The sequence below is a fragment of the Marmota monax genome, unplaced genomic scaffold (genome assembly GCF_021218885.2).
Source record: "Marmota monax isolate L192 unplaced genomic scaffold, Marmota_monax_Labrador192_F-V1.1 WCK01_AAM20220418_F8-fsc00105, whole genome shotgun sequence".
NCBI classification, from domain to species: domain Eukaryota; kingdom Metazoa; phylum Chordata; class Mammalia; order Rodentia; family Sciuridae; genus Marmota; species Marmota monax.
The window spans coordinates 2,523,274-2,633,315 of record NW_026692947.1 but is presented as its reverse complement, the minus strand read 5'-3'; the positions used below and the strand labels follow the sequence as shown (position 1 = coordinate 2,633,315).

General features: G+C 43.3%; 1 protein-coding gene and 1 long non-coding RNA gene across 16 annotated transcripts; one reads left to right on the top strand and one right to left on the bottom strand.

Annotated features, from left to right (window-relative positions):
* Window positions 1–43,038: 43,038 nt before the first annotated feature.
* LOC124097697 (uncharacterized) lies at window positions 43,039–64,943 on the top strand. 5 transcript variants are annotated; one of them, XR_009227491.1, is made up of 5 exons: window positions 43,039–44,593; window positions 47,502–47,868; window positions 49,356–49,530; window positions 50,650–58,536; window positions 58,715–64,943. It is a non-coding gene; the product is annotated as an uncharacterized LOC124097697 (long non-coding RNA). The 5 variants fall into 5 exon arrangements; XR_006853322.2 differs by lacking the exon at window positions 43,039–44,593 and having other exon boundaries at window positions 45,551–47,868; window positions 50,650–50,777; window positions 58,483–58,536; XR_009227493.1 differs by lacking the exon at window positions 43,039–44,593 and having other exon boundaries at window positions 45,551–47,868; window positions 58,715–59,355; window positions 59,501–64,943.
* Window positions 64,944–69,967: 5,024 nt separating this feature from the next.
* Cd46 (CD46 molecule) lies at window positions 69,968–109,243 on the bottom strand. Of its 11 annotated transcripts, XM_046452119.2 has the most exons (13): window positions 108,724–109,243; window positions 97,686–97,874; window positions 97,264–97,366; window positions 95,037–95,122; window positions 94,011–94,208; window positions 89,180–89,362; window positions 88,738–88,782; window positions 88,585–88,629; window positions 82,752–82,790; window positions 81,249–81,284; window positions 80,678–80,738; window positions 74,689–74,781; window positions 69,968–72,422 (listed from the first exon to the last, which is right to left on the bottom strand). In XM_046452119.2, exons 1-12 carry the CDS (start codon window positions 108,842–108,844, stop codon window positions 74,730–74,732), a joined length of 1,158 nt encoding a protein of 385 aa, XP_046308075.1. In that variant the 5' UTR covers window positions 108,845–109,243; the 3' UTR covers window positions 69,968–72,422; window positions 74,689–74,729. The 11 variants fall into 11 exon arrangements, with proteins under 11 accessions (XP_046308075.1, XP_058437914.1, XP_046308072.1 ...); XM_058581931.1 differs by lacking the exon at window positions 74,689–74,781 and having other exon boundaries at window positions 88,738–88,779; window positions 108,724–109,242; XM_046452116.2 differs by lacking the exon at window positions 74,689–74,781 and having other exon boundaries at window positions 108,724–109,241.
* Window positions 109,244–110,042: the final 799 nt, after the last annotated feature.

Here is a 110,042-nt window from a genome sequence, read left to right as displayed (position 1 = left end):
AGCTGCTGCAGTCCTTGTTCCCCAAACAAGCACATTCTGGTAGGAGAACAGAAGAGGGGGCTCTGTCCTCACCCCTCCCCTACCTAAGACCCCCTTGCTGCCCCCCTGCCAGAAGGGTGGCCAGGCTGTCTCAGGCCAGATAGAGGCTGCCAGGGCCAGGGTGGTGATGGTGCTGCAGCCCCTCCCTACTGCCCAGCTTGGGAAGAAGAATGCAGAGCCAGGCAAGTCTCTCTCTCTGTCCTCTGGGGTGGAAGGAGCAGGTATAGACAGGGCTGGGGCAGCTAGGACCTGGCATTGCTTTGGCATTGGTGGCAAGAGGGCTGTTCTTCCAGCCCCTTGCGTTTGTTTCCACCCCTGGCCTGTCCCTGGCACTTGATAACTGCGTCTGTGTGCTTATTGGTGCCACCATGTTATATAACGCTTATATAATCTCCCAGGGCGAGCACTCTGTCTCTGTTCTCAGGTCACGCAGACACCGTGTCCATGTAGGAGGCAGGATCTGGGAGAGCTTGTGGGTGGACCTACTCCCCCCATCCCCAGCTTGGCTCCTTCTTCTGATCCCAGGCATGGGAGGGGGACTGGGAGAACGGGGCCCATTCCACACAAGCTGTCTGGGCCTGAGAAAGAAGGGTTGGCTGGGCAGTCTTCACCACCACCTTGCCCATTTATTTTCCCTTGCCCAGGGGAATATCTGGCAGAGTGGATGCCATTCTTGTGCTTTGAGGCCAATCCTTGGTTCTTGGGGCCCCTGGCATGACAGGTGGGTGTGGTGAGATGACCCCCAGAATGCCGCAGTAGAAAAGTACATGGTACTTAGCCTTAGATAAAAAGAGGGAAAAATTACTTCTGCCTTTGAGGTTTTGAGCAAGAGACCAGAAGGATGTTGATGGCATCATAAGAAATTTGGAATAAGCTTAGGGGGTAGGGGATGGTCAGGGAAGGGTGTACAGGGAAGTGGATCAGACAGCAAAGATAAACATGGTGTTCTTTTACTGTACTCTCCACTGGGCTGTCCCTGGTTACCAGGGCAACAGAAGCAGTGATGAAAATCATGCCTTTCCTTCAGTGGAAAAATCTGGCTCCTCCTCCCGCCTCTTCGTTCTCTAATCATTTGCGACCATTGGGAGGGTGTTGCCTCCAGGGATCAGAGACCCCCCAGCATATCCTTGTTATACTCCTCTTTCCCCATTTTGTTTTTTAAATCATCTACCCCCTTTTTACATCCCCCACCCCCAGCTCAGTAACTGGCAGTTGCATAGAAGTTGGAGTGCGTAGTGGGGGCAGGGCATGGACGTCATTGCAGGGAAGGGTGAGCAGAGTGTGGGCAGAGATGTGGATGCAGGAATGATGGGCACATGAAGAGGATCAGGGATTGATCAGCTTGATGGAGCCAAGATCTTATTTCTGGGATGGTAAGAGATGAGGGTGGGAAGGGTGAGTGAGATGTTAGAGGGCCTTCAGAGCTTGTGAGTCTTGGGAAATAGGAAGGCCCTGAAGTTTTTTTGAGTGCTCCATGGTGAAAGCTAGGAACCATTCATTAAGCATTTATTGTATCCTCCCCTCACACCCATGTTGGATGAGGTTTTTGGAGCTGGGACACAAAAGGTAGGTAACACTCGACCTTGACCTTGAAGGGATCATAGTGGATGTGAGGTGGATGAGTAAATGAGGGAAGATCTGGTGTTGTGGAATCCGGGGCCCCAGGCAGGAGACTGGTAACCTACCAGATTGGAGGTCATGGGTTAGGGTGGAGCCTGTGGGAATGGGGAGGAAGAGGTAGTACAGAAAGCCACTTTGGCTTGGAAATAGGACATGGGGAAGACAAGGTACTGAATTTTTGAGCCTCAGTGATTGAAGAAAAAGAAAAATTAGCATTCAGACTTTCACGGGGGGAATCCTATTTTATTTGCTTTTGGACATGTGCTCTTCAAGATGATGGCCAGGGCATTGGGACAGAGATGTTTATGGTCAGGCAACTAAAGTTTGCAATGGAAGTCAGTTCTGGGAAGAGATTTGGAAGATATTGGATTACGAAGCTTGAAGGTACTTGGTTGCTGAGAAGGTCTGTGGAGTAGATCCCAGGGCTTAGGGAATGGGGTGATACTGTATGCCTTGTGCTTGTTTATTACCCCGGGGCTTGCCCAGACTCCTAGACCAGTTTCTGCTGATCACCCACATCTGCTACCTAACCACATCCTTTTTTGAAGTTTGGGGTTTTGTTTTTGTTTTCTCCCTAGTAACTGTGTTCAGGTACTGTTGGAAAAATAGTCATATGTACATACACTTACCTCTCTAGGCATTCTCCTTGACCTTTGCCGAACCATTTGCTTTCAGCCCCAAGTAGTGCTACAGAGAGGTGCCATAGGTGCTTGGCCTCCCCCAGCCTACTGTTTATATGCTTCCTGGTTATTTATCACTCTGGAGGAGTATAGAATGTGGAGACCTTTGGCAGCACATGATCTTGGGCACATCACTTCCTTTTCCAGGCCTTGATGCCTAGTCCTAGGGATCTAGTTTTTTCCAGCTCTGAAGCCCTCAGATTTGATGTCTACCACTTTCTCCACCTTTGCCTAGCTTGCTGATCCAGGCCAGGCTTTGGAGCAAGCAGCCTAGATTTTCTTCATTGTTTTCTGGAAGTGAATAGCAGGAATGAAGTCCCTTGGCTTCAGAGTGGGTGAGAGCCCTTTAGGTGCATGGTGGCCTCTTCTTTGGGGCATGAAAATTCTAGAAGAGCAGGTTTTCCCAATGACCAGGGTTTGGCAAACTATGACCCATGGATTGGATACCTATTTTTGTAAATAAAGTTTTATTGGCACATAGACATGTTTATTATTTATGAATTGTTTTTGGCTGGTTTCATGTGATAGGGGCGTGGTTAAGTAGTTGCAACAGAGACCATATGACCCTACAGCCTAAAATATTAACTCTCTTGACCTTTAAGATATAAAAGATAAAAGTTTGCCAATCTCTGCCATAGGTGATGAGAAAAGTGTTTGGGTCTCTGTTGGGGGTACTTACTGTGATCATTTCAGATCTCCAGAGTTCTTGAAGATTCTGCATTGGGCCTGCCTTTAAGATCCCATAGGAGGATAATCTAGTAGTCAAGATGATAGATTATTAGAGTTAGCCTTAAAAATAGCAATTCTGTATCAGAGAAACTCCTCATTTTTAGCCCTTTTCTTGGAGTCTGGAGCGTGCCCCACCCTGTCTTTGGGCCAGGAGGCCTGAGAGTTCCTGTGCAGGGCTGGGTTGTGGCCTTGGTTTGACAAGCTACTGTCCTTCCCTCTCTAATTTCACAGGCCTGTGCAGAAGAGATTGGACTGACCCAAACCCAGCTCAGGACAGGAGAAGGGAGGCTAATGGTTCCTGCCAAGTCCTACAGCTAAGTCTCCTGATATCTCTGCTTTACCACTTCAGGCCTCATTACCTGCTTTAGTTTCAGGCCCTGAAGATGCTCCTGCAGAGATGATCTCCACCCCAGCCTGGTGTGTCTTCCTGAACCTGGCACTCATCAACACTGTCAGACAGGCCCTGGGCTCGGAGTTGGGGTGTGTTTCTGTACTGGCTTGGGGCTGGGATTAGCATTTTTTTTTTTTTTTTTGCAGGCCATTTTTATGGAGTTCTTTTGTGTACTGGTTGCCATCTTGTTGACCTGGGTCCTCATACTGGAGTCTTGGTGAAATTCTTGACTGGTAACAGGGCTCATTTAAAGTTCTTGTTGCTGTAGAACAGCAACAACGCAGCAGTTGGGGCAGTTCTTCTCAAGGCTGTGATAGGAAGTGAAAGACGCTGTGGCAAGAGGAAACCACATGCACAGAGCAGTGGGGAGAATGGGGAGGGGTGACTGAGGTTTATTCCCATTGCAGCTAGAAGGGAGAAGGGAGGAGGCTGGTAGTGGGAGGAGGGAGCAGATGATCCAGAATAGGAAAGAAGGCAGAAGCCAAGCACACCGAAAGCTGCTTTTAGCTGGTAATGGTAAGCCAGGCTCCAGAAACCTTCCTTTGTACCTCCCCGATACATTTCCCCAGAGGCTGGGTCTCTGGCTGCTCATCAAAAAAAAAAAAAAAAAAGAATCTCATTAAAAAATTCTCTTTTACTACCTTTCATTTGTGGAGTTCAGGGTGACCTCCACATTACGTGGGCTTAAACTATTGTTGGGACCTATGCATTGACTTGGGAGAATCATTCACTTTATCTGTTGGATATTCATTAAGTTCTGTTATGTGTCAGACACTGCGTGAAGTTCTGAGGACACAGGGGTGAATAAAGGATTCACAATCTGGACTGGAAGGCTGATGAACAGTTGAACCAATTTTAATTCCATGTGCACTAGATCATAACGCTTCAGGAGAGCGTGTCTGTGTCTGTCTTGTTCATTGCCGTCACCTTGGTGCCGGATGAAGAGCTGGCATGCTGGAGGCATGCAGATGTTTAATTGGCTGACCCATCCTTATTTGGTTTGCTTTGGAAATGTGCAGGAGGGATCTGAGTAGGTAAGTGGAGGAAGAAAGGGACTCACACCAGTAAGAGTGACAAGTTTGGGGAGGGATGGACATACTGGGGTATACTGCTAGTGTGACTGCCTTTAAGGAAAAGAGGATAGGGAGGGATTAATGCCAATGAGCATGAGAAAATTCATTGCCATCAATCAGGGCCATGAGAAAGGAGGAGTATGACTTGGTACCCAGAGGTGGGTTAAAGGCAGCCAGTACTATCAGAACAGAGGGCTGGGGAAAGAAGGAAGAACTCATGGCAGGAAAGAGAGGATTGGCAAGGGGGAGTAGAAATCAGTGTGAGGAAACAGGAAACACAAGCATCTCTGGGCCCAGAGTGAGGGCAGACATGTAGCCTGTGAATCCAGATGAACATGGTGGCAGGGATGGATAAGAGGCGGGATTCCCAGCCATGTTCTGCAGGTCTCTGTGGAAATGACTGTGCCTGTGTATGACCAGATATACCACTCGGTTAATTTCTTACGGTGCAGCAAATGCAAATATGTCAACTGTGATTTGACGTTATGGTTATTCTTTTATTAAAAACTTCTTACTGTGGAAATTTTCACAGGCATATGAAGGTAAAGTGTTTTCAATCTTTATGTTCCCATCACCCAGTTTTCAACACACATTCAATGCATAGCCCATCTCCTCTCATTTATTATCCCTTTCCCCCCTTCATGGATTATTTAGTAGCACTTCTCAGGCATTGTAGCATTTTATCCATAAAGACATCATTATGTATCTCTGGATGATAATACCTTTATCACACCTGGAGAAAGCACAGTCATGCCTAAATATCACCTGTCATCCAGTTGGTATTTAAGTTTCCCCTGTTGTCTCTCTTTTTTTTTTTAAACTATTGGTTTAAATCAAGATCCAAATTAAGATCCACACTTTTCGTTTAATTGATAAACCTTGAAATCTCTTTTAATAAAGAGTACAGCCATTCTTAATTTGTTTTGCAGTTTTTCATTTCTACCTTTACCTAGTTGCCCACCACTATCCCCAGTCAACTGCTGTCAACAGCTTGCCTGGGTTTCATGGAAACATTTTTATGATTTTGAACCTCCTCCATTATCCCTGTTGCTTTATGGTTTCATGTAACTAGTCATTTATTTCTTCCTTCAGTAATGATTTCTTGAGAGCTTGCTCTGTGCCAGGCACTGTACCAGACACTGTGCATGCACCTGTGAAAAGACGGGCAGCATCCTGCTCTCATGATGTTCACCATCTAACCACGGAGAGCTGCCATCAGTTTTCCCTGTGTGAGTTGTGTGACCGTGGCCATCACTTCTGTGTTGACAGATATGCCCCATTTTAGGGCTTGGTGTTCATGTTCTTGTGCTGTCATTTTATGTGACTGATGAGAGGTGCCCCCAAGAAACCAAGTGTTTCATAGCCCTGCAACCTGCCTGCTAGCAGCGGTGCTCCCTTTACGTGTGTGTATCCATTTAACATGTTTGGGCCTGAGTGTGTGTAGCTGAGAGTTAAAATGGAGAGCTTACTTAACCGATGGATCATAGAGAGGCTAAATGAAAACCTTTAAAAGGTATCCTGAATTGGTAAAGGGCTTGGCAAGCACCAAGTGGTACTGATGATGTTTGCGCAAGTTCGATGTTTCTCTGACTTTGTGGAGTGCAGCTTGAACTGGGGCTTTGCCTGCTTTAATTAGGTTACCTGCGGGCCTTTCAGGTGACAGGCCCATTTACTTGATTTGCTGTTCTTTGCAGAGCTTACAGTATTGTGTATACATACTTCTGCGGCAGCAGAATCTGATGGTATGGTTTAGTCCTGTCTTGTCAACGTAACTTTTAAGTAATTGACATTTCTCTATGTAAATAATGAGAGTTTTGTTTGATCTCTGTGATGCTCTGGTTTTGTGATTGCTATGTGATTTGTATTATATATATGTATTTTTTTTTGGTATTTTCAGTTCAAATGTAGCTGTATTATAGTTCCTGGATAGTTTCTAAGACTTTTAAAGAAATATTGGTAAAAATATTTTCTCAGATACAAAGACTAATATTCTTTTACCACTCCTAGATTTTTAATATATACTTAAAATAATAATATAGAGCATATTAATTATGTCATGATATGCATCTTTGGCCACAGTAGGTTACATGGTTTAGAGTATTTTTTTTCAATTAAATAGTTTTTACTTATTTTAATATGTACATGTATCAGTTAAAACTTTTGAGCAACTTCCCACGTGTGTTTATATATAGCAATTCTCTATTGACAATGTATATACATCATAAAACAAAAAAGTTCAGTGGCTGTGACATATCTACCATTTCCTTGCATGAACTATTTGGGGTCCTGTCCAAGGGCACCCCCTCTCTGCATAAATTCCAGTCCCCCTCACATATTCTGAGCATTGTCCTAGCACTTGCCCTTCTTCTTGTGACACTAATTTTCCCTCTCCTGGATCATTTCCATAGATTATTGTTTTCTCTTAAAAAAAAAAATCCACCTTTACCTGTCTCAGCTTCTGCCCCTCAAAGAGTTTCCTGCTTCTGTTGCAGTTGAATTCCCTCTCCAATCCCACCACTGCAGATGAAAGCTCTTGTGACAAGGTCACAGTGAGCTCTGTGTTACTAAGTCTGCTTTTTCTTATTGTTCATCCTGGTAGCTGTTCAGCAGTGTTTTTGGCACAGCTGGTCACACCCTTCTTCCTTGGCTTCCAGGGTGTATACTTGTGGTTTCCCACTTGGTACATTGGCTGTCCTTCTCAGCTTCTCATCTACTTGACCTCTGAACCAGAAAAGGTCATGAGAAGGCCCTGCGTATCTCCTCTCCATCTTCTTTCATCCCTACTGTGATCCTTTCCTGTCTCATAGCTTAAATACCATCTCTAAGGATGATTTCTAGAATTTGCTTTAGATTAATCCTAGGAGAAAAATAAGATTGACCATGAGTTAGTCGTTGTTGAAGCTGAGTGATGGGTACCTGGGATTTGCTATACTGTTCTCTTTAGTTTTACGTATGTTGAAAATTTTTCCTAGTGGAAAGTTAAGTCTGTGCTGGTGATCCCCAATTATTTTTCACCAGCTCAGACTCTCTCCTGAATTGATCCTGCATCTGCCTAGTTAACATTTAACTGTTGGTGTTAATAGACGGGTAGCACCGAGCTTGTCCAAAATGGAACTTCTGATTTTCCTGCTCAGATATGTTCTTTCTACAGTCTCCCTAACCTAGTTATGGGAATGCTGTCCTTCCAGTATCTCATCCCAAACACCTTTGCTTGACTTCTCTTTCCAGTCATCCTTCATCACATCCTTCACAAATCTTGTTGACTCCATCTGCAAAGTGTATTTAGAATCTGATCTATCAGAACTGCTTCCACTGCTGCTACTCTGGTTCAGACCGATGTCATCTCTCATCTGCTTCTCCTTTCCCTCTTACAGGTTGGATTTCCCACAGCAGCCAGAATGATCCCATGAAACAAAAGTCGTATCATGCCCTGCTGTACTCAAAACCCACAGTGGCTTCCTCACTCAGTAAAAGCCATGGTCATTACTGTGGTCGGTCGGACTCTATAGGTCATGTTAGCATTGTCCAAAGGAAATATGAGCTACATAGGAGAGCCACATTGGTAATTTAAATTTTTCTTGTAAAGGACAAATGAAAGAAAAGTGAAACTGTTAAAATTAATTTTAATAATGCATTTTATTGAACCTAGCATGTCAAAAATATTTTCGGTTCTGAGATCCCTTACACTGTTTTACAGCTTGTACTAAAGTCACACTCAGAATATCCCAGTTTATACCAGCTGTGTTTCAGGTGCTCAGCAGCCTCACTTGGCTAGTGACTGTCATTTTGGACAAACCCAGATCTGTAAAATCTGGCCCTCCTTTGCCTCTGTGTCCTTATCTCCTCTGCTCTTCCGTTGCACTTTGCTTCAGTATCATGGGCCTCCTTGTTCTTCCTCATAGAAACTCAGCATTTATTGTTTTAGGACCTTTACATCTCCAGGTGCTCCACTTGTCTTTGCTCAGGTGGTACCTTTCCAGTGGGCGTATCTTCACCCCGACATTTTCTAGCACTTCCTGCATCCCTTCATACAGTGATTGTTCTCCATCGCCATTTAACATACTATATTAATTTCTATTAGTATATTTTATCTCTCTTCACACTGAAGTATGAGCTCCCTGAGAATGATGATTTTTGTAACTTTTGTCCTTTGCTGTATTCCAGAGCATAGAATAGTGCCAGGCACATATGACAGAGGATAGAGATTTGTTAAAAAATGAAATGAAATGAATTATTAAGAATTATTGGGCTGGGGATGTGGCTCAAGCAGTAGCAAGCTCTCCTGGCATGCGCGGGGTGCTGGGTTCGATCCTCAGCACCATATAAAAATAAAATAAAAAAGATGTTGTGTCCACCGAAAACTAAAAAGTAAATATTAAAAAATTCTCTCTTTCTCTCTCTCTCTCTTTAAAAAAATAAAAAAGAATTATTAGTAACAAAAGCTGTGCATGGTGGTGCATGCCTATAATCCCAGCAGCTCAGGAGGCTGAGGCAGGAGGAATGTGAGTTCAAAGCCATCCTCAGCAACTTAGCAAGGCCTTAAGCAACTTGGTGCTGGGGATGTGGCTCAGTGGTTAAGTACCCCTGGGTTCAATCCCGGAACCCCCCATATATATGTGTGAGTGTGTGTGTGTGTGTGTGTGTGTGTGTGTGTGTAAGACAGCGCATTGAATATACTTTGTTATTTTGGAATGTCTTGGTGTCGTATAGTAGTTTGAAGTTCTAGTTTAGGTCAGGATACTTTTGAAAAAGATCTCACAAATATGTGTAAATCCTTGATTATATTTTCTAAATGTTGACATTTGTTGATATTATTATTAATTTTTTTTTGTAGGGCTGAGAATTAAATGCAGAGTTTTATGCATGCTAGGCAAGTGGTCTACCACGGAGCCATATTCCCAGCCTGATTCTTTTTTGTAATGTCATATGCTGCCAGTTTCTGCAAAGATTTTTGTTGAAATCCAACTAATACATTTTAGTCTTTCCTGACATCAATCGGTTCTGGTGAACTCATTGGAAGATTTTATATATTTTTATATGTTTAATAAAAGGGTCCAAAACACCTGAAATACTTCATTTAGGGAGATTTTAAAATAAGTTTGGATATATGGTTTGAATATTTGTACAGATAGAAGATTTTAGAGATCAAGTCCTTATATAGAAGTTGACAGCATCATCACAGAATGGTTGAAATGATTTCCAAGACCCTGTTTTTAAATTGCTCTTTTAAAAAGGAATAATGCCCCCACCCATTTAAAAAAATTACATTTTCACCTTAAAGGGACATATTATACATTTGTTTGTTTGCTTAAAAATATTCATTAAGTAGCATTCTATTGATATTTTTGACAGAAGAGGTCAACAAAATTTGAAACCCTTGTTTTGTCTAGTTTGGAAAAAGAAAATACTTTTTTTTTTTTAAGTTGAACAACTTTTTCAGAGCTTTTCGATCAGTTAATCAGTGACAGGGTAGGCCAGTGATTTTCAGGTTTTACCTTTTAATTACAAAGGACCATCATTCATAAAGATGGTATCTTTAAGTCTGCATAACTGGGCATGTGTCAGCTGCTCTAAGTTATACAGACAGTGGGGTGCCACTGTTCATCCTTCTGTGTTTTGCATCTTCCACTTAGATATAAGGTTGCTTCTTGTACCTTAAGACGGTAACCACTCAACACACACATTGAAGAGGCATAACAGTGTTAATTCATGTATTAAATAATAGTAAAGTTTACTTTCTTTTTAATAAATATAAAAGGCAAAATATTCTTCATCCAAATGGATCTTCTTGTAGTATGCTGCATCAGAGGTGATCTCCCTAATTATTTTTTTCTGTATTAACCTTACTTCCCTAATCAGTCTTTAATTCACACGAAGGTTGAGTCTTGTCTTTTTGTTGTTCATTGTATACCCGACAGTGCTGGATTTCACCAATATTTGCTGTGGTCTCAGTGCTGTTGGCTGTGCACTCTGGATCTTACAGGTAGCAAATATGGTGGTAGCAGATATCTTAGTCATTGCCATGTTGTGATTTAGGAAGTAGACAGTGCCCTGGCAAATGTCTGTAAGAGATGGTTATGGTAGCTTGAGAAGTCAGCGCACGCTCGCGCGCTTGTGCGCGCTCTTTCTCTCTCTCTCTCACACACACACACATATTTTTAAGTGATGTACAGTAATTATACATACCGATGGAGCACAGCATGGTATTTCAGTATGTACCTACGATACGTAATGATCAGGGTAATTGGCCTATTCATCACCTCAGACGTTTATCATTTCATTGTGTTGGGACCATAGTTATCCTGCTGTGCTATACAACTTTAGAAGTTGTTCTTCCCATCTAACTGTACCCCTGTATCTACTAGCCATCCTCTCTCCATCCCTCCCTGCCCCCACACCTTTCCCAGGTTCTGTTAACCACTCTTCTATGAGATAAACTTTTTAGCTTCCTCATGTAGATGAGAACATGTAATATTTGTCTTTCTGAGCCTGGCTGATTTCACTTAACATAATTCCTCTACTTCTGTCCATGTTGCTGCAGATAACAGCATTTCATTTTTTTTTTTCATGGCGGAATACTATTCCATCAAGTATATGAAGGACATTCTGTATATCTTTTCATCCACTGAATGATGGATGAAACCAGGTTGATGCAGTATCTTAACTATTGTGATTAGTGCTGCGGTAAATATGGGAGTTTAGGTGTCTCTTCCACATCCTGCTTTCCTTTGGATATATCCTCAGTAGTGGGACTACTGGATCATATGGTGGTTCTATTTCTAGTTTTTTTTTTTTGAGGAACTTCCGTGCTGTTTTCCATAATGACTGTACTGATTTACATTTCCTCTAACCTTATAAGAGCATTCCCTTTTCTCCACACCCTCTCCAGCATTTATTACTTTTTGTCTTTCTGTGCTATCCATTGGAACTGGGGTGAGATGATACCAAATTGTGGTTTTAATTCCCATTTTCCTGATGACTGGTGATGTTGAGAATTTTCTCATATATTTTTTGGCTATTTTTATAAGAAATGTCTATTCAGGCCATTTGCTTATTTTCAATCAGGGAATTTGATTTGATTTTTTTTTCTTGCTGTTGAATTATTTGATATTTTCTGGACATTAAGCACTTGTTGGATTAGTAGTTTGCAAAAAAATTTTTTTTTCCCATTCTGCAACTATTGTCTCTTCACCCTGCTTGCTCTGCAGAATCTTAGTTTAGCTTTAAGCCACCTCCAGAGAAGTGATACACCTTTGCAGCATTGCTTCATGTCTTCTGTCAGCTCACCGCATGCTCAGAGTGCTTGCACCAACAACCCAGGAGTACACTTCTACCTTCATCATCCAGGAGGTAAGTCAGCCAGACGCGTACATCTGGGGTTGTTTTTCCAACTGCAATGACCAGAAGCACAATTAAGATGAAACATTAGAAGGAGAATGGCAGGCTGTGGCCAGGACACACAGGCATTCTGTGCTTTCTGCTGCAGTGAGGACCTTGTCCCCTGCTTTCCTGGATCCCGCATTGCTGAGAGAGGCCTGTCCCCGAGCACGACTCTTTACCACGCAGACCACTGGTAACACATCTGCATCTGCTCATGGGTGCACATGTGCCCAGGACGTCCCATGTGAACAATTCTGTATCTGTTTCTCTATTCAGATGGAGTGGGTGGGGATGGGAGAGGAAGGAATAAGGGAGGAAGACAGACATTTCCACCTAAAATAAAATTGAAAGCGTGAAAGGGACACAAATGAAGTGTAAGAAAGTGTTAGGTTAGCCAGGAGGAGGGGAGGTGGGAACAGGATGTCTCTAGGAACACTAGGAAGGTCCCTTCTTTCTTGTTTGTGGCTATTTCCTCAGAGCCTAGCTGGTGCTTTGTCCCAGTCAGGTGCTCAGTGCATATGCATTTGTTAATAAGTGGGTATTCAGGGACGGGTGGGGCTTCAGCTGAAAATGCAGTGCTAGAGCACAGAGATGGAGGAGGAAATGACTTGTTGGGACAAGGCGGCTCAGGGTGTGTGGGGCAGAGGAGGAGCTGTGTGTTGGCGGAGGTCTTGGCAGAGCTTTGACCAGCTCCCTGTGAATTTTGATTTGGGTAGCTCTTAACCTCTTTTTGTGCCAGTGCTCATTAGGAATTGCATGGAAGCTATGGGGTCTTTCTTCCTAGGGGAAAAAATCATAACAGCATGTGATTTGGTACACACCATCAGAGGATTCACAGGTCTCGAGTTATAAAACCCTGCTGTAGGCCGGGTGAGCTCATCAGAGAGCGGTAAAACACTTTTCCCCCTGCCTCCTGGAGTCTTCGGGAATTGACTGAGTGTACTCTGTCGGCATTCTGGGTTTGGAGGGCGCTGATAAGCAGCTGCACAATGGTGGTCCCCATGAGCCTGGAAAGTGGTGGTGGGCGGGGTGGGGAAGATGCACATATACAAGTACAGAGCTTGCTACCCTTAGCAGGGGCAAAAAAATTTACCTGGGAAAAAGTTTTTGAAAAATGAACCTTTAAAACTAACTGATTCAGACTATTGAATGCTTATGCTCTTTTTTTTCTGTGACATGGTTTCCGACTCAGATACCCTGCCAGGCGGTAATTACAGATATAAAGAGGCAGTGTGCAGCATTTCTGGGAACAGTGAGTGTGGAAAAGGAGTGATTAGGGTTTCATGTTACTATGGTCTGGGTTTTGTGGAATTCTTTAGCTGTCCTGATCCATCAGGGTGGGCTGTCTGGAGGAAGAGGTGGCAAAATTTCACAGGCCTGTTGGAAAAGCAGAAAAACTGGGTTCAGGGTAGCTTTAACATTGGATTGTTTTTATTTCTGTTGTCAAGATGAATTCCTATAAAAAATGTCTTTGTACCATCAGTTAAAAAGCAAACATACTTTCTGGCTACCTGGGTTTTGTAGCACATCTGCTGTACAGAAGAATAAAAATGATAATTTCTGCCATTTTATGTCATAGGAGGGTTCCATCAATAGGGTGTGGTGAGGCAGTGCTTGATCCTGTGGACCATTTTTTTCGGGAATCAGCCCTGGGCCTGGCTGAGCCAGCACCAGAAGGCACCATTGGGGATGGAAGGAAGAGTCTCTGGGTCTGTGCCCTGAGACTTTAGGACTCTTGGAGCTGCCATTTCTGGAGGACTAGTATTGCAGAGAAGGGACTTGGCAGTTGAAGTGGTGGTGAAATCTGTGTAGTGGGAGACCAGCCTTAAAACAACGAGTGTTATGTAATCATAAGTATTGTATTGCGTGGCGTGTAGTAAGGATGAGTGTTGTAGCAGGAGCCTCTGCTTCCGTTGGATCTAGAGAAAGAAACACACGTATACATGTATATGTGTGCTGAGTTGCTGTGTAAAATTTATTTTTTACTCTGGTCAGGGTCCACAATGCTTGAGAAACATTGTCTAGCTAGATTTCTTTGGTCTCAGCATAGACAGTGGGTTCTGGCCACTTCCCCAGAGGTCATTTCTATGGAGACAAATGTGATGAGAGGGTTTCTTTTAAAGAACAGCCAGAATCATGCTCTTACAGTGTGATCTTCACCTCAACCTGGCTGCTCACCTGTGCTTGGTGTTTCCTTCTGCAGGGGAGCTAGGACCAGAGCCAGGATAGTCTCAGCCAGAAGTTAGCAGCAAAGATTGTCTTCTCCTCCCTAGTTACCCAGGGAATGGCTCCCTAAAATGCAGTAAATCTAGCACCATCCCTCTTCTCTTGGTTCCTGATTTTATTAACTATTTCCTTGCCTTTTATATATTTTTTTTTAACAGCAATCCTCTTTCCCCATGTACCAAGGCCAGGGCAGGAAGAGGATGGCCACCCTGGCTTGTTGTATTCATTGTTCTGTTTCTAAGGTTCACTGGGTAGTGAGGTTAGAGTTCAGATCATCTGGTCTGAGGTTCCTCGTGGGTTGCAGTGAGCTGGCTATTCCCTCAGTGATTTCACTTAGATCAGTGATGTTCTAGCTCTCTCTTTACCCCCAAAGAGAGAAGCCTTTCTCAGATCATAGTTGTTTCTCCTTTACCAGCTGCACGGATCGGCCTGCAGAGTGCTGACCCACTTGTACCTCAAATAGAGGTTTAAATTAGGACCTTTAATCTGTAAGAGGCTTACAGCTTGTTGGGTGGCCAGCTGCTCTGTGGACTCCCATGTGGGCAGAGCTGGGCTTTGCCTGGCTGTTGTCGAGCTGAGGGAATCATAGGGGTCGGTGGCAGGAGCCATAGGTCCTAGGAATGCATGGCTGGGCAGCCTCTTGTAATGGAATGGGGTGATGGTGGAGTCTGGAGCCCACTGTGCCATGGGCCTTGGATGCTGGCCCTGCTTCTTCTGGACACTGAGTTTGGGTCCTTACTGATATGGGTTCAACTTTGTGGGTTCATCCACAAGTATTAATCCAGAGTTGTGTGTCCAGCACAGTGCTAGAAGCACAGAAGTGTGAGAGGGGACCTTCATTATTGTCTCTTTGAGGTGTAAGACTAGTGCATGTCAAAACACTCACTTATTTGTAGGTGAATACTTATCTGCCCAGTAACTGTTCAGGGTAGCAAATTATTGAGTCCTAAATTGTCTTGACGGAAATATTGTTAGAGACCTGAAAAGAGAGGGAGCCCTGGGATGGTCAGAGCTTGGCTCTGAATGATAGAAATATGGGCAAGGTGGGGACAATGGGGATAGAAGAACAGCATGAACAAAGGCAGGGAGAATGGGTGGGCGTCCTCCTAAGTGCAGATGACAGTGGAGCCCCTTCTCCCCTTCCCACTTCCTGAAATAGTCCTAAAGACTCTTACTCCTTGGACAACACAGAACCAGCTCCTGGGTTCCTCCTCTTCTCCTTTTTATTGTTATGATGCCAGAGATTCCTAACGTTCATTGATCACTTGCTGCGCACGACTGTTCTTTGTGCTTTACATGGACTTTCTCGTGACGCCTTCACAACCACCAACTGAGATAACTGCTCTGTGTTAGTGGGTGCATTTTAGAGTCAGTACAGTGAGGTCAGAAAGCTACATAACTTGGTTGTGGTGACAGTAAGGAAATGGTGGTTGTATCCCGAGTGCACATGGCATGTCCTACAAGTAGAACTCCAAGTAAGCAGAGGCCCATACTCAACCCACTTGTTCCCAAATGTGTGTTCACAGTAGAATCACTTGGGGATCTTTTAAAATTGACATGGTTCAGGCCAGTTACATTGTAGTCTTTGGCAGGGCGTGGGGGGCACATGAGATCAGTGTTTTGGAAGCTTTCCTGGGTAATTCCAGGTTAAGACATAAGAGGTAAAGAGCTGGTTCCTCTTAACCTCTTATTTTTTGGGGCCTCTGAATATTTTACTGAATACTTTCTATTCTCAGAGCACTGTAGAGGGCCCTTTCTCCAGCCTTGTCCTGAGGCTGCCACTCTGCCACATGGTATCTGAGGGAGCAGGACCCCTCCCACCCCACAGCATCACTGACTTCTAGACAGTGAATCCTGGGTGCAGAGGAGTGGGCAGAGAAGGGTGGTCTTCCAGTATCGGTGGCCACTTTTCCTTCTGAATGCCATCTTGGGGGTAGAGCCTGCTTTCAGAGCCCAGGAGACCTCCGACTGTGCTTTCTCATGTCTTATGCTCTCCTGGGCCCTTGACTTCAGTGGAGAAGGGAGAGGGTCACACGAGGGCAGATCTCTTCTTGACAAGTCCCGTTCCTCTCCGTCTGTCCCCAGCTGAACCTGAAATGGACACGAAGAGCAGCGTCGTTTGGGTGGCTGGGAACAGCACTAAATTTAGCAAAACTGTAGCTGGTGGGGGGCCGGCCTGGAGTGAGCCAAACCCAGCCCCGAGTGGACTAGATTTATAGTCAGCAACGCAGTCAGTGTTGTCTCTGCTTGGGCAAGTTCAAGATTACACAGGATCTTTCAGTTTCCAAAGCCCGGAAGCTTGTCAGCCTGTCCTGCAGGCCTCCCTGGCCCTGCGCCTGCCTCTTGGAGACGTGGCTCTGCGCACACCACTGATGATGCCCACTGGGTTCTGGGTTTCCATCTGTCCATCTGTGCCTCCCTTGTATATATTGGATCTCACTTCATCTTGGTCTGCAGATTCATGCCTTTTGGCCTGTATTGCTAGCCTTGATTCCCCAGGTCCTGAAGGGGGACCTGGGCTTTGGTAGATTTTCTTTAGGGCATCTGGCATGTGGGACACCTTTTGGCTAAAGGTGAATGAGTTTGGAAATGGGAAGAACTAGGATGGTTAGCTGAACAAGGCTTTGAGGGGTTGAGATATACTTTCACTTCTCCCAGAAGCTTAGCTAAGTAAATGGTGTTTGTACTCTCAGCACTGGAAATAAATTGTGATAGGGCAGAGTGGCTGTGGGACTTTCCTGTGGTAACTGTCGAGGGACCTTTCTCCAGCCTTGTCCTGAGGGTCTCTCTATCCACCCCCTCTGCCACATGGAATCTGAGGGAGCAGGACCCCTCCCACCCCACAGCATCTCTGATTTCCAGACAGTGAATCCTGGTGCAGAGGAGTGGGCAGAGGAAGGGTGTTCTTCCAGTATCAGTGGCCACTTTTCCTTCTGAGTGCTACCTTGGGGGCAGAGCCTGCTTTTAGAACTCAGCAGACCTCCATATGTGCTTTCTCATGTCTTATGCTCTCCTGGGCCCTTGACTTCAGTGGAGAAGGGAGAGGGACACACAGTCTTGTGCCCTGATGTGGGTTGTATCTGGGACAAGGTAGATTTTATGGGATTGTAGACTGGAGGTCTTCAGGTGACAGAATATTCCTCCTCTCACTTCTTAGGTCTGATGGTGATGGTTTGTGTGGCGGAACTTCTGTCTTCTTAGTGTCCTAGGCGACAGTGACCAAGCTAAATGTCCTCAAGTCTTTCCAAAATGGGTGATTATATCATTGGGTCATGGCTGGGATCATGTCTGTGTGACATGATTTATTAGTTTAAGACAAAGACGAGGGGGTAACTTTGCACCTGCGTCCCCAATCCCTGTCTCCCAGGGGATATTTGGCAATATCCAGAGACCTTTTTTAGTTGTCACAACTGGGGAGCAAAACGTCTGTTATGGGTTTCTAGTGGGTATAGGCCAGATATACCACCAGTTATCCTACAGTATACAAAACAGCCCTCCCTGCAATAAAGAATTACCGAGTCCAAAATAATAATCTTACTGAGATTGAGAAACCTTGATGTATGCAGACAGTTTTGTAGAAATGAACTTCAGAGTTTATTTCATCTTGTCCCTGCTTCTGTTGGAAGTGACCAGGAGCTGTCTGGTTATTACCTTCTCCCTTTGTCCCCTTCTCCTCCTTCTTCAGCATCTTCGTGGAGCCTTGTTGGTGAAATACTTGAGCATCTTACTTCAGGAGGTTGTTTCTAGGCAGTCGCTCACAGCTCCTGTGGGATGGTTTGGCATGGAATCATACCTTTTAAGCATGTGTATATTCCAGGCCAGTTATATAGGTGGTTTTGTGCAGCTGTGTTGCAGTGCACTGAAGCAGGCATATGATGATGGCATATTTAGTTGCTGATACTTTTAAGATGAACTTTAAGGGCAACAGCAGCTTGATTCCAAGCAGGCATCATGTGGGAATGATGGGACTGTAGCCCGGAGCTGCTTTTCTCCTCTCTCTGTAGCTGAAGTGTTTGCTCTGCCTTGAAGAACCGAGTTCTGTTTGTTAAAGTTCTCTTAAATACGGGAAATCATGTTCCTTGCCCTGGTGAACGTGCTTTTGCTTCCCAGATAAAAGACCCGACCTGTTGCCAGGTATCTAAGCAGCCCCATGCAGCTCTCAGCTGCCAGCACCGTCCTGCAGTTTGCAAGGCTGCTTTCAGGCCAGAACAGGGAAATGTGAAGTCTCCCAAAAGTGCGGACCTGCAATCTAGCTAGCTGGTGACTGGATGGGAGCTGCATATGAGTTTTAGAATATGGTGATTAAATTTCAGGACAGGTTTCAGGGTTCTTTTCATGTGATCTCATTACCTGGACTCTTTACCTGTGATGTCAGAGAGGAAGGTGGGACAGTGGCACTTTGGGGTAGGGGAGCAGCTCACCAGGACAGAACCAGCTACCCTGGGAGATGTGCACATCTTCTTCTACAGCGAGAGGAGACATGGATATCCTTGGGACCAGTTTGCTTCTGAGTAGCATTCCCTGTGTCCCATATACTCACTTAGTTTCCCTGTTTGGTGGTGGCAAATACATTTTTGATGAGTCCATACAAGTTAGGAAGGCACTTCTAATTAGGAGAGAGTAGATAATGTTTGCAAATGACCTTGGGTGCCTTTTAGTTTTATTTTTAATGTTTCCCTCTGTTAGTGGGGAAAGGATTAACATATGGCAAACCCTTGAAGTTCTTGGAGTTTAAATTCATCCATTCTCTTCTTGTGCAAGTGATTGAGGTGATACTTGTGGGCTCAGGAGCCATGTTCTAGTTCTAGATTACTGCTATCTCAGCAACTAGGGCAGCTGAACCAAAAGCCTCAGAAGTCCTATTCAGTGATGGTAAACATTTGAATGGATGAGCAGAGGAGCATGTATATATTTAGAAACTTAACACCCAACAGAGAAAGAACCTCTGGGTGAGCCGGCTTGCTCATCCCTGTGCCAGGTCAGACACACCCAAGGTTACATCCTCTTCTTCCATGATAAGCTGAAGTCACTTCCTTCTGTACCCAAGGCTGCCCACACCCAGCTACTGTTTCCTGCCCTGGATCAAGAAGTACAGGTCACTCCCCTTATAGCCTCTTGGTGGCTTAGGCATCTCTGTCAGCATTCTGGGTTCTTTTGCTTCTGTCCCTTAGTCTCCTCACAATTTGGTTGTCATCTCGCTTCTAGATCCAGAGCTTGTCTTTGAGTTCCTGGCTTCTGCTTGGACTTCTTGTCTTATAGACTCAGAGTTCTTTCATTGCTCTGCAGCCACCAGAAATTTAAGCCCTGGAGTGCTGATTTAGAACTGTATGATCTCCTGATATCCTTGTTCTTCTTGATTTTTACTCCCTTGGTCCCTGACTCCTTCTACTTCTGTCTCATTAAAAAATCTAGTTTCCGACCTGGGCATAGTGGTGTACTCCTATAATCCCAATGAGCTGGCCCAGGAGGATGGCAAGTTTGAGGCCAGCCTTAGCAACTTACTGAGGCACTATGTAACTTAACAAGACCCTGTCTCAAAATAAAAGAAGGGCTGGAGATATGGCTTAGTGGTTAAGAGTCCCTCGATTTAATACCTGGTACACACACATACACACACACACAAATCAAATCTTATTTCTTACAAATTATTTCATATTTCAACATGCATTTATAAATTCCAAATATGTTTTCAGACTTGGTTTTACAGAACATAAAACTTGACAAATAAGCTTGAGAGTTTTGAAAACATGTATTTCATTTACATGGCATTAAATTTTTATAGATTAACATCTCTGTCAGTTATTAAAACCCAGAAAATGCTCAGAAATGTATGTGTGTCTTAGATTTCATCAGCAGAGGTAGAAAGTGATAAAGCTCTATTGGTAGTTGGGTATCAACCCATTTGGATAAAAGTCCATTTTCTCCTAATTGCTAAATTTTTCCTTCTTTTTCTTGTTAGCCTTATTTAGTTATATTTTTATTGATGTAGAATACCCATAGAAAAGAGTGAATAAATTGCATGTGTTCGGTGCAAAGTATGCACAGTGTGTAACTAGCACCCAGATCAAGAAAAGAAACAGCATTTCCAGCCCCAAGAAGATACCTCACAGTTTTATCCAATGACCACCCTTTCAGGGATGGCATTGTGTTGCCTACTGATGTCACAGGTTAGTTTCGCCGCCTCCTATGTGGTCTGGCTTCTTCCATTCCTTTTGTGTCTGCCCTCGCCTTGCCTTATGTGCCGACGTTTCCCACTCTCCGGCAGTGCAGTGTTGCATGGTATTTGTGGGCCACAGTTTGTGTTTCCTTGTATGTTGATGTTTGGCCATGTGCATATTTTGGCCATTGCAGAAAATGCTACAGTTGAAGTGTTGGCATGTGGCTTGTGGTATAAATCTGTGTATATACACAGCATGGGTGCATCCTGAGAAATGCATTGTTAGGTGACTTCACTGTTAACGTGAACATTGCACAGTGCACTTGCACAATCTGAGATCACTATGTCGTCGCTGAATGATAGAATCTTACAGGACCACTGCCATTCACATGGCCTGTCATGGACCAAAACATGTAGTGCATGACATATTTACGTATCTGTGAATATAAACATATATGTATGTGTGTATTTGTGTACACAAACTCACACATTTATACATTTCTGTTGGGAATATACTTAGGAGCGGAATTGCTGGATCATAGTTTTAATAGTGCTAAAGCATTTGTACCAATTACATTCCCGCTGGGAAAGTTCTGGTTGCTCCAGGTTCTTGCCAGTATTTGATATTATCTTCCTTTTTCATGTACTCTTTTTGGTGGGTATACAGTAACATTAGGTCCAAATGTGCATTTCAGTGAGATTGGCCATTTGGGTATCTTCTTTTGCAAAGTAGTCTGTTTATATCTTTTGCTCATTTTTCTATTGTTTTTTTTCCTATCATTTTCACATAGAAAGTTCTTCATATATTGTCCAATATATGTGTTGCCAATATATTCTCCTCAGAAGCTTTAGTATCCATGTCTTTAGTGATATCCCATGTAAAGAATTGGCACTGTTTATAGTATTTTGCACAAGGATATTTTATTCTTTGTTAGCTATGTTGAAGTTGGGGCTATCAAGTGTTCTACAAAGTTTATCAAGTTTTCTACAAAGGAACTCTTGGGATATTGGTTATGAAGAGTGAGGCAGGGTCTCTTGAAGTTCTTGGCATATTAAAATGCTGGCACCTGTAGCATCACATCAAAATAAAAATGTTAATGTCCTTTTATTTACTATGTGTCATATAGTGTTCTAGGCATTTTACGTGGGCTCTCTAATTTATTCATTAGGCAAGTTTATCAGCTAAATGCTATTATTATGCTCATTTTCAAGCAAGGAAACAGGCTCAGAGATGTTTTCTAATTGCCTAGGTTTACAACTGGCTTGCAGGGCCCATGCTCTTAACCACTGTACTTCATGGAAAGTTGCATTTCTGAAAATTGCTGTTTTATTATAGTTCCCAGCCCATAGTAAGTACTTAACGAGTACCTGTTGAATGAAAGAATCTAACTGTGGTGAATTAGGTAAAGTCTTTATTGAGCAGGAGGTTTGTCCTGGCAATGGGATATGTTGGGTACAGGAAACAGTTGAGTTCTTTACTGAGGACTTTGCCTAGAACAATACTTAGTAGACACTGTAGTGAACATTTGTGGAGTGAATGAATCCCTTACAGCAGATTGTGAGCTATGTTTAGCAGATGGGGGAACTCAGAGAACACTACAGGGCCAAGGCAGGTATGTCAGTAGGGGTCATTATGATGGCCTAAGGAGAATTCAGAGATGTGTTAGCAGCATCCTGGCTGTATAGCCGCCAGGCAGCCCAGTGGTGGTAGCACAGCAGCGTCCAATGTCAGAAGGCAAGACTGTCCCAGTTACAGGCAGTTGGGTCAGAAGAGGTCTCAGCCAGAAGTGCAGGGCTGGCAGGATTCAAGGTCAGGTAATCCAAAGTCACAAGGTTGCAAGCAGTAAAAGTTCAGTCTAGTTGGAGACAGAGCCAAGGAGTGCTTGCAGGGAGCTGTTGCCCGGGCTGAGTTCCCCTCCTCAATGAGGCCTTTCTTCTCAGGCTGCTCATGGTGCCTGGGAGGAATACACCAGACCTCTGCCAGAGACCTTTCCCATGCTGGAGTCAGAAGAGGCCTTCATGAATGTCTTGCCAAACTCTTCATTTGACAGGTGAGGAAATTAAAGCTTTAATTAGAAGTTTTTCAGTGAGTAGTAGAGTCAGCGCTGAGACCAGACACTGCAGACTTATTCCTGCTTCCCTGTGTTTTCTATAAAAAATTAAGAGCTGATAGGATTTGGTACTGAGAAGGAGGGAAGGACAAACCTTAAAGAGGAAAAATGGAGAGAAATTGGATATGGCGGCAGCGGAGGAATCTGGTCACTATCATATGAGTCTAGAGAATGGCAGTTGAGGTGACAAGAGTTTGGAGAAAGAAGCTGCTTAGATGATGCCCGTGATCTTGACTCCAGAGTATAAGTTCTGTGAGAACAAAGTCGTTTTCATTTTTATTGAAGTGAAACATACAGAAAAGTACACAGAGGGCAGAGATTTATTAAAAAAATGTTTTTGAATGTATTTGCTACATTTTGTGTATCCATTCATCTGTCTGTGGACACTTAGGGCAAGAAGTTTTTTATGGTTTGCTCACCAATAACTCGAATAAATCCTGACTTTAGTAGCAATTCAGCAAGTAATTTTGGAATGGATTTTAGTTATGATGAACTTGAGCTGACAGTGGGGTATCCAGGTGGGCTTTTTGTCCAACAGCAATTCTAAGATGACTCAGGTCTAGAGGTTGAATCCCTTTTAGAGGTGAAGGATGAAGGTGTGGTGTCCCAGAGACAGGGTAGAGCAGGGAGCAGGGCCCTAGGGTTTGCACAGGTGAGAGCAAATTTTTTCCAGATGCAGTCCATCTCAGGAGGGTGTCATTACTGAAAACAGAAGAGAGGTTTTAAGAATGGGGTAAAAAGCCATATCTAAGTCAAGAAGAATGAAGGGTCTGAAAAGGAACGCTGGAATTGGCAAATAGCCATGGGGCTAAGACTTGGGCTCGCTGTGTCTGATTTCATGGTTGACCTCAGGAAGAAATTTCTATAGAATGTTGGTAGTCCAGACCATAACCCTTGGTCAAGGGAAACACCTGGAACAGCCAGAGCTATTCAATGCTGGACACCAGGTGAAGCAGTAGCACTAGTAACAGGTGTGTAGAGAAAAAATTCACCAGCACAGATCATTCTGAGACTTCAAGGAAATCTTGAACTTGAGCACGGACTTGTAATGCAGTTGGACTCTGCAATTTACAGAGGGGAGAAGGACACCTCTGGTAGAGGAAGCAGTAAGAGCTTGGCGGAAAGAATGGGAGCCACAGGGAACAATGAGGAAACCAGAATGATGAGGCAGAGGATATGTGGGGGAAGTGGGACATAGGGCTGGCACTTCTATTGTTTCCTCCCCTTTTAAGTTGATCAAGAGATGTCAGTTGGGGAGCTCGAGTGATCTACATCTAAACACGACATCCAGCATAACTCAGCAGCCACATTTAGAATGACTGGACACCAAAGAATCCCCAGGACAACCCATTGCCCTGTGTGTATAATAGAACAGTCTAACATAGACACCAGTAAGTTGTAAAGACTACTGCATGTGACAGACCTATCTGGCTCAGATATGAGTGTGACTATATCTGGAATCACATGCTAGAGAATTCAGTCTAACCGGTAATTCATTGAGCTCCAGCTGAAAGCCATGCTTGCTGCTGGATGCTAGAATATGGACAAAAGGTTGCGATTAAGAAGTACAAATTGAGCTTGGGCAGGTCCTAGACTTGCCTGAGTCTTAAAGACTTCACTTTCTGCAGAGCCTAGGGAGATATTAGGCTGAAGACTAAAAAAGGGAAAGCCTTGGGCTGGGGATGTGGCTCAAGCGGTAGCGCGCTCGCCTGGCATGCGTGCAGCCCGGGTTCGATCCTCAGCACCACATACAAAACAAAAGATGTTGTGTCTGCTGAAAACTAAAAAACAAATATTAAAAAAATTCTCTCTCTCTCTCTTAAAAAAAAAAAAAAAAAAAAGGAAAGCCTCATTTTCTCCATTTCCCTGTCTGTAACAAATGCTGAGCTTCTGATGCTGTGTCTTGGGCCAGGTAAAAGTATGTACTCCTAAAATCATCTCCTGACAAAAGTGGTTTGGTAAAATTCTTAGGGACACACACAGGGTGGCCCCAGATCTCAAGGAAATCCTTAGAAATTACTTACAAATATAATCTCAGTGAACTCCCCCAGACCCAGGGTATCACTTATCCCAAGGAAAATGTCTAGAACATTCCCACAGGATGTAAGTGAAGGATCTAGAATGTGGAGCATGAATACTCTGTGCAGGGAACCAGGCAGCTTCCACCCTATAGTATAGAATCCAAGGTAGAGCACACGGGGCCACAGAGGCCAGAGACCTTATCTGCTTATTTGTAGCACAGTGTTCCTGACAGACTGAGCAGCATGAGGCTTGGGTGTCTGCAGGCTAACATCTGTACCTTCTCAGGCACCACTGTGTACCCCAGCCCATGACAGTGTATATCTAGTCTCATCTGACCCAGCACCTGAGAGCCCAGGTTTCAGAGAGCCTCACATACAAACAATATAATATCAATGGTAGCTGGATTCATCAGGTGTTTTCTGTGTTCTAGGTGCCGCTTTAAGGGTTTTCCCATGCATTAACTCCCTTAAACCTCGCAGCAACTGTTCGTTATATTTGACAAAGAAACTGAGTTTCAGAGAGGTGTAGGCTGTTACCCAAGACCACTTGCTTGTCATAGGTGGAGACAAGTTGAACCAGTCTGGCTCTAGTGCTTGCACTGTTCAGGGGACACGGCCCAGTAGGATGCATAGGAGCCTCTGGCGGCCAGAGCAGAGAGGTCATCTGCGGACCAGTCAGACTCCTGGATCTGGTTTCTCCCTGTTGGGGCCAGCTGTGCCCACTGCTTCAGGGAGGGGACCACTGCCCTGTTGTGTTGCCCAAGTTTGCCAGGAGGATTAGCCTCTACCTCATGTCAAAACAAGCCACCTGGGAAAAACCAGCCAACAACTCATGACTCCAGAAGGGGCGGAATCTCGGCTGCCATGGCCCCAGCGGCCCAGGTTATGGCCTGGTCAGAGGTGTATATTGCTGAGAGAGGGGTGCTGAGGACCCCTAACTTCACAGATGAGGACACTGGTCTGGCCCACTATGGTTCTCAGTCTCTAGTGGCCCACCTCTCTGTCCTCCATTATACTGATGAAATGGTGACCTGATGACCCATGGCAGCCTAGAGGCCCAGAGCCTTGCCCCAGTCTTGCCACAAGCTAGCTTCAGGACTCTGGGCAACTCTCATTTCCCATCTGTAGGAGAAGGAGGTTGGATTTGAGTGGGGATTTCCAAAATATCTTTTTTTTTTCTTTTATTACAGTGGGGCATTTTCTTCAAACAGTATTACTGATAGGTGCAGAACATGAAACACTTAAAATCAGAGATACAAGTTTGCAAAAAAGAAAGACAAGGAAAAAAAGAGGCAAGCAACCTGAGGCAGCCTGCAGTGTCCCTTGATTCCTGCCTCTTGGGTATCCTTCCTTTCTTATTGAAGACTTTAAATTCTTTAGGTCCTCCTCAGTTTCTGCCTCCTTCATAAACGCTGTTTGTCTCTAATGGTTTCTGCCTCTTCCAGTTTCCTATTTCATTTATTAACTATTTCAACTGTTTGGTTCCCCCATACTGCTTAGTGATGGGTTACACAAGATATTTACCAGGAATGGTGGTGCACATCTGTAATCCCAGCAGCTCCAGAGGCTGAAGCAGGAGGATCCTGAGTTCAAAGCCAGCCTCAGCAAAAGTGAGGTGCTAAGCAACTCAGACCCTGTCTCTAAATAAAATACAAAATAGGGCTGGGGGTGTGGCTCAGTGTTTGGGTGCCCCTGAGTTCAATCCCGGGTACCCCTCTCCAAAAAATGTATATATTTACAAGATGTTTGTACTCATGACTTTTATATATTGACATAACATATGTTTGCATATGCATCTGTGCAAAGGTATATGCATCTATATACAGGAGATATGTGTTTGTATACACATTCGTGCACACACACAGCATGCATACATAAGACCTTTAAGGAAGATTCATGTTTTTATGTCCCCAGTGCATGTAGTACATAATGGAGCCCCAGTTTTTAAACACGGGAGTCATTTTCCTTGTCCTCTTGAGCATCTTGCCCATGTTAAGTACTCAGTAAATAGTGTTAGATGATTGTGCAGCATGATGAGTTTTGTATCTGCAATCTGAATTTTGAATCTTAGTTCTGCCATATTTTATATCTTGGAAAATATACTTCATTTTTTTAATTTGCAAGATGGAAGCAAAATGTGTGCATTCCTCAGCCATTTAGTGCCTGCTGTATGCCAAGCATTATTCTAGGTGTTAGGAATTCAGTAGCTTACAAAACGGATGTCCCTGTCCTAATGAACCTTATATTCCAGTCAGTTTTCAGGAAGAGCCCCACAGTGTTGCTGGAAGAAGAGGAAAGGAGCCCTTCTACTTGGTCAGAGGCGAAGCTATACCCCTGGGGTTGCAGCAGAATGGAGGCTGCCTGGTAGCCTGTGTGGGGCATGGTGACTCCTTGAGTGGAACTTCTGTCTGAGAAAGAGAAAAAAAAGCTCCCTGGGTTGGACTGAGGGGACACTCTCCTTCAAGGCATGTTGCTGTCCTGACCCTGAGGCTGTACCCTCTGTCTGTATGCCCTGTGGACTAGGAGGAGCAGTACCAGGGGAGATGCTCCAGTGTGAGGGCCACAGCCCCAGCACCCCGATGCCCACTGTGACATGACCTAGTGCCAACACCCAGATTCGTGTCCAGTTGTGATGTGGTGAGGGCAGCCTAGCTGGCAGGAGTATATGAAATCTCTTAGTTATGCAGGGAAAGAAGAAAAGGGGCCTTGTGAGATACCCAGATATTCCCCTCACCGCTGTGCCAGAGACAGGCTAGGGTTGCTAAGCCCTTAAATATCTGGGGGGGTAAGTTCTGCCTCTGAGTGGCCTGGGGAAATGTAGAAGTTAAGTGGATTTGCTGTGAATTTGCAGTTCGTGACACTTCACACTGTGACATTTGGCTATTGCTCATATGTATGTCCCCTTCTGCTCATTCCTTTCTTAGAATGAGAGAGGGAAGCTTTGGGTGGTATTTCACCTCCCACCTCAAACATCTCTTCCATCTGGGAAGGCCCTGCTTCTAGGATGTTCTCTTTAGGAGGTAGAGAGAAGGTGCTGTGGCTGTAGCCATCCTGGATTTGGCTTTATCCTGAGTGACCACCTCTTGCTGTCCTATAGGACCTAAAAGCCTCTCCCCAGAGATGTCCAGTACCTGTGGAAGTTGGTCTCTCACTTAGGGTGATTTTTATTTTTTAAATTGACACATAATACTTGTTCCACCTCTCTGGCGTACAGGATGATAATTTGATCGACATATACAGTGCATAATGATCAAATCAGGGTAATTCACATTTGTGTCTGCTCAAACATCATTTCTGTGTGTGCGGAACCTTTGAACTCTTTAGTTATTTTGAAACATATTAAAAATTGTTGTAGACTGTAATTATTCTACTTACTCTAAAACGTTAGAAGTTATTCTTTCCATCCAACTGTACCCCGTACTCATTGTTCATCTTCTCTCCATTCCTCTCCCTTCCTCGACACCTCCCTCTAGGCACTGGTAAACGATTCTATTCTCTACATCTGTCAGCATTTTTTTTTTAAGCTTCTACATGTAAGTGAGAACATGTGGTACTTGTTTTTTTGTTTCTGGCTCATTTCACCTAAAACAAATGATCTCTGGTTCCGTCCACATTGACGGGATTTCAATATTTTTTAAGACCGAATAGTATTCCTTTGTGTATACATACTACATTTTCTTATCCACTCATCCATCAGTGGACATCTTGATTGAATCCCAATCTTGGCTTCTGTGAATAGTACTGATATAAACGTAAACTTGTAGGCATCTCTGCACTTAGGGTAATTTTGAGTAAGTTGTACTTGACCTTTGCTATGCCTCAGCTTCCTCATCTATAAAATAGAACTGATAATACTTGTACTTATTGAAAGAATTAAAAATGAGCATGTTAAGGAATTAAAATAATGCCTTGCTGGTACTGAGTGCTCTGTGTCTCATTTCTATGGCCCACCACATTTGCATAGCAGTGGTGGACTTGTTTGCACTGTGACCATGAGCTCTTTGCACACAGGATATATCTTATATGTTTCTGCAGTCTCGGTGGTTAGCCCAGTGCCTGGTACCTGGTAGACATTCACTTAAAGCATGTTTGGAGAACTGCGACCTCAGATGTATGCAGGCTGAGATGAGGGAGGAGACTCCTGGTAGCAAAGGCGGAGAGGAGGGAGGCATACAGAAGGGCGGGATCATGGAGAAACCTGAGGTTGGAGGGGTGGATTGGAACCAGTTGCTAGATTAAGGCCTGTGTTAGGCATTGGGGGAAGCCATAGAAGGTGTCAGAGCAGGACGTGATGGTTTGGAATTTCAGAGAAGATACTGATAGAAGTATCTAGACTGGACTGGAGGAGAGAACCTGGAGCTAGCAGGCCAGCCAGTAGGGAGGCTGTTGGGGACACAGGCTGGGAGTCACGAGGTGCGTGGGCAGCAGCGCCCTGTCTACTCTCCCTCCCTCCCTCCCTCCCCAGCTCCGCACTGGAGGAACCAGGCCAGCACGTTGTGACCTTCCCCCGTCCAGCCCTGACTGTTCTCAGCCTGGGTACTTGTCGGTCTGCCGTCCCACTCACTCTGACACACCTTCCTTAGGTTGCCAGGTTACCGCAGCCCTGTGCTGCGTGAGTCCTTGTACCGCAGCCCTGTGCCGCTCGGTTCCCCTCCTCTCCAGCCTCTGCATGTGTGTGTTTTTATTATTCTCATCTTAAAGTGAGAAACAGGCTGCTGGAAGTAGGCCATGTACTTTTATTTGCTCTTCTCACCAAGGACAGGCATGTTCCCAAGCCCTGGGAGCAGAGCCCCGGAGCCCTGGGGAGGGGAGGGTGTGAGGCAGGGTGTGGAGGCGCCGCTGACCCTCCCAGGAAGGCACCAGGAGGGCACTGGGAAGGCACTGTGTGCCCCATGGCTGCACCCCTGGTGGCGGCCATTTTGTTTCTGGCTGGCAGTGGCAGCTGGGAACCTTCCCAGTCTCTTTGCTGGTCCCAAAGGAACGTGTGCATCCAGGGTGGACTCTGCTTCTTTAGACCTGATAGCTGCTATGGTTGGAAGCCTGGCCCCAGTTTCCCTGGCCAGCACAGACAGTCCTGGTCACTGTGACCTAGGTAGCAGTCCGCCCTCCTGCCTGTGGTACTGAGCATATTCTTGAAAAATCTGTGTCCTGTGATTCTTGGCCACAGTTGTTTGGAGGTACACAGTGGCTGGGATATAAGGAAGTTACTCGTTGTCACTTGGTATTAGGCACCTACTGCATGCAGAGTTTTGTACCTTGTATATACTATGAAAGGCACAGAGTAAAGGAGTCACTCTTGTCCCTATTGGGGCCAGGCAGTGGAGTGGTAAAAATAACAGCCATTTATTTATTTTTTTCTATGTGTTTACTATGTTTTAGGCCTGTGCTAAGTACTTTGCACACATTATCTCACTTCATCCTCAGAGTAACCATGTGCCAGAGTGGTTATTAGCACTGTTTTATGGATGAAGAAACTAATACCAGATGGAATTAATGAACTTGCCATGGGTCCTACAGCCAGTGTGAATCTTCCTGACCCCTCACTCCCCACTGTGCATCCCAGGGCTGTGTTTCCTTTCATGCCATATGTTCCCAGAAGACAGGACTGAGCATTTTGAAGTCCTGGGTTCAGTTTATTATGAAACTCAACTTATTATAGAACTTTACTCTGTTTATTGGCTGAACAATCTGGACTGACTCTTCCTGCTTTTCTCATTTGCTGATCTGGAAAATGGGAATATTTGTGTATATTTCACAAAGCTTCAGTGCGGGATGAAGTAAGGTAATTTGTTATAGAAAGAGCTTCATAAATGAGAAGGGGGTCTCCATACATGGACTTCATTTAAACGAGTCAGTAGTAAAACCTTATTTTACCTGTGCATTGCCCCCCCCCCCCCTTTTTTTTTCCTTTCTGAAACCTCTGCCTCTTAGACCAGGGGTTGTACAAGTGTGAAGATGGGGACTAGTTTATCAGTGAAGGACAGGAGCTTGGAGTGTCTCCTAAGAGGGAGGGATGTGCTTAGCATGCCCAGTACAGTGGTAAAGAACTAGTGAGTCCAGTTACCAGCTGTGCATCCCTGGGGAAGCTCTTCAGGTCTAACCCCTGACTGCACCAGCTTCACACTGTTGTGAAGGGCCTCACACAAGACCTGCCATGTGATAGGTGCTCTGTGAATGTGGAAGTTCATGTTCATGGCTAGGTGGTTGCTGTTTGGGTAGCTAAAGTGTGAATGGATGCTAGTTTGAGGACTTGGTCTTATCTGAAGACTCTCCAAGGAGGGAGGGGGACAAGGAGAACATACGTGTCTGGTAGGATGGAGGCTGAAATTGTAGGGCAACCTTGGGAGGAAGTCAGACCCTTGTAAAGGGCCCGAGGTGGGTAGACTTCTGCTAGTCTACCAAAGCTGTGGATCAGTGGTGGCCAGGGCTGTGGGTCCCACTAGGGTTAAGAGGAAGGAAACCTCTCCTTACTCCTACAGGCCCCAGCAAGATTGTCCTAGAGGTCAGCTGACAGTATTCTCACTGGCCCCTGAATAGATTCAGATCACTGAGAGGTGCATCCCACGGTGAAGCTTATCTTCATCATTTTGGCCAAGGCTCAAAGCTTATTCAGAAAGCGTTCCTGCCATTTTTTTAACTTGTTACTTGATTTTGTGTGAGGTGGGGGAAAACAAATCCTGTGTTAGGGAAAGAGGTTAAATATTGGGGAAAGTTTGCTGAGATATTTTTCTTGTGTGAAGATGATGTAACTGTGAGGATGATTTAGGATAGGAAGTGGTCAGTCAGTAGTATCTTGGCATTTTATAACTTTCAAAATGATGTTTAGAAATCGGCCCCAAAGAGTCGTCTTGTGTGTCCGTTCCTGTGTTCATTGGTCCGTTCACCCAGCAGATGGTTACTGGAAATGGATGTGCCTCACGTGGTGGTATAAGGGGCCGTAAGATGCAGTCCAGGCCCATGAGAAGCTTCCTAGCAGCGAGGCTGTTTTATAACTGTTCCCAAATCATGTTAGCTCTGGAAGCTATTTTAGGAACGCCTTTGGTTATGAACCATATCTTATATTTAATTTTGATTCTCTTTTCCCTCCTGTCCTGGATTCAGTAGCAGCATCAACAAACACTGTGTGCCTGGCTTTGTCTTAGGTGCTGGAAGGCCTTAGGAAAATCAGGAGCTACTTGGTCAAAGCTCATTAACTACCTAGAGCCAGTACCTAGAACAGCTTCCAAAGGACTGTGGGCCTTCTCTGTGCCATTCACCAGCATTTTCCATCTGTCAGAGGGGCCTTGGAGTAAGGCAACAGGTAGAGGGCTTTGCCTCTTCTCTTGGGGCGTATGTGTATGTTCACAATAAGAATTTCAGCCTGCACCAGGAGGTGCTGAAGACATGAGGGGCTCCATCTTTCCCCCTGCCTCCTGAGGCTGGGGATGCCTGTCTTGGCTCCTTTCTCTTCTGTTGCCACTATCAGGGAAGGCCAGCAGTGCATTCTTTCCTTAGCTGAAATCTACAGTTAGTGGTCACAGGGATCTCTTAGAATCTCTGAGAGTGTGAGTTTGACAGTGGCCTTGCCATCCAGGCAGTGAGATAGCTAATTTCTTCCCCCTTTGTGCCTTCTGTGGGGCCACAGGAAAAGAAAGCTGCATAAAGACCTCCAGGGCTCAGAGTTGGGTTGTTTGTTAGCCCAAAGAGAGCCACCCTTAGCATCCTCCAGCTAGACGTGGGGTGAGTGCGGGTGTTTGTGTCACCAGAGTGTCCTTTTGATATTGTGTGTTGACCTTTTTAATAGCTGGAGTTGGAACAGTAAATTCATGTTTGGTAAGTCCATATTAGAAGAAGGAGAGAAGAGGCAGAGGCCTCAGAGAACCAATATCGGCAGGGAAGAGGTTTCCATTGTGTCGATAGGGGACTTAAGGGTCATCATGTTGACCAGGAGTCAGGGAGGACATAATCTAGCTTCTTCTGCCAGTCAACATGTGCTGCTAGGAGCTTAGCTTTGGAATAGCAAAAAAGAATTCTAAAGCCTGCCTGGGCCCTTATTTTGAAAAGTTCAGATTCATTGGAGACAAAAGATAACTGGACCCATGGGACATAAGATGTGACAATACATTATCAAGCCCTGAATTGTAACAGGGTTACAGATGTTATTGCATTTGAAGAATGTTGAGCTGTTGTGGCTATCCTGATAGCCTGCGGGATATCCATCTCTCCTGCTTGGGAAAGAATGGAGAATAAAGGTAAACATAATGCTTAGTCTGGTGGAGACCATGGGTCTCCCAATTCTGGTCCAGCATCAACAGTGTCTAAGTACCTTCTTGCTAGAGTTTGGCCAGCAAGAAAGATCCATGTGATGAGACTTGGGAAAGGAACAGGTGAGTTTTGGGATTGATTCCCAGATAAGAGAAGCTGAGCAGATTAACGCAGATAATGTGTGAGAAATGACTTAGTGAGTTGCATATAGAAATAACTCACCAAAGGCTTTTCATTAAGTTTCCAAGACAGATTCCTGAAGAAGACATAGAACAAAAGTTTGAAACAGGGAGTATGAGGGGGTGGTCAGGGCGGAATGGGGAGGCAAGAATAGCCACAGGGATGGGCTCCACTAAGGACCAGAGTCTGCTGTGCTTTGGCTGCCCAGGTCATTTTGGAAGGGTTGTTTCGGTTCTTGATTCCAATTGGGAGGGGAAATGTCAAAATAGAAGGAGAATAGAGGAGGGCCACCTGCAGGAGAAGAATACTTTAAAGCTTGAGAATACTTACCCCAGAGAGGTGAGTAGGTGCCAAGCACCATATTGTGTACTTAAAGGACTATCAGGGAAAGTGGGTATCAGACTTATTCTCTAAAGCTCTAAGGACCCCCCAAAGCTCTAAGGACCCCCCTGGGGTCAGTGGTGATGGGTACAGTAACGCAGATGGCAGTGCACAGAAATGAGTTGCTCTCCTACATTTTGAACTTTATGGATCATAAGGGAGGGAAGCTTGGTGACCCCCTAAGATAGTGAGCCCCATCAGGGTTCTGCTTCATTTATGTGTAAGCAAATGATCAACCTGTAGTGTTGCTAATGATAAAAGCAATAGTGGTGCTAGCACGTATTGAATACTTGTCAGTACAGGCACGTGCTCTAATCTGCACAACACTGAGAAGGGGTATGATGAGCTTCTTAGCCCTACTTTACAGATGAGAAAGTTCAGGCCACAAGATGAGGTAACCCACCCAAGATCCCATACCTTAGACTGGAACCCAAGGCTGACACTCTAGTCTTGGTGCAAAGTGAGGCCAGACCATGCTGAGGGTCTTACAACCCTACAACCTATAACTACAGCACCTAAAGTCTGTCTGGCAGGCCATCCCTGGCTGTGTGGATGAAGAGGGAGGCTCTCTGTGGTTTGGGCAGGAATGGTGGTTCATACTCTTGGTGACCTCACTGTGGATGCTTTTGCTTGGCCGTGGGGTCAATGGGAGGGCTCGTGAGCAGGGGTGTTCCACTGGCTATTTGGAAAGGGCCTCTCTGGAGAAGTGGGCTAGGGATCTCCAGGAGTATCTCAGTATCTCAGCTCCTCCTCTCCTTTGTTCTCAACCCTCTGGGGACTCAGGGCTTTTGGAAGCTCCAGAGGAACTTCTTTCATGTCTCTAGAAACTTCTAGATTGCATCCTCAGCACACTCAGCTTGCAGGTGCCTCCCTGGCCCCAGCTCTGTACCTCATGAGAGGCACAGAAAGAGTGACTGCCAGGTGCCTCAGCATGGTAGGTAGCAGGATTCAAGCCATCTTGTTTGGGGGCCAGCTGTTCTGATGAACTGCTTCCTCAAGTCACAGCCTCTGCTGACTGAGAGTCCTGCTGGCCAAGGTGACAGGTTTCTCAAAGTGTCTTCATTATGCCTGACATAACAGGCCCAAATACATTTTTCTTTGGAATGAATGAGTGGTCATTCTTCCTGTAGAACTGCCTCCTTTGTAAATGCTCTCCCTGGCCTCTGAAGGCTTTGGGTGCTTCTCTGACCCCAAGTTGCATGGCTTTGGGGGGGTGGGGCACATCTTAGTGTAACCTTTGAAGATAAAGCTGACATTGCTGCTCTGCTTTTTGAGAAAGGACATTGGCCTCAGAGGTTTGAGCCAGGAACTATCCTGAGAATAACCATGTGCAAAGTCCCAGAGGGCCATACATGGGTGGCTTCACATTGTGAAAATCATTATGAAAATATACCCCAAATATTTCCCCAAATTATGATTTTAACTTTTATGTTTTTGGCAGTCTGCAGTCTGTCCCCCATCCCCAGATGAGAGCCTTGACCATGGAGATCTTTTCCTCAGCTCTGGTTCCCCACAAGGCTGGCACTTTGCTATTGAGAGCTCAGACCTGTGCCGTCTCCTGTCTTAGGCCGCAGGTACAGCCATGGTCTGTAGCGGGGTGGAAGGGTAAAGCAGTGGGGAAGTGAAAGCTAAAGTCAGAGTTGTGGGGTGAATCCACATCCTACTTGTTCATGATTCTTGCTGTCTAGATCTGACTCAGTTAAGCAAAGCAGTAGTTTGTTCTGGGGTAGGAAGACTCCATTTTTAAGGCACATGGCACTAAACTTGTGTGGTCACACAGAGGTCAGCACAGCCCATGAGTCATCAGTTGACCATGTTCTGTGTCTTCTAGAGATGTCTCCTCATGCCTGTGACAGTAGCAAAATCTAAAGGCACCACCAGTCTGTGCCTGGAGGGCATGTGGTCAAGACCCTTGTGACCTGGCCATGACAGGCCTGAGGCACTGGCTATAGTTCCGCTGTTAAGGAATGGGGTGCAGATTTCTGCTGTCTGACTCACGTGGCCCAGCCATACACCATCTCAGGAAATTATTTCCATTTGTTGACAGGGCCAGGATTTTAAGAGAAGCCAAGAGGCGCCTTGGGTTACTCCCTGAGTCCCAAGGAGACTTCATGCCCCTACATTTGGGGAGTACCAGAAGCCCCTGAACCAGGGGCTGTGGCCAGTGGCTAGTGGAGTGACCCTGGCCCATCATCAAAAAAGTAGGTGCCAGTCCCATTTCCAGGAAGGGTTATGCTTGAGGCGCAGTGGTGAGCCCTCTTGGGGTAGGAGCTTAGATTTAATCATCAGTAGCCGAGGACAAGATAGAGACATTGGCTTCTTTCACTTTCCCAAGAGGTGATGGGAGCCAGCCCGGGCAGGACACTTTGGAGCCTAGATTTTTGGCCCAAGAGACAGACTGACTCAATCTGTCCAGGAGAAAGCATCTGTTTACAAGCAGGGCACAGTAGTCATGATATCTCTATCCTCCCAATCCTGACTGTCCCTCTGAAGGGACCCCCTTGGGCATGTTCCACAAGGGACTCTGGGATTCACCTCCATCTGTACCTGACATGGCCTTCACTAGCCATCACACTGAGTTTGGAGGCAATTCTGCATTCTCTGGGCCTGTGAATGCCAGGCCACTTACTGTCTGCCGCCTGACGCCAGCTCCCCGTTTGTGGACAAATTCTGTGTCCGTGTCTGCATCTCACCTCTGCCAGGACCTACCCTCCAGCACAGCCTGTCCCTAGCCTTTGTCTCTTGGACTTTCACTTGGCACCTGAAGCGGCATTGTGTCCTTGGAGTGTTTGTTGTCACCACTGTTTTGCTTTAGCTTAGTGATCTGAGGGAAGTGCCATAGTCCCTAGGGTTGTGGATTTGATGGGAAAGTCTTCTCAGTGGCTCTGAGATAATTCCTCCAGGAGGCTGACCACATGGTGGTCATCACTGTTGATCTGGGCTGTTAATGACGTTGGTCCTTGAGGAACTGGTCCCTCCCCGATGAATGTTGCCAGACTTCTAATCTAGAAGAATCATATACCTATCCCCAGCTCACCCAGCACACCTTCAGATTTTCTTACTCTTTGTGATTATGTATATTTATAGATTCTATGTTTTTGTTTCTTCTTGAAGTTTCCCAAGATTAGAAATTCATCTCTTCCTACCAGGTATTGAGCTGTCCCAATAACTACGTTTTTACTTGTCTTCTCTGCCTTCTTTTCTCCAAGACCCTCATCCTTCTGGGACAGCCACCTGAATACTTGGTCTTGTCTGCTTACTCTGACATAAGTAGTTATTGACAGACAACATGGTTGTGGCTGGTTAGTGCCTGAATAGAATACCTGAGAATGCTAGGCACCATACATCTTTCAAGGTATTAATAGGCTAAGCTTTTTCTTATACTGAGTTCAGAATCTTCATCATCATTATTGTCCTGGCTTAATTGAGCACTTAACCTTGAGTTGGGCTTTGTGCTTAATGTTTCTGTATCTTATAATTATCTTCTCCAGGAAAACTCCTGTGAAATATGGATGAAGCTGAAGCTTAAAGCTTAGATAGGTTAAATAAGTTGTTCAGGTTTCTATAACTGGTGAAAAAGCTACACAGGAATTTAGAATCAGATCTGTTTCATTTGAGCAGGGTTTGCTTTTTATTCCCCCTGGTGTTGGGGATTGAATTCAGGGTCTTGCACATGCTAGGATAATACTCTACTACTGAGCCACATCCACATCCTGTCTCATTTGACAGTTTTTTTTTTTTTTTTTTTGTAGTTGTACATGGACGGAATGCCTTTATTTTATTTGTATATGGTGCTAAGGATCAAACCTAGTGCCTCGCACATGCTAGGCAAGCGCTCTGCCACTGAGCCCCAGCCCTCATTTGACAGTTTTTAACTGCTTTATGTACTTTGTTCAGTAGCATGCATTTAAAAAATGTTTTTGTGAAATGCTGAGATTGCTCAACAGATCAGCTGGCCCATAGCATCACTGGTGATGACGACGATGACTACGACGATGATGATGGTGGATAGCACCAACATTTCTTGATACCTACAGTGCTAGCTTGTATAAATGATATGTATCAATATCCCATTTAATCTTAATTAGCTTAGTGAGAATGACCATTATCCCCTTTGTGCAGATCAAGAAACTGAGACTTAGAATGGGCAAGGTGACTTGTCATGGGTTGAACAGCTTAATAGTATAAGTTGGAGATTTGGGTGTAGGTTACCTCTTGAACTATAAGAACCTGTGCTCTTGCTCCCCATGAGGCTGCCTACAAAAATAAGACTCATTATTCCTTTCTTCCTATTGTCTTCTTCCTTTGCTTGTGATGCTTTTGTCTGTTCCTGATCCTCCTATTCTTCCTAAGACCCCTTTTCAGCCTGTGCCTGTCCACGTGGAGCTTACATCACACGGTGGCTTTTCAGTGATCCCTACAGCAAGAATAGATATATTTGTCTTTCTTATTTATGACCAAAGCAAGGGAACAGGAAGCCCAGAAACAGATCTGTATGTATCAGGATTTCGGATTTATGACAGAGGGCACTGCTGAGCAGTGGGGAATGGATGATCAGTTTAATAAATAGTGCTGGTTCAACAGGATATCTACAAGGAAAAAAAAAAGTATCTTGATCCTATCTTGATCCTTGAATTTATGAAAATAAATTCCAACAAGATCAATCTAAAGAAGAAAATTAAAATTGCATGTATAAGATAACAGTATCTTCATAACCTTGGGGGTAGCCATTCAGTTCCTAAAGAAGACACAGAAAGTATTCACCATAAAGGAAAAGCTTGAAAAATTGGGTGACGTTAAAATGAGATACTTCTGGTTGATCATCAAGACATCAGTAAAAGTGAGCCAAAGCAGGGAGCATGGAGAAGGTAGATGCAGTACCCATAACTAGCAAGCGGAAGCATATCCAGACTACATAAAGAACGCCAACAAATCCATAAGAGCCCTTCCCCACAAGGCAGGCAAAAGAATGCTTCGTACTTAGGAATTGTGCTGGTAAACAGTTTCCTTCTCCCGGTTCCAGGTTTTAATCAGTGTGTCCTGGATCATTGGCACAACCTGGTGGCTGGCCTTGGGAACTGTCTCACCCAGGGCTCTTGTCATTTCCTTTTTGTGTGCGGCCTTTCCTGTGTGTTGCTTCACTCAGCTCTTGATTCTGCCCCACGTACCTCCTTTCTCATGAACGCATATGCCTGTTCCTCTTTTCCTTTGGCTTGTTAACTTTTGATCAGCTATTTTAAGAATATTTCTCTCTGGCTTTTTTTTTTTTCCCCCTTCCTTTTTCATTTCCCTTTTTGTACCTTCTCGTTGAGCCCAAAACCTTGTGGTTGTAAAAGCTGTCCTAAAATATCTCAGAGACTTTGGGGGAGTAGACTTGTGCTGTGGGACTCCAGAGACAGAACAAGAACCTGAACAGGCTGGTGTTTACCCATAGAGAGTTTTCTTCTTTGCTGTACTCAAGAAGTAGGGTAGGAGATCCTGGAGGAAGTCGAGTCTAGGCAGTGACTTGGGCTAGTGTTGTTTATGGAGGGCCTTATGCCTCGCATAGGCAGGTGGATTATGATAATCCCTTCCATTCTTATCACCAAAGCCCTTGACAGACCCTTCGTGCATGTCCAGAGCAACAGCACTCAGCTGGGGGAAAGCCAAGTTCCTCTGCACTTCTGGCAGGTCAAGGTGGGGCACAGATAGTAGTACTTTAATTGTAGCATGCATACTTAAAAATGATTCCAGCACACTCTCCATCTGCAGCCCTCTGCAACAGGCCAGTTAAAAACCATTGACCTGAAGGTTTAGGTCCTCCTCATTTTCCTCTGTGCCGTTCTTTTCGTCAAATAGCAGCCCCTGGGAGGTCAGGTTTTTCTGTGTGGGTAATTCTTCTTTGTTTATTTTGTTGAATTCCTTACTCTGACAGTACTTGTCCCCTCCACCCCCCCAACACCCTGCTTTCATTGCAAATGTATTATATTTTGGACCTAGAGAACAAACTGGAAACCCTGTAGGTATGTTTTGACTTATAAAAATTTTTGGCCATGTTTTTTAAAAATATTAGGAATTAAATGTGACAGAGCTAAATTTCTCCTTTGTCCTGAAAAACTGGACAGTTTGGACTCTGTGGGTCCCCTTCTCAGAGGGCCTCAAGCAGGCAGAACCTGGGAGGGACTGGCCATTTGGATTGGTGTGTTCTTTCCACTTGGCACATTCTCTTCCCAGTCAGTTTTACTCCTTTAACATCTGACCCCACAAAACACTGGAATTGGTGACTTCTGAAAGGAATAAAATAGACTTTTGTGGAACCTAACCAGTATATTTAATATTTTTTCAATGGAAAAATGCATTCCAGCTTCTAAAATGTGGATTTTTGAAATATCAGCAATGCAAAGTTGGTAATGTTCTTAAGGTACTCAGCTGGCATGTATATCTGAGGTATTGGCCCATGTTCCGTACTTAGGTTCTGTGGTTGGCTTGGCACTTAGTAGGAACTTAATAAATGATTTACCTCAGGGGATTACCATGAGCCAGTGTCTGCCCCCTCCCCAGTGGTGAATAGAAATGCCATCTTGCTGTGGACCTGGGCCTGCCAGTTCCTCCTGAGACCGGATTGCTGCCTGATCTATCTAGAACACCCACTCTAGCTCCAGATATTGCGTAGAATGTGAAATCATTTTCCTGCACAAGCTGCCCTGTCTTGAGAGCTGTGTTTCTTTCACTGAGTAAAGACCCAGTCCCTGTACAGCCAGCCCTAATGAGAAAACGAGAGAACAGGGAGCCCGGCGGGGCACGAAGGCTGCTTTCCTGGCGGATGCCTGCGGAACTGGAGTTCGTGGCTGGTACACAGTGCTTGCATTCCACACCCTGGACTAGGGTGGGTCAAAGTTCAGCGCCTTCCCTTTAAAGGAAAAAAAAAAATACTTTTTTGTCTTTGGCATTATGAAGTTTTGACCCAGATAATTTGGAGGCCATGAGGAAGGCACAGTGTCTGGGGAGTTTGTTGAGTTCCTGAGGCCTGTAGCTGCAGAGAAGCCAGAGAGCAAGTGAGCCCTTTGCCTTGCCTTTTTGAGTTTGCACTGGCTGGGCCTGCCCAGGCCTCTGGGGGAGAATGGAAGGAGCCAGCCCTTCTCCCTGCTCCGGAGTTATCTTTACCCCCTGGAATCAAACACTACATGCAGCACCCTGTAAAAATGCTTCCCTGTAGGCTGCGGCGTGCTTGCTGAGTAAACATCCTCCCATGTTTTTGGAACTAAATTCATTTCTGCTTCCTGGTCATCCCATTCGGGTTTTTCTGTTCTCGGCGCCCTGCAGAATCAGGTTAATAGAAGGAAGACCTAGAATTGGGCAGAGGCGCCTAAAATGGCTGTTTCAATCCTAGTAAAATCGTGGGAAGGGTAACGGGGTTGTGGGAGGAAAAAGATTTAGACAAAAAGTGAAATGAAACAGAGCCTACCCACACAGTGTCGTCATAATGCTTTCCAAGTCACAGTTGGTCCACGCTGCACCCCCGAGATGGGGACGTAGTGTTACTCAGACTTGAGCTCAGGCTTGCTGTGGCTGTACGTGGACCACAGTAGTCTACAAATTCCGTGTCTGTGTGTGTCCCTCCTCTGACCCTGCACTGCTTTCACTCTGTCTCTCATGACTTACTTGCCTCTTCTCTCTCACTGCCACCCACCCGTGACATCTCCATCGCCATGGCAGTGAGCAGCCACGTCATTCACCAAGTTCACGGGGTGATGGGCCAACTCGGTGCCGAGCCTACTTCCCTCTAGTTCTCCCTCCTGAAGGAGGAGGCTCCCTGGCAGAGCTCAGAGCCCTTTGTTTATTTGATCCTGGGCTCTTGGATAAATCAGGAATGTCCTGACATGAACTTAGGCATGTTTTTCTTCCATGGAGAAGGAAACCACGGCAAATGGGATTCACGTAAGCAGAAGACCATTCTGAGGGACTTGCTTTAGTGCCATCAAGGCCACATTCCTTTGGTCATCAGACCAGTAGGTGACTTCTTATTGGCATGCTTTACCCTGGAGCCCAGAAGGTGTGAATTTGAAGCACTTTCCCCCCTGCTGGGAGCTTGGCACATTTGCTCTGGGCTTCTTTTAAAACCATGTAGTACCATGGTTGTCTTCCAAGTGGTCCTTCTTTCTGCCTTGTGAAACCTTGGCCCACAGTAGTTACTTAAGGCTGCTTGGGAAGATTTTCCCAGATGAGCTGACTGCCTTGCCTCTCATTATCATTCATCTTCTTGGAAGTTGCAAGGTTCTGGACATGGTGCGCTTTACCTAGGACCTAAATACATCTTCCCATCTGATCAGGTCTAGGCTCATGATGCAACTGGTTGTCGGAAACCTTTACCATGTCTGCATTCTTTGCATGTAGCAGTATGGGAACCCAGGACTTGCTGTATGTGTGTCTGTGTGTATAGGGTCCAGGGTTTCAGTATATTGAGCTGTTCTTAGAAGTGTTAGTGTTAGGGAGCAGGAAGGTATTGGGCACTATGTGTCTTACTGCAGCAGAGAACTGTCAGTATCCAAAACAACCCCAGTCAATCTCCAGAGCATCAGTGTGAACACCCTCCCTGTAAGAGTTCCCAGGTGTGGATGTCTGGGTATTACCATCGTAGAAGGAGTGGTGGGTGGGCTGGTAGATGGTCATCTTAGTTGGCTGCCCATCCCCGACAGGAGAACCCAGTCATTGGCACCTTCAGGCCAGGCTTGGCTGTCACTCTCTTTTGCTGTTTTTCATGTTGTCGGAAGGATCTTCTTGGGAACAAATGACTCAGCAACCTGAATCTCTGAGACTGTGTGGCCTACGTGCCTTTCGGAGAGTAATTGAATGTATCTTCTTAGGCCCTAAAGTTCTGAGCCCTGAAAAAAATGGAGATCCAGACTGGTTTTATTCTGGATTCTTGAGGTTGCTATTCAATTTGGTTTTCTAAATTCCTGCCTTGATAGAAGGATCTCACTTGTGGGGTAAGCAGACAATGTTTTAATTATGCTTTTTATCCTTAGGAAATTCCAGGGAGAAAAAGGTCCTGGTTTGTGGCCAAAAAAGCAAAACAACAAGAACAAAAATTAGCTGTGGCTATAATTCTGGACTTGTCTGGGGCAGAAGAAGTTTAATGAGATGGTGGTCTCAGGGTGAGGACTATTTTCCCCTGTGGCTGGGAGAAGCCCATATGCCTTAAGAAGAGATGATGCAACCTTTAGCATGGGACAGCCCCGTCTGGGTGCTGGGGGCTGCCACTCCAAGAGTTACGCTAGGTTTGTGGCTGGGAAGTCCTCAGGGAGGGAATGAGCTTACAGGGACAGGGACCTCCATGTCTCAGAACAGCGAGGTACAAGGGGGAAAGGGGCTGAAAAGTGTGGCCAAGGAAGCAGAGTGTAGGCCCAACTTTTTTTTTTTTTTTTTTTTTTTGCCTTGTTTGACCAGCCTTGGCACTGCCCTCCGGCTCTCCAGGGGAAAAGCTGCAGTTCTGCTCTTGCAACACAAGGAGCAGACTGGAGAATTTAGATCTGCGTCACAGAGCTCAGAGAGAGAGAGAGAGAGAGAGAGTGAGCGAGCGAGCGAGCGAGCTCCGTCCATAGGTCTGCTAGCAACAGCCGTGCTGCAGCAGAGAGAGAGAGAAATCAAGAAACAAGTCATAGCAACACCGGGCACTAGGTTCTGCCAGCTCACTTGCCAAGCATTCAGAAATCTGTCGGGGGGCCAGAGGCCTCTGAGTGGCCTAGGCTAAGGAGATGACACGCAAGGTGGCACGGGCGGTTCCCGCGGGGAGGAGGTGTGGTGGGGGGGCAGGGGTGGGAGCAAGAGGTTGTGGGGTGACGGCAGAAGGTTTAACGGGACCGGATTCTGGAACATTCGGGACTGCGGCACCTTACAGCCGGACGGAGGTTTGGGTCTGCGCAGGCGACGATGGGTGGTCCGACAGGCTTCAGGACTCCATGGCGTACGTATTTGCTGGGATCAGGGGCGATGTCTCTGCGTATGTGGGTGCTCTGTCTCTATCACCTCCTTTCTTGCTTTTTGCTATTTTTTTCTCTGAGGGAGGTTTTTTTTTCTCACTTTAATTTCTTCTCCCTTGGTGTCAGCTGCCCAAGCCTGACCAGGGTAGGAGAGAGAGGAGTGAACTGTCCCCAGCTCCCCACCTGACCTCCCAGCCTTTGCCCCGTTTTCTTCTGGTGGACAGACAGACTGGTTTTCCGGGTTGTTTGGCTGTCAGCGTCCATCTGTCTGTAAGATCTTAAGTGGAAGGTAGGGAGTGAGGAGGAGGAGAAGGGCTGAGAGGAAGGCGAGGGGGACAGGTTTTTCCAGGGAGTTCCCTGGTTGAAATGTCGGGCCCCAGGGATCTGAAGCTGGGGTGGAACATGTGGCTGGGGTGGGGTGTGGGCTAGAGAAGTGGGGTAGAGCTGGTGGGTTTGTCACTGCGTAGTTGGGAAAAGTGGGGAATGGTGACGCAGTCACTGTTGCATCTTGCTAGGAGCTCTGTGGGGACAGGTAGTGAGGCTCCCGGGGTCTGTGGGGCCAGCTGAGAGGGGTCAAGGATGAGCCGAGAAGGGAAGCTAGCATTTAGAGATTAAATGTCATCCTTTTGGCGTTGGAAAGTTGTTTACCTTGCGCTCTCTGTGTCTCCATATTGGCTCCCTTCCAGTTCACATGTGATGGCCTTCCCTGTACTGCTGCATCATTAACTAAGTGACTGAGCTGGCCTTCCATTGGCCAGGGGAGGGCTCTCACTCCAGACACTTCCTCTGATTGGTGGGTGGGCCAATGGCAGGTGAAAAGCTTTTTATGATTGGCTGAGGGCAGGGTATCAAATCTGAATTTGCATTTCACTTGCTTAAAGGGGAGGGGGGAGAAGCCCAGCAGCTTTCTAAAATCTCTTCAGGGGTGTGCGTAGGCTCGTGTGTCTGCCTGCTTTTGACTGCCCAGTCGAAGCTTCTTCCTGTGCCTTTTAAAATTTCATAGACTATAGGGAAGAATATCTCAGGTCTCCCCAAACTTTCTTTTTTGGAGGGAGGAAGGTTGGGGAGATGGATGTGCAGAAGGTTGACCAAATTGGAAAAAAAAATATTTGTCCTTTAGTTTGGTGTTAGAAAAGGGAATTTTCCAATCAGCCACACCTCAGTGTTGCGGCAAAATAATTCTTGGCTCCCCTGGAAACGCTTGGGCAAGGTAGGGCAGAGCTGCTGCTGCTGCTATTGCCACCACCCTGGGCTTCCTGCTGACTCTGGGCTACTCCCCGGGGACAAGAGATTTGCATTGACGTCTGGGGCAGTCCAAAGATCCTCAAGAGCCAGTCCTGAGCTGAGACCACTATGGGAAGACCTGCCTTTTGGAAGCTGCTGCTACCTGGTGCTTGGAAAGGTGAGAACGGGGACAGACCCCAGGAAATTGCTCAGAAACTGCGTATTTTGTGGGATTTCCCCCAAAGTCACAGGGCAATGAGAGGTTTCAAGGTGCTGGGTTGGAATGGTTCGTCAGCCTGGGGAACCTGGAGAGAGAGTAAAACTGGGGCATCAGGCTATTCGCCTCGTGGGGGAGGTAGGCTGGAAAAAAACGGGGTCCTGACTCTTCATCCTGAACTTGTGGACTGCCTCACATTTGTGGGGAGGGGGCTTCCAAAGCCCTGCGCCATGCGCAGCGGCGCCCACCCATGACTGCGCATGTGGGAGCGCAATGCGCCCTGGGTCTCTGGCCTACGTCGAGCACCGCCCTCCCTGTTACATAACGGAGGGCACAGAGTGTGCCTTCTCGGCCCTTCCTTGCAACCCTACCTCCTCGCTCCCCAGGGCCCACAGAGCCAGGGAGGAGGGTCTGATTGGGGAGCAGTGGAAGATTTCATTCCCTGGGAGGGCCAGGTCTTACCCAGTTAGGGATGGGGCTAGGTTTGAGGACAGCAATGGTTTGCTGTCCCATCTTGGGGCATGGCCGCAGAATGTCCTTCTGAATGCCCTGTATCACCTATGGCCTCCAGGGCCTCCCGAGGGTGGAGGAGGGTGGCACCCTTCTTCCCCTGTCTCCGATTTTGTGGAGGAAGTTTCTGAAGAAGATGTGTCAATTGTGATCATAAGGGGAGGTGTGGAGGCCTATTGGGAGGTGGTTGACAGTTCCCTCCTCTTGTCACTGGCTCCCCACTCCCTGGTGGACTCCGTTATGGATGCCTTTGGTCGGCTGCCATTTTGGAAGCATCTCTGCTGGTCTCTGACATGGTGGCTGGTGGCGTTGGTTTTTCTGGTCCCGCTGTGCCAATTCCGCAGGGTGGGCGGGGACCGGGGCTATGACAGGGTGGGGGGGTGTGAAGTCTCAGCAGGGGCGGGCACAGTGTTGGCTGCCGCAGTGAAGATGGCCCCAGGGGCAGAAATGGCCAGTCCCACCCCCAGACAGAACCTTGGGTGGGGGTTCAAGTGGTAGCCCTCTGGGTAGGGGGTTCCACGACCTGGGGCCTCAGTTTTGCCAGAGCATGGGCATTGGGGAAACCCAATGCCCTCATCAGCTGGAGGCTTAAAAGCAGCTTGGGGGAAGAGCCGAGTGTTGGGAGAAGAGTGGGGGCAGAGACTCGGCAACTCATCTCAGACGTGTCAGACCTGTGGTTTGTGTTACCCAAATAGGTTCTGTCTCCGTCACCCTCTCCATGGGGACAGGCTGTGAGGTCCATGGCAGCCTGCAGGATTTATTCAGATGGCTCTGACTTTCTACTGTTTCCCTTCCCTGTTTCCCCTCCATGCCCCCTGCCAGTTCCATGGTTCCAGCTGCTGTCTTCCAGTGAGGCTCCCTGCTGCCTGTCCCTCTCCTTTCCAGGCCCTTCTGCGTGCAGCGGCCATCTTGTTTTTCTTGCTCAGAAATTTAAAATGGTTTCTCGGCATTCCCAGGGTGAAATTCCTTCCCTTTCACATGATGCTCTGGGCTGTCTGTAACTGGCCTTAGCTGTCCTATGCAGTCTCACTGCTCTCAATTTCCCAAGGAGGACTACGAATCCCATAAAGCCAGGTGACTCACGTTTTCTTGCTTTTCCCCTCTCCCTGTTTTCACTAGTTATTTTCCAGCTTCCTCTCACCACATCCACCTGTGGCAGCTCCACTGTCTCCGAAGAGCTGTCCTGATCACCCTCTCAAGAAGTGGCCCTTATAACCACCCCTGCCACTTCGGCAAAATCCCCTTGCGCCTAGCTCCTCTTTATGGTACCTTTGTTGCACTCTGGTTCCTTATGAGAAGTCTTAGGTCACCTATTAGGATATGAGCTCTCAGAGGGAGGCTGGGAAAAATAGGAAGAAAACAGATATCTACCTGGCACCCACTTTTGCCAGATTGAACACGTTAGGTTCTTTTCGGGCAATTATGTCATTTATTTTTTACCATAACCCTGCAAGGAGAGGAGAGCCCATGGCTGGCAAGTGGTGTGGTCGTGGTCAGACGAGCCCTCAACTTCATTTTTTTTCCTCTCTGAATTCCTGAGATCCCTTTTAGGAGGTGAATCCCACAAAGGTGGCTATTTAAGGCATGCCGTAGGTCTCTAAGGCTGTGTGGGAGTTTGGGTGGCTGATCTTCTTGTGCTCATGATCCGGGTCACTTAGCTGTGCCATGCCTTCCTTATTAACTTCCTCCTTTTCCTTTGTGGCCAGGTTCACTCAATATGATGGTTTTTCTGTAGCCGAAATTGATGGTTTGACAAGCCAGTCCTGACTGCCTTCCTCCTGGAAGAGGAGGCAGAGGCTGGGTGGGTGATAGCATCTTCAGTGAAGGATGGGGCCCCAGGCAGTCAAGGCAGGAGCAAAACCATTGGGCTGGACACACTTAGGTTTGCATCTCCATCCTGGCTTCTCAGCTGGGTGATTTTAGACGAGTCATTTAATTATTTTTTTCAAGTTGTAGTGTTCTCAGTCTGTAAGGCATAGCTATGACAGCGTGTTATAGAGAAATACCTAGCACGGTGCCAGGCTCCTAGCAATAAACATGTCGCTCCTCGACCCCGTCCCATCCAGTGGTTTTATCAGGGACTTAAAACATGCACATAGCAGGTGACTGGAGAAGGAGGGAGTTTGTGTCCCTCTGTGATGTCATAAGCAGGGGCAGAGAGGAGGTTACCTGGCAGTACAAACCTAAGCCTTCAAGGTGAGGAAATGCCCCTAGAGGAAATGCCCCTTGGCTTTTGTAGCAAGAGCGTGCAGCGGGCACCGAGCAGTGAGGACTGGTGATGGCAGAGTGAGGGTTAAGTAATGAGCCTTCCTGGGAGCCTTTTGATGCCAGGTTCGTTTCCCTTCTTTCCGAATCTCAGCAGTGGCTGCCTGCTTCCTGACGCTGTTGAGTCCCGTGGGAGGGGAGCTGGGCACCCTGATGCCCCTCGTCACCAGTTCCGGGGCTGCAGAGCAGAGAGTGACGACAGCCAGTGATTCGTCTGTCGACGGCAATGGGGCCCTGGTGACGGCTGCTTTGTTGTTTTTTTCCTCTCTGGAAGATGACTCAGTGTATCAGGAGCCGGGAGATGGAGCTCTCAGCTGAGTGGCCAGAATGTTCTGTCAACATGAAAGCAGCAGAAACAGCTCATTGGGGCTCGGAGCCGATCCCTAGCCTGGGGTCATTTTCAGGGAGGGCTGATGAGAGAAGAAGGCCACTGCCAGGCATGAGGATGGGGGCGATACCAGGTAACTCAACAAGCTCTGTGACCCTTGAATTTTTAGAGCTTGAGAAAGAAATTCAGCTAATGGTGTTATTCAGTGAGCTGGGAATGAGGGTCATTTTTTTGAGCTCTTCTCACTGGTCCCAAATGACGGATACCTTCTCAGGACCAGAAAACCCTTTGGGATTTCTCACTGAGGCTGTGTCTGTAATGGGCTCGGTGGTCATTGTGGTGGATAAAGGGCAGTTCCCTTGTTGGGGCAGGGGCTGGCCAGGGCAGCCTCAGTGAACTGTGGCACTCTGGACCCCAGGAGCAGGTATCCCAGGGGCGATGTGGTACCTTAGGAGGCCTCTGCAGCCCGTTGCAAAGATGGTGGGTCCACCTTCCCACCTTCAGCAAAAGGCAGCTCGGGCACTCTGTGTCAGCTCATCTTTCCTTATTGTCCCATGTCACAGCTTATCTTCTTCCTTCATCTTCCTTATTTCCTCTGAGATGAAATAGTAGACCTTGAGTTCCTGACCTTTTCTTTTTTTCTTCCTTTCTTTTCTTTATTTTCGCGCCATGGCGGCTCAGGGTTCTAGGCTTTTCTTGATTCTGCAGCATTGCGCCATAAGCGCGTGATCCCCCCGCCCCGCCCCGCCCCGCCCGCTCGCCCGCCATGCCTTCTTGGGAACAAGAGACAAGATGCACCTTCACGGCCACTGAATCCTGGCCAGACCATTATCCCCTTTCTGTCCTCTGCCACCTTCAACCAGCCTAGGGGCAGAGGAGCAGATAACTGGGGTTTGAGACTGAGGGACGGACATCCTGGCCTGGAGCTCCCTCCTTCCTTTTTCCTATGCCATTTTTCAGTCTCATGCTTTCTCATGGCTGATACTAGTGCTGACATTTGTCACAGAATACCTTCTCTCCCCGAGGACCTTCCAGGGTGACTCATTTGAGATCTCAGGCGAGTGGCTACTGAGCCTCGAGAGCCACCAGGAGCGGGGAAACATGACTGAGCTCACATCAGAGCTGGGCAGCGGTTGGGGGCCGGCCATCCCCCCACCCGGAGTGCAAAGGTGGCCACAAGCCCCCTTGCACCATGTCTTCTTGTGCCTGAGTAGAGCACATCTTGACCCAAAAGGACTGTGTGTACGTGGGAGTTGGAACCTTATGCATCTCATATTTCTGTGTCCTGAGCTGCGCACATGATAAGGCCCTGGATTCTGTGCTTCAGAGATCTCTGTTGCCTTTCAGGTCCATTTTCTCAAGCAGGTGATGGGAGGGCCTCCTAGGTCAGACTCTGCCATGCCCACTGGTACTGGCCTTTCTCTAAGATGACGGACCCATGTCATTTTGTCCATTGTTGTCTTGTTTTTGTCATGAAACGGTGGCCAACAGCTGAGGACCATGGTCCTAAGGGCCACATACAAACCCCAGATAGGACTCTAGTTGGGATCTCTACAGTTCATTGCTGGATTGGCCCTGCAAGCTGAGTCAGCCTGCCTACCTTTGTCTACTTTCCCACAGAGAATTCAGGAGAGTGCAGCTTGGCTTGTGAGCTGGTGACAACCTCTTGGTGACTGGCTCAGCTGAGGATGGTGCTGGTGTTCCCAGGACAGCATCATACTGCTGGGTGGCTCGCTTGCATTTTATTTGGAGCACACGTACACACACATGAAGCCTGGCAGTCCTGCTCTCTGTGGTAAGTATTGCTGTAATTTTTTTTTTACATTCTTTTATTTCTTTGAACATTGCAAGTGGATAGGTGTTTATTGAGCCCAGCCAGCTGCTCTACCTTCTTCATTCTTTTCCTGCGCACCCCCACCCTTAGTCCTCTAGAAGAGAGGACCAGATTTTTTCTAGTGCTACTAGAGACCTGCAGAGACCCCGGAATGTGCTGTTCAGCCTCCACACATCCCCCTCACATTTGGGAGAAGTCAATTTTCCCTAAAATGGAGCCAACAGCCTTTGTCCTCTGCGCAGAATGTTAATGGGCTGCATGGAAGGACCCTGAGTGTCCTCACTGCCCCTGGCTGAGAGGTGAGGCTCCTGATTGGCTGGCTGCAGGAGGATGGCCCTTGCCAGCACCTAGCATGGTTCTCTGCCAAGTTCTAGCTCCAAATCTCAGGCTGGTAGGAACCTAGACTATATATAGCATTGTGCTAAGCAGTTCTTATCAGACGTGTCTGCCCTCCCCTGCGGGAGAGGAGCACTTCTATCGGAGAACTGGAACATAGAGAGTGTGGGCCATCTCCAAGGGCCTTTTATTCCAGGAAGGTGTGTGTGCGCGCGTATCTGCCTCGGGTCCAGGGCTGCCAAGCTTACTCTCCTTTCCCCTGTTTTAGATGCTGATGGAATCAAAGGTCATGCCCGATGAGAGTGCTAATGTGGGATAAGGGCCAGGAGGGGCTGGTACTTCTCTGGTGGATGCCGGGCTTGGAGGAGAGGCTTGGGGTGGAGGGATGACGTGGCTGAAGGCAGCATGCCCTGCGTCAACGACCAGCCTCCGGCTTCTCCTCTTGGTATCCTGTTTGCCTTGCTTTGCCCAAGGATGTCTTTTGACCTCTCTCTTCCTTTTCTTGGACCTCCTGCCTTCCTCCACCCCTTCCTCCTCCTTCCTATGATTTTCTTAGGACATATAAGACCACACTTGCCTCCCTTCCCCGGAGCCGTGTCTGCTATCTGCTCTCGTTCCCATACCCACTCAGTCACGGGGAGTGGGGTCTGCCGTACTCAGGGGGTAGCTGCGTGGCGAATGAGCATGTCTTGCTGGGTGACTTAGGGCAGGGTGGGTAGGATAGTCTCCTCTTTCCTCTCATAGATGCTGTCGAGCCACAAGTGTGACCAATGTGACATGATCCCAGTCTTGTCAGGGAGTCACCACCAGACTGCTCTTGGAAACCAGAAACAGCAAGGAAAACAGGATCTAACCCCATGCCAGCCTTCCAGGTAAGTCAGGTTGACTGCTCCCGGGCCTTCCCCTGACCTCCTTCCCTTCCCATGAAGACCATTTTCCCTATTCAGTGGGGGGGATCCTCAGATGTCTCCATTCAGACTCTCTTAAACAATTGCTCTCTTCTATTTTCCTCCGCCTGCCTTTTCTGTGAATGAGGTTAGTAACCAGCAAGGGGCTGGGGGAAGGGCAGCCAGCTGAAGTGACCCGGGTGCTAGATCTGTGGGAGGTAGCTGGGTAGCATTTCTGGGTGTGGTGGTGGCAGAGCAGTCAGGGCTTCCATAGTAAGTGGACAGAAACCACTCTTGGCCCTCTGACGTCCCATGTGAGAGTTGGGGTTTGATCCCTCATTGGCTCTAGAACTACAGGGACCTTGGACTTGCTTTCCCCTGTCATCTGAGTGGGTGACCTTAGCCTTGACGGGCTTAGTCCAGGGCTGGTCTGGAGTGTAGACCAGCCTGAGCAGTGGGCTTCAGGGCTCTTCCCTTACTTTTGGGGTTCCCTTTGAATGGATCACTTTTTTCTTCTAGGCCTTTTCTCTGCCTCGCTGTTGCTGGCCACAGCACTAGCAATAGTGATGGAAAGTGATGACCGCCTGCAGAACAGGAGGGCGGTCACATACAGAGAGTGCCAAGAGCCGACTGTAGGTGCTTTCCCTGTCACCAGGAAGGGTTTACTGTAGGGTTCTTGTCCAGCTAGAGCTATCTAAGAGCAGGTTTGTCTGGGGTCTAAAGATAAAAGGAATGGTGCTGCGTAATTTTATGAGGCACCCATGGGCTCCCATCCCTGTCACCTCTCTCTGCTTGGTCTTAAGAGTGTGAGTGCCTCCCTCTCTCTGCACCACTCCCACCACCTTCCAGGGAAGGCTGGTGAAGGCTGGTGAATCCTCACAGTGCTTCATCTTCTGTCCTCCCCCTTGAGACAAATCTCTGAGTTAACTGTGAGCAGCCTGAGACCTTCCCCAAGCGAGGGCTCTCAGTCTCTTCCTTCAAAGAATTTGACAAGTTCAGCAGCGTTGTGAGATGACTGGGTGTGTTGGGGCTGGAGCACAAGTGAAGAGGCTCTGTGCAGCCAGGGAGGAGAGGCGGGTGAGCTAGTCCCTCAAGATGTGTAGTTTAGAGTCTGACTAGCGTTGGCTGTAAGACTGGGGCCAGACATACCTGCTCGCTGTGCTTGGGAGACTCTGCTTGCACATGCGCAGCGTGTCCCCAGGCCTGGCTCTGGGTGACCTCTGCCCCCTCACAGCCCTGCCCTTGCTTGACTGGGAAAACCAGGGTTGGTTTTGCTCCGGTTGTTGTCTTGGTGAATTGGGGTCGGTGCTTCCCAGCTCATTTTCCTATTTCGATCTCTCATCTAATGCTTGGCTTCCTGTTTACCAGCCTGGCTGCCTTCTGCTCCCATGATGGAGGGCGTTGTGTGTTGCCAGTCACACAAGCAGGACAAGTGGCACCCCTTGAGAGAGAGGCACTTTTTCTTGACCTTTGAGTCCCTGAGGTCTGAGAGCTAGGAGGCAGGGGCCCTTGCATCCGGGATCCAGCAGAGGTTAACAGAGCACTGGAGCGGAGGTGGCGTGGCTTGGCTGGGAGTTGTGCGGGCGGGACCCTGCCAAGGCCCCTGATTGGTCAGCACCTTCTCTATTCCATTGACTCCTAGTCCTGTCAGGGCTGTGAATTGTTTAATGCATATGTTGGCTCTGTCCCCTGGCTTGAGTGCCCCTGAAGCTGCAGCCACAGCTTTAGAGAGGAACTGTACCTTGTATTGGTCACTTTTTTTGGATGTGTGGCTTCCCTCTGAGATATGTAAGAGATACCACCCTTTTCCACCAGCCGGCTGTCTGTGGGAGGCACTCGTTTTGCTTTGCTTTTCTGGGACTTGCAGTGGCTGTGAGGAAAGTATAGACTGGGTTTGGCTCCCTGCTGGCTCCTTCCACCGGAGCTGTTCATGGGCTGATCGAGCCAGAGAACACCCCCAGGGCCTCATGGTCTCTGCAGAGCCTGGTGCTGCAGTGTGAAGCTTGTGTAGGGTGGGTGGAGTGCCAGCGCAGGGATGGAGACAGCCTCATGGCGCAGTGGCTATACACGGTTGTATCACAAGAGCAGGACCAGAAAGATGTGGGAGGACAAGTCCAGTGCTCATCCAGAGATGCCTGCCATGGCCCAGGACAGATGTGTGTTCCCTATGAAGGGTTCCCATCTTGAACACCTGGCGCCATGGATGGTGTGGTACCAGGTTGGGTCCGTCACGAGGCATGAAGGTATGAGATGCATCCGAGTTCTCAGTTCCTGCCTACCATCCAGGGAAAGGAATCTGACCTTTGTTAAGGGCCATTTGCTTATCTGATTTCATCTTCAGAACAACCATGTGACGTAGGCATTATTTCCCTTTTACAGTTAAAGGAACTGTGATTAAGTGACTTAACCAAGCTCACACATTTGGTGAGTGGGGTTGTTTTTAAATCCAGCACTTCTGATTCCAAAACCTATAATTTCTCCTCACCCTGGTTTTCCAGAGTCAAATATTTCTGTGAGCTAAGACCCTCAGAGAATTAATATGAACCAGAGTGAAAGGCAGTCACCCAAGGACCCTCCCCAGGGGTGGCTCTGTATGTTCCCTTTTGGAGAGGCCAGGAAGACGCAGACAGCCTTTGGTACCCAGGGACCAGCAGGACTGAGCAAGGCAAATACGTTCCTTACCAAATGTGTATGGAGCTTCTCCTAGATGCTGGGGCTGTGCTAGGTGCTGGGTTGCAGAGTCAACAAACCAAGTTTTTATTCTTGGGGAACATGGATTCTAGTGGGGAGAGAGATCATTAGTTAAAAAATTTAAAAATATATATAGTTTACAAAAATGTATGCACAATATAGAGATTGTGTGAGGGTGAAGGAACAGGGTAGCACACGCAATCAGGGGGTCCAGATGATAGGAGGGGATGGAAAGACGGAAGGACCTCAGCTTCCTGGGAAGCCATGCCGGTTGAACTTTCCTCCAGAGGTTGAGATTGATAGAGACACTAATCCCTTTTCTTCCCAATAGAAGCATCCTCCCAAGGCCCCCATAGCTTACAGGAACATGTAATGAATTAGGAGTCCAGGTGGGAGTAGACGTCACCAGTGAATGAGGTTTTTCCATTTGCCACGGCCATCCCTGGCTTTCTGTCTCCCATCCTCTCCTGTGCCAGCTGGCTTCTGTGTCTAAGCCTGGTCATCGTGCCTCTCTTGTCCATGCAGCACAGGGAACATTTGGGTCAGGTCTTTGCCGAGTCACTGGTCAAATATGTGCCTGCAGGAGGCACAGCCCCTCTGCCAGGACGCGTGGTTCCTGGAGCTGATGATCGTGACCAGCAAGGGACAGGCGCCGGCAGAGGAGAAGTCGCCTTGTGTTAGATTGCCTGGGTTTGCTTTGTGTCTTGAGAGGCTGAGTAGGTTGGAGGGCATGTGTGCAGGGCATGCAGCTCCTGGGCTCAGGCCTTGGTCACTTGGGGGAAGCAGCTGCTGGGCCCACTGTGAGTCAAACTCTGGGCTTCCTCTCCTTGGCCCTTGGTGCCTGACCAACCCAGACCAAGGAAGCTGCCATCCGTTGCCAGGGATCTGAAGTTGCCAGGGGTCTGAAGTTGCCAGGGATGAGGTAGAGTGATGGGGAGCTTGGGAAAGAGGCAGGTCAGGGGAAATGGTGTTTACACTGCTTGGTGCAGAGGAGTTAGCAGACCTGCATTCTCGTCCTGGCTTTGTTGATAGAACTCATTCACTTTAGCCAATGGCGGGGGTGAGGGGGGAGCCCTCAGATTCCTTACGTGAGGGTGTTAAAGCAGAGATTCCAACTCTTTTACCACGGGTCCTTTCCTGGATGCTCATAGAGGTGTTGCTTAGTCAGAAACTCGGGATCAGGAAATGGAGACCTGAGTCACCATGAAAGAAAGAAGGGGGAAGAGGGATCTTGAAGACCTGATAGCAGTCAGAATCCCCATTGCAAAGAGGCGCTGCTGGCATGAATTAGCGTGGGTGGGTAGAGATCGGGTTTGAAGGACTTTCCAGAAGGAGGAGGGAAGGGCTAGAGATGGAGTCAAGGTGATTGATGCAGTCCCATCCATGTCCCCCCCCTCCCCCGTGACAGAGGATAGACAGGACTGCTGCTGAGAGGCTTGCGGGAGAAGAGGGACAAGGGGGACGTGGGAGCTGCTGGTGGGGCTTGCTGTGCTGAGCAGGGCTGGCTTAAGAGACCATTCTACAGGGGAGATGCTGGGTCCTGTTTGTCCCTAAGTCCTAGGTGGTGTGGGGCTGTGCACTCCAGGAGGGTATCTGTTCCAGGCTCCTCCCCCTGTGTCAAGAGGTTTTCCTTGGTATTTAGCTTTCTTTTTTTCATGTGGTTGTTTAAGGCCCTCAATTAAAAACTAAATTTAAAAAAAAAAGAGACAAAGATGAAGAAAAGGTAATAACAAAACTAAGAAATGAAGATCTCAGAACTGCCAGTTCCTTTTTGGTTTTTAAATCTTGAATCATTCTTAAAAAGAGCTAAAATAAAACACATGAAGGCAGGCCCAGGGCCCCAGGCACAGCGAACAGCAGCCGGGAGTGGTTGGGACTCTGGCTTAGCTGCTGCATGGCAGCCTCAGTCCCAGACAGACATCAACCACGTCTCCAAGGCGCTGTGGGTAAGAACCCCTGGAGCTGAGGGGCACGTTGTGCAATCTACTGAACAGGATGCAGAATTATAAAAATAGCTACATTTCTCCAAGACACTGTCTGCTTTCCACTTCACCAGGCATTTACCTGGGATTAACAATTACTGTGAGCTTGTCCCTCCCTCCCTTAGTATGGTATAGTGACAGGGATTTGGGCTAGGACACAGGCGGGAGGGGAAGGAAATGATTAGTAACCATCATATCACTCGTACATGGTTCTTTTCAAATTTGCTGGCTCACTTGGTCCTCATGCAACCCTGTGCGGGTAGGTGGCACTAGCCTGTCATTGATGAAACTGAGCCAGGCAGAGGCCTGCCAAGACCTGACTGCTTGTACCTGCTTACTTGGAGTCTCCCACCCACCTCCTCTGACTCTAGCTGTCATTTCCCTGGGATCTGACCAGGGAAATGGGTTGGGGATAGGAGTAGAGGAGTGGACAGTGTACTTTGATCCCTTAGGTCCTTTGCTTCTCTATATGTGTGAGAGTAAAAGGAAATCTCAGACTGTTCATATTCTCCTATTCTCTGATTTTTTTTTAACTTCTTGGAGCTCTTGGGAGAGCTGGCTTGTACTTCTTAGCTGGGAAGTCAGCCAATTATCATGTGTGCCTGGAGAGGTTTTCTACATGTGGAAGCTTCTGGAATACGTGGTGCTTGAAACCATTCTGATACCTTTGTAGAGCATTTCATGCATGTGCATACAGACCTGTTTCTGCTGCTGTCGCTCACTTAGAGATGAGGCCTTGCTGTGGAATATTTGTAATTTTTTTCCAACAGATTTGTAAGGGATGCCCAGAGCTTTGCCTAGCATGCATGTTGTGTGTATGTTACCTGTTTGTACAGCACCTGCTGGAAGCACTGGCTAAATATACAACGTAAAGTCAGACACTAGACACACTGGCTCCAACTCTGAATGTGTCTTGATTGACTTGAGAAAGTATGTCTTACCCATGCAGAAGAGGGTAGGCTAGAGAAGTCCTGGGATTGGGTTTCCTTGAGTTCTGAGCCTAGCCCCCAATTCTGTCCAGGGTTGCTGAGGCAGAGTAATTGGACTGTAATGACTTCTTGGCCATTTAGAACTCTGAGTGACCTTCATTGGAATAGACCCAGAACTTATATGAAGGAGTGAAGAAGAGTTTATCCTTATTTGCAATGAATTTCATCAGAATGGTTTAGTTTTTTTCTGGTAATGCTCCCTTAGAATGATTGAGGTTGGACGGGGCTGCGTGCATATGTCTGGTAACAGCTGTCCAGAAAGCACAGGGGAGCTGTTTTGGTGGTAGAAGTCTTCAGTAGCCTTGTGTGTGAAGATTTGTTGTGTTGGACCTGGTTCTTTCTGTTCACCTGGAAGACAGAAAAAAGGACCATCCAAACCTGCCGCAGGGAAGGTGGTGGGGAGAGCCGTGCCTCACCTTGCCCAGGGTTCCCAAGGGAAGATGAAACCTGTCTGAGGTGGGGAGACTGGATGTCTTTGACAGGTCAAATCCATCCCTGAAGCAACCTGAAGAAGGTTCAGGTACTAGGATCCAGAGCTGGGTCCTTGGCCCCACTCTCCATCTTTCCCCTTCTGTTTCCAGGCAGCCCTAAGCCAGGGCGGGGATGCGGGGGCTTGGAGGGTGGAGGAGACGGCGTGGGAATGGAACCTGGAACTCCAGATCCCTTCCAGGAAAGAGCCCTGAGCGGCCCTAATTCTGTATTTGTCATCACTGCCCTTCGTCACTGCCCACCCCTGCAGATGGCTCCTAGCCCTTGGATAGGCATTGTAGGGGTTGGGGGGAGCGGGGCCAGACAGGGTTTACTAGCATGAAGGTAGAAGAAGATGGAAGAGGAGTACCTTAGAGCTGGCCATAGTGCAGGAGCCACAGGCATTGCCTTTGATGCTACCGACTTGCATACTAGTTAGCCGTAACCCAAAGTCTGAAATCAGGTGATGCCTCAATGAGAGTTGTATTTAAATATGGAAAATTATATATCCTTTTGTGTTATTGCCAGGTACAGTTTTAGCATCAAAAGGCCTGACAGGAGTTAGGTGTTGTGGTGCACACTTATAATTCCAGCAATTTGAGAGGCTGAGGCAGGAGGATTGCAAATTTGAGGCCAGTCTCAGTAACTTAGAGACCCTTCTCAAATTAAAATAATAATTAAAAAAAAAAAAAGAGGCCTGGGACTGGGCTGTGGCTCAGTGGTAGAGCGCTGCTTAGCACGTGCGAGGCCCTGGGTTCCATCCTCAGCACCACGTAAAAAGAAATAAAAATGAAGATTTTTTTTTTTTTTTTTAAAGAGGCCTAATGGACTGGGGAAAGTTGGGCGGGGGGGTGTCCTGTCTGTCTTTAAAATAATGCTTGTTTCATATTGACTGTTTGCTTTCTGTCTTATTCCACACTCTGTTTTATTTCTTAGGCATTTGTGAATACAGTCGTCCCTAAGTGTCTGTGGGGGATTGGATACCAAAACCTGCACATACTCAGATCTCTTCTGTAAAATGGCATCGTGTTTGCATTTAACCTATGCACATTGTCTCTAGATTACTTACAATGCCTAATACATTGTCAGTGCTGTGTAAATGGTTGTTGTGTTGTTTTAGGGAATAATGACAAGGGAAAAGCTTGTATGTGTATGGTAAAAATGCAGTTTTATGTATACATATATGTATTACACACACACATACACACACACTTTTTTCGATCTGTGGTTGGAATCTAGGGATGTAGAACCTCGGATATAGAGAGCCATCTGTGTTTGTCTATGCAGTTATGTTACTTCTTTGGGGCAGTTTTCCAGTGTCTTGGTATCAGTGAATGTGTGACTTTGATTTCACATGTAAATAAACTACAAACTCATGGCAAAAAAAAAACAAAACTCAGGGTTGGGGCAAGGGCAGCTGCCTATAGATGCCCTTCCCAAAGTCCTGGTCTGAGTCACCCAGATGCCTGAGGAAATGAGATGCAGGTGTCCTTGCTAGGGCCAGCTGGCCCCACAGCCCAACATACTCCCCCAAACCTTATTAGCTGTTATTTTTTTCAGCTTGAACCCTGAGTAGCAGCCTTGGAAGTCTCAGACCACATGTCACCCTGCAAGGTAAGAAGGGCCAAAGAGGATGGCACAGAGAGCAAGGGGACATCACTCTGGCCACTGGCCACTCTCCAATACAGGTGAACTTTGTGTTCAAAAAGGAATTCATTTAATCATTTGACTCCTAATAGAAGTTATTTGTATTTTTCTTTCCTCCTCCCTGCTTCCCACCCCCCCGCCCCAGCCTCCAAAGAATTTAATCTGCTGGACAACAAACAATACTGTTATAAAACTTTGAAAACAAGAGGGCGAGGCCTCCCTGACAAGGAGAAGGGCATGTCGGGTAACGGCCTGAGGGAGTGTGCCAGGCCCGAGATGGAGCCGGGCGAGAGCCCAGTTGGCTGGGTACCTGGGCGCCTGCCCCTACTCAGCCCACTCACTCTGCCACCCCGAGTCCAGGGGGGAAGGAACCAAAATGCAAAGGGGGCCAAGATGCACTTGAAAAGGGGAAATTGTATGTGTTCCCCTCTCTGTGATCTGATGGGAATGCACTAGACTGTGAAACTTCCTCTTCCACCTCCCCTCCCTCCTCCCTCCCTCTTTCCCTCCCTCCTCTCCACTCTTCTCTCCTCCTCCTACTCCTGCCTCCTGCTACTCACTGTTCTTGAGACTGGCAGACAGAGGTCCTGATAACAGAATGAGGCTGGAATAGCAATGTAGGTACAGCCACAGCTGAGCCAGCTGAAGGGGAAGAGGAGAGAGCACAGACTTGCAGATGGCTTTGGAGTTGGACTTACCTCCGTTCCGGCTCAGCCTCCCTCCCCCAGCTAGGGAAGTGGAACCACCTCACGTCACAGGGTGTGCCCGGACCATGTGCTCTGCCAGGTGTGTGCCCAGGTACTGGGTAGAACTGCCATTCAGTGGTTAGTGGATGCGCCCTGGCTTCCTGGTGCCCACTTCAGGATGTGCTCCTGGGAGGGCGTCTGACTTGGTGAAGTGCTCAGTACTCTGAGATGCTCTGTCCTCCCAGGGAGGAGCATAGACCACTGGAGGAGCTCCTGGGACCCAGTGAGCAGACATGAGGTCCTGTAAGCGTGGCACCTGGTAGGACACTGTGTCTGTTACTTCTTGGCAGCTGAAGGAGGGGTGACCAGGTCTTCCTGCCGGGGGTTGGGAAGCTGGGCTCTGGGGCATCTCTGCACTAACCTCCAAAGTCAGATCTCCCCCGAGGCTGAAGTTACACTTCCGAGTCTGTCCTAACAGAGCCAAGTAGATGACAAGGGAGTGGCGTTCGTGGTTTTTCTTTGGACCACATTGGTTTGGGCCGGTGAACTGTGTGGTGGGCATTGTGTGTGTGTGATAGACCATAGGCGTGCTCACTTTTCCTCTCATGGAGTGCAATAGCTTCCTTGAAAGTAGTTCAGGGCTGTGCCCATCCTCCCATCTGCCAGGGGAACCCGGAACTCCGTGCTCCAGCCTTCACTCCATCCTTCCTCCTCCCCTATCTCCCCACTGTCTCCAGCTGCCCCCATTTCCCGTGTTACCCCAGAGGCAGGACAAATAGGGAGCATCCTCTCCATCCAGCCATCCCGACCCAGGCCCTCCCTGCCCTGTACAGAGTCTGGGAGCTTTTGAGACCCAGGTTTTGGTCAGTAATTTGGAGGAAAGGATAGAAAAACTGACTTTCAAGGAGTTCAATTGCCTAGGAACATGGGCTTCTGTACCTGTGACCCAGGGGAAGCCCAAAGAGCTGATACTGGGTCCACTGGGGCTTTGGAAGGCTGTGACTTCTCTCCCTGTTACCTGAGTCGGCACTTGAGGGGGCCCACCACCTCTAAAGGATGCTGTTCCCACTTTAGGATTTAGGGCCTAGGACATAAGGTGGTGCCTGAATGCTGACCGCTTCTTCTGGGGGCTTCAGGCCAGCCAGCCATGTTCCTCCACCCATGGTCCCTCAACACACATATCCTTCATTTTATCACCCTTTCCTCTGATTCATTAACCGCAGCTAGTTGGCAGCAGGCCCTTCTCTGACAGCTAAAGACAAAATGTCCAGGACACTGGGTCTGGGTTGGAGTTGAGACTGACAGGAAGCTGGGCAGCCCTTTCAGTCCACACAACAATGGTCTGGGACTGTCTTGAGGGCAGGACGTTCCCCTTTTTTCAAAAAGGCCTTCTAGGCCCCCTTTCACCAAGTGAGTTCTTCCTCATTGCCTGGAACCCTGAAACCAGCATTCCCAGAGGCTAGAAGATGGACGCTTGGGGCTCAGCTTCCGGCATCCTCCCCCACTCTGGCTGGAACTTGCATCAGTCACGTAAGTAGCTGTGACTCAGCATCCAGCGCTGGGTCAGGAGGGAGAAGCTGCTGCCTTGGCAGGAACCTTCCCACGTTCTGCATTTGAACACATTGTGGTAGCACAGCGCGGGTACCGGGTTCAGCCGGTTCGTGTGTATATATTTTACAAACAGGTTCCCTCTCCTTCCCATTTTCCCCCCATGTTATTTTTTGGGCACCATGCTGGGCTCAAAATAAGATATTTAGGACTTTAAAACTCAGCATCATTTATAGAATGAAATAGAAGCTGTCTTTGTGATCTTTTGACTGTTCTTAGCCAGTGGCCCATGAAGTGTGTTTAACCCTCAGCTCTGTTTAGTTTGGCCTGCACTTTTTTTTTTTAATGTATCTGATTTTGTATGCCTCTAGACAGAACGTGGCCTCTCCAGGCCACTATCTCTGCTGCACGTTGTTGCTGCCTCTGTCTTTCTGTGTCCTGCCCAAGCCCTCTGAGCATTTGCATGTATGGTGATCAGTCTTCCCAGGCTGCCTCTGGACAGATGGAGACACTGAGGCCCATTCAGGGCAAGTGGCCGGTTCTTGTTCTCAGATTTTATGCCTGGCAGGCGTTCTCCTTCCCTGGGTGCTGACCTTTCCTCCGCCCTCGGGTCCCTTACCAGGCAGAAGAATGTTCTGGAAGGTAGAAAAGCCTCTAGATAGAATGTGAGCGTGACAACAGACTGGGGCTGGAGTGGGGCTCCCTAGACCTTTAACCTGTCAGTGTCACATCAGGGCTATATACCTACTCCTGGTGGGTGAGTAATTTTCCTTCCTAGATAATCTCACTAAGACCTTCGACAAGGCCAATTTGCTTTGGCCTATTAGGCCGAAGCAAGAGAATCCCATGTCTCTCATTGGATGGCAGAGCCCCTAGGAAGATGGTGATTTCATCGGCTGCCTTCTTCTAGATCTAGGTGGCCCTCAGGCTCACTGCCAGGAAGATCGAGCCCCTGCCAGCCCTTATCAAATCACCCAGCTACTCCCAGCTAGCACAGAACCACCAGCTTGTTTCAGAGAAGAATCATTGCTCAGCTGACTTTTAGAAGAAAGAACTCTGCTTCCATTGAGAGGTCTGTGACCTGAATGACCCTTTCACCTCCTGGGATTGAAAAGGCAAAAGGTTTGGGTACTAAGATTACTTTTTTTCTCCTCTTATTTGAGATTGTTTAAAGCAATGCCTTGTTAATGGGTTCTTATCTCTTCTTCCTGAGAACTAAGAGTTTTAGAATCCACGAGTGGGGACTGTAGGTCTTGGCTTCTGTCTTCTGGTTCCCTCGGTGGTATTTGCTTCCTTGCAATTGCTAGGTATCCAGTTCCTGGGTAGCAGGAGAGACATTACTTCAGTGTAACCCTGACAACCAAACGAGAAGGGCACATTCTGAAGGAGAGAATGACTTGGTCCTCTAGCAAGCGAGCCAGACTTGGGGGAGGTTTGGGGAGGCTTTCCTGAGCTGAGATGGGGAGGGTGCCTGGGGGGTGGTAGCTAAGGGAGAGTGGATGGATGGATTCCAGGAGGAGGGGGCAGCAGAGTCAGGGCCTGTGGCAGGAGGAAAGGTGCTTTAAGGATCACTGCAGGACACCTGTGCAAGGGCAGTTAGGAGGGGGTTTGTCAGTTCTCCTAACTGAAAGTGCTACGGAGGAGTTTCACTGAAATGAAAAGCAGCTAAGCCGAGAATTAGCCTATGTGAATCTCAACCATCCCTCTCATTTTATAGGATTTGGATCTTTGGTAATAAATGTCATGACATTCTTGACCTTAAAACCCTCACTGTCACTGTCCACTCGAACCCAGTGTTGGTTGCAAATGTCAACCCCAGATCTGCCCCTCAGTTCCCCCACGTGCAGATGAGGCCCTGGGGCATCCCATGATGGACGGCAGAGCCTGCTGTTGGTGTTAGAATTACTGGAGTGGGTTCCTTACCAGCAATTTCCTCACTGCTGGGGGAGTCATGCTGAAGGAGGACCTAAGGCTCCAGAGAGAGCAGTAGCTACCCAAATCCACCTGACCTCTTGCAGAACCAAAATCATGCCCCCATCTTCACTCAAGTATAATGTGTTCTATAGTCAGTATAATTCCCACTTCCTTGCAGAAATATGGCCTCCATATTTCCTCCCTCCCCCCAAATTGCTCAGAGTTAAGTTCGGGAACACAGTGAGATGATAGTCAAGCTGTGGAGCAGGCAGCAGTGGACAGAGGGGTGGGAACACGGACTTGGGAGGTAGCTCTGGATCTGTGTTTATGGATCATGTGACTTCAGACAACTTATTTATCCTCATTAAGGATCAATTTATTTGCCTGCAAAAATTGGAGCAATACCTGTGTCATTGACTGTTGTGAGAATTAAACTCTTGATATTCAAATTTTATTTCCTTATTTTTGTTGTAGCAACATATAACCTTATTGCCAGGGGCCATGAAAAAAGATAAGTTTATGTCTTGAGGCCTAAAGAATTGGTTGGGAACCCAAAACATGGCTTTGGCTGTCTCTTCTCTCTCTGGGTTATGGCATCAGAGGAAACACACCTATTTTCTTCACTTCAAATAGCCATAAAAAAAGATGATACGAAAGAGGAAATCTAATTTGGAACATGATTTGGAAATTTATTTTCAGGCGAACTTCAGAATCAAAGCTCAGTTTCAATTATGTGAATTCAGTACAATGGTAGTCATGTGAGAGGTTAAATCCAGTAAGTCAGTTAAAGGTGTCAGATTTGAATGTCTTGATACTGATATGCAGTGTGGTAAGAAGGAGCCCTTGCTCTTTAGGAAACATCGCTCTGGACAGGTGAAACTCACCTTTGTATACCCGCCGCCGGTGCCTCAGAAGCACATAGGCTGCTTGTGTCCTGATGGAGGGAGATAATGTATCTAGAGACACTTTGTGTGCTGGGAAATATATAAAGGCTAAGGTGGTATGAATGTAAAATTAATATATTTTAAAATTAAATACTTTGGATTTGGCTGTTTTATTTCATCATGTGTGATAGTTTATAGTGACTGGTTGTGAAATGAAACAGAGTTAATGAGTTTCGTATTGCTCTTATCTGTTAGATTTCCTACCTCTCCTCAGTGTCTTTCTAATGGATCATTCATTCTGTCATGTCACAGTAGAAGACATTTCTCCTCAGGGTGGAGGCCTGTCTTCCCATCGCATCTCCCTGCCTTCTTCGGTGAGATCCTCTTCTTCTGGAAGCTGGTTTCACATGGTGGCTTAGATTTTTCCATCTTTGTATCTAGCACCATTTGAAATCAGTGTTTTAGGAGTAAGAATTGCAGCTCTGCAAAGGATGGACTGGAGAGGAGCTGCTGCTCAAGGGACTGACTCTTTTCGCTGCTTGAGCCTGTTAAGAAGTCAAGGGAAGATTTGGAAAGCAAAAGTCACTCAAGAAGATGTTGGATGTGGGCGGGGCCACAGCAGGAGTCGGGGGCGGGGCTTGTGTTTACTGTAAATGCAGTAGCTTGAGCAGGGCACAGCCCACCACTAGCACCTGTCTCTAGCATCACTGAATTGGTAGGGCCTCTGAGTGCAGTGATTGTGCTGTTCAGATGGGTGATGATGTATTGGGTGTCGACTGTAACAGGGAAGGGCAGAGGGCTGTATACCTGGAGGACTGTCACCTCAGCACTGCCCGCATGCTCCTGGAGGATGCCCTGGAGTATTCCGCTGGAATCAGATTTGCCACCTGCAGAGGTGCAGACCCGAGGAGCACTACTGGCCCATCTCTTACACAGGCTGACCGATTTCTCCTGGTGTTCAGAGTCTGTTTTTGTCTAGCACCATTTGAAATCGGTTATGATGTAGGGGGAAAAGCAGCAACCTCACAGCCTCATGCCAAGTCTGGTCAGCAGCAGCCTGTGGTTTCCTGGAAGATGGATGGGCAGAGAGTGGGGAAGGAAGATCACACTTTCCCTGCTAACTTCTTTAGCTGCATTCATGATATGTTATTGGAGAGGTAAGAGGTAATTCAGTGGATTTTTAAAAACAAATCACTATAATTTATATGATGTCCTCAGTTGCATTTTCTGAAATGTAATATTGCTGCGAATTGTGTAAATTGGTTGCCGTTGAATTATCTTTCTGCTAAGTAGTCTGTTCATGCATCCCGACTTTAATAAATAATTTCATATATTCAATTTATCATGTCTGTGTTTTTCATCTATTATTTTCCATTCATAATTTTATGATAAGTGGGTCCTGAAAAATTAATTTGCTGTTCAGATCCTACCTACCTCAGAAGGAATTCGAAGTAGGTTACAGCAGACAGACATTAAAAAATGAAGCTCATTAAGAGAAGAATGGGATTTACTCTATGAGCCAAGAAGTAAAATGAGAGAAAAGATGAGGGAAGAGAAGAAATGCTGAAGATCTAGGCCGAGGGATGTCACTTACTGAATGGGAAAACTGTCCTCAGTTCCAAGTGAGCTGCAGATCCAGCCCTCTGCCCGTCAGTGTTCCTGCGGGGAAACTTTCTTAACTGAACATATTGTCACGTGGTCCTTAAAGGGGAGCAGCACTGATTTCAGTTGCATTATAACAGATGGAGTTCTACTTTTGGCTGTTAGTTTATATCAACCCTTGAAGACAGGGTGAGCCAGTTTTATAAAGCTATTCAGAGATTTGCCAGATTTGACTTCATAGGGGATCCAGCTTGAAGAATCCTCAGGAAGACAGGCAGTGGCCCCTTGGTTGGGCTTTTTCCACAAGAAGTGTGTGGCTGACTGTGAACTACCTGCAGTACAATTGTTCAAGCCATTGATTCTCAATAAATATGACAAATCAGCCACCTAGGAAGCCTCTTCTAAGCCCACATTCCACCCGTCATCCCCCAGATGGCTGCCCTGCCCAGGTGGAAGGCGGATGAAGCTTTTGCTGGGAAGACTTCCCAATGAATGTGATGCATCCTGCAGCTGCAGAGCTATTTCAGGCTGTTGATGGAAGAATCCATCTTCAAATTCTCAGGGTGTGGTGGTGGGAATAGTTAGACCCTACATTGTGTTGCAGCGTCTGCAAGTATGGTCCCCCCTGGGTTTGTTGTATTAACGACAGGTTAAAATGTTTTTCATTCGTCTACCATGTCCCAAGCTCCAAGTTTATTTGTTTCGCAAATATAAATAGGACATGATGCTGCCCTTAGGTGGCCCTGATTCTAGTCCTTAAATGAGTAAGTGCTGGAAGATTGAGTTTAGCATCAAAGCACAAAAACAGTGATTGAGGTACCTTTTCTGTAAGTTTATAGTGTTCCCATTGAAGGCCTAATTTTAAACAGTGATGCACTGGTAGGTCATGAGGAGCAAAATGGAACTGGGGCACCTCTCAAATAGGATTATTTTATCTGGATGCTTATAGTTTTTTGCCTAAAATTGCCATTCTAGGTGATGTTTGCATAGTAAATTAGTAATGAATGTAGAATGTTCCCTCTGGTGACACCAGCTTGAATCAGGTTTATGAGGCCATGTTACCAATCTAGGTAGAAAAGTGTCTTGTCAAAGCATTACCCAAGTTTTACCAGTTTTTTTTTTTTTTTTAAGCTGTACATTTATAAGCAAAGAGGAAACATTTTCCTGAAGGTACAAGCAGGCCTGGTGCAAGTTGTACTGGCAGATTATTCCCATCTGTGGAAGTCACCACTGATGAGTTCCTAGGAATGAGCTGCCTTCAGTGTATAGACTTGGTAATTTGTTACGTACAACATTGACCCAGGTCTTCGTTTTAGAAATTGACCACAGTCTGAGGATTACCTAGCAGACCAGTATGTCCATACTGATGGGGAGCCTGAGAATTTTTCTTGAACACAAGAAAAGATTTGGGGCTTAATCTAATCCCCAGTAGCGTACCACCCTCGCTTTCTGTTTGGGCCACCTAAGAACCTTCCACCAAGAGCCTTCCAATGGGTCATCCTACGGGCTCTGGTTTAGCTGCTCTAGGAATGGGGCATGAACATCACTTTATATTTATTTTTGTGGTGCTGGGGGACCCTGGGCCTCGCGCATGCAAGGCAAGCATGCTACAACTGAGCTACATCCGAAGCCCTCTTTATATGTTTTAAAGTTTCTTCCAGGGATTCCGATGTGTGGCCAGAGTTGAGGGCCATTCCCCTGTGACCTTGTATCTGAAAGTCTTCAGTCCTCAGAGTGGTCTAAGGACCACTGGTGTTGGTTCCTTTGGCCGCTGTAACAAGTTGCCACGAATATGGTGTCTTAGTACACATTTATTAACAATTCTGGAGGTTACAAGTCTAAAATCATTTCATGAAACTGAAACTCAAGTATTGACAGGACCACAAACCCTTCACAAGTCCAAGGAAAGAACAGCGTTTCTTGCCTTTTCTGGCATCTAGAGCTGTATTTGTTGGCTTTTGCCCCTTCATCTTCAAATCCACCACTGCTTCAGTGGTCACATTATGTGATACCTTAATTCAAATCTCTGTCTCTTCTAAGGATCCTCGTGATTAAGTTCAGGGCCTCAACTAGATAATCTCCCAATTTCAAGATCCTTAATATCTGCAGAGATCCTTTTGCCAAATAGAGTAATTTTCAAAGCCTCCAAGTATTAGCATATGGCTGTCTTTGAAGGCCATAACACAATCCACCACAAATAGGAAGGCCTGGGAACTCATGAGAACTGCAGGCTGCACCTAAGATCCCCTGAATCAGCATTGTTTTTTAAATGTAAGAAGCATGGTGCTGTGAGATCCTACCCAAGGAATTCTTCAATAATTGAGGCTCACCTCAAATACAAAGTCTAAGGAGTGTTTTTTTCTTATGAGCCTTTACAAGTGGAGGCAAATAATCAGATGACAGATTTCCCAGACACCATGCACACTTGCTCATGTAAGCCTTAGTAGTAGTCTGAATTCTCAGTGAAGCCATAAGCCCTAAGCACAGAATGTCAGGGTGCTGCTTTGTCCAGTAGTTGGTACTAGGGTTGCCACGGCAACATACAATAATAATTCCGTTTTTAAAAAGCTACATAGTTAGGGAGTTAGATTTTATGAACTTCAGTGGCTTCTTCTAATGCTAGATTTATTACCTCTGCAAGGTTTTCTTGGACTTTGCACAGTCAAGTTGAGAACCAGTGTTATCTACCCTTGTGGCAAGTTATTCACCTGCTGTGTGTGAGAAGGAAGAAAAATAGTTTATTGACCATATAATTCCCCTACTATGTTACCCCCTTATTTAAGTAGTAAGGGACAGAGTTTGCTTGCACAGAAAAATAAAGCTAGTTTTATACGGAAACTAAAATGGCTCTGGGAATCACCGTTAAAGACAACCCTGGAATAATGACAGTTTGCCCTGAGGAGGGGTTGTTCAATGCCCTGATAGTCCACAGGAGGGCAGCAGCGATACAGTTTACAAAGACTTCATCTCTAACCCTTTCTGGAAGAGCCTAGAAATTCTAAGAGCAAGGTAGTTTATCCATATGTACATTTATTCTTCATCACTTCTAGAAGTTATTAGACTGTTAAGTCCTGCTCCTAAATAAAAATATGCAAGTTTTCAGGATATACAAGAAACAATTCATTCTTGGTTAAAATGATAGTTGTCAGACATTACTGTTAGAATACCATAGAGTTGCCTATTTCCTTTAAATTCAAAAAAATCTACTTTAACATGCAAATTAAAATTCTTTCCAATGCCAGGTATCTTAAGCATTTTTTTCAGAAACTCTTGCTGTATATTTAATGCCATTTTTAATGGTTCTTTTATTAGATATAGTTGTACAAGCGTGGACTATAATTTGCTCTAATTCAGTCCCCAGTACTTTCCCTTTCCCTCTCCATTCTTTTCCCTCTACTTCTCTTTCTGCTATTTTTTAAAATTAGTGTCTTGTAGATATACATGATGGTGAGTCACTATGGGTGGTATATTCATATATGTACATAGGAAACTTAGATTCATTCCCTTCTCCTATCCCTCCTCCCTCCCCCCTTCAATCCCCTTTGTCTATTCCACTGATCTTTCTTCTATTTTGATGGGATTCCTCCCATCGTATTTTGGACCACTTTCTGAATTCATGCCAATTTTTAATTTTTTTTAAAGCAACGATACTCTAATGACCAAATAAAATTTTCTAAAATGCTTTCTTTATTCTTAGTCTTTATTCTTGGTTAGTTTTCATCCAGCATTGAATGGATGTTAAAAAAATATTTGTTAAATGTTAAAAATATTTCTTTCATATTTCTAAACCACAGATTACTTTATTGGTTGACCAGGCAGCAAGACCTTAATTCAAGTCTTTAGAAGTTTCCGATTAATACACAGAATTAAAGTCATAAATATAAATTAACTCTTGGGCTGGAAAATTCCTAATTTAGATGTTCTCAGGATCAGCTGTACCTTCGAATCACTTGGGACACTAAAAATGCCTTATGCCCAGGCCACATCCCAGATCAATTACCTGAGAGCCCTCTGGGGTGGGACCCAGGTGTCACTAAAACTCCCCAGGTGATTCTAGTGTGCAGCCATGGCTGAGAAACACTGTGGCCTGATAGGACAGATCTAGCAGTCTGATTTAATTCAAATATGCAAAGACAAGGATTTTTTTTTAAATAAACAAAACCATATCCTATTACACAAAATCAAGTTTTATATTTTAATTGTGTTGGTACGTGAGTTTTGGCCTATGTGTACAATTAAAGTGATGTGGAAGGTATATCTTCTAGATATATATATATATATATACTCAAATGTGATTAACTCAGAGTTAGGTACTAATACAAGCTACAATAGCTGGGTGGAAATCAAGCAGAGCTTCCTGGAATGAGTACTGCTTGAACTGGGTCTGGGAAGGTGCATGAGGATCTTGGCAGGACATTTCAACTAGCAGTGGAGTGGAGTAACACAGAAAGCACAGGGCAGATGTTTGGGTTGACTGAGGGCAGGTTATTTGAAGGAATGTAGCAGAAAGAAAAGGCTAGGAAGAAAAATTAGGACTTAACTGTAAACGGTCTTCAAGTGTCATGCAAAGGAATTTGGACTTCCTCCTATAGTTGATATGTCCCTGAACACCTGTGAGCAGGAGGTATGCTGGGTTGGGAGGGGAGAAGCCTGGGGTTCAAGATGTGAGAGCAGCAGGAGTGCAGTGATTCAAGATGGCCCGACAGAAACTTCTTCTGATTTGAGATAATCACACTAGAAATAAACACACCTTCACAATCATGCTTCTCCAAATATACAGTTTTATTTTTGCTGGACTTAAAGAGCCAGTTCTTAAAAATTGAACAATAAAAGACTTTCACATACGGGACTTCTCATTTTACTACAAATATATTTTTGTGTTAAATAGATGTTTTTAAATTCAAATATGCTTATTTTTCCCTCTCATTTAAACAAGCCTTTAAAATGGACTTCTCCATGTATTTAAATAACCAAAGAATTACTTGACAAGCAAAATACATATTTACATATAAATATCAAATATAAATGTTAAATGGAAAAATTTAATTTCAAAGCAGAAACTGGTATAAATGTAAATTTAAAAATATCTGGAAAACATTCAGGTTTAAAAAAATAGTATAGCTTCTAAACAATTGCTGCATTCTTGAAAAGTATGTGAAAATCAGTATAAATTTCAACTCTTCACTTAATTTAGGTCACTTAATTCAGGATCATTTACAGTGCACCCTAGACAGGTCTTCATAGAGTTAAACAATATTTCTCCTGCCCCCTTTATTCCCCAGTCATATATAAGTGTCTCAAGGTGGCATTTCTTTGGTCTACTCTGTGCTACTAAAGTTTAAAATACAACTTGGAAAAATGTGAGGTTTTGTTTGGTTGGTTTTTTGAGGAGCAGTCCAGTGGAGACTGCCTGGGTTGGGGACTCCATAGATGACCAAGCTCTATTCTACCTGAGCAGGAAGCTACCTGAGCTATTCATTTGTCCACTAGTGCCACCAACAGCAGAGAAACATTTGCTCCTCTGAAATATATGGTTGAATTTGTACTCTACCTTTTAGGAGATGAGGTGAGATACATGCACAGTTAAGAGGTTTCTATGGCAGGGACAGTCAATCTGACAGTGTGTGGGGTTAGCTGATTTTTAATCTATTCTCATTTTTAAAAAAAAGACTTTTTTACTTTGATGCTGGGGATTGAACCCAGGGGCATTTCACCACTGAGCTATATCCCAAGCCCTTTTTTATTTTTTTGAGACAGGGCCTCGATAAATTGCTGAGGCTGGTCTCAAACTTGCAAACCTCCTGCCTCAGCCTCCTGAGTCCCTGGGATTACAGGCATACATTACTGTGCCCAGCCAAAATGACTAAGACCAAGTAGGGAAAGAAAGGCTCCCATGGCCATGACCTAAGAGGGAGTTACTCAGCAGAGGGAACTCTTCAAGGAAAGCACAAGGCCACAGTGTTCACTCGACCATAAACTGGCATTCTTCTTAAGGTGTCAGAGTCCTCTAACTTTTTACAGAAGTATGCAACTGGTTCTGATAACTTACTCATTTTACATCAGTAAACCACCACAAATAAAACATAAAAACAAAGGCCACCAATAAATGGGATGGATTCAAACTCAAAAGCTTCTTCTCAGCAAAAGAAACAATCAGTGAAGTGAACAGAAATCCTACAGAATGGGAGCAGATTTTTATGATATGCACATCAGATGGAGCACTAATCTCTAGAATATATAAAGAACTAAAAAATCTTAACACCCAAAAACCCCCCAATAATCCAGTCAATAAGTAGACTAAGGAACCGAACAGACACTTCTCAGAAGATGATATACAATCAATCAACAAATATATATATATATAAAGTTCAACATCTCCAGCAATTATAGAAATGCAAATCAAAACTGGATTGTGATATGTGGACACAGCCACATCAATGTTTATAGCAGCACAATTCACAATAGCTAAACTATGGAACCAACCTAGATACCCTTTAGTAGATGAATAGATAAAGAAAATGCATTCTGCTGTCATATATAACTAATAAGTAAAATTAAAAAAAATTTAAAGGCCATACATAAAGTTTCTAGCATCTTTAAATCAAAGAAGTTACCAAAAAGGTTATCCTGTTAATTTCTGGATAATTTTCCAATAATATTCTTAGTTAAGGAGGTCAAAATTATCAATATTCCCAATTATCAGTGTTCTGGTATATAGGAATATATACACCTCTTTGTGAAGGCTTTTTACAATGAACAAAATACAAAAATAACATTTTAGAGTTGTGGAAAGATGGAATTTTAAGAGTTCACATTAAAAAGCTTTCAAAACCACTTTTTTTAAAAAATGCAATGTAATTTCATTTTGAGCTATATTTTTCTGGATTTTCCCATTTTACAAAACAAATCATTTCCCCATCTTAAGACTATCAGGGATACTGTGTTGATTTGCCCCTTAAGTCCAAATGTTAGGGGGAAACAGGAACTGTGTTCAGACCCCAGTTCATATATGTATAAACAGAGGGTGACTACATTCCAGTCACATTAAAATATGAACAGCATAACTCAGCAGGGCATCCACATTAACTATTGCAGATGAGAAGCTCTTAGCAGAATTAAAAGATAAACGGAGACACAGGTGTGTGGAAATCATGTAGTTGGCTCTGCTGAAGTGGTCAAACTTTTCTGGTAAGTGTTGTATTGAGCTCTAACTGCTTTCCTACAAGACAAGGTGTAAAGTTCAATACAATTAAATACAGAAATTAATTCCTGAAGTCTATTTAGAAATACTTTTTATATTTTTGTGGTGCTGGGGATCAAATACAGGGCTTTAAACATGCTCCACCACTGAGCTTACCTCCCCCCAACCTGAAAACAAGACAATTAAAAAAAAAAAAAAACCCAAACTATTTATAATAATAAGAGTTAGAAAATACATGATTGATTTTAAAATAATTTTAATGTTCAATCAGTTTCATTCTATTCTAAAGCCCTTTCTATCCTTGTATTTTTACTTCCTCCAAAACAAGAAATAGAGCAATAACACACAAAGTTCTTAGTGAATATTTTCTCATTTTCATTTAGGGCCAGTGGGAAACACTGGAGAGAGACACATGCTTCCCTAATATCACAATTTTGAATCTGTGGCTCTGAGATGAAAGTTTTTCAAGGTGGCGACTCAAGCAGTGTTCAAGTGCAGAGATGCCTCAGTTATCCTACCAGGATCATACATTCTTCCAAATAAAGTTTACATCAGACCTTGAAACATTAGACATTTTTGCAAAATCTTTCATCTAATCAGATGCTTTCCAAAGAAATAAAATGCCATGTAATTTAAAATTTTCTAAAAGCCACATTAAAAAATGTAGGACAGCTAAGATTAATTTAACGTTGACTGTAACATAATAAAAGCAAAATATTGTGAATATATTTTGACATGTATTTGACCTGATTTTGTACTATGTCTTTGAAATCAGGGTGTGTTCTATACTTTGAGCATATTTTACCTTGGGCTAACCGCTTCTGAGTCTCAGTAGCCATATGTAAAGCTATTAACTCTTGAATTGGACAGTGTAGTGATAATCAGGCCCTGCCTTAGGAAATTGACCGTAAGAGAAGATCTAAAACTAAATTTGGACCAGCCAGTTGTTTACCAGTGTGTGGTCCACAGGAAACACTTCAGAGGTGCCTACCCATGGTAACAGCTAACTATGTTAATTTTGGATACTTTACTATTCCTCTTTGTGAGGGAGGCTATCATTGCAAACTGCCACGATCACATTACTCTACTCACAGAAATTTACGAAAGACCTCGATGATGTATGATTGACTTAATAGTTTGAAATGCCAATCATTCAGATCTCTGACTGCTATGCTTTCTCAAAGTCAATAACTATTTTTCCTGTAGTGGAAGTCTTTTTCTTAAATAGAATTATAAAAACAAATCCAATATTTGAGAACGATAGAAAGCATTAACATAAGCTTAGAAAAATATTCATTTGACATAACAAAGCTATTTTGAAGATAATAAGAACTTGGAACCGAATTACTAATTACTGTTATTGTATATTAACTTCTGCATTCATTAAGTTCTCTTCAAATGTTTACAAACACCCCGAAGCTCAGAGTTTGAAAACTCTCTCTTTGGTGGGCATTAGCTTCAGAAGTGTTCCATGAGACAAAGAATGTATACAAGACTAGGTTGGCCCAGACTGCCAATTCCAGTTGGTACTTTTTGTCTTTCCCTTTGCTCTGGGATCAAACACAATTTTGCTTTTGCAAAGAAATCGTCCTTCCCATTGGCCTTTGTAGATCCTGTTCCCAAACTCTTTATAAACCAGGGTAGGACCTCAGAAAAGGTGGAATACACAGCTTCCTATCGTCCCAGCCATGCTGACACCCATTCTAGCACAAATGGAGGGACACTTAAAATTCATTTCATTTCAAAGACAAAAGATGGTTGAAGTCAAAGCAATTTTATCATTTTTCAAAACCTGAAGATCTTGATTTTTCTTGAATTCATCAAATATTAAAGAAAAATGGAAGCAAATGCCTTTACAGAGTTATTTGCAAGTTGGAATTGAAAGCATTTTAAAACTTATCTTTTTTTTCTGTAAAAGGGCATTTTTTCCTTCCCTGCACTTACAATGAGCTAGTTCTGTTAATTTCCCCTAATTATTCCCTATAAAATTTTTCTACTTTTGGCTTCACAGCTACTTTAGAATGCGGAAGCGACTACATAAGCTGAGGAAAGTAGGAGGGGAATATAACTACTTAAGCCTACTTCAAAGCAAAATCCTGTCAGTACACACTATGTTAAATTTAAAAAAGGAATGGCATAAGAAAGCATCAATAATTTAGCAAAGGGAACAGGACTTTGAAATTTACTGCCAACATAGCTCAGGTTATTGATATCTAAATATCCACTGAATATTTTTCAAAACAAAGGACACTGTTGCAAAGAAACAACAGAAACAGATAGATACCTTTTAATAGTAAAAGTAAACCTTTCTCTTATCTCTTCTTCTCAGAGAGAAGTAAATTGTACTTCTCTGTAGCTCTCATCAATTAGGTATATCCTGAACAGAGGAAGGAGAAGGGCTGAATAAAATAGTAACATCCGACCAAAAAGAAGCAAGAGTAATGCAGTATGTGACAAAACCAATGATAGAAGAGAATGGAAGTAAAGCTGAGCATTAGGTTCATAAATTAAGGTTTTGTGTCTCAGGAACTTGACATGTGAATTTTGTGCAAGAAGCTACTTTAACTTTGAAGTCTTGCATATCTTCCTGCAGAAGAACAGATTCTAAATTTCTGTTAAATATATTTTCCTTTAAAACCATTTTTTGCACAAAACAATGTAAAAATTATTACAAAAAAAATAACATTGGATGGGGAAAAAGTCCCGGTTTCTCAAAACAGTCCCCTAGAATTTGAGGGAAAACAGGATGTCTGTATTCAGTGCATGTCAGACTGTCCTGCAAGTCAACTTCATGACAGGTCATGCATTTGGATGCATCTCAACTTTTTTGCATTTATACAGTTTCTTCCCATGGCACATTTTTTCCAACTTGAGGGAAGATCCTTGTAAAACTTATTACATGGTTTCCCAAGTTTATGGGGTGGCTTTAATTATACAATCTCTTTTTTTTCTTTTCATTTTGGTACCCAGGATTGAACGTGGGCACTTAACCACTGAGTCACATCCCCAGCCCTTTTTCATATTTTATTTAGAGACAGGGTCTCATTAAGTTGCTGTAGGTCTCTCTAAATTGTAGAGGCTGGCTTTGAATTTGTAATCCTCCTGCCTCAGCCTCCTGAGCTGCTGGGATTACAGGTATGCTCCATCATGTCTGGCCAACACACACACACACACACACACACAATCTCTTGTTATGTATTATTTTTTGGATCAAAAATTTTAGCAAGTTTTGTGGAATGCTCAGAAATTTGAGAGCCAACCAGAAAAAAATGTTCACCTTCATTTTACTTCAGCTTTTTGCCCCATGTCATTACACACCCCAGCTATGTGAGCTCACTCAAATTTTTAAGCTGCCTGTGCTTAATGAGTATTTCATTTAGAAAATGAGGTGGTTTCTGTAAAAGGACATTCTTTCCTTCCCTGCACTAGAAACGAATTGGTTCTGTTGATTATTTCCCACTGAGATCAAAAAGTCCCTTTTGAGTTCACAGCTGCCAGACTAGGTAGAGGCAACTACAGAGGCTAAAGAAAGTAACTATTTAAGGGGAAGGTAACTATTTAAGCCTACATCAAAACAAAATTCGTGCTTTAAAATTACATACGTTAATTTTTAAAATTGCCTATTTAAGACGGCTTAAAAATGACAAAGTATCTGAGTCAGTTAATATGAATACAACATCAAAAGTATGTTTAAGTTGCTGGGCACCATGGCACACTCCTGTAATCCCAGGAGCTTGGAGGCTGAGGCCGGAGGATTGCAAGTTCAAAGCCAGCCTCAGCAAAAGCGAGGTGCTGAGCAACTCAGTGAGACCCTGTCTCTAAATTAAAAAAAAAAAAAATAGGGCTGAGGATGTGGCTCAGTGGCCCAGTGCCCCTGAGTTCAATCCTTAGTAACCAAAAAAAAAAAAAAAAGTCTGCTTAAGTTATACAGAACGGTATAAGTCACTAATGGGAAAACAAAAACAAAACAACAAAAAAAAAAAACCGATTTTGTCACATACTAAAAAATAGGAATTATGCAAATAATTCTCATGAACTTCAATTCTTACCTATCCAAGGATGATTTAACCAGAGTAAAGAAAATCATGCATTTATAAAAAAAAAAAAATTCACCAGTAAGTGAAAACGTTCATTCCAAGGAAAGGCATCTGTGGTTCAGAACCACACAGACTTAACAAGATCAGACTCGCAGAAGCTGGACAACGGGAAAAGGCTGTGATTTATGGGACTAGAAAGTACTAGGAAGAATTAGTTAAGAAAGAAGGCTAGAAGGGAAGAGGAAAGAGCATATGGATGGGCCCAGGGGCTGAGAACTAAGAAACAGAAAACTGCAGCAAAATACTTGGACCTTTTGGCCATCTTTCATCAAATAATTTAAGTGATGTTGGATGCTGTTTAAAATGACTATACCATTTTTGTACTTTGAGATGAAGGCTGTAGAAGAGTAACTGTGTTCCCAAATCATCATAAACACTGGTTTACATCACATTTTAGAGCAATTCAAGATTATCTGTGCTCTCTACCCTGCTTCCAATTGCCCTTGGAAACACAGAGGTAACTCCAAACATTTTAAGAGTCTTACATAAGAAGTTTCCAGGGTAACATGATACTGTGAAAAACTCATTTGGTCTTTATCATTCTTTCCTGGCATACAACTCTTCAAATCTTTTGCCTCTTCAAGGTGATGTCTTTTTGTATGCCAATGAATTGACTGATGGATGGCTGGTCCTCCTAGGTAGCTTCAGGAGAGGGTCTGGCCACAAGAAAGACCAACACAGGATCAGAGTGCAGGGCTTTTTCAGGTTCCCTCCCTGAGGGGCTGAAGGTTAAGTTGATCACCAGTGACCAATGAAGACATGAATCATGCCTAGGTAAAAGCGGCTTTACGGAAACTGGAAAGGACTGGGTTCAGAGAGCTGAAGATGTGGAAGTACCCGCAGGGTGGTTCCCGCAGAGAAGGCATGGCAGTTCCGTGCCCTTGGCACGTTGTTGCACTAAGCATCTCTTCTCTGATGTCCATTGGCATCCTTTATAATCAATAAATGCATTTCCCAGAGTCCTGTGAGTCACCCTAGCAAATTCATTGAGAAGGGGAGCCCTGATTTATAGCCGGAGGGTCAGAAGCACAGGTAGAAACAAACTGGGGCTTGTATGTGGCATCTGTGAGGTCTTGGGGACTGACCCTCAACCTGTAGCATCCGAATTCAATGAGAGGGTAGCCAGCCAGTGTCTGATGAAGAATTGATTGACCGCCTTTGTGTGGGTGGGTAGGGAAGGGGTTGGTCACCGATGTCTTTGTTCATTATCAAGATTTAGGAAAAACTTCGAATTTATTTCTATTTTCTCAGAGGAAATGATAGACAATTTGGAAACAAAAGATGATGGACATTAAATAGTGCAAAGAAAATAATGGAAATCTTTTTTTAAAGTAAAATAAAGTATTACCCCACATCTTTTTTAAAAAACATACATATAGACGAGAAGTCTTAAAAAATATCCAGTGATCTTAAATATCAGAAAAATTTGGCCTTGAGCTTGACATTTTTTCCCCCCAAACTTTAACAAGCCCATCAGTAATAGTCCTAGTCTACAGTCAAGTTATTCAGAAGTGTCCTCTAGGCCCTGCAGCATGTCCTCTTGGGAGCTCATTACAAATGCAGCATCTCAGACTCCACACAACCCAGTGACCAGCAGCTGCATTTTGACAGGTAATTCAAGTGCAGGTAAAGTTAGAGAAGCACTGCTCTAGGCTCTAAGAAAGAAAGGCATACTGCCCCCTAGGTTGCAATATAAAACTGGAAGAATTAGGAATTCGGTGTCTTGAAGCCAAACAATCCATTAACAGAATCTAATTTTTTTTTTCTTAATGCTTCTGAAGATTCAACCCAGGACCTTGTGCATGCTAAGCATGACAAAGAACCTAACTTTTGATTCAACTATTACATGTTACACTGAATTTCTATGTTTCTGTCATAAGGTGGCAAAGAATATCCTAAGATTCCCATATAGTTCATATTTTAGTTCAAAGGCAATAATTACCCCTTCCACACCATTCTTTGAAATTTTTTTTTCTGAGCTTGTAACTGTATAACAGGATTAATTATGTTGCATTGCTTAAAGATAAAATATATTCCCAAAGTTTTAAAATTTAATTTTGCAATTTTCAGTTGAACCTCAATAAATAATTTATGGGCTTTAAAAAAAAATCACAAAACTATTTTTTTTTTTTTTTGGCAAAGCTGGGGATTAGAACCCAGGACCTTGGGCATGCTAGGCAAGAGCTTTACTACTGAGCTACATCCTAGCACAAAGCTATTTTTGGAATCTCAAATCACTATTGCTATTAAACCTTTAATTTGTGAATACAATGATCAGATTGTTCAGCTTTAAAAGATCTCTTAAATGATAATTAGAGTTTGATTAATACTCCTAGGGAACTTTTAATAGAGTGATGTTTTAAGCAGGAAAAAAAAAAAAAAAGAAACGAGGAATAGATATTTTGTTTTGCTTTAGAATTTTTTTCTATACTTTTAGACTCAAAATGATTCTACCGATGCCTTGCATGCACAAGGCCCTGGGTTCAATCCCCAGTACCACACACACACACAAAATTCCACTATTACTCAGCCTTAAAGAAGAATGAAATTATGGCATTTGCCCATAAGTGGATGGAAATGTAGAATCTGATGTTAAGTGAAATAAGCCAATCCCAAAGAGCCAAAGGCCAAATGTTCTCTCTGATATGTGGATGCTAATTCCCAATAAGGGAGAGGCGAGGGCTAGGGAAGAATAGAGGTACTTTGGATTAGACAGAGGGGAGTAAAGGGAGAGGAGGGAGTATGGATGTAGGAATGTTAGTAGAATAAATTGGATATTATTATCCTATGTGAATATATGATTACATGATTGGTGTAACTCTACATTATGTACAATCAGAAGAATGAGAAGTTATACTCCATTTATGTATGATGTGTCAAAATGCATTCTACTGTCATGTATAACTAATTAGAATTAAAAAAATGATTCCACCAATACTATTTCCTACTTATACTGCTGTAATGTAATTTAAAAAAATATAATTGATAGAGAAATCAAATGGATATTGTGTTCTATAAGATTTCAGATTTAAATGATGGAATTGTGGGTATTTTTTAAAAATGACCAAGTAATATGTTGTAGATGGACAGAATGCCTTTATTTTATTTGTTTACTTTTATGTAGTGCTGAGGATTGAACCCAGTGCCTCACACATGCGAGGCAAGCATTCTGCCCCTGAGCTACAAACCCAGACCCTTGATTTTTTAATAAGTGAAGGATACATTTCTATTACAAAGCCCAAATCAGATGATTAATATGAAAGGAAACTATAAAACCAGGAGCACCAAAAGTCTTAAAAGTGTTAGATTTGATTTCAAAGCTATTTTTAAAGGTATAGGGAGAAAAAAATACATATTATCTTTCAAAAATTCCAAAGCACCTAATCTTGGTCTATATTTCAGGATTTGTTCTGAATCTTTTGTTAAGTTGTATAGTCATTAAAATTTAAGTTTGGTACTTTAAAACCCTATTTTCCTTAAAAGATATGTATTTGTACACTTTTTTTCTATTCTAAGCCCCCATTGTTTTTATAGAGAAAAACAGGCATAAGTTAATGGAGGTGCCCTGCAAATCTCAGCTCTGTCAGCAACTTTTATATTGCAATCTAGTAAATTAAGAGGAAATAAAAGAGAAATTTAAAAGTGTTGTTTTTAATCCTCCAGCTTAACATTTATAAATAGGAAATGAAATGAATGAATGAAATCAAATTGGGCTGTTGAATGAGGCACCTACATAACTTCTTACAACCAGCTATTATTCCAGAAAAATGGAAATTTTCATGGTTAAAAATTCCAGTGAACATAACTGTCAAAAGTCTCCACAGTGAAATACTTTTAATTGTGGCCACTTGTCCAATTTAGGAAACAGGGTATACCTGTGGGAAGGCCTCATAATGGACCATGATTCATTAAAGAGCTTAAACCACAAATCCCACAGAAACTTTTCTTATAGCCACAGTTGTTGCTGAAACGATTCTGCACAGACTCCTCATGTTGTAATGATGGTAAAAGTACCTGAAAATATTTTTAGCAAAGAAATGCAAATTGAAGGACACACTAATGCAGGCCCACTTAAAAAAAAAAGATGTCATGCAATACAGAGTACAAACTTAAGTGGCACAAAGGATGTTAGGGATAAGAAGGATTGATAAGTGAGGAGACATATGCTTTATTTACCCCTTCTTCCTGCGTTGAAAACGTCTGTACAGGCAGAGGATAATTACAGCAATCAAAACAACTGTAAGAAACCAGGAAATAAATAACATGTGACTGAAAATTAATTAACAAGGATCAAAATTTAAGCAGAAGAAACAAACGCTGAATATATTTCAGTGGTCAGAAAATGGCACTCTACTTAAGCCCCTACATATTTATGTTTCATTTGGACTTTTCATTATCTAAATCCAGTTCCCTGGAACCTCCTACATGGTCCACCATAAGTCAAGGAAGAATCCTAGTTTAATTTAGAAAATTATTAAAATATACTCTACTGTCATGTATATCTAAAAAGAACAAATTTTAAAAAGCATATTTGCAAAGCAAGCCCATTACATCAAAGAAGTACATAATACTTAGATATGTTGAACATGAAACAATATAAAAATCACCAACAAAAGGTAGTATATCATATAAAAGGTTGGGTTTTTCTACGTTGATTTACTTAATCTCAAAGTATAGAAACTGGAAAACTACTTTAAAATGAACTTAATATTTTGATTTACACGGTGTCAAAATTTGGGATACTTACTTGCAATGAGAATAATCAGCAAAATGATCCATTGAGCTAAGGAAAAAAAATTAAGAAGATATGGGTCTCCAGATGGCAGTTACATTTTTACTTAGCTCAGATCATCTAAATGCTAGAGAAAAACTTTTTTTTTTTTTTTAAACCTACCTAGTTTTAACACAACTGCCAGGGCATTCTAGTCATTTTGATCACAAAACTTTTCTAAACCACTTTCCAGGTTGCAAGTCCAATTTGCAAAACTTCTAATAAAACCTCACTTTTCGGCATTCTGTTCAGGTTCTTAGTAAACGTTATTAGAACAATTAGCATTTACTACAGTAGAGAAAAACTCTGAAATGGGATCCTTTCCTGGATTAGCAACATGATGGACCACACTATCTCAAGCTGCTGGGCTTTAGCCATGTGTGGCAGCTCCTAGGCAGTCACACCCCCCTGAGGGTACACAACCAGTACTCCCCTGTGGTGCTAAGCAATGGTGTTGGGTAGGTTAGGTGAATTAAAAGCATTTTTAACTTAGGATATTTTCAATTTACAATGGGTTTATCAGGATATAACCCCACTGTATGTTGAGGGGCAACTATATAGTCAGAACTCTATCCACAGGTTCCAAAAGTGTGGATTCAACCAAGTGCAGATCAAAAATATTTGGAAAAAAATGTATTGATCTGTTCAGTAGTATTTACATTGTATTAGTACTATAAGTAATCTAGAGATGACTTGAGGCATATGGGAGGATGTGCCTAGAGGCATATGGGAGGATTGCCTAGGTTGTATGTGAGATGTTATATCATTTTATAGGCAGGACTTTAGAGCATTCAGATCTTGTTTATCCGCATGGGGAGGGGAGAGGTCGGTCCTGGAATCAGTCACCCATGGACACCAAGACAGACAGTTGTACTTAAAAAATAAGACTAATGTGAATTTTATTACAGGATTAACAATTACTAAACTAGTCAAATAAATTTTTGTCTTGTTTTACTCAAGAAATCTTTTACTTCTCTGCACTTTAACTGTCCTGACTAGTCTACTTCATTCATTTAATAAATATTATGTGGTCTGTATAAGACTACATCAAATGCATTAAACCAGCCTATCACAGAAAAAAAGTTAACACAACAGAGTGCTTTAAGGTGTATGTACATGTGATATGAATAGGAAGAGAATCTAACTACAATCTGCCATCAGGAAATAACAGTATCATGTGGAAAGCAAGTTGTGTTTTACATATATTAACCTACACATGACAAGAAAATTTAGATAGGTTACCTTTTCCTATTGGCATTCCTGTATTGAGGCACCCCTATACAACTCTACTTACCTGAATGTTTCTAATATACTACTACTTATATTTGTATTATTATCTGCACAAAATAACCATAAATGTCAATTATCACTAATAATTTAAGAAATTTCTTCCTTAAGTGCAGATAATTGGAAACTATCATATTTTCATATAATCTATAAGGTCTCTTAATGAAGGATTATCAATAACAAAATAATAACCGAATTCATCATCAAACAGTCCATCGGGATTGGGATATCCTAGGGGAAAAAAAAGAAGAAAAACAGATTAAAATAAAGTAAAAAAAAAAAAAGAGAGAGAAAAAAAGAATAAATCAATCTTAAAATCCTTTAAATTCATACGTTGATTTTTTTCCCACTTTTGTACAAAACCTTTAAAATTTCATTCTTTATAAACCATATTACTAATTCTCAAAGTGTCATAAAATTATATATATATATATATATATTTTTTCAATATTATTAGCTTTCTTCTTACTGTCCACTAACATTTCCTGTGATAATACTGAGTGTGTGTGGTATAGCATACAAATATATTTTTAGTATATTCTCAAAATTAGCCTGTGAATTCAGTGTGATTCTAATTAAAGTTAAATGTAAGTAGGGCTCAATAAATGCTTTCAAAGTTAATCTGGAATGGAAAGAAACTTCCTCAGCACAATAGAGACTATAGATGAACAAGCCATAGCTAATATCAGCAACACAGGACTGACAGCTTTTCCTCTGAGATCAAGAACAAGTGGTCCTCATGCTTGCCACCTTCTATTCATGTAATGTAAAGTCTCAAGGGACCCCAAAGAGCCACAACTATCGGAGGAAAGAAGAGCAAAGTTAAGAGCACTCCTACTTTTTGATTTTAAAACTTACTATAAAAGTATAATAAAGTGGTACTGGCATAAAGACAGACCAATAGAATAGAATAGAGAGCCCAGAGATCAATACCAGCATATCCAGACAAATTAATTTCAACAAAAGTGTCAAGAGTAGTCATTCTTGTTGAAGAATATTCTCAATATTCTGGTACTGGGAAATCTGGATATCCACTGGGAAAATAATGAAGTTGAAGTCTTACTGTGTATAAAAGTGAACTCACAATGAGTCACATACCTAACTAAAAGATCTAACACTATAAAACTTTTAGAAGAAAGTAGAGGGAAAACACTTCATGATATTGGATCTGGCCAGTATTTCTTGGTTGTAACAGTAACAATAACAGCAAAATAGATAAATTGAACTTCATCAAAATTGAGAATTTGTGCATAAAAGGACACCAATAGGGTAGAAAGGCAACCCACAGATTGATAATAATTTAAAATCATTTGATAAGAGATTAATATTCAGAACATATAAAGTACCCCAAAACTTAGAAACAGCAAACCCCATTTAAAAACCGGCCCAGGACTTGAATAGCTATTTCTTTGAAGAAGATATCCAAATGACCGATAAGCACATGAAAAGATGTTCAACACGTTGCTAATCATTAGGGAAGTGCAAATAAAACGTCTAATGAGTTTTGATTCATATTTACTAGCATGGTGCTGTAGTTGGTATGTCTGCCATTTCCAAAACAAATGTTGAAGTTTAATTGCCAATGTAATGATGCTGGGAGGCAGGAATGTTAAGAGACTTTTAGATGAGGCGGGCACAAGTGAGCACACCTATGCCGCCATCTTGGAGGTGGGGTCTGCCCCTCTTGTTCATGCTCTCTCCCTCCCAGTCCCTTTTGTTGCCTTTTTGCCATATGATGCCATCTGACATGTGATGTCTTTCTCCAGATCATGATGCAGCAAGAAGTCCCTTGCCAAATGCAAATCATAGTCAAATTAGACTCCCTAGCCCCAGAACTGGAGAAAGACATTTCTACTCATTATAAATTTTGCCTCATTTGTGGTACTGTTATAGCAGTACAAAATTAAGACAGGTGGCTGTCACAAAATAAACAAAAGACAACCCAATATAACAAGTGTTGGTGAAGATGTGGAAAAACTGGAACCTTTGTACACAGCTGGTAAGAATGCAAAATAGTGCAGCCACTGTAGAAGACAGCAGTTGCTCACAAAAAAAAATAAATAAAAAAAACTAGCCTATGACCTAGCTATTCTACTCCTCCATCTATACCTCTACTCCTAAGTATACCCCAAAAGAATTAAAAACAGAGACTTTGAACAGTTATGAACACAAACAGCATGTTCGAAACAGCATTTTCAGAATAGACAAAAGGTGGAAAACAATCCAAATATCCACCAACAGATGAAAAGATGACATAAAATGTGGTATGTACATATAAGGGAATATTATTCAGCCATAAAAAGAAATAAGAGTTCTGACACATGATACAACATAAAGGAACATAGGCTGGGGATATAGCTCAGGAGCAGAGTTCTTTTGCCTAGGATGTGCGAGGCCCCAGGGTTCAATCCCCATCACCACAAAAAAAAGAGGCATCTTAAAAAAATCTTATGCTAAATGAAATCAAAAAGTTACAAAAGGACAAATCTTGTCTGATTCCATTGATGAAGTACCTACAATAGGCAAAGTCAAGAGACAAAAAAGTAGAATAGTGGTTACGAGGTGCTAGGGAGAAAGAGGAATGGAAAGTTATCATTTACTGGGTTGAATTTCAGTTTGGGGTGATGAAAAGTTCTGGATTTGGATGATAGTGATGGCTGCACAATAATGTATTGAATGCCACTGAATTTCACACTGAAGATGGTTAAAACAGTAAACAAAGGGTTGATTTGGAAAAATTAACAGGGTTTGGAAATTTCTGAAAAGGCAGTGTTTTGCCAGATATAAAACATAGAGTACTACAGTAAATATGATTCTGACATATTTGCGAGGAGAAAAGCAGCCAGAACAGCTATGAACTCAGTTTGTGACAAAAAGCAGCACCCCCAATCACCTGAGGAGAAGATAACTCATCCAACAGATGGTGGTGCTCAGCTACTGGATGGGTTGAGGAGGTGAGGAGGAAGCTCATTTCATTCCAGGTACCACCATGAATGTCAAGTGTACCAAAGATTTAAATGCAGAAACCGAAGTCAGAACACATAGTTGAAATCTTCATGTAATTTCAGCATGGGGTCTTAAGACTAAAGCTTTTATAAGAAACAAAACCCACAGCTATTGGGGGAAAGAGCAATACATCTAATTATCTACCATATTAATCCAAAGCTTTGGAACACATCAATGACCACTGACAGGAGAGTAGAAAATAAAATGTGGTATATATTCAAGTCACCATTAGAAAGAAGGGAAATAAATCTAAATATAACCCTAACCCAAGACATGAAATGGAAAAAAAGTACAAGTTGTAGGAAAATATATATACCATGATGTCCTTTTTATTAAGAAAAGAAAAAAACCTCAAAATACATGTATAACTACCCATAAAAAGATGTTGATGTACACAAACAGATAAAGAAATCTTCAACTATTAATAGTGATAAATTTGGGTCATGGACTAGAAAGAACTAATCCTTTACTCTCTACTTTTTGTAATGTTTTGTAAATCTCACAAAAATATGTTTGGATGTATACTACTCATAAATATGTATACTACTCATCTAGTGACAAGTGACAAAAATAAACCTATGGCCACCTATATAAAAAAATTAAAACTGACTAGTTTTTGTATAAACAAAAACAAATGTGGAAAAAATGTTCACTTCATATAAAAAGGGTTTTAATTTATAAGAAGCCTTCAAAAACCAACAAGAAATATTTTAGAAACCTAATAGGACAATGAGCAAAGGACATGAATAAATAAATAAATGTGGAACTTTGGGCACAGTGCCATGAGCCTGTAGTCCCAGCTACTCGGGAGGCTGAGGTAGGAGGATCACTTGAGCCCAGGAGTTTGAGGACAGCCTGGGCAATATAGTAGGACCCCATCTCAAAATAATAACAGTAATAATGATAATAATATGATGATGATGAAAAATTAAAATTTAGACCAAAAAATTCAGCCTCATTGATAATTAAAGAAATGCAAATTAACATTATCAATTTCATGTATTATTTTTGAAGTTATTAAGTATATCAATAGGATTAAAAAACTGTCAAACCTGGATAATTATGAACTGAAGGTTTCTTGGGATGAGTAGGTCTAGTACCTAGAATAATAAATTTGAGTTTGTCAATTCGCTAGCCTTAGTAATACAAAATTATAAATCTTGATATTTATTTTTTTAAAGATTATTAAAATTAAAAATACATAGAATTTCTAAATTTTGCAATTCTACTTCTGAGAACTTAACTGACCTACACACATATTTGCACAGGTATACAGGATGTATGCGCAAGAATGCTCACTACAGCTTTGTAATTTATAGTAGAAACTCTAGAAGTTAATTAATAATAAATTGTAAAAATAATGTGTTCTGGATAAATATATGTATTTTTTCAAAAAAGATCCCAGTGGTATCGTATTACACAATTTGCATCTTAATCATTTCTACTTAGTATTTCACAGACTTTTTTCATATTAGCACATTTAAATTTATCTTAACACCATTATATGTTGCTATTGATACTTTTGATATGGAGTTTTCTTAGCTAATGATAAAAAAATGATTGACAGTCCCATCAGAAATTTTTATTTTTTATTTATTTATTTTTTACAAAAGATTCCTGTAGTTGCTCTTCTTTAACACTAAGTTAAATCAGCATTTTACAAATCCTTTATAAAATTCTTATAGTCAACTCTTTCAAAAGAGTATGTCAATAAACTTGATAGAATATGGTGTGTATATATACACCCTCTGGAGCGGTAAGCAAAGGTGGATGGGTCAAATAAATACAAAGTTTCACATGAAATGTTGGTTTTGTTCATGTATTCATCCACCACAAAACCATCTTTCTCTGTTCCACACCCCTCATCCCACAGCATTTAACTAAGGTACTTAAAGAGGCAACCAGGTACCAGGTTCTTACAGGAATTGGAGAAAGGTATTCTAATTACTATGGTGACATGTATAATTTCCCTCTATCCTTTAAAATATTAAGGATATAGGAAATACATAAATAAATTAGGACCAGTAATTGAGATTTATTTGAATTTAACATCTTCATTAAACCAAAGGGGAAATAAAGTCCATAGAAATATGTTATTTAAGTTAGGCAGAGCCAAAGTAGGAGCCTGGGCATAGTCTGGGCTAGCAAAATGTTCTTCCCATGATTCCTACTGTCTCCTACTTCCACTGTATCCCACGTGAAGTCAGAGATAACTGAAATCAGGATGATAATTCCTTCCATCATACCATACAACAGTCAATCTGTAGTCCCTGCAAAAAACCTTTCATTTCATTTCAGTAAATAAGGAATTTTCCTACCTTTGAAGTTGCTATTAAACTTATTTCCTGTTGTCAAATAAAACTGCTCAGGAAAGAGAAAAAAAAAAGAATAACTGCTTCAGGTGGGTAAGAAGAGTGAGGAGGAGGTAGAAATACAGGTCTGGCAGAAACTTCTCAGGATGTGTTGGATTAAAGGAATGAACCGTTTTCTTTCCAGGAAATGAAACATAGACCTGAACTAGAAAGACCCAGTAAAGCTATCTACAGAGATCACCTCTAAAAAGAAAGACATAGCAAGGTTGATGATACAGAAAACACATTAATAAACACAAGCCATGCACCTTCACCTTCACTAACACTAATTGAAGAAATGATCAGTCATGTTAGTTAATTTTAAGAGCTTCCTAGATACCAAACATTGTGCTAAGATCTTTTACCTGCATCCCACATAAACTTTACTATCACCCAGTAAGGAAGGTACTAAACCACTTTATATATGAGTAAATACATTTAAACTTTACATTACTTTCCAAAGTTCACATTTCTGTTCATGTGTGGTCTATGGCAAATCAAATATTTGAACACTATAGATAGCAGATAAAATGGCTGTCAAATATTTAGCCTTTTTATTACAAAAAACTATGCTTGAGTATCCATTATGAGGAATTTAGAGGTTATCTGAAAAAAATCACCAGGAATTTAAAGGATTTTTGAAAATGATAAGTAGGAAATTACTAAACCTGAAACAGTGGAAATTGGAGGTTTTGTACTGGGAGAAGTTGACACTGGAAAACAAAATAATGATTGGATCACACACTTCAGAGTTATTGCTAGTAGTTTCACCAGGAATTTTTAAGATTTTAAAAAAATGTATAAGAATAAAGTTACTAAACCTGAATAACTTATAGTTGGAGGTTTTGTATTGGGAGGAGGCGCTGCTGAAAAACAAAATAATGTAAGTTGGATCAACCACTTGTTACTCTCATTTCACTTAGACATCCATGATTTTTATTCTTGACTTACACAAAACTATCCAAGTTTCAATTTACTACAAAAATTTGTTGCAATTTGCTTTTTATATATAAAAATATTGAACATGAGAACTTACATACCTGTGCCATCTACATACACACTAAAAACCCTTAGCAAAATACCCAAAATCACAACAGGAGAATTCTAAGTAAATTTTAGATCATATGTCGAGTATAGAAAGGACTACAAGATGGAGTTAAATGCTACGATTATTACTTTCCATTTCTTTCTGTATCATTGGTATTTAATGAAATAAAATCTTTAAAAAAAAAAAAGAAGAAGGAAACAAGAGAAACTTTGTACCTTTAAGACATTTTGGCAATGGAGGCTCCCAAACACTTTCACCGTTACAGACAGAGGTGGTGCTGCCATTCATGTAATAACCCTGAATGCATTCAAACACAACTGTATCTCTATAGGAAAACTTTTTTCCAAGTCCCGATAACTGGTTTCCATTTTCAACTGCTGGAAATGGACATTTGACCACTGAAAAGAGAAAAAACTTCAGAACTTAATGGAAATGGAAATTCGCTTTAACATAGGAACAAAAACCAAAGTAGTACAAAGTATCAATACCCAGGGGAATAAAGAGACAAGGAATGGAATCCAACATGATAAACAAAAATATTTTGTAGATTAAAAATTTAACCAGGCGTGATGGTGCACGCTTGTAATCCCAGAGGCTTGGGAGGCTGAAGCAGGAGGATCTGAAGTTCAAAACCAGCCTCAGCAACTTAGCAAGGCCCTAAGCAACTCAGCGAGACCCTCTCTCTAATTAAAAAATAAGAGGGATTGGAGATGTGGCCTAGTGGTTAAGTGCTCCTGGGTTCAATTCCCAGTACCAAATATAAATAAATAAGAAGTAAACATAAACCATTATAATTCAAGATAAACAGATTCTAATGTTAAAACTTTGTGAAAAAGTTAAAGTTTTTTTTTTCTGAGAAGTTATATTTGAGCTCAAATTTAAAAGTTGAAAAGAAGCTAGTCCTGCACAGACATGCAAAAAGAAAATTCTCAGGTAGAGACCACGCACACACAAACTGGGATGTTCAAGGTATAGAAAGGCCAATGGAACTAGGGCAGATCTTTCTAAAATCTTCTTTGACTTCAACCCAGAGATGAACAAACATACTTCATGTTGTGAATCAATACATGAGCACACAGGCCCCAAATAAAAGTTAAAATCAGTATTTAGCCTCCATATCGGTAGACTTTGGCATTGACCATCCTACTCTATTGCTTAAGAAGTAAAATGTAGCCATTAAATCCCAGTACATGGAATTCAGGGTTTATTAATTATTTGTGAGAATTTGGAGGAAAAAAAGTAGCTGTACTGAGCAAAGAGTGCAAGAGAGAGTATCCTGTGAGAATAAATATGACCAATAGATGGGGGCCCAGTCTTGTATTCCCTATTTAAGCTAGAAGAGGCTATGGATCTGAACTTCTACCTGGTACCTTTTCCATTTGACTGAAAAATTTCAACAATTCTTGTAGTTTAGGTTATCTAGTGACAGATTGTCTCAGCTTTGGTTTATCCTAAAATGTTTTCACTTATTCCACCTTCAGTTTTGAAAGACTTCCCTTGATAAAGAATCCAAGGTTAAGTGTTTCATTTTTCTTAGTACCCAACAGACACCACTGTCTTTCAGCATCAATAGTTTTAAGAGAAGTCAGTCGTCATTCTTACTTGTCCCCAGCCTTCCACAATAGTTTTTTGTTATTGTTCTCCTCCTCCTCTATCTGGCTGCTGCTTCTTTTACCAAACTACCAAACTACTGGCATTTTTGCTTTTTTGTGTGGTTTATTTATTTATTTGGTAAATTTTAATGATTTATCCATCCTGCTCAAGATTCACTGTGCTTCCTCAACCTGAGGTGGTTGCTTTGAATCAAATTTGTATAAAATTTGCACTGGGATCCATTTATGTTGTTGCCAAATCAGGAATTCACTCCTTTTTATATCTGGGTATTTATTACTCCATTGCTTCGATTTAGCACAAGATGTCCACTGATGCACTGGGTGAAGGATATATGGGTTGTTTCTCTGCATTTGTTCAAATAATTTTCTACACTGTTCATTTGTTTCTTTTTCTGAGACTCCAACTACATGTATATATGACTGCTTGATGCTCTCCCACAGGTCTGCAAGGCTCTCTTTAAGATTTTCTTTTCAAATCATGTTGGATTTCTACTGACCTGTCTTTGGGTTCAGTGATCTCTTCATTTGTTGTGCTCAATCATACCTAATACTTTACATACAGTAAAATCCACTCTGTCAAGTGTACAGCTCTATAAGTTTTAACAAATGCAGTAAGTGCATAATACCCCTTTAATAAGAACACAGAAAAATTTTCCCATATCCATTTGTGGTTCATCCTTTCTCTTCATTTCTCAAAAGCAACCAACCATTGATTTGTTTTCTAACCCCGAAGTAATTTTTTTTTAGAATGTCAGGTAAATGGAATCACAGCCTTTTGATGATGGCTTATTTCATTCAGCATGATGCACTGGGATCCACTTATGTTGCTGCCAAATCAGGAATTCATTCCTTTTTATATCTGGGTATTTATTACTCCATTGTTTCGATTTAGCACAAGATGTCCACTGATGCACTGGGTGAAGAATATGTGGGTTGTTTCCAGTTTGGGATAATTATGAATAAGGCTGCTATGAAAATCCTCACATAAGTTTCTGGATGAGCAGTTTTCCAGGTCAGGTGGTAGCTGAGTTGTATGCTTCTAAAAAATTACCAAATGTGTTCTAAAGGGGTGGTTTTTCTTTGCATTCTTACCAACAACATATGAGATTTCCAACTGCACCATATCCTTGTCGACACCTGGTATTGTCAGGTGTGTGTGTGTGTGTGTGTGTGTTTAAATTCAACCATTCTAATAGGTGTTTGATGGTATCTCATTGTGAATATGGGCAACTTTATTTCTGCCTTTTCAATATGCATGTCTATTTCTCTTGCCTTATTGTACTACATAGGAGCTCCAGCACAATGCTGAATAGATGGATGAGAGTGAACATTTCTGCTTTGTTTCCGCCTTAATTAGTTCCTTCCTTAATTAGAAAAAAAAAAGAATCTTTTACCATTAAGTATAATATTAGCCATGGGGTTTTTACAGATGCCTCTTATCTTTTGAAAAGAGACAGTTATCTTCTATTCCTAATTTGCAGAGAAGTTTTATCATGAAAAATTGATGGATTTGGTCAAACAATTTTTTTGGCATCTAAGAAGATATGACTTTTTTCTTCTTTTGAGTTTACTGATAATGGCAAATTACACTCATTAATTTTTATACCAAATGAACCTTGCATCCATGAAATAAAATCTTACTTGGTTATGATATACTTTTCCTTTTACATATCATAGGATTTCATTTGCTAATATTTTGTGGAGGATTTTTAGTTTTATATTCATTAAGAAAATTGTTTATACTTTTCTAGTAATATCTTTGTCCAGTTTTGGTATCAGAGCAGTGCTGTCCTCATAAAATGGATTGAGAAGTGCTTCCGTCTCTCGTATGTTCTTGCAAATCTTATGTAGTGTCTGTTATATGTTCCTTAAATGTTTGGTTGAATTCTGCAGTGAAGCAGTTCTCTTTATGGAAAGGCCATTAACTTTATAAATTGTATTCCTTTAATAGAGATAAGACCATTCAGGTTTATTCCATTTTGGGGTGAGTTTTGGTATTTCCTATCTTTCAAAATATTTGCTGATTTAAGATATTACATTTAAGGGCATAAAGTTTGAAAAGAGACAGTGTAATGTTCCCTTATCCTCCTTTAAATATCTGCAGGATATTTAATGATATTCCTTTTTTCATTCTTGATATCAGTAATTCAAGTTTTTTTTTTCTTTTTTGCTCCTGGGAATTGAACACAGGGCACATTACTGCTAAGCCACATCTTTGGCCCTTTTTTATTTTTCATTTTGAGACAAGGTCTTGCTCAGTTGCTGACACTGGCCTCGAACTTGGGATCCTCCTACCTCCTGAGTAGCTGGGATTACAGGCTAGATGACTGATTTGGGGCTTTTCCTTTTTTTCTAATAGAAGGATTTCATGCTATAAATTTCCTTCTAAGCAGTGCTTTAGCCAAATCTCACAAATTTTGCTATTCTCATATGCTATGTTTTCATTTTACTCAATCCAAAACACTTTCTAATTTTCCTCCTGACTTCTTTTACTCCTAAGCCCTTTACTCCTAAGTTTTTAGAAGTGTCTTGCAACATTTTCAATTATTTGGGCATTTCCTTGATGTCTTTGTTTCTGATTTCTACTTTCATTCCATTGTGATCAGAGTTGAATGATGTCAGTTTTTTTTTTGATATTTGCTAAAAACTGTCTTATTGCCTACACTGTGTTCTATCTTAGAGATGTTGTATGTGCACTTGAAAAGAGTAATATTTTGCTGCTGATAGTCAGTGGTGCCTGTCTTTTAAAGGGCAAATCCCCTCCAATGTCTCCATGCTTATAGTCACTTTCCAGTGACTTGGAATATTTGAAGATTTTTAAAAATACATTTTGTCCAGAGTTGATCATTCTTTTTTTAAAAAAAATTTTTAATTATACATGGACACAATATCTTTATTTTGTTTATTTATTTCTATGTGGTGCTGAGGATCAAACCCAGGGTCTCTCACATGTGAGGCGAGCGCTCTACCTCTGAGCCACAACCCCAGCCCCCAGAGTTTATCATTCTTATCAGTGAGAGGGTTACTCCATTACAGTCTTCTTTGTACTGCCATTACCTGTAGCCAGAACTCTTAAATTTCTTGCAATGTAACATTTTCTTATTTTCTTGTGTTCAGTTTGTTGAAATTTTTTGTTCTTTCAAACAGAAACATACTAATTCATACACACATACACAGAAGTGCGCACACACACGGGCACACACACACACAGAGTCATTCATAATGTATAAAACGGAGTGAAAGAATATGCTGGGATAAGGGATATGGACCTCTAGATCTAGAGTTATTTTTTTAGGCTCCACCTGACCTACATTAAATTAGAAACCAATTTTTCTAGAGGAAGGCACACATGTGCCTGTTTTGTTTATATGTAGTTAAAACTATTTATAAAATATTTCTACAGGAATAACAATGAAGCAGGATAGATCATTACCTTTACACTGAGGAGGACTGCTACTCCATACCCCGTTGCCAGCACAGTAAAGCTCTTTTTCTCCCACAAGTGTAAGTTCTTCTCCTGCAGGTTTTTTATTACAACTGTAAGTTACTGCTTCCATATACTCAAATACTTCTATGTCACTAAAGGAGTATTTCCCATCTTTGATTTTTGGAGGTGGTGCACACAAAATCTCTTCATAAAGGGGGTTAAAAAAAGAAGAAGAAATGAAAGGTAAAAGGAAAATTGAAAAATTAAGACAACATTAGTAAAGCTCTATGAATTACCTTCAATAAATTCATCAACATGGAATTTCTTTTTATCCCCCCACGATAGGATTTCTATAAAGCTAGTTGTGAATTGAATATCCATCTAGAAGAGGGTTTCTTTGAGAAGATGCATTATCCCAGGTTCAAGCCATTAACATAGAAAGAACTTCCAGAACAAAACTCATTTTAAGTTACAGAATACTACACAAATATTTGCAAGGCCACACTAAGTTTTGTCCTAGTCATCTTAAGAGATGCTGACAATGCGTTGAGAAAATTTGCCTGTGATTAAAAATAAAACTGAGGGCTAATTGAGAAATGCTTTATAAACATGTTCATTCTCTAAATTGGTGGTTTGCAATAATACCCACACATTTTCAGTTTTTCATTCTCCTCCTCACAGTACAGTAGTTTTTGCAGAGGCTATGAAGCTTGGTAACATGACAGACCAACTCCAAATGTCTTCCTTTAAGCCAGATAAAGGAAGAGACTTGTAAAAATGTAAAGCAATGTCACTATTCTACTATTCTTTTGTTTTAGAAAATTTTCACTAAAAATGTTACATAGGTTAACATGTATCAAGTTTATTGTCCTTAAAATGGTTTAGTAAATAAGAATTTTTAAAGCTTCTCTATTTTCATTCCATCATGATCAATATTAATAGGTATATCCCACATCAAGAAAATCAATGTGTCCAAGACCAAAATGTTTGAGAACTGCCAATCTAAATTTTAAAAAAAAAATTTTTACTTACTTTCACATTGTGGGACTTTACCATCCCAGTGTGGGTTTTCTCCTTTAAGCACACAATTAATGATTGCTTTACCAATTATGTAATAACTAAATGAGAAAAGAAAAAGTTAATGTTTTCTGTAGCAGTCAACAAGATGCACATATTAATGAAGGCAACTTCTAGATAGTTGTTTTTTTACATTGCAGTAGTGAGGGAAAGATACACCAAAGTGCTAAATAAATCTGCAATTTAATCAAATGAAGAGTTTCTCCCCGCGAACACACATTGTCCAACAGCAACATCATCTAAATAAATCTGTTGTTATAAATCTCTCAGTGTGGTCACATTACACATTGATTCTTATGCCTTTACTCACACATTCTGCTTAGTGAGGCCAGTGCTCAAGGAAAGGAGCCTTCCTAGAACTGAACTACCTGGGTTCCTGTCCCTGCTCCATGGCTGACCAGCCACTTGAGCTTTAGGCAAGCCACTTACAGTTTCTCTTGTTCAGTTTCCTCATTAGTTAAAAGAGCATCCAAGTACACGCCCCATAGGTTTGTTTAAAGAATCAGATGAGTTAGTACCTGGCACACAGAAAGTGCTAGCTGAGTGTTAGCTGTTATTAATATTTAGATCAGAATGTATTTCTAGGAATACTCTAGAAGACTCCTACTCAATGAAATCTTCTCTGATGATTGAGAGATTCAGAGGCATCTCTCTTCCTCCTGTATTCTCACTATCATTATGCATTATTCTACTTACATGGTACTGCTCATTTACTATTTTGCTTTTGCTGGGAGCCATTAGCCAAGTAGGTATGACAATTTCCTTGCCAGCGTACCCCATGTTGCTGACATGTTGCAGTGACATTGAATGTAGGTGACCTTGCTCAAGGACCAAGGCAGATTAGGGTGTTCCCAGTTTTAAGATAATCGTGTTTAGGGCGTTCCCAGTTTAGGTTCCAGGTTTAAGGTTTAAGATTATTCCTGCTGGGAATAGGGCGTATCCTGCTGCCTGAGTTCCCCTTGAGTTCTCACGGGATTCAGACAGTATATTTTGGGAGACAGAAGCCCAGTGGAGGTGGATTTGGGCAGAGAACGTGGATTTCCCCAGAACATGATTGTAGACGGCTGGTGTGAGTTCGGGAATAAAGAGTTGCTGTTTGAATCTACAAGCTGTGTGGTGGCTCGTGATTGTGTGCCCAGCCAGACTGCGGCATTTGTGCCCAGCCAGACTGCGGCAGCTTTGATAACTTTCTGTATATATTGTGTTTCTTTATAAGGCTACAATTTCATTGGTTAGGGCCTGTGCTTCAGTTTTCTCAAAAGTGCTGAGCAAGCTCACTAAACGTAACTATCAACTAAACAGGCCAATATTTTTATTGATCAAATTAAAAAATAGCGAAACTGCTTGTTGATAGTCACAGCTCACTTTCCCCACAAGAATCACTTATTTTTAATAAATATAGTGTATTACACTGAATCTCTAAATCCACATTTTTTCATAAATGCCCAATATCCCCAACTTACATCACTAGAAAGAGCTTAAGAACAAAGGCTATTATTGAGTGGCCAGTGTCTCCTTCTGAGATGCTTTAGTTCTTTCTTTTAAAAAAAAAAAAAAAAAAAAAAATATATATATATATATATATATATATATATATATATATTTAGTGTGGATGGACATAGTGCCTTTATTTTATTTATTTGTATGTGGTGCTGAGGATCGAACCCAGTGCCTCATGCATGCTAGGCAAGTGCTCTACCACCGAGCTCCAGCTCCAGCTGCTGGGATACTTCAATTCTTTGTAGCAGTCGCAAAAATAAGGTTTTCCATCTGAAGGATCTTGACCAGGTCAATTTTGATCTGGTTAACACCTTACAAAGATCTCTGGACAGAGGAATGTCTTTGGTTGGCTATTCTACCTCCCATTTCTGGGAGTGCTACTTCAGCTTTTACAAGCACTTAGTTGTGAAGAACCAAGCCACTGTGAGTATGCTATTCCTAACATTTATATGGACTTATTATTAAGTACGGCAAAGAGTATACAGCTTTGTTTTCCTTCAACTTCATTTTATTTATTACACATATTTCCTGTCTCTAATAAAGTACCCAAGGACTGTTTGGCTAGAAGTAGAACTTCACCCAGAAAGCAAAATTAAACAAAGTTTATGTGAATGCTTAAGAAGAGAAGAAAAACAAAAAGCATCAGTAACATTGACCTTATTTCTTGTAAGGAGCAACTTACCCACTAGAACAAGAAAAATGAACTTGAGCACCCCACTGGTAAGTTCCATTTGGGTAATCGGCTTTGCCAAATTTAGGATCACCTAAATATGGACATTTTCTTTCTAAAAGAAAATAATTGTGAAATTTTAAAATTCAGTTTCAAAACATACTTGAATCAAAGTCAAAACTCGGCTTTGCTCTTTGAATTTATGGAATATTATTTTCTTTAACTACTGAATAGCAAGGGCAATGTAAGATTCACAGTTACTCAGGCAACCAAGAAAAAGACTCCCTAAAAAATTCTCAAATCCTGCAAAACCACACTTAATCCAAAGTCTTGTTTCATGTGAGAAAATCATCATTGCAATAGTGGCAGATGCTCTCTAAAATGTGGGGGAAATCTCTAGAGCAAGCAAAAACGATAAAGTTGTATTTACTTACTCATACAGGCATCATCTGAAATAGGCACCCAGGTATGATTCGGCTCACAAGTAGCAATGGTGAGAAACCCCAATACTTGGTCATATCCTTTTTTACACCTATAAGTTACTTCTTCTCCAACCTCATAATAGGGTTTAGGTTTGCCAACGAGCTCCAAAGCTTGAAATGGTGGTGGCAGTACACAGGCATCTAGGGATAATGGAAGGAGAACATGAAGATGAAGCAGTAATTCAACTTTCACCAGAGACTGTGGTTTGGCAACAAGTAGCACACAGAAAATGGAAAGGCCCTTGGAAAGATTCCAAATGACTGTTGTATGCTTTACTCAAGAAGTGCTGCTCATGGAAGATGCCCCTTATTTTGCATAACATTCAATTAGCTTTTGGCTTACTTCAGAATAAACCAAATTTGTACTCAATCTCAAACTGAAGAGATACTATCAATGTTTTTGGTCTTAAAAAAAAAGGTGTGTGTGTGTGTGTTATGTGTGTATGTGTGTGTGTGTGTTTCCACATTTTCTTGTAAACTCATTTCAAAATTAACCTTTCCCCTAAGAAGTCATCTCTAGTATACAGCACTCTGCTTAGATTACGCTTCCATAATCTGAAACATTAATTTATAACAGCTTGTCATTTCAGGTTCAATCTTTCCTTAGAAGGCATGTCTCCAGAGGTCAGGAACCATGTCTTCTTTTCCTGCTATACTCTGTCCCCAGTGTGGGCTCAAGAAATGCTGTGGTAAGAGGTGATTATTAAATAAGCATTGTAGATTTTCATAGATCAACATAAATAGGACCAAAGTATTTCAAAATACATAACTTCACTCCATGTGCTTCATGTAAGTGAACTGAACTTCTAATAAGTAAACAAATGCCATGTAAATATAAAAGGTTCCCACTTTGGATGGCATTTCATAAACTGCCCCCACCTTGCTCTCTTGAATACTGAACACTATTAAATCTTCCTTCATCAATCACTGCACCACACACTCCCTTGGGAGCCTGAGGTAGCTGTGGTGCTGTGTATCCTACCCATCTCACAAGGAAAGAACATTGCTGTCCTTCTAGAACATTCTAATTTCCTTTTTGTCTTTTGTTTGAACACCGACACTCCACCTATTCATCTTCCTTGACCTATCTGAGCATTTATAAACCTAGCAACAGTTACAAAAGATACGATGAAGGAGACAGTAAGTGGAGGCTGAACTTGTTCAAAGAATGCAAAAGCTTCTCCTGTGAGGTACGGATCTAAGAAGACAGGTCTGTTTTGACCCAGAGGAGCCTTGTCTTTCTTATTCCCTGGATCTCACTCATACTTCAGATGCAAAGATGGGTCAAGAAAATTCTAAATGATAGAAATGTTTCTCTCATGTCATATTCTAAAATTCTCTCTATACACCTAGTCCAACATAATATTTACATTGTATTCTGCAATCCACCTAGGGGCTACCACCCTGGTTTTAATATCTGAACATTCCTCCATCAACTGCCTAAAACAATAGCAAAAAGCAAACAAAAAATCTTAGTAATGAAAAGCATCATCTAAAAAAGACATGAGAGTTGAATTTTATTACCGATAGTAAATTTACTGAATATCCGGAGCCACAAATTTTCATTTTACAATAGGAGAAAAGGGGCGGGGCTAGAAACACTACCTGATTCTATCCTAGATACCAATGCTTAACACCATTTTAGACTTTAGAACTACCAGGACAGAAATCAAGTAACAGCATGCAATTTACAAAATTATACAAGTATCCTTTGCTTTATGCATTCAATTTTAGTAACTGGCTTGAAAACAGAGGATTCTTAATTTGACTTTCAATGTGGTGCTCTATAAGATACGTCAATTAGATGGTCTAGTCTATTCAACTGTCATGAAGTTTCCTTCTCCCTAACATGCATCAAGAAAGATATACTTTCAACAGTGTGCAGAATCAAAATTTTTAGTTTGGTAACCAGTACATTCCAAGCTTTATACACTGTAATAATTAAGGCTAATACCACACTATTGTTTAATTGAATTTGCTCTCTTGCTCAGAACATTAAATTTTTTTTCCTATTGAGATTTTCAAGCTAACCATTCTCAGCTGCAGTATCTTGATTAATTTTTTCCTAGATAGTTTACAATGTTATTAAATTTAAGTGGCAATGCTGAACTGTAATAGATGCCATTATATAATATGATAGGCTGTCCCAGGTGAGTTTCAGTATAAAGTGAATTAGTTCTCTATACTAGATCCACTGAACTGTTCACCTTCTCCACACTTACACCTGCTTGCAAAAATGAACTCTCTGACAAATGTACACATTCACACCACCACTCAGATACCACCAGAAATTTCTGGTGTCTCACCACAAATGGAACTGCAATGAAACCTGACCATCTTGTGCCTTCTCCTACTGTTCTCACAAGCAGTTTTTAAACTCTTTGCTTCCTCAAAATGCAGGCTGTGATTTCTATATCTTCTATTCTAAATTTTATTCCTTATTTCCCACTCATTTCTAGGCCCACAAAAATCACTACTAATCACTTTCAAAGTCATTAACTGGCCTCTTCCTCATTAAGTTCATACTAAGAGTCTTTTCCTCATGAGTTGCATTACCCTTTGGATGATACTAGAGATTTGGGTCCCCCCTGACTTCAGCGCTGTCATCTGCTCTGGAATGATTGGTCTCTCTCTTCTCTCTTCCTCCCCGGCTACGTACCCCTCCTTGGCTTCCTAGAGAATACACCACCCCGAGTTTCAGTTTTTCCTCTGTTTCTCTTCCTTTTCTGCCTTTATGGGATCCTAGATGTCCCTAATGAGTCTGTTTGAGGATCTCCTGTTTCTTCATTCTGCAAGACCCCTCTCTTGACTTCATTACTGGTGATAACCAATAGCCTTCCAGGCCCCTGTTTCTATCCTTGGTTTCTAGCTGCCAAGCCTATATATTCATTGCCTCCCCCACATGGGTCTAACACAGCAAAGCTTGAGTGTGGTCACTTTTGATTTATTATATTTGCACATATCCAGCAAACAAGTTTTGTTTCCACAGCTGAAATGCTCTATTCCTTTACTTCTTATTCAAGCCCCCAGCATTTCTCATCTGAATTGCTGCAAGAGTTTCTCTTTACCTATCTTGTCACCTCTTTCATTGAACTGATTTTTTTTCACATTGCTAACAAAGTAATATTTATATGATGCATTAATCGACATTCTTCCAAGACAGATAGGGACAAATTAAAGTCCCTCACTATAGAACCTTGCTCACCCTGGCAAACTACTCTCAAGCCATTCTCTGTTACTTGGAGGCCTATACAGGTGTGCTTTCCAACACTTTAGGTCTTCATGCATCATTTGATTTCAGTTTTGACCAGCAAGAGTGCCTTTCTCTCACTTCCCACATCCTGTCCTCCCAGCCTCATCTTAGATGACTCTTTTTCCTTGAAGCATCTTGATATCTCTCGCTCAAAAAATCGTTTTGCCATCCCCAGCGACTTTGAGGCTGAGGCAGAAGGATAGCAAGTTTCAGCTAGCCTGGGCAACTTAGTGAGACCCTGTATCAGAATAAAAAGAAAAAGCGCTGGGATGTAGCTCAGTGGGAGAACTCTTGCCTAGCATGTGGGAAGCCCTAGAACCCAAACAAATAAATAAACAAAAACTCCCTCAAACAAACAAAAATAAAAGTCGGGGTTAAGTGCCCTTATGATGCCCCAATTTACTCCTTTCACAGATGTTTTCATATTGTGCTTACTGGTTGTTTACTCCCTTTTGAGGATGGTGGCTCATTCATCTTTGCATGTCTAGTACCTAGTATCAGAGCTGCATGAGTACTGCCATCAGATCTAGATACACTTAAATCAAAACTCAAATTCTTCACTCTTCAGCCAACTTGCTTTGGTGAAATCTGAAAATCATAATTCTTTTCTTTGCTGTTTTTATGCCAGTCTTCAAAATTTTTTCCTTGGTTATAAACATTTCTCTTTATAAGAGATTTATTTCTTTCATGTCAAAATGTTTATACTGTATTAGTTTATTATGGATCCAGTCTCCATTACTGCTATTATTAGAAATGGCATTGGGCTGGGGATGTGGCTCAAGCGGTAGTGCGCTCGCCTGGCATGCGTGCGGCCCAGGTTTGATCCTCAGCATCACATACAAAACAAAGATGTTGTGTCCGCCGATAACTAAAAAATAAATATTAAAATTCTCTCTCTCTCTCACTCTCTCTTAAAAAAAAAAGAAATGGCATTTTAACATCATCAAAGGTGAACTCCAAATATGGTGAGTTACATTTTTTTTCAAAAGTTATAATTATAGTAACAACACACCAGAACCTGTTTCTTAGAACAATACCGACGATAAAACAATTCATTGTTTTTTAGCTAACTTCATCTTCATAATCATCCTTTGAGATTGATACCATTTCCCCCTTAAGCTAAGCAAACTAAGGCATCATAAAGTGAAGTAACTTGCTCAAGAATATATCTAGCCAGGCACGGTGGCACACACCTATAATCCCAGTGGCTCAGAAGACTGAGGCAGGAAGATCACAAGTTCAAAGCCAGCCTCAGCAACTGTGAGGCTCTAAGCAACTCAGTGAGACCCTTTCTGTAAATAAAATACAAAATAGGGCTGGGGATGTGGCTCAATGGTTGAATACCCGTGAGTTCAATCCTTAGTACCCGCCCCCTCAAAAAAAAAAAGAATACATTCCTAGTAGGTGACAGACCCAGGATTCAAGCCAGGTAGCCTGATTGCCAGAACACACCATGACCCATTACCAACCTGCTTCCCATTCCCATCTCCCATCTGGAACCCTCACACACTGACACCATCTTAACACTATCTATAATATAGTGCTCAAGAAATTGTCTTCTGCTGTGCCTAGGAAAATTAATGCAACCCTAGTTTAGATTCATGTTGTTCTAAGTTGAATAAAAGAGTTCACATTGCCCTAAATGGACAGGTAATCACATCAGAGTCTGAATTTGCAGTGGTGATGATTTATTCCTAATTAGCCTGTTGCCTCTCACAGATACTCTGTTTTCCAGATTTCTCCCTTTATCCTGCCTCCTTTGCCCAACATTGAGCAGCTTGGCAGTCCAGCTGCATCACATCTGAACACCTTTGCTTCTGCACCTTGGCTCCAGACATCCTTCCTCCTAGGTTGGCCACAACTCCTGTTCAACTCTTATCTTTCCAGACTTAAGTCACCCATGGCTTCCTCTAGGAAACTTTTTCTGCCTCCTCCTGGGAAGTAGTAACTGGCTGCCTTCCTCTGGACTCTCCTGTGTATGGATCTCTCTCAGGTAACTAGCACCTGTTCTTGTTTGTAACCGCATGAATAGCTGTATTCATCCATAGGGTAGCACTGCTACCAGACACAAAACAATGATCAAGAATATGCTGGAACACGTTTATTATTGAAAATAATCATGTTAAAGTTTTATGCACTGGAGAACAGAGAATTGGCCAATTCTTTTGTTGTCCATCTCCCAGTTTTCTAGAGACTTAGCTGATGACCAGATGAACACTGCTCCTTTTTAGCACTGTAGCATGCAGGGTAGGAAAACCAAGAAACTGCCAGACAAATACTATTGCTGTTACTAATTGTAAAGAAGAAAAATGCCTAAAATAGGCAGATGAGACCATGCATCACAGGAGATTGTGGGTTTTCCCTGAAAAAGCAGCTTCACTTCTGGAGGAAGGAGACTGGTCCCCAAATTTTTTTTTCTTTCCTAAATTGCACAAATGCTCCCTTCTGCAGTCTCTCCCATTTGGCAGCCACCTTTGAGGTGTTAGGACTCCCATGCACATCACTATCTAATTATAAATGTTTCTCCTCATGAAAGAGTGGCCTGCTCCCTAAATGATAACCATTTTACCCACTTCTTCTCCCTGCAAGCAGTGAGCTCTCTGTTCATCAATCTTGACTTTACCTGGCAACCATACACTTAACCTTGTTTTTCCAAGTTTCAGTGTTGTTACCTTTCCTGTTACACTCTATTCATTTTACTTATTCATTTTCCTGTATTTCAAATAGCTTCCATCATTTTCTTAAACTTCTAATTTAAAGCCTATTCTAAAAAATATTCTTAAAAAAAATAATTCCTTTTGTTTTCTATCATCACTATGCTTGATTCTCCTCTCTCCCTTTTGAAATGAACTTTTTAGCGATCAATAAGAAGCAAGACTAGAGTATTAGGAGCCCTGGAGAGCCTATATATGGGGGAAGGCAGGTCCTTTCTGACCCTCAGCTGCCCCTGTCCTAGCTCCACAGAAAGACCAGCCCACGGATGGTTATTTAAAGAACTATTCTCCTGCAGGCAGGAGGAATTTTTCTTGTGCACTTAAATCCTCACCAAATAGGAAACTTAGGGTTTTTTTTTTTTTAGTACTTCGTGTTTATATAAGAATGTTGATATTGAATCAAAAAAATGGCCATTTGGAACAATAAATGTGATAAGACAGATAACATCTCTCTGCCTTCTAATGGTGGGGGGGAGAGAGAATAGAAAATTTTAGAAGGGTGATTACAATTTAGGAGGCATTTGCACTGGTGTGTGTGTACCAGAAACACGGTAGTCAGGGAAGGTCTCTCTGAGGGGTGTTAACAGTCCAGCTGAGTTTGCAGGATAAGACACAGCTTTAGATTATACAGTGAAAGACCTTCGGCCTATTTGATGAGCAGAAATGTCACCTTCCCTCTAGTCACTTGTTAAATGCAGGGAAGCATGCTCCTTTCCTCTAGAGCACTCCAGTTGGTTTGTATCTATGCATTAATATTATTCATTGGTTAATGTCTGTTACTTCCAATACATCTTAGCAGATATTTATAGATTGCCTACTACGAGTCTGGCACTGGGGATATAACAGCAAAATAAAGTCCCTGCTTTGTGCACTTATGTATGTGTAAACAATTAATGAAAGAAGGACCATGGCAATAGGCATGGCCTATTATTGTCTACCAGTATGACCTCAGGACCAGCACAGGACTTGGAACCAACCTAGAAGTCAAATATTGTTCAATGAATGCTGCTAAGAAATGCAGCATACCAGCTGTATATGTAATAGGATCCTACATAGAACATGGGTATAGAAACACACAAAGTGTATTAAAAAACAGGAGATACAAAAAATGGTTAATTTTGTGTAAACTTTATACAATAATCATATATCTCTCTTCCCCGCCCCTCCCTCTCTCTCTCTCTATATATATATACCAGGGATTGAATCTAGGGATGCTTAACCATTGAGCCATACCTCCCAACCTTTTTTAAATTTTTTGAGTCAGGACCTCACTAAATTGCTTAGGCCTCCATCACTAAATTACTGAGGCTGGCCTTGAATTAGTGATCCTCTTGGCTCAGTCTCTCCAGTGGTGGGGATTATAAGTGTGCCACTGCACCTGGCAAGCATATATTTTGAAAAAAGTATTTATTCCATTCAATGAAAGGCACAACAAACAGTGGAATGGGCCTTCATCCTTAGTTACTGAGCTGTTGGTGAGGATAATTTCCCACTAGGTTTGGCTAGTGATGTTTATAGACTGCTCCTCTGAACCATGACCCTATAAGGGAAACAATCACCCCATCCCCCCCCAAAATTAGGTTATAATATCTAATGCGATCTGTATTGGTTGGGAACAGGAAGATAACTCCATAGACAAAAACCAAAACATCTGGGGCTGGGGTTGTGTGAGGCACTGTTATGGGGAGACACCTCAGAGAGCACTCTTAAGTCCGAATTTTAAATCAAAAGAGAGCTTTATTTACCTGGCCAGGGACTGTCACTCACCACAGAGACTCAAGCTCTGTGGGAGGACAGCAGCTTCCTGGTCCATCCAAAGAGAATAGAAGCACAAAAAACCACAACTCAGTGACTTGCTTATCGTCATGTAAGCTAGCCAGTCAGAGAAATTAAAATATTGATAAGTGGAACCTGTGGGCTCTAAGCAGGACTGATATTTTCCAGCCAGCAAGCATGTGATGAACAGAAGCTAAAATAGCATTATCTTTGCAGTTCAGTTGACCACAGTCCTGGGTTCAAGCAGGTGCTAAACAGTCACATAAGTGAATTTGGGCGGGGGTCAGCTGGGTGAGGATCTACTTCAAGGTCATGTAGACCCACAAGGGCTTTCAAACCCAGGATGTAGCTCACCACGACCACTGCTGCATCCTGAGTAGGGTACAATTTGTAGGGTACAATTTGTAGGGTACAAAGTACAGAAATGCTGCAGTCTGTCTGGGCACAAAATAACCGAGCCACCACAAAGCCTTGTAGATTCAAACAGCAACTCTTTATTCCTCGAACTCTCACCTGCCTCTACACGCACGTTCTGGGAAAAATACACTCCCTCCACCGGCTCTGCGTACCAATTCTCTCAGAACCCCTTGAGAACTCAACGGGAACTCAAGGAGCGGGCGCCTGAGGCAGCAGGATATGCCCTACGCCCTATTCCCAGAAGGATCCACCCTAAACCTGGAGCCACCCTAATCCAGCAGGATCCACCCTAAACCCAGAGCCACCCTAATCCAGCAGGATCCACCCTAAACTCCCGGCCACCCTAATCCCTGAGCAGGGTCACCTTTCAACCAAAAATGCCATGCATCCTACTTGGCTATGGCTCTCAGCATCGAAAGACATTTTTTTTTTTTTTTAATAAGAAAACAGCTTTCATTTCAGTTTCTCAGAAACGGCTCTTGTAACAGTTTTAATAGAAGGCAGCAAAATGGAGTCTTAGGGCTGCCTATGCCAGTTCTTGCTTTATAATTGTCTTATCTCACTTATCAAAATCTTATACCTATAATCTGTATTTTTTTTTTTACTAATCTATAACCTATTACACTCTTATTGATTGTATTTATCAGTTCACACCACAACAAACTAGTGATAAAACATCATGTAATGCTTCCTCTTCTCAGAAAACTCTTTAAAGTAAGACAAAAAAAAAAAAACATTTAAGGATGTACAAAACAAAGTGGACTGACTTTGACTCATAATGAGACTGAGACTGTTGGGTTCAGAGCAGGCTGAACAGATGTTGGCTGCAAGATAGCCCACGCACTCAAACCCCCCTCTATCTGGTCCTTTATCACCTGTTTGCCTCAAGTCTGAACATTCAACCCTGCTTAAGGCTGAACACTTAACCCCCCCTTGGGCCAACAAGGCAGCTTGCAGACCCAGAGGCCCCATTAGATTTGGGCTATAAAAACTCCCTCCTGCCAGGCCCGCCTCTCTCTTGCTCTTTCTCTCTTGCTCTCTCTCTCTTGCTCTTTATCTTTCTTACCCGTGCTCTCTGTCTCTCTCTTGCTCTTGCTCTCTCCCTGTTCATCTCTTTTCTCTCTCTCTCTCTTTCCTTCTTTCCTTTCTCTTTGTTGCACTGCTGCAATAAAGATCTTTTGGTTGCTCTGAGTGTTGTGGTCACTTTCCTTTCAGAGACCAACAGTGAGACACACAACAGACAAGGCATCATAAACAAACCTAACTGACCAGAGATTTAGATATTTTTTTTTTAAATATTTTTTTTTTAGATGTAGATGGACACAACACAATGCCTTTATTTTTATGTGGTGCTGAGAATCAAACCCTGGTCCTGGCGAGCGCTCTACCACTGAGCAACAATCCCAGCCCCTAGATAGGGTTTTTAACCCCAGATGGGCCAGTGAGCGACTTCTGGATGGACACTGCCCTGGACCGAGAAGTATGTGCTGCGTCCAGCCTTCCCTAATGTCCCCAGACTGTGGATCCACACAAACCAAGTTTTAAGTTTCAAGCTTACCTTTCCCTGGAGAACTAAGTGCTCTCAAATAGGCAGACTGCAGGTTTGGCAGGAGCCAATGAGGAGAGGACCCCGGTCTGAGAAGTTCTCCTCAGAGGACTGCCCCAGGTTGTCTCCAGCCCACTGGGTCTCCTGGGTGTTTCCGAGCATTGTCCCATTTATGGGACAATAAATAAATATCTCTTCTTTTCCCGGCCAAGGCACCAAATGTTATGGAGAGACACCTCAGAAAGCACTCTTAAGTCCGAATTTTAAATTAAAAGAGAGCTTTATTTACCTGGCAGGGACTGTCACCCACCTCAGAGACTCAAGCTCTGTGGGAGGACAGTCCTTGGCCAGGTAAACAAAGCTCTCTTTTAATTTAAAATTCGGACTTAAGAGTGCTTTCTGAGGCGTCTCCCCATAACAGCACTGAGTTCGATCCTCAGCACCACATTAAATAAATAAATAAATAAATATGTATTGTGTCCATCTACAACTAAAAAAGAAAAAGAAATTGAAATTAAAAAAAAAAAACCCATCCACTTGTACACCAAGACCAATTCTGTGTGGGGCAACAAAGAAGCTTCACATGGTGCACCCTTCCCACCCCGTCTAAACTCAGACACTGAGAAATTGCTCTCACCCGGCAAAAGCAGGGCAACCTACCCTCCCCAGAGCCAAACAGTGAGCTTACCTTGGCACTGCAGAGCAGGCCACTTTTGCATAGCACACTGAACAATGCCTCGCCAGGTCTCCTGCCAGGTGTCCCACAGCTCAGCTCCTTTAGGCACCGCAGACGCCCTGCAACTCTTACTGCGGTTACAGCGAGACCCAAAAGAGCAGCCCCTTTCTCCAAGGCACTAACCTGTGCAGGGAATACCGGGCAAACTCTAACCACCCCCGGACAGCACGGACCCTAGCCACACCTCCTTGCACCTGAGCATTCTATAAGCCTCACCTGGAGCTCCCATGCGCGCTCCCCATCCAGAATTGGCTCAACCCCGGAAACGCGGCGAGTGTTTGCTAGGGCCACAGCTAGACCCAGGGCGAACCTCCGCCTCTCAGGCACCGCTCCAGCCGCCAGAGCAGGGCTTCACTTCTTGCACAGCAGGGTCGCCACAGTGCCCAGCCCGAGTGCGCGTCCTGGAAGCGCTTAACGCACCACCCCTAGGAAAACCCTGGCCGCGTCCTCTACCCCAACCTCAGTCAACCGCAGGTCCACCCAGACCCGCGGCCCCCAAACCAAGCTCCAGCCTCTTTGTCGAGTGCGCAACCTCTTCAGGCTCTTACCAGAGAGTGTAAACAGCAGGCATGCCAAAGTCGCTAGAAAGATCCCTAGTAGGCACCGCTGTAAAGTAAAGGAACTCTTTCCGCGGCCGGGAAGCGCCGTGCAGGGCGCGGAAGACACCATCACCTTTCAGAAGATGAACAGGAAAACAGTGCCAGCCAAGCAGGGGAGTCCCTTTTGAGCCCGTTTGTCATACGCAACAATCCCCAAATTCACAAAGTGTGCAGGGCCGCCAGAAAAGTGGGCGTGGCTGGGCCAGCGCCCCTGTCGGAAGTGACTCTAGGCGGAGCCACTGCGCCTATCCGGCGACATCAGGGCGGGGTCTCGGCGCGCTTTGCTCCAGGGCCTCCAGGGGACCCGGGGTGCTCCGGGCTGGAGCGATACCCGGGTTATCAGCTGCAGTCAGCTCCTCCAGAGCCTCACGGCGCTCTGGCTGCGTTCTCTGCAGACCACTCTCCAGGCGCTGGCTTGAGGGAAAGGGTTGGCTTACCGCCTCTTTTGTAAACTGTTTACCACCTGACTGTGGAGTGGTGGAAAGGGAACTAACTGCTGGCTTTGTCATCATTTCCGGCCACTCAGGCCTGAAGAACAGCGATCTAAAAATAGAAATCCAGAGCTCGGGCTGCGAGTCACTGTGGGGCCAGCACCCCTTGGGACTAATCCTGGTGAGCCTTAGGCTGCCGCACTGCCTGGGCCCTTACTCTGTGTCTGGCATTAATCAGGCATTATTAGGAACAATACTTGTCTTCAAGTAACAAGTCTTCAACTAACAAGTCTTCCTTGCTTAAATGCCTGCTGCTAAATTCCTCAGGGCCTTCTCTTCAGTCTCCAAAATCTCACAGGTTTGACCCCCGCACCCTCAATCCCTAAGGTAATTCGTTCTTCCTCCTCTTTCCTTGAGAAAACCCATGGGAAAGTAAAATAGCATCTCCTGGTTATTAGCATATCGGGACTCCTTAGAGGAGTCCCTTAGGACCCTTGTCCTAGAACAACTAAATTATTGAACCCAGGGGCGCTTAACCACTGAGCCACATCCCCAGACTCCCCACCGGACCTTTCTTGTTTTGTTTTGTTTTGTTTTGTTTTAACTTAGACACAGGGTCTCACTGAATTGCTTAGGGCCTTGCTAAATTCCTGAGGCTGGTTTTAAACTTGTCATCCTCCTGTCTCAGCCTTCGGAGCTGCTGGGATTACAGGAGTGTGCCGCCACGTCTGCCAGCAGAACTAAAAGTTTTATGGGAGACAAAATATACATGCATGAAAAATGAAAGAACAGGATAAGTGTAAAATTCCTGGAAGGAATGAGTGTGATAGGATTTGG

Coding starts and splice junctions, on each gene's coding strand:
- Cd46 (XM_046452116.2), bottom strand. CDS start 108,844: ATGGTGTCTTCCGCGCCCTGCACGGCGCTTCCCGGCCGCGGAAAGAGT. Junction 88,783..89,179: donor ATTGCCAAAATGTCTTAAAG/GTACAAAGTTTC, acceptor TTTGTTTTTCAG/CAGCGCCTCCTCCCAATACA. Junction 82,791..88,584: donor TCCAATTTCCACTGTTTCAG/GTTTAGTAATTT, acceptor TTTTTCCCCTAG/GATATCCCAATCCCGATGGA.